Source organism: Apteryx mantelli, chromosome 25 (genome assembly GCF_036417845.1).
Source record: "Apteryx mantelli isolate bAptMan1 chromosome 25, bAptMan1.hap1, whole genome shotgun sequence".
Lineage (NCBI taxonomy): Eukaryota > Metazoa > Chordata > Aves > Apterygiformes > Apterygidae > Apteryx > Apteryx mantelli.
The window spans coordinates 8,888,841-9,028,908 of NC_090002.1; the positions used below are offsets into that span (position 1 = coordinate 8,888,841).

The 140,068-nt window shown below is 49.2% G+C and overlaps 5 protein-coding genes across 8 annotated transcripts; 2 read left to right on the forward strand and 3 right to left on the reverse strand.

Moving 5' to 3' along the window:
• Nucleotides 1–11,415: 11,415 nt before the first annotated feature.
• CDK18 (cyclin dependent kinase 18) lies at nt 11,416–53,165 on the forward strand. Its single transcript, XM_013942770.2, has 16 exons — nt 11,416–11,491; nt 33,411–33,565; nt 40,492–40,637; nt 41,035–41,160; nt 43,376–43,432; nt 43,677–43,791; nt 43,974–44,068; nt 44,225–44,287; nt 44,706–44,829; nt 45,187–45,307; nt 45,716–45,813; nt 46,181–46,286; nt 46,504–46,546; nt 47,192–47,282; nt 47,577–47,654; nt 47,997–53,165. The coding sequence occupies exons 2-16, from the start codon at nt 33,442–33,444 to the stop codon at nt 48,029–48,031; spliced, it is 1,422 nt and encodes a 473-aa protein (XP_013798224.1). The 5' UTR covers nt 11,416–11,491; nt 33,411–33,441; the 3' UTR covers nt 48,032–53,165.
• Nucleotides 53,166–58,865: 5,700 nt separating this feature from the next.
• MFSD4A (major facilitator superfamily domain containing 4A) lies at nt 58,866–79,780 on the forward strand. 3 transcript variants are annotated; one of them, XM_013942777.2, is made up of 10 exons: nt 58,866–59,095; nt 65,256–65,454; nt 65,604–65,843; nt 71,757–71,925; nt 73,666–73,781; nt 74,840–75,013; nt 76,997–77,144; nt 77,447–77,517; nt 77,735–77,855; nt 78,548–79,780. In XM_013942777.2, exons 1-10 carry the CDS (start codon nt 58,866–58,868, stop codon nt 78,610–78,612), a joined length of 1,533 nt encoding a protein of 510 aa, XP_013798231.2. In that variant the 3' UTR covers nt 78,613–79,780. The 3 variants fall into 3 exon arrangements, with proteins under 3 accessions (XP_013798231.2, XP_067166654.1, XP_013798232.2); XM_067310553.1 differs by having other exon boundaries at nt 77,833–77,855; XM_013942778.2 differs by lacking the exons at nt 77,447–77,517; nt 78,548–79,780 and having other exon boundaries at nt 77,735–77,822.
• Nucleotides 79,781–83,206: 3,426 nt separating this feature from the next.
• Nucleotides 83,207–103,706, reverse strand: ELK4 (ETS transcription factor ELK4). Of its 2 annotated transcripts, XM_067310446.1 has the most exons (5): nt 103,542–103,706; nt 94,069–94,284; nt 91,658–92,581; nt 90,353–90,469; nt 83,207–89,061 (listed from the first exon to the last, which is right to left on the reverse strand). In XM_067310446.1, the coding sequence occupies exons 2-5, from the start codon at nt 94,273–94,275 to the stop codon at nt 88,963–88,965; spliced, it is 1,347 nt and encodes a 448-aa protein (XP_067166547.1). In that variant the 5' UTR covers nt 94,276–94,284; nt 103,542–103,706; the 3' UTR covers nt 83,207–88,962. The 2 variants fall into 2 exon arrangements, with proteins under 2 accessions (XP_067166547.1, XP_013798230.1); XM_013942776.2 differs by lacking the exon at nt 103,542–103,706 and having other exon boundaries at nt 94,069–94,469.
• An 11,989-nt stretch (nt 103,707–115,695) lies between these two features.
• Nucleotides 115,696–119,656, reverse strand: LOC106484557 (Krueppel-like factor 15). Its single transcript, XM_013942769.2, has 2 exons — nt 118,701–119,656; nt 115,696–115,873 (listed from the first exon to the last, which is right to left on the reverse strand). Exons 1-2 carry the CDS (start codon nt 119,654–119,656, stop codon nt 115,696–115,698), a joined length of 1,134 nt encoding a protein of 377 aa, XP_013798223.2.
• Nucleotides 119,657–127,506: 7,850 nt separating this feature from the next.
• SLC45A3 (solute carrier family 45 member 3) lies at nt 127,507–135,612 on the reverse strand. Its single transcript, XM_067310652.1, has 4 exons — nt 135,345–135,612; nt 134,243–135,070; nt 132,461–132,726; nt 127,507–128,768 (listed from the first exon to the last, which is right to left on the reverse strand). The coding sequence occupies exons 1-4, from the start codon at nt 135,514–135,516 to the stop codon at nt 128,313–128,315; spliced, it is 1,722 nt and encodes a 573-aa protein (XP_067166753.1). The 5' UTR covers nt 135,517–135,612; the 3' UTR covers nt 127,507–128,312.
• Nucleotides 135,613–140,068: the final 4,456 nt, after the last annotated feature.

The following is a 140,068-nucleotide window of genomic DNA, read 5'->3' on the forward strand; positions in this document are numbered from 1 at the left end:
CGGAGAGGGTGGTGCGGCCCTTTTTGCCTCAGCTGGGTTGCATGGGTGCAGCTTGGCATTTCCCAGACAGTCATTTCTCCAGAGGGCCACGAGGTGGAAGCATTTTCCAAACACTGCGGTGCCCTAGGAAGGGTGGGGGGGGAACACGACAGCCCAGGAGCTGGTGGGGGGGCCCGTGTTGTGAGAAGAGCTGAGAGCAGGGAGTAAGTAGGGACACAGGTCACAGGGGCAAAGGCCTCTTCTCCAGGGAAAGGCTCAGGCAGCTGTCCATGATGTTAGCTGCCCACTGCCATCGCCAAGCTAATGGAGTTACCCTTGGCTCCTGGGAGCTGGGGACCTGTCTTGCCCATCCCCACAGCAGGGATCCCCTCCAGGCCACACATGTCTCAGCCCGGGGGAAAACATCCTGGATTCTGTGCTGCAGAGGCAGAAATGCAGCTGCACGCACTGCACAGGAGGCCAAGCATGATGCCCTGCACCCCTGTGCTGGCTCTGTGCAGATGGCTTGTGACATGTTGGTTACGGTCTGTGACTTTTGGACACCAAAAGCTCAGCCCAGTTAGAGCTCAGATATCCTGGAGATCTGACCAGGTTCCTCTTTTTTTCTCCTCCAAAAAGAGCTTCTGCAGATGTGGATTTGTGGTAGCTTGGTGTAGCCTGCTCCCTGCCCCCTTTCAGAGGAGGACCAATGTAGATATCCAGATACTTGTCTATTCTTCCTCTGTCTCCCCATGCACCTTGTCCTGCTGCTCAGAGCAAGCAAGTCCAACCAGTAGCCCCCAGGCCACAAGCCTCGCTTTCTCTCTGCTTCCCATCCCCAGGGAGATAGCGTGGACAGGACCTGTCTCAGCATGCTTGGGAGGCCCAGCGCTTTGATGTGGTCCCAGCAGTGGCCAGGTAACGCGGCCAGGGTGGGGATTGCCACTTGGCACGGCCTTGCGCTCGGCCACGTTCCTCATGCTCTGCACCAGCTCTGGCTGCTGAGTCACAGCTGATCAGCTGTGCTTATCTAGCCTGGTGACCGATGCTGCTCCTTCCCTGCTCGGCTCCTCCGGGCTGGGCAGGAATCACTGGCACCTCGCTGCACCAGGCAGCTGTCTCAGTACATGGGAGAAGGGCTGGTGCTTTCCAAGCTAGGAGAGCTCATCCCCTGCCAGGCAGGGCCCAGCACAAAGCAGGCTGGGGCAGTGCCCCTCTAAGTGTCATTGCTCAGTATGACATGCATTGATTATGGACATCACACTGCATAATAATATTCGTCTCTCCTGCAGACCCTTAGTGCGTGTGCCGAAAGCACACCTTTCCCTGAAATATTTTATAAGCAAGGAGGCTGAGGCACAGGGAGGATAAGGGACTGGCGGGCAGTGAAGCAGCCCTGAGATTAGCATCGGCTATGGAGGGCTCATGTTCAGCGCTCTGCTCTGCCATAGAATTCCCATGACCTTGGGCAAGTCACTTCACCTCTTCTCCACTCGTGACACAGCAGTTGAACACTTCCTTATTAGCCGTGGGTGTGGAGGGGTTAAATAGGGTAAAAGCTGAGAGGAGATCAGTTATACAGTCAGCTAAATCGGTACTACGCTCCTCTGATGGAAGACCCTACACTCAGAATGTGCATGGCTTCCAGATGTTGAGGGGGTGTTTTCAAGCAGCAGCAGCTTTAGATGGGATCTGCATTCCTTTGCTAGCCCTGTTCCTCCCCCAGGTCCAGAGCAGAGAAATAGTTTGGTCTAGCATTCCTGTATGTGACAGAATTAATGTGTAAAGTCCGGCTCAAGATGTAAAAATGCCTTGACATTTAGCCTTCCCTTGTTTGTTTAATAAGTAAACAGCTAAAAATAAGTTGGTTATACCCAAGTGGCTTGAGAATAGCATTAAACCAAGAGAGTTAAGGCTGTGTGCTGGGTAACAGAACTGGTATTTTCCTCTCACTCTCAGTTCTACATCAAAGTAGCTTTATGGACTTTATTTATTTTTGGCTTGAATCAGCATGAACATGAGGAGAATCAGGCTCAGCATCTGCAAAGGCAGACCTCTTCTGCGGTGCTAATTGATTTAATCTGTAAGACAACAGCAAGATACTGGATTTATCCAGAACAGTCCTGCCTTAAACCTGTATTTTGGTAGTTTTGGGAGTGCCTTTCTTAGTCAGGAGTAGTGGCATCACTGACTGGCCTACAGGAATGTCTGTGCTGGCAGATGGCAGGTCAGTGTGGGTTCTCTCCAAGGCATGGCACAGGGAAGGGGAGAGCAAAGCACAGCACCAGGGTTGCTCTGATTTCTGCGACCTCCTGAGGACTGCGCAGGCAGTGTGCCCTGAGGAGGTCACGCGTTACCATCCCATTCGCCACTGCCAGGACGCTCCGTCTGGCAGAGCTTGCAAGAGAGGCAGTACAGGGCCCTTTGAAGTCCGGTCGCGAGGCCTCTTGGATGCTCCTGAAGGCCAGGGGGAGGAAAGCTGTATTCCAGAGAGGGGCTCTCTTTGCCGATGTCGCAGGGCATTTGATGAGCAAGTGCAGTCTCCAGTCCTAGGGCATCCTGCGCTGGTTCAGAGTGTTTGCATCATATGAGTGTGGAGCCCTTTTTCTGAGCGTCGGGATTTTGAGAGGCTCCTGGTCAAGTCATTTGGTACGCAGAGGCAGTATGTAATTGAGCGGCATCGTGCTTTACCCCAGAGCTAGAAATGGCTGCAAAGACTGCGTTTTCCCTACAGCTACAGGCAGAGCGTTAACAGTCCTGACAGCCCCTTGATGTTGCTATGGATGGGGATGCTGAGGTGAGAAGCCCTGGCTCCCAAGGTTTTCACTACTCCTGTGGAGGCTCAGTGCTTCAGAAAACTAGACCAACCAAGGGCAGGATCAGGCTGAAACCCATGGAGTGTGCTGGGCAACAGCCACCGCATCCACGGAGCAGTCAGCAGGTGTCAGAATAAATTTTGAGCCTTTTCCAGCTAGAAGAAGTCAGCGGGAAAGTTTCTCTGCAGCCTGTCAGGGAAGATGATTTCAGGCTGTGTTTGTAGCAGGTGTGCGGCTTGTGAGCAGGAGAGGAGACTCAACATGCCATTAAAGCACTTATTGGCTGGGGAATTATAGCACTAATGAAATAATAGGTGCATTCAGCTAGGAAGAGGTTGATGCTGTATATTCTCCCCAGAGACTGCCTTACAGGGAGCTGCGTGCCACCAGCCTGCTGGTGGTTTTCTCCTGGGCAGATGCCTCAGCACTGGTTAAAGCAAGTTTTGGGCTGCACCCTGAAATCCCTTCTCTGGTGGGGGAAGGCAGCCCATCTCCCTTGGCCTCCACAGCCTGGAGCAGGACCTCTGTTGTGCCTGCACAGTGCTGAATATTACCCCTGGGATGCCTAGGAATGGGTTTTCCCTGTGGCAAAGGTTGTCCTGCAAGACTTACCACCAGGAATTTCTCTCTGCCCATCCTAACTTTTGTTGCAGATGTGCATGTGTTTGCTGTGCAAGAGGGGGGCAACAGCGACCGGCACAGCCAGGAGTCTTACTGGGATGCTGTTGCTGCCCCGGCAGCTCCCCCTCTGATCACAGGAGCTGCCTTTCTCCTGACTCATCTAAGAGGGAAGAACTTGCTCACAGCAAGTGGCAGCTGTATATGAGATTTTCCTCTTCTTAACTAACTCTTCTGCCATCTGCTGTGATTCGCTAATTGTAACAGCAGAGGTGGGGGATGTCAGGCTGGTAAGCAGGCAGTGTGAGGCAAACATCAGCTCCAGTGGCCTGGACAGACGGGTGAGGGCCAGAGGGGCTCTGAGACTCTGAGCTAGGCTGGCACGTGTGAACGCTTGCATGTGTGCAAACATGGGACCATGCCCATTCCTCTTCCAGCTAAGCCAAGCATGTTTCTTGGTCATATTCCCTACCACCCCTGTTCTCTCAGGGATGCTTGGCTCTGTGTCCATCATGCACATGCAGTTCTACTGTCCTGCAGTTCACACCCTCTCTTGGCTTTCTCTTTTAGGTGATGTATGTAAGGAGAGCACTTCCATCTCATGCATTCTAAAGTTCCTGCCTGCATCAATGTTTTGGGAAGCCAGAGCTGGGTTGGATCCCTCGTTTGGGCTGAAAATAGCTAGCAGACTGAGCGGCGAGCCGCAAATCCTGGTTTAGCATGCTGAGGCTGTTGGTCAGCAGTGAGGGAGTCCCTTTCCGGTGCCACCCAAGCTGTTCTAGCTGAATAGTAACAGCCTGTTGGCATGGCTCCTCCCTTTCCATCCATCCATTCCTATGGCATAAGGCTAGGAAGAGTCATTATTCTCCAGCCAGACCTCCTGCGCTGCCTAGGCCAGCTGATTGCACATTGCTAATAGGGCTCTTGTTGGTTTGGGCTGGAAAGCCACTTCTGATGCTCTTTTCTTGACCATTGGGTGTTTCTTGTATGGCTGGTCTCAGCCCGAGTAGGGGCTCCCACTTTCCGTTGGCAGGAAACACCAAACGCTGCTATTTCTGGTGTACACTGGACAGGAGAAGCTTTTGGTCTGCTGTGTTTGCCCAGGCACATTCCCCTGCAGTACTTTAACCCCAGCATTCCTCGCTCCCAAAAAGGAAGCAGAGGTTTAAGCTGCTTGGGGTACTTACTCATCTCTTTCCGGTAGAGAGGATTGTTCAGCATACCGCTCGCCCTGTGAACCGCCTTGGAAAAAGGGAAGCTTGTCAGTGAGTCAGTGGGGAAAGAGATGGATTGTTCCCTGAAAAAAAAAAAAACTTATCTCCTTTCTGCACTTGCTTCACACCATATCATGAGGGACAAGGTCCACTCATGGGAGCAAACTCCTTTAGTGCTGGCATTGTGTTACTTTAGAAACACAGCAGTCTCTCCCAGCGGAGTGTCTCTGCGGAGCTGAGATGCTTTTACCGCGAAGAAGCACTTCCTAAGCCCACCTGGAGACAAAGCGGTCTGGCTTGGTTGCTTCAGGCCCTGACAGCTGGGTGAAGTTCAGGAGGCCAATGCAAGGCCTGTGTGTTGTTACGTGGCTGTCAGCCCTAGTTCTGTATGTCGGCCTTGTCCCTGCACTGAGGCTTCCCCCCTCTGCTGTGTAACAGGCAGGAGGGCACACGCAGTCCTGAGCACAACGTGAAAACCAAAGGCCAAACTTACTTTCTAGTGATGTTACTGGCAGGGCTGTGGATGCTTTTGATCCAAAGCTACTTGCTGGGGGAGGAGTGCTCATCATGCTCTCCTTGTGCATTTTTCTGGCTATGTCCATCATGCAGCATGTAGTTTTGCAGTAGAATACATCTACGGTAGGATCCTGGGGGGAATACTTTGTGCATGATTTTTACTTTTTTGTAATTTGGCAGCTTCTGGTTGCTAAGTGCATGAGTCTCTGGCTTGGATTGGTGCATCCGTTGTTATGGTGATGCTCCATGGACAAAATTAAGAGGAGCTGCTGCTGGATTCACCGATTTGCAATTGGCTTGCTGGTTGCCATGGTCAGCTGTATTTTGGCCAACTGTACTTTGTGGATGGTGACTTTATTTTGTGTGAGGCACGCAGCACATTGACTTCTGCAGTGATTTTTACTTTCTTTAGTTTCGGGGTGATTGGTCTTTAAAGGGAGTTAACGGGTTCATTTCTTGTGTGGGACAGGAGTAGACTGCAGTTCATCTGGGCTCAATTATGGATGTTGTCAGAGATTTGCGGTGTGACCTTGAGGTAACTCTCTTAGCACTGGGAATAAGCACCAGTCTGCATTAACAAGGATATCTGAACTTGTGTCCGTTTCTCCTACACCTCAGTTCACCTGTCTGTAAAATGGGAATAACAATATTCTTTTTGTCTCGCCCATTTGCATTCCTGGAGTCAGTGGAGTTGCAGATGCCCAACAGAGGTGTAACTTATGGGGGTGGCTCTTAGACGGGGTGACTTAGAGCAGTTACACCCCTTGTTAGCACCGTGCAGAGTGGCATGCACATGCTGAACCTTGTGCTGCAGTAGCAGCCACCCCCCAAACGACAGTAGTGTTTTCATTTGGCCTCTCCAGCACTCGGTAAAAGCAGATCCTGACATGTCAGACTGGGCCCTTTAACCTGGGGGCCATTCGCTAGTTTTCCTTGATTTAACAGCCAGCCTTTAAAGTAAAGCACTCTGGTCGCTGAAGTGCAGCACTGGTCTCTGGGCAGTGATTTCCACATGCCTGCGTGTGCACAAGAGAGAATTGTCCATGGGCAGGGGAGGGATTGAACGCATTTTCTTTCCGTGACTCGGTGCCTGCACTACTATTGAATGTCAGGGCAATGGGAAAGGGAATTGCTGCCTGGATGCAGTGACTGTAAAATATTCCCTGCGGACCTACACACAGCCGCTTGCCTTGGAGCAGGACACGTGCATGCCCACGTGAGTTTAGTAGTGGAGAAAACATGCCTATGGGCATCTGGGGATCAGGAGGGATCTGCAGCTCAGATGCTGCTCTGTGTGGCGGGGGAATGAGGCCAGAAGAGCTCCAGGAAGAAAACGAGTGAAATCCCCATGGAGCTGACCTGTGTTTCGTAGATGAGACAAGCACATTCATGTTGCTGTTTCTCTAATGCTCCTGTCTAGGTTGTACTTTCTGTATTTATTAGAATTGCCTGGACTTTAATGAGTAGTGAGAGGACCAGGTTGCAAATTGGAGCTCTGAACCTTTCTCTAGGCAGACAGTGATGCCTACTGGGTAAAGCACTGCTTGGCAGCCGTATCTTTCTTAACTGGGTCTTATTGGGTCTGGCGCTTCATTGCTTGGTCAGTTTTGGCACCTTAGCTCCATTCTGCTCCCTGCTAAGCACATCCAAACAGCTTCAGCTTTGGCTTTGACTCAACGCCTCTTGGCTTGGCAGCGGCGTAGGTGAGCTCCTGTCTCTCCGCAGGTCGCTGCACAGGGAATGTATAACTTGAGACAGGCGGGCAGGGCTGCCTCCAGTCTGGGGGCAGGTATTAAATGGGGGCTAAACAGCTTGTAACAAAAACTGCGTGTTCCAGAACGCACACTCCCCACCGAAGTCACCAAGGACAGGTTGCTCCTTTCCACTTGAATCCACCTGAAGACTGCTATTGCCTCTACTCAGCTTTTCACCCTCTAGGCTAAACAGCCTGAGCTCCCTCAGTCTCCTCCTAAGGCAGGTTTGCCGGCCCGCTGGCTGTTCGCACAGCTACTCTCGGCACTCTCCTTCCTCTCTGCTGATGCCGGGTGCCCGGGGCTGTGTCCCCGATGGGGCCTCAGCCCTGCAAGGGAGAGCAGGGGAGGATTTAACGTGTCTGGCTAGAAGCCACGTGGGGAACATGCATGGGGCAGAGGATAGTTTTACAGCACAGGCACTGCGCTGGCTCTAGCTCCATTAGCCCCATCCCCGGACAGGTTTGCACAAGGATAAGGTGTTCACACACTGCGCTTGCCCTCATGCTGGCTGTACCTCTGGGACCGGCTCCCTCAGCGCGGGACTGTACTCCCCTCCGCCCCGAGGCTGTGCTGACCCCTCCATGCCCCGTGCTTTCTCTGTCGCATCTCTGCAGAGGTGTTTGCTGACAGGGAGGGTTCTGGAGAGGAGCAGCCCTCGCAATCCCCTTGGGTCTTTGATTAAAATGCTACTCAGGATGCTGCAGCCTTCCCTGCTGCTCTTGGAAAATGCTCCAGTTTGCATGCTGCTTGCAGCCTACAAAACAGGGGTAACGTTTCCCTCTGGCCTAGCAGAGGGGCCCATCTCAGCAGCACTCGCTGATGTGTCTCGGGTGGCTCTTCAGCGGGGGCGAGGAGGGTGAGTGATGTTTTAGCTCGACAGCAGAAACAGGATTCCTTCTATAGAGCAGATGGATGTGTTCCTCTGTGGAAAAGGATGTCTGTCTGGTGGAAGCTGTGTAGGCAGCTACAGGGGTAGACTGTGTTTGTAACTCGTGAGGAGTCCTAGGACTGTGCCAATGGCATGACCAGATCAGAGCCATCATCCTTGCTTATGCACATCACAGCCCCCCTTTGGTATAGGATCCAGCCTGCCGTGCTGGTTCGGATAGAGACAGACACTAACATGCAGCTCTCTGTCTCTGCTTGCTTGTAGCCTTCTCTCTTTCACACCTCCCTCTTCTTTCCTCTCCGAAACAAATGCAAATGTGCAGCTGGGGTGAGATTCTCTCTGCAGGAAGGTGACTGCAGGCAGGCCCAGGGAGCAAGGCCTGTATCTTTAAGAGATGCAATTGCTATCAAAGGGAGAGCAGCTGTGGGCAGCATTCCAGCGCTCCCCTGACTGCACTGGGCAAGTGACATGCTAGGAACGGCATAACTGGAGGAGGAGGGCAGGGATCGGCTGAGCAAAGTATCCTCCAGCATGGGCTGAGGTGATCACAGTCTAGGACTTCTAAAGTCTCATAGTTTCCCAGCTAGATCCATCTTCTGCAAAATACTCCTGACTGCAATGAGCTCATTTTCACCCCAGATTTCCCCTGAAACTCCATGAGGCCGTGCGATTTCACTGTGACAATGCAAAAAGGAAAAAACAACCTCGCAAAACAGAATAATTTCAGAAAAACTTGCAGAAAAACAAGCATGTCTGTCTTCTGCTCAGCCATGAAGTTGGCTCTTTTGAAAAATGCCCTGCAGGCATTGCCTTGCAAATGCACTGCTCAGTGTTGCAGAGGCATCCGCTGGTGGGTGCCAAGTTCAACACTAGCGACCTCAGACCATGTTGCCCTTCACAGAGCACACATTAAGGGACAGTTTGCTTTGGGCTATTATTGGTGGGACGGACGCAGCCCCATTACACCGTGTAGAGTCTAGTTAATGCTGTGTTAGAGTCTGCCTGGGAGATGTACTGTGTGCTTGACCCACATGCTGGTGAACACCTATCACGCCGTGCAATGTGGCTCCTTTCCCTTTGTGTCTGTGAATGCACAGGGATCTCTCCTCTTCCCTGGCTGTGCCAGCTGGGTGCTTTGCCTCGCCCCATCCTCCTCTCACAGTCATCCCCGTCAGGATTATAGCGATCCCTTCCTGGTGTGGTGATTATTGTAATTTATGTTTATGAGGAATGTTATGCACCAACAAGCAGCTTGTGCAACATAGCCGCTAAGCTTGTGTCTCTGTCCACTAATTGCTTGTAACACTTGCTTCTTTCCCCTTGCACATCGCCTGTTTCTCTTACAGAGCTGGTTTCTTTGTCAGTCCTCGGTTCTGGGGCTTGCTCCCCCTACTTAGACATAGCTTTTGCTGGAGTTATCCTCTGCTTTCTGTATTAAAATGGGCTTATAGTGCCAGGTGAGCGGCACCAGAGGCTGATGTCAGAGCTGTGGTATGGAGCGAGATGCAGCAGTTGTTATGCTGAGGGCTGCACTGCGCTGGGAACTGCGCATAAATGTTTGAGACTTCTCTCCCCCCGAAGCCATCTCCGCTCTAAATAGATGAGACAGATGAAGGTGGAAGTCAGAAGTATGCCAGAGCCCTGCTGGACCGCTGGGCTAAGGAAAACGTGCCAGTTCCTGCAGCCAGTGGCATAAAGGGAACGTGATGGCTAATGTCACACAGAGCTGCCTCTGCTTTTCCAGCCCTCATGACCAGGTACTCATTGACCAGGGGTTAAGGGAGGGCAGCCTTTCCCAGGAGCTGAGAGCTGGCCTTCACGCCTTGCCTCTGGATCTGTGGCCTTTGCTGCTCCTCCCCTGCCCCGCAGAGCAAAGGATGCCGATCCCCGGGTTGCAGGCGGGGTGGTGGGACGCAGGCAGCTTGTGCAGTGTCGCAGAGGACTGGATCGTACCCTGCTGCAGAGTTTGCATCAGTCCCCGGCTGGGTACTGCGCCCCGACTCCCACATCTGCTTGTGGAGGGGCAGTTGCAGTTCAAAGCCTGTTCAGCCCTGGGTGCTCCGACTAGTCTTACACTCACGTGCTCACCAAGTGAGCTGACTGGAGAGCTGGTGTCAAATGTTTTACCCCCCGCACAGAGTGGGTGAGTGTTGCTAAGGGCTTCAGGTCTTGGCTGGGTGTTGCTATAGGCAGGGTTGAAGTGAACAAACAAAATGGAGCTTTGAACAGCCTGGCAGAACATCCCTTTCCTCCACGGGGTGCTCAGTTTTTATGCTTTTGCAATGCCATCTGTGAACCAGGTCCCTGTTCCTCAAAGTGTCTTTCAGCAAACTTGATGATTCTAATATAAGAAATGAGAGTCAGCAAGTTTTCCAAGACTCCCACGTCTGAAAAGGAAAAGGGAAAGAGGAGTTTTGTGAGCAGCAGAGCTAAGGAAGCCCACATTTGTGTCTTCTGGATAGTCTTTGTGTGGATTCTCAGATGTCTGGCAGGGAGTTCATCCTACATGCTTTCCTGCAATAGGATTTCCTCCTAGCGAGCTTCTGCCCTGCGTCGTTGTCCTCACCAGCTCTGCTGTGTCCTCTGGGTTCCCGCTCCCCTTTCCCTGTGTGGATGGATTTTGTCCCTTCCCTGCACAGCTGTCCTGCTGCCATCCCTCTGCCTTCCCCAGGCACATTCAACCTTTTGCACATCCCTCAGATTTGGGCAGAGCATCCCATTAATTACAAAAACTCCACTGACAGGATGGTCTGTAGAGGGAGGGTGAGGATTAACGTAGCTGTGGGTATAAGAAATTAATTAGTTTCAACAGATGATGTTGGCACCTCCAGTCAGCCTGATTTATTTCCATGGTTGGTCTATTCTTGGCAAACCGAGAACGTTTCGCTAAATACAAGGCAATAAATAGTTGCAGCGGAAGGCGAAGCTGCTGCTAAACACATAACCCTGCTGGAGTGGCGGAGGCCAAAATTCCCGAGGCTGCCCAACGGCAGCCCACGCCTTGGCGCTTCCCGCGGGCTGGGGAAGACGGAGCCATCGCCACCCGCAGCCTGGGATCAGGCAGCGACTTTCTGCTGAGGCTGCCGGGTCCCGTGCGTGCCCTGCTGCGGGCGGGCACGGAACCGAGCGCTGCCCGCGTTCGCGGGCGTCCGCCAAGAGCCTCAAGGACGAGTAGGAAGAGCTGCAGGAGGGAACTCCCCTGACCTCTCCGAGCGTGTGTGTGTGTGTGTGTGTGTGTTTGTGTGCGTGCAGCTTCCCAGCCTGCAGAGGAGCTCGGCGCAGTGTGAGCAGGGCCGGCTCCAGCCCGCAGCAGCTCCCGGCCCATCCCAGCACATCCCCGGGCCAGCTGTGAGGGCGGCGGGGCCGAGCGGGGCTCGTTTCCCCGCGGCTGCGCTGGGGAGGAGCCAGCACGGCACGGAGTGAGCTCCCGGCACCGCTCCGGCTCCAGCACCGGCACCGCTCCAAACCTGCTCCGGCACTGCTCCAGCACTGCTCCGGCTCTAGCACTGGGACCTCTCCAGCCTCAGCACCGCTCCAAACGGGCTCCGGCACCGCTCCGACACGGACACCGCTCCAGACCTGCCCCGGCATCAACCCCACACCCCTGCGGGAAGAGCTGCCCCCGTCTCTCTCCGGGACCCAGCTGGGCACAGCGGCGCAGCCGCGGCAGGAAGGAGGAAGGAGGCTGAGCTGCCCCTGCGGCCGGTAAGTGCCCGGTGTAAACAGAGCAAAGGTGCAGCAGGGAGGGGGCCCGGGCAGGGCTGCCCCCTGCTGCCTGCAGCAGCCTTTTGGCAGGGGCTGTCGCTCCCTTTGGAAGGGCAGGGGGAAGGTTTTGGGACTGTTTGTGCACAAAGTATTCGGGGAGGGAACAGAAGAAGTTGGAGATCTGGTGAGGGAGGGTATTGGTGACAATCAGGTTTATACAAAGTGCAGCAAGAATTTATACCGGTCTCTTCCCCGGTGGATGAGATCCCTGTGAGTGTTTCAGTGGAACCATCCTAAACGCGATTTAGGCAGCCTTATACCACCACCCTTCTGTCTCTGTTGACTTGTCCAACATGTGCCGTTTGCTGCACACCTCTGGTGTGGGTCCCTCTGTGCAGGAAGCCGGGAGGCTGAGGAGGAGGAGGACACTCCTGTCTCCAGTATGAAAGTTTCCAGGGCTGCTCGCTGGGGAGATGACACCAGGGCGCCTGTCTGGCGTGTTCCCCTGCTCAGGCAGGAGCCTCTGCTGGCTGGCTGGCAGCATGGCATTCTCCTTGCGCTGCACTTCTTGTGGCTGTTGGTATCAGCTGCATCTTTCCAGCATGCCTGTTGCTCTGACAAGTTCCTAGGGGTGTGGAGAACTTGCCCCCAGAATGCCTGTTCCCGTCCTCCCAGGCAAAAGAGCCTGTTGAGAGCTCGTCTCCCTGCCATGCCAGCACTGGCTCCTGTGCCAGTTGCACTTCAACAAACTGGCTCTTCTTGGCACAAAAACAAACTGGAATGAGCATGCAGGCTGGTGGGCACAATGGTGGCATTAACTCTGAAAGGGAGGAAGCATCAGGGTCAGGCCTGGGGCTGCTGGCATTGGGCTTTTTGTGCTTTGCAGCAGCCAAATGAGCGGTGTGACATATGTACACCCTGGGGGTTGGAGAAAGGACCTAAAGGGGAAGGGTAGCACTTTGAATAAGCAGCAGGCAGAAAGTTCATTTCTCTGGATGAGTTCTGTGAAAAGGTGAAATCCCATTTTCCTTGCAGGAAGAGGGCACTCATTTCCTTCTCAGTGGCACTGGGCTGCAGGTAGGAGCTGCAACATGTGGTAAATGCAAACTGAGTCTTGTCCCCCAGCCTCATGGGGCTGTGACAGGGTTTCTGAGTCACCCCTTTTGTGGAGTGGTCATCAAAAATGTCTGAAAAGACAATCCTGAAATCCCGATTCCTTTGATACAAACACCAGACCAGCGTTGATGGTAATTGATCAGTTACTGTTGGTTGTGGCGACTGCCACTTAGCTCTCAAAGTGCATTTATAGTCTAGAACATCCTTTCCTCCCCAGAGGAAATACCAGCACGTCCTATTGATCAATAGGATGTGACGTGTCCAAGAGCCTGAAGCAAAGGAGTAGAGGCAGGAACGGAAGGTGGGAACCTGCTTCACCAGCTGAAGCAGCTTCGTCTGTGTGTGTATGCATGTGTCCCCTTTGCTCTGATTTTTAGACCCTTTTTCGCTGTTGTACCAGACAACTTCTGTGCCGGTTTTGATGCCTGTTCTCCAGGCAGGAGCACGTCCCTTTAATGGGAGGTTTTGCAGATTTCACAGATTTGTTTCCGGGAGCCCAGACTCATGCACAAAAAAGCATGGGTGCCATGTCAGGGGGAGGGTCAGGGTGAATTAATAAGTCAATAGTGGAATGACCTCCCCAGCAGTGGCAGGGAGTTCCTGCTCTCTTATTCTGCTTGGAAAAGAGAGGAAATGTTGTGGCTAAAGAACAGGATTGTAGAGATCGGACTCTGTTCCTGGCCTTGCCACTGATTCTCTCTCTGACCTTGGGCCAGTTACTGCATCCCCATGTCTGAGTTTCCCCATCTGTTAACACTTGGCCTTGCATTGCTCGCGGAGGTTTGCTCACTGAGATCTATAGAGCATTGGGATGCTGGCAGAGATAGGCGTGGAAGCACTAAAATATTTGTTTCAATGCTGTGAAGGCCCCTTTCACTGAACAAGCGCTCTTTGTCGGTCCCCTGAATGGATCCTTCGCTGGCAAGTCTGTGACAAAGAATGAAGCAATGGCGTCACATATTCATGCCTTACAGGTGACTGAAATACAGCAGGCATGTGCCGTGCTGCTTTTTACTGGCTTGCGACCTGTTTTAATACAGCAGCAATAGCAATAAATGCACGTGAAATGCAGTAGCAAAAGATTTATTTAGCGCACCTAGGCACGGACTAGGGTAGAGCCCTGCTGTGCCAGGAGCGTGGGTGCGATAGGGACAGTTTTTGCCTTCTGTTGCTGACACTGTAAGTAGGCAAGATAGATGAAGGCAGCCTCACTTTGCATATGGGAAAGTGAAGAGACAAAATGACTTGCTGAAGGTATTATAGGGAGCCTGTGACAGAGCAGGGTATTGAATTCTGATCTCTCAATTCTCTCTGTTGTATCTACTGCTAAATACATTTATTTATGCACATTAGACACCCGTGGACTGTGCTTGCTTAACAGATGTCATGTATGTATTAAAATATCTACGTTACCGTTTCCACTGAGACCATCCCCCTCTTCTGGCCTTCTGGAGAGAAATGAATGTTTGGTCATTCATTGTAAACCCTGAAACATTCCTCTGGCTTCCTTACAGACCTGAGGTTTGGGCCAGGAGGTCTGAGAATCTCCAGAAAACCTGGGACACATGTTTGGAGTCATGTCCAAATAATAGTAAGAGTTTCCAGGAGGATTTATACTCAGCAATAGCCTCCCAAATTCTTGTTCCACACGCAGGGAAATTGAGGCAAAGTTAAAGCAGCTTGTCCAAGGCGCAGGCAGCAGGACGGGGGGTCCTGGCTCCTTGGCCAGCTACAGAGTTCAGAAAGAGATCCAAATGCAGCTTGGAGGGAGCTTCACTCAAGATAATTAGTGTACTGGAGCCCTGAAAGGTCTGCTCTACCCCAGCACAGTGGTGTGGTCTCAGTCTGCGTCTCTACAGATTGGAGGGGGAAAAAAAAGAGTCTCTATTTAAAAAGACCCTTTAGCTGTTTTCAACAAACTGTCCGTGCAGAGGTTTGGCCTGCTGGATTTGCTTTCTCGTTCTTCTCCAAATTAACTTGCTTCTGCTGTTTGTAAAGGGAAAACAGAGAGCTGAATGCAACCTGTTGATTAATGTAGATGTTCAAGCCCAGATTACAATCTGGATGATTAACTTTGCAGAGTCGATCTGTAATCAGGTGCATCATCTCTTGCTCTCTCTTTCTATTTCTAATCAAGGTTTCTTTTCAGGTAGCATTTTGCCTGCAGGCAGTGTTGCTCATCTGCTGCTGGTTTGCTCAGTCACTCACAATCTTAGCCCGTATCTTTGTGTATCTTTGTCTAGCCAGCCTGGCTAGAATAGAAGCTGCTGTGAAATTTTTTTCAAGCCACGGAGCAGAGCAAGCAAGTTCTCTGAGGTGGTTGGGGTTCATCTGTGCTTCTGACACTGCTACAGTCTCTTGTCTCTCCTGTTCTTTCTTTGCCCCTCTCCTCTCTTGTGGTTTATTCTTGCTGTATCTCCAATCGCAACTTGAAATCAGTATTCTCTTGCCTTCTGGGTTTCCTTGCTGCTTTTACGGATGAGCTCCAAGCCACCACAGTTAAGGCTAGATCTTGCAGAAGGGCTCAGAGCTCTGCATCCCCACTGGGAAATGTCCACAGACAGATCTCCATCACAGCATGCCTGCCCACTGGGCTGAATTTTGCTGAAAATCTGACTGTTTCTTTTAGTACCTGAGCAGCAGCTGAGCTCTTGTTAAAATTCTCACTCATGTGCTGAATGCATAATGACCCACGGTTTCGAGTGTAGCCAGGACTTGCAGGAATGCAGTTCATAAAGTGGAAGGATGCTCCAGGCTTTGGGGCGGTTGCCTCGGAGAGCTGGGTTCGGATGCCTGCAGCAGCCCTTCTGTTTCTGCTTGTGGTCTTCACCGAATCATCTGCCTTTCTGCACCTCCGTCTCACATCAGGTACCGTCCCTCCACACCGGGTGCTGGGAGGATGAATACGTCTAAAAGTGCTCACACTGTGGAACTGTGGGAGGTTTGACCTGCTACAGGTTTTTTCTGAGATGGGTGCTCATTGCTTTCTGGGAATTGGGTCTCCCAGAGAAGCTCAGGTGGAGACATTTCAGAGCATCCATAGCAAAAATAATACATTTTTTTGAGCAGCGGGTTTCTGACATAGTGTGGTCAGTGGCTGGTGCTAGTCACCTCTGCCCAGCGTTGCGGGAACACATGGTATCATCAGAGCTAGCTGTTACCGCTTGTGATGTGCAGAGGAGGAAGTGAAGAGGATGGCGTGGCGCTGGGCTGGCTGCCCTTCCACAAATACGTGGGGAAGGGAAAGTGCGCAGCTTCTGCGGCTGCCTGAAAGGAAGGGCATTGCCAATAATGGTGCGTTCAATCCAATTATTTTGATAATTTTTAGTTTTGTTTAATTATGTTAATTACACCCAAACATTTAACCCTCACAACACCCCTGAGCTAGTAATATCGTTTTCATTTATCAAATGGGGAAACTGAGGCAGGGAGCATATTCCTGGTGTTATCAAGGTCCTGCCACTGACAGCAATGGATCTCAAAGCCGAGGTCTAATACTCCCTCCAATATGTGCTGTTTTGTGCTGGCCTGTAGCTAACAGCCTGTCTCTTGCTGTGGTCTGGGAAGCTCTTCAAGAGGGGCAGTTAAGTGACATGGATTTTATTTGTCTTTTGGGCACCCTTTCAGTTTTCGCTCATGATCTGTCATGCAGTGATGTTTTTATTACTGAAGGCTGCTAGATGAACACTCCCCCCCCCCCTCGCTTTCTTCCCAAACTCTGAAACACTCAGCTGACACTTTTAAAATAACCTGTATTTCCCCAGCCAGAGGCTTTGGAGTGGGGCAAGGGGCTGGATTTGACCAGTTACCTGAGCACTGCTGCTGTTTTGATGACTTTTTAACTGAATTGCTAAATTAAAGAGATGAGACTGTTGAAGCTGATCATAAACACTGCGGCCTCTGAACAAATCAAAATGTGCCTTTTTGGGAAGCAGAAACGTTCCAAGCGTTCCATTTGTTTCTGTTATTTCTCTATTTTGATTTAAATAGTTTGTTTTTACTCAGTCTAGTTAATTATCTGGTAAATGTTAATATGCTGGTCACTCAGGGGCTGTGATTCATGATCCCAGTCACATGTAGCGGTGAAACCCTCCACTATTGCTTCTCCTCCCACCCACTTCTCCCCAGCGCTGCCCACTCTTTTAAAGCCGTATGTTTTATTAGTTGCCAAATCTGACAAGGTTTATGAACTGGAGGGTTAACTCTGCATTTGTGTACAAGCACACATGTATAGAACGATATGTGTAATTTCTTTGTATTCCTGCATGGAACATCACCTGGAGCTTGGTTTTATGCCTTCCAGCATGACTGGAGTTGTTTAATGGAAAGGCCTCTTTGATTGTCATCGTGTGCACTGAGCCTGTGCTGAAGCAAATGCTGCTGATCTGTAGACTCCCGGCGATGCAGCCAGGTACTTACAGGGATTTTTTTGTGTTGTAGATTTTAGAAGTCTGTTTTGAAGGGATTTTTATGGTAATAGCAGCTGAGGAGATCTCTTTTCACCCACAAAATATGTCTTCCTGTTGCACCTGCCAATGTCAGTAATTAACTTCACTTTCTGCCAGATGCTCAAGTGATGTAAATCAGCATTGCTCCACTGAATTCAGACCTACTCCAGCTCAAGACGTGGCACTTCTCTCACCAGTCAAGGCTGTGAATGTCACAATTCCTGTCTAGTTTCGTAGAAGGATCTTTTCTGTAGCTAACGTGTACTTGTATCATCTGTGCTGCCACTCAGAAAACACAGAGCTGGAAACTATCCACTCCTTTTTGGAGTACCAACATTATCAGTGACCTGGTGGAGAGCGTACTTTAGAAATTCAGGCAGGATTTGGTCCCAGCACAGTAGATCTGGGCAGTGGTGATCTGTACATGACGGACCAAACAAGGAAATGGTGCTCAGTTGTGGTTTGTAGGTGCAATCCAAGGCCAGATCTCCTGGACTCTTTCATCGCTTTGCCACTGACTTGCTATTTGACCTTGAGTGAGTCCCATCCCATCTTTGTACTTCTGCTTTCCCCGTTTCTGCGCTGGGGATAATAGCCAGATTCACAGCTAGGCTGAGGTACAGCTAGTACTAGTGAAATGCTTGGCTATCCTTGAATGAGCAGTAGTCATAGATGGATGAAGGACTGTTACTGTGTTATTGTAGGCATAATAACCTTTACTGGCATCTGTTCTTCATGCCTCAAATTCAATCAGTGATTGAGGTGCAAGGGGGAAGCAGTAAGGAAAGTCTGCGCTCAGCCTAAAGCATATATTGCTCCTTCTGTTGCAGAAATTCCCGCAGGTGGTCAGCCTGTAATTATTAACTAATTACTGCACAATAATCACTGTGCCACATGGTACAGGAAGTATATGCAGTTGGGAACAAACCTGTATCTCTCAAATCCTGGCCTGTTCTTATCTGTCCTTTGTATTTTGCCCGTCGTGATGGTATCTGCCTTACAGCCCTGCCTGTCAGGCTCTCGGAAGGGACGTAAGTCGGCCTGTGGCTGGGTACCTCTATGTGCAGTTTGTTTTTAATGTTTGCAATTAGGAGACTGAAGGCCAGTGTTAGTCCAGAGCAGGGAACAGCTGCATCCTGGGCTGTGGCTGTAAGGAAGACCTCTTCTGCAGTCCTGCCAACGTTTCCCTGTCCTGCTTGAAGACCACATCTAGGGGAGAGCCTTTGCAGTCCTCATGATCTGCCCCTACAATAAAGGCATTGATGTAATGTGTTTAGTGAGCATGACACTGGCCAGAGGAGGTAAATTAGCAGCCCTGGAGACTGAAGGCCTCTGTTTATCCCAAGAGCAGGTTCGGCACGGACAGGAGCTGCTCTGCCAGCAGTGCCGCACCAGAGTGCCGCAGGCGTGGACCTCCCTCCTCCATGCGGGACACAAAGGATTCGGTCCCTGTGGCCCACTCGGGACAGTCCCTGTGCTGAGCAGAGCTGCCTGTGGGTCCGAGTCCAGTCGGACCCAGAGGGACCATGCAGGGTCTACAGCACACGGCTTTCAAAAGCCTTGGACAGAGCTGTCTTCGGGGCTCTGCAGTGCCTTAATCCATCAGCTGGCAGAGACCTGGCATATTTTCTTTTTAGAGGAAGAGCTAGATCCTGAACTCCTGCCCAGCGCAGAGGAAACTTCTGCAGGGCCAAGTCTCACTGTAGGCTTTTGTGGTCAAAACAAAAAACCTCTAAGGGATTCTTCAGACTGCCCTGGTCAGAAGAACCGAAAGGTTTGTTTTTCCGCCTGTTTGGTTTTTGATACAAGACAGAAAACTTCTCTGAGGTGGGTCTAAGGCAGGGGATGATAGCCAGTCAGGGTCATCACAAGCTTTTTAGAAAGACTTCGACAGAATAAAGAGATTCTGCCCATGCTGTGCCTGTAGCCAAAAGGAGATGGAGACAGGGCCGACCAAAGCTTCAGGAATGGGAGTCTGAGCCCTGTGGGTGTTCCTAAGACCAGGTGCCTCGGAGCGATTTCAGCTCTTTAGGAGAGTCTTGGAAAGGCTGCGAATGGTCTGGTGGACACCTGAGCCAGCCTCCATAGTACCCGGGTTTTAGTCAGGAATTTGCAGACACAGTTTGCAATGTAAATTGGTATGTTTGGGAGAGGAGAAGGAGAGTAGCAGCATTACTTGATTGGGGGTCAGAGGAGGATGCAGAATTAGGAGTTTTAGTGGTTTTTTTGATCATACGCAGGGACTGTTTTGTCTCCTCCAAAGACAGTTCTAAATGCAAACAGTGCCTCTGTGTCCCAATACTGCGCTCTCCATCAGGTGAGCCACCCCAGCACCACTTACACATCCCTCCTTTCCAGCATGATCCTCCAGCTTTTATCAATAAATCTCAAAGCCCCTGGAAGTAGCAGTGGCAGTGGGGAGCTTTCTTGGCACTCTTGTTGCCCTGCCTCTAGAGAGCCGTGGTGGGATGTACCGAGGTGGCTGCACGTTCGATTTACTCTCTCGAATTCCTCTCAGCCCCCAGTTGCAGCTATGCAGTGATGGCAACAGGCGTTTTCTCAGTGCAGGAGGTGTAGAGAAAAGGTCCAGCTGAGTCATTTTAATTCCATGAAAACATGACATAGTATCTAGAGAGAAGGTGTGTTTTTATAAATTAACATTAGCAGTGTGTTCTACTTAAGTACATAATCCCTTCCAATCCCTTCTTATTAATGATTAATTGTGCAACTAATCACTATGATAGCAGTGTTGCAAGTCCAGTTAGTTGCAACGTGTACAAGCAACTTTACCAGTGTTAAACCAGATAACAACTTGGTGCGGTGGTTAGAAGGGGGCACCTCAGGTCTGCTGCTGCTTTGTTGTGTGAACGTAGGCCAACTCTCTCGTCTCTTTGGATCTCGGGATTATAATCCTCGCTTATGTCAAGCATTTCCTGTGAAGCATAGAGCTTATATCTGCTTGCGAGACAGGAGAGGAATAGAATTGAATACACCCAAGTGAACTTTAAACAGTCTTAACTCAAAGTGGTCCTCTTCCATCTCACTTTCTGAGCTTTCAGTCTCCTTGACTCCTATGACCTGTCACTGAAAACCGTACGGATGTGTTTTGATTTTTGGGGAGTTAAATTTGAAATCGTTTCATGACGTGCTTCTGATGTCTTTACAAAACGGCAGTGGATTGCAGGCCACAGGTTAACAAGTGTTGCAGCCTGGCACCTCTCTCTTCCTGGCAGTCTCCAAGGTCTGGAGAGCCTAACCATGTGTTTTCCGGTAAGAGATCTCCTTCCCTCCCTCTCTTCCACTCTGTTTATCTTAATGTTCGACTGTTTTCTCCCCCAGTTTCCAAGGCTCATGCAGAAATGCATCTAACTTGTCAAGGACACCAGAGCTGTGGGCAGTTGTGTGGGAGACTGAACCAGTCTGCAGTGAGAATTGTGATAGTTTCTAAAGCAGGAGGAGGTGGCTTGGGAGTGAAAAAGGAAGGAAGGGAGAGGAAAAATGAGATGAAAAAAAAAAAAAGAAAAAGAAATCTGCCTGTATTTTAAGAGACCATCCAATGCACTTGCTTTGACTGTCTTGCTCATTACTGACATTGCTGCTTTCAGGACACTGAGTGGAAGGCTGGGGCTTGGCTTGGAGAAACAGATGTTATTTACAGTTTAACAAGGAACAAGGTTTATCTAAACAGCGTGTGCTTGCCGAGTTCCCAGATACGCATGAAATGTTGCCCTCCATAGGGAAGTGAGCAGAGGTTTGCAGGCACTGAGGCATGCTTAATCTGTTTATACATGTTTCATCTGGGATACCTCTCTTCGGTATCCAGACATATCCATGTTTGGTTTAACATGAAAATGTTGTTGTAATGCTTGTGTTAAGCTGCTGTGGGCTAAAGATATTGGAGAGGAGGTTTTTCAGGCAGCACAGAGGAATGGTCAGGGATCCCCAGCTGCATGTGCTGCTCTCAGAGGGACAGAGGTTTTCTGGGAAGCAGCACCTTGCTGGGTTTGGGATCCCGGAGAGCATCGCGCCGTCACCGGGACTGGGCTGGGCGCGTGGGCAGTCCCGCAGCCGCCTCTGAGCGTTCCTGTGTGTACAGGCAATGGCGCTGCTAATGCAAGATGCCTGATAAACAGCCTCCTGGGCACAACAGGTACGCGACAGACACGGGCAGGACTGTCTTATCCGCTAGCACATCTGAATCCTGGCCGGCCTGGGGGAGGCAGGGAGCCGCGTCTCCATCTCAGACAAGCCTTCTGTCTTTGTGCTCTCCCCACCTCTTTTTAGGGAAGCTGGTGGAGGAGGCAAGACAGTTATTGAAGTTTTTTTTGTAATATGGGCACAAGTCCAACCTGTTTGGCAACCCCCAGACCTCGGGCATGTGGAGCTGACACACATCTGGGGGAGCCCCTTGTCTAATGTCGGTTGTTCTAGTCAAATCTTAAGTGGAGCTGGACTATTTGAGTGTCTGCTTCATTTGCTTTCACTAGTTGTTCCCCAAGACATTTGCTGCTGTAAAAATCTCTTTTGGTGTTTTTCTGCGTTATTTCTTCACCGCATGTGTCCAGACAATGTCTGGTTTTCACTGTGGTGCTCAGCCCCTGGCTCTTTGCAAAGTGGAAATGCTTCATGCACAGAAATAAGGAGTGTAGTGTTATTGGTGGCTGTATCAGAGCTGAGATCTGAGAAGCCAGAAAAGAAATGCTCAGGGACACTTGGCTCTCTTCACTGGACAGGGAAAAGCTTTAAGGTTGAAGGGAAGAATGGGGAGAGAGCACAGGGGAATCAGACAGGAAAGCAGGTAAAATTGTTATGTATAGGAGCAGCTTTAGGAGTTTGCAGCAGCAGGGCACAAATCGTGCGTCCCCCCAAGGCAGGCAAAGTGCTGTCAGCTCTGCAGCGATGGTGAGGGTGCGCTGGCAGAGGGCAAGGGAGAACGGTCCCTGGAGGCTGTTTATGCTGATGCAATAGTGTCTCGAAACAGCCTGGCATCCAGGTAGCAGAGCAGAGCTCTTGCCAAGTGTGCTGCTTCAAAACTGCAGCCTTATCACACTGGGATTCCTGGCAGCCGCCTTTCGATTCAGGAGGGTGAAGACTTGAGCAGTTCTTTCCTTAATCTGGAGAGCGAGATGTGGGCCCTGGATCCAGGAAACAAAGAGAGACAGGTCCTACCAATGAGGCCTCCTGGATTCTAGCTTTATCCAAACATACTGATCCCACTGCTGCAGCAGGTACTCTTGGATGGAAGTCCCAGTTTCACTGCTGCTGCCTGAACTTTTGGTAACACCTGAATGGTGTTTTGTTCCCAAAAGGGGACATTCCCCCTTCCTTGCAAAGGCAGTGTGGCTTGAGGGAAGGCATCCACGCTCGGGGTTGGGAGGGCCCCGTGTTCCCGCTAGCTCAGCCTTCGTGTTACTCTGCAAATCACAGCAAGTCATTTGGCTTCCACGGTGCTGCTCGCCTGCACGTCTAACCCCCGGCTGGAGCTCTAAGCACCGCTGCTGTAGCAGTGATAAGGAATTGTCCAGGCGAAAAGAACTGCAGAATTACTGTTCCCATCACAGGGGAGATGGGGATACCAAAAGTAATTACAGTTCATGCTGTGCTTTGAAATCCTTGGGTTCCTCAAGCGTTGTCTTGTTATTTTCTCTCCCTGTGTGGCTGCGTTTCCCTCACATCTGAGAGAGAAATACGTACATGCATGTGCGCAAAGCCCTGCAAGGATGGGTGCACAATTGGTTTAAGATTAAATACTGGATTAGCGCAATCCTTGGCAAGGAAGTAGAATCACAATGTTTGCTCATTACCCTACTATCATGTGACTATTTCAGAGCTTTAAATAAAACAGATTTGAAACCCTGCTGCAAAGTTTTATGTGCCTGATGCTAAGCAGTGGTACTGCTGCTCCAGAGCACAGTCCTGGGGAGAAACCTAGTCAGTAGCTGGTATTGTAAACTCTGCTGGAGTGGGGAGAAATAGGTCAGGAACACCGTCGTCTTTCATTCATTTCCTTTCCTGTTGCTACAGAAAGATCTGTCTGAGTGCAGCAGGGGGCTGGTTTTTTTAGCGGTGTTGGCTCCAAGGAGGCCCAGCTCCTGGATATGAGCTGAGAGCTTGCTGAGTGTTAATCCTGTACGAAACTGTTTGCACAGAGTCTCTCCAGCTCCTTCTCCAATTTCCAGGGCTGGGTGGAGAAGAAAGTGGTGTTTTACGTCACTGCCACGAGGTGCTTATGGCCTGACCCCATGGGGGCTGAATGGCACAGAAATTCAGGTACTTACAGCAAGTTGCAGAACATAACTGGCAGACGTCTCAGCCCTTTTGTAAGCGCAGTTTATCAAGGTAGAGCAAGACGAGTTGGACTCTGTGCATTTCTACTCTCCTTGAAAATGCATGGCAAAGAGCCGAGCTCTTAATTGCTTTGAGTGCTTGTGGTAGTGGTGCTTCTTACAAATGTTGTGGTTCTGTTTATATTAAAACCGTTTTTCTGTTTTTCCCAGGAAATGAGGTCCTGGCAAGATCCTTTGATTCCATGGTCCCTCTTTTAAGACTTTTCCTGAGAATCTGTCCTTCATTTCTTCTCTTCATGTCCTCGTTGGGTGCTGGTTGCCGTTGCACTTCTTTTCCGTGTACCAGAGGTAGCTGCATTTAACAAATTCCGTGCGACTATCAGGTGTACAGCACGTAATTTCTGTTTCTTTAAATATGCTCTCCAGGAGTGCTTTTAGAAAGGGGACCTGGGCAGCAGGACTATGTGATCCCTCTGCACAGCTGCCTCAGCAGAGCTGGGGCTGTGCACATCGGCTGATACCATGCAGCTAAGCCATGATTGCAGCCCTGTGCTGCATTTCAAAGCTGACTCCTGTATCTGTCTTCTGCGTTGCAGTTGAAGTGACTTACTCCAGGTCCTCTTTATCGCTGGGGAAACTGAATACAGAGCCCCTTCCACCGGTACCTTCCTTTCAGCCTTGTTCTCACGTTCATGCCCAGAGAGAGGCCTCCATGCGCTCCTGCAGCTGTACACCCATTAGATGCAGGAGGGGTCCTGAGGTCTCTCACCCACACTCAGCCTCCCATGGAAGGGTCACTGAAGGAAAACGCCAGTGTTTTCTGTTAAAAGACAGAGGGAGATAACTTCCCCTGGCTCCTGACCACTGCAGCAAAAGTGAATCCTGGCTTCCCGCGAGCGCTCGTCTGCGCTGCAATTGCTGAGCAGCTTATAAGCTTGCGGCTCGGGGAGCTCTGTGTGGGCTGGGGGAGAATGAAAGCTCTAATTAAAAAAAAAAAGCAGTTAAGCAGGCAGGCCCCATGTACCACATGCTGTGTGAGGCTTTGGTGGCAGTGTTGCACAGCTTCATCCACCAGGATGGAGCTGCAGGTGTGGGGGGGACATTGCTGGCGGAGAGGCTCAGTGGGGCTCTCTCTCTCCTGTGCCAAGGATCTTCTCCCGTAATGTGGATCCTCCTTCCCATCTAGCAATAAAGGAAGGGCAGGTGCTGACAGCCTCAGCCACAGGTTAAACACTCCTGGGAAAGATGATAAGAGGCTTTGTGTTACTGAGAGTGACTTTTTCTTTGGGAACTGGTACCGGGCATCCTCTTTTGCTGTCTCTCAGCCACCTGGGAATGCTGGCTGCTGGCCATTGGGGATGACAATATGTGGTTTGTCTGGGGTGTCTTTTATTCAGCAGGATCCATAAACGCTTTCTAGTCTGTGCTTATATATTCAGAAGCCTCTGTCAACTTTTGGGGCATGGCGTGCCTGCCAGAAAACAAGGAGGCAATGCTGGGAGAAGGCAGCTGCAGAGGAAGGTGGAAGTATTGAGCGTGTCAGGATGGAAATGCAGGAGCTGCAGTTTGCACAGGGCGTCATGTTTCCAAGAGGTTTGTGAAGAGCAGGCTAGCGTCACATCTAGGTCACTGGGACATTAGAGGAAGAACCAATTTGCCCGGGATGCAGTTTGTATTGTGTTAGTTAATTATCAGTCAGTAATTGGTTGAGTGTCATAAAAGACAAGGACCAGACTGGCTTTTGCTGGAAATGTTCCTCTTTGGCAATTACTCTTGTTGATATTACAGTAGCTACTCACTGTGTTAAGGGCTTGACATACACAGAGTGAGATGCTTGTTGTGAGGGACTCGAGCACTGTGTAGTAAAAGGATGAAAGGAGAAAAGGAGTCATGGAAAAGGGGAGATAGTTGCTAACGTCATGCAGCAGATCAGCAGCACCTCCAGGAACATACCTGAGCTGTAAAGTGCTGCTGCCCTGGCAATCGCAGTATGACTCCTCTTCACTCCCAAGTGTCACATTAGAGCCTGGGTCTCCTAGGTCTTGGTCCACCACCTCCAGCTGAGCTAGTCAGTGCTGCCATCATGGTGAATGCTGACAGTGGGATGTGAAGACTGAACTCCTGAGTGCCAGCAAATTAAACCTCAATAACTTAGCTCCCAGAACAAAATGAATATTGCTTTGAGACAGAGATGCCCTCTTCTAAATGCAGTTGCCTTGGGCTCTAGGGGAGAAAGTCGTGCACTTTTGCTGAGACTCTTGTTTCTTACTAGTTGCCTTGCGGATCCAGTCCACAGCTCATGCAAATCAGCAGTGCATGATCAGTTGGCGCAGGGAATCCGCTGATTTACACAGATGGCAAATCTAGCCCGTTAATCCACTGATGATAAAGAGCGTACCATAGAAACACTGCCACAACCACCTTCAGGGCGGCTCAGCAAGAATCCTAGAGCAGCAGACAACACAGGCATTGAGCTCCCACCGGCCCCGGGTGTGTGACTGGGTTGTCTGTAGTGGACAAACTGGTTGTTAGCAATCTGTTGTTGAGCCAGCCAAACAGTGGACACTTTTCTCAGGTTAGCTCCAGCTGAAGAATAAGTGCCTAGTGTTTTGTGCTTGCTGGAATAATGGCTGTCGTTTCGATGCCTTCCTCGGAGCTGCCCTGAGCTCACCAAGAGCTGGGAAGAGAGGAGCCAAGTGAGAACTGCTGACTGCACCGCACAGGGCTGCCGGCCGTACAGAAAGGCAAAATACACAAAGGCAGAACAAACCTCCTTTGTGCGCTCCTGTTACTGGGCTCATTGTCAGGACTTGGACAAATGAGCGTAGAACTGCTTATCTAGCGAAACAGCTTTCCTTCCCACTCTTACCCGTGCACCAAGTACAGGTTATAATGTCTCCAAAAGCTGGGTCTGCGGGAGGTTTTCCGTAGCATTCACCCTTCCTGGGCTAACTTTGGGTCTCAGAGATTGGTATGTGCTCCGTGTAGCATGTGCTTTGCCTGCATCTTTGTTGATTCTCCCACCAACTTACCACATCCACAATCCTGATGGTACAAATGAGGGAAGCTGCTGCACAGAAGAGAAGGATGGAAACCTTGTTATGTTGGGTGCTGCACATCCCACAGACCAGGCTTCTGCCTGCAAGACTCTCACAACCAAGGAAGAGGCAAACAAAGTGGAAGGGAGGAAGGAAGCATTGGCATCCTTGATTTATGTCTGGGAAACGGAGACACGCCAAGAGAGTCGGAGATGGAATGGAAGCCAGTCTTACTCATTTGCTACAGGATCATTTTTCCTCCCAAGCCTTGCCTGAATTGCAGGCATGAGAAGAAAGGGCGGTAAACTATCAGCTACCAGAATCACACTCTTGGTGCACTGCTTTTATGGTAGTCGTGGAAGCCAGTACAGGAGGAAAAAAACTCGCAATGTGAAGATGGACTGATGCTCTGGAGACCCAAAGTTTCAAGCATATGATCACTCAGTCGCTGCTCTTGGATGAAGGTCTTGCTGTTTGCTACAGGACTCCTGTAGATTAATAGGAATTGACTGTACTCCCTTCTCTGCGCAGTCACGACCTCCTGGCAGGGGTTTTGCTCCGTGTGGGAGTGAAATGTCGGGCCCCCTGAATAGCAGAGCTCAGTGGTAGGAAGCATATGTACAGGGAAGAGAGCTGGCCTTGCTCTCTCCCCTCGTTGCTCACCTTTTCGGGAGAGTAACTGCTGCAAACAGCTGCACAGAAAATGGAGACAGGTCTCCCACGGGGCTGTGCAGGGCTGTGCTCGCCAGAGCGCGCGCGCTGGTTACTAGCGCCTGCCCTGCGGACAGGGGGGAGCTGGGAAGGGGCTGGAGCCCATGGTGATGGCCCTCGTAACTGGGACGGGAGGCTCTGGTGAGTTGGCATCTTCTCCATTGCCAGTGGGCTTTCGTGACAGCTGGTTCTCCTCCCTTTCTCCGAGATTCCCACATGCCTCTGTGAACGCTGCCTGGGGTCCCTTTGCATTGCTTAGCATCAAGAAGCATGTGTAGGTCACCCAAACTCCCTCTGGTTAATGAAGTCTCTGTACCCGTGTCTGGCCAGCCATGCCCCTTCCCTTTCCCAGCTGCGCAGCACACTTGGCCCCGTGCGCCCTGCGCAGGGAGCCAGGTTTTTCCCAAAGCTCATCGTCCCTCTTTCGCTCCTCACAGCAGCTCCAATTGCTGGACTGTGTCAGTCGCCCATCCCGAAGGCTGAACTCTCGTTTCCAGTATGCAGCCCTGGGCTCTGCAGAGCAATGCCAGTCCTCTTGCTGCTGCTCAGAGCTGCCTCCGTCCAGCTAATCCATCTAGGTGCTTAGACCCCGCTTGCCATTGCAGCATCTGGGGCTGGGGCTGGGGCTTCCTTTTGAATGCTGGGCAAAATGGATCTGCTCGTTTTGTCTGCTCTGTCCAGCCGGCTGAGCGAGGGAGCAGCTGGGAGCTTGTTACTCCAGGGAGGATTTCATGCCGACAGCTGAGCAGCACGGGAGCGGTTCAGCTGGTGGTCAGGGGCTGATATCCCTTTCTGCCTCTCCTAGTGACAAGGGAATCTCCTGACCTTGCCCCAGTAGGATTCCCAGCTGCTCCAGGGAATTCAGCTTTGCCCCAGTGTACCTTAAAGTTGTCCCCAAGGTGCTATACTTTCCATCAGATGCCCAAGATCAGCCTAGGATCTTTGCAGCACCTCTCCCCGTTCCCCCCCATATACCTCTACGAGGAGCTGACTGTGGCCATGCTGAGGAAATTCGGAGTGGGGGAGGAATTCCTCTTTGACCGCTTGGGTTGTGCTGTGCTCCCGTACGCACAGGAATGTGCACCACAGCGGGGCCAAAATCTCTCCCATCGTCTGCGCACGGCAATCTTGGCAGCTAATACAACTTCTCTCTGCCCCTCCCTCTGCACTTGAGCTTATGGAGGAACCACAGCAGCTAGTCAAAACAGAGACCTCTCCTCCTGGCCGCTGGAGAAGGCTGCTTGGCACATGGGCTGTGCTGGTGAGCTTTTGTTCGGTCTGACTTTTGTCTCCATGCCTAGCTATGTGAGGAGGGGCACGTATTCAGCCGGTGCCTTGGGTCGTTATTTGTTTAGCCCCGTGGCCACATGCAGCGCTGCATGAGAGCCGTGTTTGCTGAGCAAATACGGCTCTACTAGCAGAATTCACCATTTCTCTGGTGCTTACAGGAGTGAATCAGTGCTACCTGATAGCTAGGCATGAGCCGTAACTGCTGAATAGGACTGTTCATTTTGCCTTGTGAACACTGCTGCTAATCTCTCTGGGGGGGAAAAAAGTTTTTAAAAAGCATGTTATCACGTCCAAGCCTTCCTTCCTTTCAGCTGAGAGCTGAGGGCAGGAATCTGTTGAAATGGTAACAAAAAAATGGAACCAGTCACCTTTTCTGAAAAGCAGTAAAGTGGTTATTGCTTAACAGCCCTGTTCCTGATCCTCTGCGATATGCTGACGGGGAAAGGGGACAACTTCATACGCTGATGATGACTTGTCTGTGCCTAAAATACCTGTTTCTTGAATGCCACAGCAATGAGCCGGTGGGTTTTACTGTACAAATGCAAGAGAGATTCATGTGGATAGTTACAGCCTGAATGCTTATGAGAATAGTTCACTGAAAAATAGTGAGCAGTTATTGCTAGTGCAGCTAATACAGCTTTGAATTCAGTGTTTAAAGAATTGTTAACGTCTTGTCTTGATCATGTGATCAACTTTCTTGATGGGATTCAGCTTTGGGCTCTTTGAAGTGTTTTATCCAAGTATTTACTATCTGACTGTATTACAGCAAATGCAGATCATTCACACTGCTGGCTCTAATCCCTGTTTCTTGGCCAAATTCCAGTCTGACTGATTTCATTTTTTGCCTGTTGATGCCTAAATTCCTTACTGCCATTTTAGACTGCTGCTTCCTTTCGTGTCCTGCCATGCAATGTCATGTTTCTGCATGTTCTTAATCAGCCAGCTTTTTCCATCCCAGAGATGGCTATAGTTCAGGCAGGGGCTGTTGTAATTCTCTGGGTGCTTTGTGATCCTCAGGCTGTAATGCAAGTGGCGTTATTGCTTTGCCTAGCAAGTGTCACTTTCCTTCAGAAAGTCAGTAAATGCCTCTATTGCCTTTAGTATGCTACTGCTAAAATTCATGTCAAACGAGGCAGTCGCTGGCAAGTCTTATTTGGAAATCCATGCCAGGGGAGAGGGCTCTGCTCTGTTTAGCTGTAAAAGAGGTGCCTGCCCTCAGAAGAAATCCGGCTGGAGGGGGGACGAAGCCCATCGCGCCCCGTGGTGCTGCCCGGGATTCACCGGGCAGTGTGTGGGGAGGGGGTGTCCGCCGTGGGCTCTGCACCACCTGCTCGCGAAACGCGTTTGCAGCGTCCAGCACGTGGACAGCGTGAGGCCGGCCACAAGAAGCAGCGTTTGCAGGAGGGGAGCAAATCCCTGCTTGAAGGTAGCTGGACCCAAATTTCTTCTCTGGCAGGAGAGGAAGGTAGAGAACAGCAACAGCCCCATAAATTTCAGCTGACAAACACTTTAATGTGAGCCCTTTCGCCAGATGCCAAGTAGGTCCGGGTCTAGCTGGAAAAAACAGCCACAATTACACAGAGCCGTAAAGATAAAGAGTCCAGGATAGGCTTGTGCGTAGCAGGAGAGGGAGCTAGCAATATCAGTGTTATTTTTACCCCCACCCCACTTCCTCTCCATGGAGGTTTATATTTAGTGGCCTGTAGCAGCTGGCACTCCAGTAGGTGGCAAGAAGAGGAAGGATTCGCACCGCAATTTATAGCGCTCAAATCTTTGTCAGTGTTAAGGTGCTTGTCTTCTAAATCATTGGTAGTGTTTTGAGGAGGGTGAGTGGACAGGGAAGGAGAGGGAAAGACCCTTCCCCTCATTTGCTTTTTATTCACCTGGAGATGGAGCGTCTTTCTTATTTGCTGCCTCTTTTCTGGTCCTGGAGTCGAGGGTCCTTCTGGAGCTGATGGATTGGTGTGGTGTGGGATTGTCGGAGCAAAAGAGAAGGGCTCAAACTCATGCTTAGCACCTTCTCATGACCTCCTGGTCCTGAGCGTGGGGCTTGCTCTCCTGGCCATCCAGTGTCACTCCCTGCTGGGGCGGGACATTGGGCTGAGCAGGCTCCTGTCCCCACCATGGCAGGATGACTGCAGTCCCGGCACGGCTGGTGGGGGGAGACCGAGCAGCTTGGCAGCAGCCCCCGGCCCTGCAGCCTGCAAGCCCAGTCCCTCCCGGTCCCTGGCAAGGTGAGAGGTCCCAAATGATGCCTGTCGTGCCCTTCGCCCCCACCTCCTGCTCCTGGCAGCAGTGCTGTTGCTCTGAACCAGATCTCAGCTTGAGCCATTGCTGGCAGCGAGGCAGAACGAGCGCAGAGAGGTTTCCTCATGCTGCCGCTAAGGGAGCAAACAAGCCTGGCAGGGATTTGGCTGCTCAGAAAAGGGAACGGTGCTCAGAGCTGGCACTGTCCTCTGTGGTCCTGCAAGTGCTTTATCAAGGATCTGGATTCAGTTCTTTCAGCTGCTGTTAGAGGTGCGTGAAATTGCTAGATCTCTCTTGAAACACAGGGTCTTTCTCTCCAAGCTGCAATTTAAGTATCTTGGGGGGCTGGTGGGGGGAAATTTTGTGCAACTCTTTCTCCCTTTCCTGCCAATTCCTAGTGATGGCAGCCTGGGGCCAGGTGGATTTGAAGTCAGGTAACTACAGTTACCTGTTTACAGTTTTCAAAGTATTCAATGGACATGGGCAGCTGTTGCTCAGGATGCTGCAAGAGTGTTGTTCATTAGCGCAGCCCTCGCCAGAGATGTGTGGAAACTTGCTTATGCTCTCATTTGAAAGAAGAGTCGCTGGGGCTTGGCTGAACATTAATGTGGAAAGATTGTCTTCTGTGTGAACCTCCGATGTGCCTGCTGGGAGCATCATGGATTTCCCCTGAGCTCCCATGTTCTGTTTGGTAATTTAAGAGAATCGCAGTGCCTCACACAGAAGCCTTTGCTAGTGCCACTTTAGCAGTGTCAGCACGCACAGTCAAAACAAAACACTTCAGGTCAGTTTAATTCCTTGGGTGCCTGTGATATTAGCAGCATTTTCGCACACCGGCAGTGCCTAGTTTAAAATTTGCTTACCTTGCAAGTTAGGGAGCCAGATCAGAGCCATGCGCTGTGCAGACGGTTTCCAAAGCAAGTGTCAAGTTTTGCCTTCCCTTCAGAAGGAACAGCACTGCTCAGAGATTATATTCCTGGCCATGAGGAAAGCACCAGCACAGAGACTTTGTTAATGCAGCATTTGCTAGTGTCAGCATCCTCATTGTCAAAGCAGGTTTCTGTAGTGCTGAGAAAACATTTAAACGTCTGAAGCCTGAAGCGGATGTGTCTAGCATCCTCCTTGCTCCCTTTGCAAATCAAAGGGGCAGTGACGTGCTGCAGGTGCCCCGCTCCTGGAAGGGAAGAACAGCCCGCGCTGCTTGCTGGGCCCCTGGAGGGGTGCTCCCCATGCGCCGCTCAGGGAGGTCAGCGGAGGCGGTTGCTCACTTCTGTGATCTCTGGCCTCCCTTCCACCCCGAGCCGATCAACCGGGTGTCCTGCCTTGGTTCCAGATGCGCGAGCATTGCGGTCGAGCCTTCAGCTTTAGGTTTTTGCAGCGTTAAAGGTGGCAGAGGAATGGAGTTTACTAGCAGGTGGGATGTGTGAGCGGGGTGAATCCCAAGGATTTCAGGGGATTGCACCCGCAGCAGGAGGCTGTGCCTGGCAGCAGAGCATGGCCGAGGTGCGGAATGTTTATTTTACTGACGGATAATCTTTTAAGCTTTCAGATGCAGGCATGTCAACCCAAGTGTTCCCGTTGCCTTAGCGACGCGATGCATTAGCTCCCGGATGCTGTGTCTGATCGCATCAGTCTGGAATGTGATCACCATTTGTTTGTGCTGATAAACCCCGGAGGGGGCTGGGAAGGGGCAGGGGAGAGTGAGGGAAAAGGACTGCTCAGCTTGCAGCAGAGACACCCAGGAACAGGGGAGCAGGTCTGCGAGGGAGCATGGAGCACACCCCAGCGCTTTGGGGGGACGCAGGGAGGTCTGCAGACCCGGGGGAGCAGGGAGCGTTGGCCATTCGATAGGTTTGTCTCGGCGGAAGGAATAACACCGGGTGCCGCAAGGCTGGTTCTGAACACCGAACCGTGCGCAAACAGCTCCTGTGCCCAGTGCTGTCGAGCTAGAGACAGGCATGGCGAGAACCAAAGTGAGGAAAGGCGAAGCAGCACGTGGCTCTGAGGTGCCCAGGCGAGCTCCTGCAGCCTGTTCGTGTAGCTACTCAGACTCAGCACACTTTGCCATTTGTCCCTTGAGGGTTTTCTTCGTTTAAGGATTTTATTGCTTTAATCAGATCTCTGGCTAAGATGATTCCAATGCCAGTACAGGATCTGAGTCAGTCAAGAGCTTGTAAGCAAAATGTGAGCTCTCGGCGTCTCCCCTTCTCGTGGCCCTAAGGGATCTCCTCCCAGTTGGTTGCTCCCCTCAGGACTTCACTGGTGGCTTTCTTGCAAGAGCAAAGCAGAGAGACCCAACTGCTGGGACAGAGGTGCCTTCCTGTACAAGGAGGAGTGTTGTATTGAATCTTTTCTGTCACTGTTTATTCTTTCTTGCTTTCCTTTTGGCCCTGCTCCATTTTCCCTTTTTGTAGCCATTCCTCAAGTTTCCAAGGATGCGATAAGGCACAGCCTATGCTGATATTTATGATTCAGTGTCCATAACTGTGCCCTGGGCCCATGTCTGATAACTCAGAAAAGGCCCTGTGCACCTCTTGACCATGGTCAGCTCATAAAAAACATGAAGAACCTGATTCCCATGGTGACCATGAGGCTCCTCTTTTGCTCTGATCCAGCAGCAGGACCTTGAAGAGGATGTCCCTGAGGATATCCTGCAGATCCCCAGCGGGTGAAATTTGGGTCTGGGTGCTGCCAGCTCCAGAGAGCAGGAGCTGCAGGGAATAGTGGGCTTGTCCCACACACCATCCAAGCATCTCAGCCTATTCTTCTCCCTTTTCTCCAGGGCTCTGCCATCTCTTGCAGCGCAAGGTAAAATGAACAAGATGAAAAACTTCAAGCGGAGGTTTTCTCTCTCGGTTCCTCGGACAGAGACCATTGAGGAGTCGCTGACGGAGTTCACAGAGCAGTTCAACCAGCTCAACAACCGGAGGAATGAAGGTAAGGAGCCCCCAGGCCCCTCCAGCAGTGCTAGGGCTGGTCAGGGGCAGCTGGAGTCAGAGCTGTCAGCAAATATCTCCAGTCCCAGTGGCCTTCCTCTGGGGTGTGTGACTTGTGGAAAGTTGCTGCCCCTTTGTGTTACTTTCCAATCTATGCAGCAGGATTAATAACACCTTGTCATTAAATCTGATCTGAAGAGAGATTTAGACCTGTGTAGGGAAAGTGTTATAGGAGGGAAAGGTACTTGCAAAAAACACAGAGAGGAATGACACATCTGCGGCTAAGGGTGTGAAGGTGTGAGATCTCCTTCTGCCTGCGCCAAAGTGACAGGGATGCTTGAGCCTTCCCTCCAGGGGTACCGGCAGCAAATTTCACCAAGACCACAGGGCCCCGCTGTCTCTGTTCAGGGGAGCATTTGGGGCTCACTGAACCAGCCTTTCCTCCCGGACCCCCAGCCGTCTCCTGCGGTGCAGTTTTCAAGGCCCCATGGAGCAGGGAAGCTCAGGGTTAACACCCCTGTGAGCTGAGCAGGGCACTTCGCCTCTGCAAACAGAGCAGCCGCCTCACGCTGCAGGCTGGGGCAGGCTCTGCTGTCTCGGGGCGTACGAAGGGAGAGGCAACGCTTGAGGCAGGAACTGGGAGCAGATCGCACCGAGGCAGCCATGCACGGACAAGCAGGCAGAGCCGCTGCCAGGCAGGCGTTTGGAAACCTGATAAAGTTAGACTTGATTCATCCAGGGGTACGTTTGCTGCTGCGGGTGCAAGGCTAAACTGCTCCTGGCAATTGCGTTACGTGTTCGCTGCTGCCTCCTACCAGAACAGCTTGCTTTGCCCCAGGCCAGCCTGTTCAGGGGTTGGTGCCCTCAGCTCCATTCAGGTCACGTTCAAGCTCTTTTTCCCCTCACCCTGCAGCCATAATTGCTAGAAACTTTTGCTGCAAGCAGAAGCTGAGGCCGTGATGTAATTGCCTGGCACTCACATCTGCCCCGGCAGGGAGGGATCATCTCTCTGTCTGCTTGAAATAAGAGACGCAGTAACCTAATTTAGAGCTGGCTTTCCTCACTCCTACAGCTCTTGACACACTTCTTGTCTCCCTCCACACACCCAGGCTGCCCTGAACTGCATCCATTTACAGCCTCCTTCCCTGCTGTGACACCTGTGTCCTCGCAGTGAATCTCAGTACCTGACAAAAGGAGGTGTTGCTCTGCTCCCACAAACGTACGCCTCCCCTCACACCCCAGCAAGCAGTCAGGGCTATAATTAGACTCGAGTCCTTAATTAGATGCGTGGGAGATGTGGGGATAAAATGGTGCAAGGCTAAGAAAGTCCTGGGCACTGCTGGCTGCAGCTGCTGTTGCCTTCCTTGGGGGGCCTCGGCTCTGGGACGTGTGAGCCTGGGCTTGTTATCTCCGCTGTGCAAACCAAGGCTCTGTTGGGGAAGCCGTTTCCCTGTTCTTCTGCTTTAATGAGGCTTCAGTCACGGTACTTCCTTTGCCCTTGAAAGGCAAACCAGTACATGCAGCATCTGCCTAGCCCCCACCGTTTGGTCTCGGTCCTCCTGAGGTATCCGGGAAAGAATAACAGCAAGGTCAGAGCTGAATGAGCCTGGGGCCAGGACCTAGGGTGTTCCTGACCCTGGTGGTTAGAGATAAGTACTAGGCAGTGACATGGTAGTAGTGATCAGGAGATCGTCCTGCATGGATGCAGGAGTGCATCAGGAGCTGGCCCTGGGCTCGGGGTAAATCAGCACCACCCCATGGGGTGCAGTTCCTCACGTCCCTGAGGACCGAGAGGTGCCAGCCCCCCACCATTTCCCCACTTGGACGCAGCACATCCTGGTGCTGTGCCACATTTTTTCTCTGTGTGGTGCCCCATGCTCCCTGGTACATGGTTCCCTATTTACACCCGAGGCTTTTTCCATGCAAAACAGGCTAGGAATTGCTGCCCCCACTGTACCCACCACCCTGACAGGTTTCCCCCATCACCCCCCCCCCCCAAGCCCGCTCCTTCCAGTCTGAGATCTCTTGATTAAGTTTCGCTTGGGTTGTAAACAAGCCTGAGGACTCACCTCCACAGTGCCCTTAATCTCTGTCTCCTGCAAGCTGCGGCTGTTGTTTATGAAGAGCCCTGACAGCCACATTTGTCTGAGGCATCTCTTCAGCCGCTTAATAAACCCCGTGCTGCTGGGAGCTCTTTGCCTGCAGCCTTGTGCCAAGAGGCCTTGGCAGGGGCTCAGCAGAGGCAAGCTGGAGGCACGAGTGCAGAGCTGTGTGGGGGCACAAGCCCCAGCACCCTGGAGCGAGGAGGCCTTCAGGGATGGTTTGGGAGGGTGATATGTAGGACGAGTTGGGGGACAAGATCGGTGTTGTGATGCTGGAGGGGAAGAGAATGCGGTTTAGTGTGCAAGTTCCTCTTGCAGGGGTTGGTTGTGAGGACTGGATCTCTTGAGAAGCTGCCCGGTCTGGAGAGGGGTCTGACTTTAGGGAAGCAGGAGCTGTCTGAGGTATTGGTCTCCTGCGTTTTACAGATAGAGAAATCAAGGTGCAGAGAGGCAAAATGACTTTGCTAAGGTCGTGCAGTAAGCTGGTAGCAGAACTGAGACTAGAGCCACAGCAATCTCTCTTGTGCTTCTCCTCTCCCACACGATACAGGGAAAAGCTTTGCTTCAGGTTTCATCTTCCTTGTTCTGGGTCTCTGACCATGCCCCCAGGGCTGCCTCTCCCTATCTGCAGGGCAGGCAGGCCTGCCTGCAGTGAGCGTTGCTCTCCAGGTGAGTGGATGCCCAGTGACAGCACAGACAGTGTGATCACTTACACCAGAAAGAGCAGTGATCACAGGGGAGATCAACAAATCATTTTTGTTTCATCACCTCATACAGCTCTTCAGGGAATTGCTTGCAATTTTTATTCCCCACCCCCCAGCATCAGAAATCGCAGGTTATCAGAATTCATAGTTCCACAACAGTCTGCAAATGCTGCCCTTCCGTGGCTTCTGAATGCCTCTGCCTGCCCTTGAAGGGGAGAGTGATGCAGAGGCCGAAGGACATGTTCATGAGATGCTCTAACAGCATGCAGAGAGCTGCTCTGACTCTGGCAACGGGACAAGGCACAGCCTTCTTGTGGGTAGAAGCCTGCCTGGTTTGTTGGTGGTGCGGTGGGAAATCCCCACCCCTGCTTTCCCCATCCTATAGTCTCATGACCTCGCTCCCAGCCACAGAGGCCGATAAAGCTGGACTTGAAAGAAGCAGAGCTGGCAAATGGAAAAGCAAACAGCTTTCCAGCTTGGATACCTCCTGTCCCAGACAATGTCACCTTGGCAGAGTCTGAGGATGTGGAGAGGGGAGAGGGATGTGGTCAGAGCTTAATTCGCTGGCACCCTGCGTCAGGGGCATCTGATGCTTCTCCACCCTGCCATGCTGTGCTTCGCTCCCATGGGCAGCACGACGTTCCCGCAGCCACGCGGGCTGCTGAGCCGCAGAGGTGGAAGGAAGTCCCTGGGTTAGGGAGAGCCCAGGCTGGGCTCTGTGCAGTATCTGTTCTCTGACATTGGCCACCACCAGCCGCTTCCAAGGAGGCGGCAGCACATTCTTGGAGACGAGGTACCTTCTCCATGGCTGCTCCAGCCTCACGTTCATGCTCTAGGCAAGTGAGCTCTTTCCTTTCCTCTTAGGCTTCCCCAGTCGTATGTACCAAGTACCCCAGACCTGATTTACAGAGGCATCGAGTCTTGGTAGCTCCCGTTTGCTTTGATAGGAGCTAGTGGCATTCAGCAACAGTTCATATCTATCCCAAGGATTTGTCCCAACACAGCTACTGCCTGGGCTGTCCTCTGAGGCCAAATAAGGTCCTAGTATATGGGCTGCAAAGCGTGCATAACTCCTAGTTTGCAGTGGCATAAATCAGAGCCAAAGCTGGCCTTTGGAACATAAGGCCACAAAGAAGTGATGAATAGGGGGAGGAAGGAGATCCAAGATCCGAGTGTAGCTCTGCCTTGTGAGCATAACAGAGCCTTGAGAGGAGAGTTCACACTTAGCAAAGTAATTAAAAGTTATAAGTCAGGCAAGCAGTGAAGGGTTCTGGCCCCTTTCCTTGGGAGATCAAAGCTTGTTTTGGCAGAGGCAGTGTTTAAATATATTTATAAAAAAAGGCGGGAGGTTCGTCAAAGGCAGCCGCTGTGTCTGCGGTCTCACTTTAATTTGCTTTGATATCCCATGCAGCCTCATTATTTGCACAGTGTCAGGGCTCACTGTAATCCTCATGAAATGCAGAGCAGACTCAAACAGGCCTTCGCATTTGCTCACCCACAGCCTGACGTCACCTCCTGCAAGCACCCAGCAAGATCCTCAAAGCCCAGTGGGCCCACACCAGCCCTGCGAGAGCATCACGGTGGGACTGGATTCGCAGTTTGTTTCTGGGCTCTGCGTGCACCTTGTGGGGGACCCAGGATGGACTGGGCTAGCACGTGCAGCCTGCGCTCACTGGCCTCAAGGCAGCCAAAACACTGGAGAGAGCAATTTTCAGCTTGGATTTACCATATATGCCCAAATGGGAGCCACATTCCCTCTTCCCCTCTTTCTTCTGCTGAGATTTTGCTCTTGAGAAAAGTGCAGCCAACCTTCTTTTCCGTTATGAACTGATACAAATGCGCTGATGAAACTGGCCGGGACTTGATGCTATGGGGCGGCTGTTGTCCTGCGTTAGTGGCCACCATTCAAGCAAACGTGGTACATGCAGGACTTCTGTCTGTCCATTGGCAATCTCTCCTTGGCATCAGTGGGAGGCCAGGGGAAAACTGATGTAAACACAGTTATCTGTATCATGTATCCTCCTTTGCTATCATTTTCAGCATTGCCCCATGAGAAAATCTACTCTTCTTCAGGTATTGTCTGCACTGTCCTCTCTTTCTCTCCCTTTTCTCCCATCTCTGCAAGTCGTCTTGGTATTTCTATGTCCGTTTCCATCCTGTGATAGTTCACATCTTTTGCCTACCCTATTTCCCGTTGCATCCACTAGAATGCTGAGGTTGTCATCTTACCTTTGGCCTTTAGGCCCAATACTCTTGTAGATGAGGGAGATTGACACTAATCTACCTGGCGGGCTCATTCAGAGAGACATTGCTCCTGGCTTGCTTCTTTCAGGGACAGGCTGCCTCTTTTACCAAGACTTTGGCCTTATTCCTATAGGAACCAGCAAAAAATCACCCAAACTATCTTTTAAAGTGGATTAGTTGAACTACAATCAATCCGGTGATAAATAATGTCATTCAGATGCTAAATGGCCTTTTGTTTAAGACAATTTGCTTAGGAGGTGAGCAAGTTAAAAAGATTTGATCCAGTTCAATTGATGCACTTCAATTTTATACCTGCAGCTAATTCAGATTAAGTTTCCTAGCTATTCCTGCACAGACAGATGCTTGGAGAGAGACAGAGAGCGGGTCGCCCAGTGGTCCTGGGAGAAAGAACATCTCTGCATTGGCTGATCCCATCCTTAGGTGTGGACTATCTGTAGAGGATGACATCCTGCTTCCCTATGGTCTTGGTCCCCTTGTTCCCCTAGTGACCATGGCAGGAAACCGCATCTTTTCCCAGGTCATTTGTCTGCCATCTCTCATCCATCAGATGGGCAAACTGCAGCCAGGTCCCAGCCCTGCTCACTGCCCCGTGAAAGCCAGCCCTCCCTCTCCAGGCTTCAGCAATGAGATCATCGCTGGCTGCCCGAGCAGGTTGGGATTGGTGCGCTGAAGTCGATGTTAGAACAGGAGGTTTTCTCTGTGCAGCTCATGGCAAGAGCTTGGCAGCGGGTAGGCAAGGGGCAGGACTCAGTGGCTCGGTTCGGGGCACTGCCAGTCCTCCCTGGGGCGTTTCTGTGCTGCAATGTTTTTCTTTGCTCTGGCAAACTCACTGCAGAGATGCCCAGGGGCAAGGAGCACACCAGTGATTTGTGGCAGGGCTGTTTGATCCTGGAGGCCGCTGTAGACCTTGCTAATGGGGAGGGTAGCAACAAAGTTTAAACTGAAAGGGGGAGAGCTGTATGGCCACCAGGAAGAGGCCAAAATAGTTGTTCCTGCTCTGCCCAGCACCTTTTTAAAAGGAGACTCAGGGATGCGGTTGTTGCTCTGTCCACCTGTGTTTGAATGGGGAGCACACCAGTTAGCCCAGCCTCACTCTGAATGTCCCCCTTGGAAACCGCCTGCCTGTGAATTAGGGGAATCCACTTTGCTGGGGTCTGCGTGACCTGTGTTGAACTCGTTCAGTGTTTTGCTGAGCTGCTGCCTCAGTCGCTGCACACCAGAATATTCCTAGCAACCAGCCAGTAATTACGGAGTGAGGAGGTCTAAGTGCAAGCCTCAAACTGGAGACCAGAGAGAGCTCAATGGCTTATTTTGTCCTGATTTCTTGTCAGGGTTTTATGGGCTTGATGGGGCTTCACACTTGGAGTCTCAAGAGAAGAGAGATTTTTCTGAGCTGCTTTGGTTTTCAAGAGAGTTTTTGTGCTCCTCAGGGCTGTGTGTCTGGCTAAGAGCAGCAGGTTGGGGCAGGAAAGCCTGGAGTGTTTTGTTTTACACTAAATGACTCTGCAGCCTTTAATCCCAAACATCATCTGCTCAGAATTGGTCCTTGGAGGAAGGTGCTCACCTTTATGTCTGTTAGTTTTGGTGGTTCCTGAAGCAGATTAGATAAGTGTGTTTATAAGCTATGTGGGAGGCAATGCACTAGGAGCCTGGAGCAAAAAGCAGGTATTCCCTCTGCCTCTTAGGTGCAGAGAAGGAAAAGGACTTTCCCATGACCCCAGGGTATCTCAGTGTCCAGGCGTCTTCAGATCTCCCTGCCCTGTGTGCACTCTCTTTCTTCAAAGCAAGTGTTTTGGGCCTTGGCAGCTTTCTCCTGCCACTCCAGCCAGCTCACTCTCTTTTCTCTTTGTCCTCAGACCTAGCTCAAGGGCACTTGCAGCTGGGACACCTGGGCAGGGATTTCCGAGCAGGCACCACCCCTATCTCCCCCTCCGAGGTGGAAGGCCAGTCCCCAATGGCTGTGCGCTACCGAAACAACAACCAGCGCCGCTTCTCCATGGAGGCAAGTACTGCTGCAGGCTGGAGCGGGCAGAAGGGACATGGCAAGGGCACCCTGGCAGTTCTGGTCATCATGTACCTGCCGGCTGTAAGACAACTGGTGTCTTCACCAGTTCAATTCAGGGGAACGTCGCAGAGTCTCAGACATGAGCCCTGGCTTCCTCCCAGCTGCACTCGGCACGACTTCCACTGGTACCTGACAAAGTCCAGGGCACATCCCCATGCATACGCATGCACACACACTTTCTGTCTTCCTGTGACCAAGAGTCCCACAGATGCTGCCCCCATTGCTTCTCCATTAATATTGGCTCTGGTCAGAGGGTGCTGCTCCTTGTATGTCTCTGTACGGTTGTCCTTTCATCAGATGCTTTCATCACCAGCTCTTCTGGCCCTCTCTGCAGGATGTCAACAAGCGTCTCTCCCTGCCCATGGATATCCGCCTGCCCCCGGAGTTCTTGCAGAAGTTGCAGATGGACAGTCCGGAGTTCCCCAAGCCCCTCAGCAGGATGTCCCGACGGGCTTCCCTTGTAAGTCTCACCACCCAGAGCGAGCGGTGCCGGGCACAGCATCTTGCTTCATACATGTAGGTCCCAGCAAGCAGATGTATGTGTTATTTCCACCCACTCATGCAGCCATGCCCTCCTGTGCAAGCTCCCTTGTATCCCTATATATCATTGAGATTGTACACACACACACACACCCCTGCCTGCTCGTGCAAATCCCCTTCCACACACACCCAACGGTACACTTTCCCGTATACCCCACGCACATGATCTGTGCATCCTCTTCCGTGTGTCACTCCTACACAGGCAAATCTGCACACAGCTATGCAAATCCCCAGGCCTGCACATTCCTTCACTCACCTCTGCACACACCTGCCTTTCCCCTCTCAGCTTGGCTCCTTTGAAAGGGGAGGAGGTGGAAAACTTCTTGTGGTTTAGCAAGTGCTGGAGCCTCTGCTAGTTGAAATGCAAATGGCGATAAATAATGAATTATCCTTTGCATTAATGTTGGCTTTTCAGTTTCTTTACTGCAGAGCATCAGCATATGTGGCAGCAACAACCTGGTGCCCTGTTTATAAATGTGCAAGCACACGTCCTGCTGCCCAGGAACACTCGGTGTTGCACAATTGCCAGACAGAGGTCTTGGCAGGCGTCTTCGTATGTGTTATGCCCCTTCGGGGGGAGAGAGAGTAGAGAAAGGAGAGCTCACATTTACCTGCACATTCTGTCTAATGAATATAATAGACGTGGCCAAAGCAATGTGCTATTAAAATTCATGGTCCCCTAAATGAATAAGGCGTGCTCCTGTAAAATTCACCATATGGCACTGTGGGGTTTACAGGACTTCAGACTGCAGCAGCCACCTCACTTCCCTGCTCAAGACATATCTGTTCCTGGGGTACGCTGCGTGTTTGGGGGAGCCAAAGTGGAGTAAATAATACTGTGTTCCTCTGGGACTTGCTAGTTCAAATCCAGCTGGTGTGAGCTAGAAGACAGTCGTCCTGTAGCGTTTGGCAGCCGGTGAGAGCTCAGTGATCTGGTTGGTGCCTGGTGCAAGGAAAAAGCCTTTCCGTGGGGCAGAGCTGGTGAGCAGAGGGAGCTGCAGGAGTACCCCAGGCTCTGGGCGCTTGGTTTTCCATGCCAGAGCCCTGGATGCAGTGCGGGGGCTCCTTCATTGCCTCGCCCAGGGGACCCTTTCCCTGCACGGCCCCTGGTCTCTCCCTGCTGATTGACAGCTGTCCGTCCAGCACCATCTGCTGATGGAGAGAGGCATGACACGAGTGCTTGCTCAAGGGAAAGGGCAGCACTGCTGGTCTGGGAAGGCTTTAGCCAGGCTGGAGTCAGAGCTGGCTCCATGCCTGGGACTGCACAGACACAAACGTGTTTGTGGAGGAATGACACAGATTTATTATTTATGCTAAAGGAGCAATGAGATGCCGCAGGTTTCAGGCAGTTGTGCTAGTCTGTGCCCTGGCCCATGAATAATCCAGATTAATTGAGGAAGTGTCTCTCTCCCCACAGAAAACTTGAGACCACATGTGATTTAAGAGATCTGCTAGGAGTGAAACCTAAATCTCCTATATCACAGTGCTTGCCCTTTCTTTCACTGGGTATACAAGAGCAGGTCTCAGCAATACGTTAAAGACTTGCTGTTCCAAATAGGGAAATGTCTCTTTCATGCTTGATTTGAGAAGGACACCGAGAAATGGACTGAGTTATAGTACAGACCAAAGCATAGGAAACCACTCAAGGGCCAGGCGTTGGCAGCAGTGTGATCCCGCTAGGTTTCTCCAACAGAAAGGTCATCAGCTCTTTAGAAACCACTGCTCTTGTTAGACTGAGCCATTGCTGGTGGTGTGTCAGGATGATGGGTGAGAGGGATAAGTGCGGAGAATAAAAAGGGAATTAGAGGGATGGGAGCAGGAAGGAGCAATCTTTCAGGCTGCAGCCACGGCCATCGCTGTGCTGGGGTATAGGAAGCAGGTGTCATCCGTTTTCCTTAAGCAGTCAGTTGTGGAGGTTTTCTGATTGATTGGCTGGTTGCCTGCACTGCTTGTCCAGAAAAGTAATAGACTTTATGTACCTAGATCAGCTGGGGTGCTGCATGCAAACACCTGCCTTGATTTATCTGCCCCCAAAGCTATTACTGTCCAGTGTCCTTGACTTGACCTTCCCCCAGGTGGTTAAGCTTTCCCTGGATGAGATCTCCCCCAGTGATGTTCTCCCTTTTCTCTTACAGTCAGATATCGGGTTCGGGAAGCTGGAAACCTACGTTAAACTGGACAAACTGGGAGAGGTAAGGAGAGTCTGAAACCCCTGTAAGGATTTAAATTAAGTTAGAAGGACAGCTTGAAGTGCAAAGGACAGACTAGCAAAATTTCTTCAATATCTAGGACTCTTTTAGACCAGTTCTTTCTGTGGACTTCAGACTTGGCCCTTTAGCTTCAAATTATCATTCCTGCAAATGGTATGAAACATATCAGCATTGTGCCATCCTGATAAATGGTATGCGTGACCTGTATTTTATCTCTCTCCCTTAGGGCACTTATGCCACTGTCTTCAAGGGACGCAGCAAGCTGACAGAAAATCTCGTTGCACTGAAGGAGATTCGCCTGGAGCACGAGGAAGGGGCACCTTGCACAGCCATACGGGAAGGTGAGGGGCTTTTCAGATAAGGTTCAGATTAGATCACAAACCTAATGAGCAATGCCAGGTCACAGGCTGATGTGGGACTGGTGGTGGTGGTGGCCATTTATATCTGCAGTTGTGCAATCAGCATGACCCCACATGGCACCAAGGACCTGGCTGCCCGAACCTGCCATCTCCTTTCCTTTCAGTGTCTCTGCTGAAAAACCTGAAGCATGCCAACATCGTGACCTTGCACGACATCATCCACACGGAGCGCTCCCTCACCCTCGTCTTTGAGTACCTGGTGGGTCTGGGGGACTCGCTGCAGGAAGTGGGGGAAAGCTGCACTCCTGTGGGAGGGCTGGACTCTTCTGCTGAAACAGAACTGGGCTTGATTACAGGGAAGATTTGTCGGGCAAGGGAGACAGAAGAGGAGGTTTATGGGTGTTTCTCGTTGCAGGATAATGACCTCAAACAGTACCTGGATAACTGTGGGAGCCTGATGAGCATGCACAATGTGAAGGTAAGACAGCATTGCCTGGGACCCGTATCCCTGCCTCCCTCCTAGGGAGAGGTGGGAGCTGCAGGGAACTCACCCCAAGTACATCCCAGGACATCACAGAGCTGGGATACCCATTCTCTCTTCAGTTCAGCCCTCCTTTCACAATACCCTTCTTTGACCTTTCTCAGCAGGCTCTGATGTTCCACCAGCTTTTTTTAAGCCACAGCTACATTAAATAAAATTACTGTGTGGGCAGACTTTGTTCAGCCCTTTTTCTGAATTGTTGGTCATGGGCTTGAACACTTGTCTACAATGCATTTCATCCCAGGCCAGCTTCAAAGCATCTTACCTGTCCGCAAGTTTTATAGTTCTTGAGGCAGGCTCACTTCTGATGCCTGTGCCCCAGTGCTAAGTGCCAGCTCCTTCTTCGTGCCTGCAGATCTTCATGTTCCAGCTGCTGCGTGGCCTGTCTTACTGTCATGGAAGAAAAATCCTGCACCGAGACCTCAAACCCCAGAACCTGCTCATCAATGAGAGAGGAGAGCTCAAGCTGGCTGACTTTGGTAGGTAGCGCAGGGGAGATGCAGAGGAGTTGTGGTCTCTTTGGGCAGGCCTGTGCGCAGCTGGCAGCAGGTTCATGCTCCCCTGGAGCGGGGAGAGATGTGGGGGTCCCCCCTAAGCAGCTTGGGACACAGCTCTCCTGCAGCAGTGTTGCATGTGCTCTGAAGCTAGATTCTGCACGGCAGCTATATGCTCCACCCAGCTGAGTTTGAAGCATCTCTGCATGAGCACAACCACTTGCTTTATGTACTGAGCAATCTGGCCTTGCCTGCCTTGTTCTGCCTCTCTGGGGAGAACGCAGTGTTGCAACAAGGTGCGGCTGGATACAGCTCCTTGATGCACATCCCTTTCATTCTCAGGACTAGCCAGAGCCAAGTCAGTCCCTACAAAAACATATTCCAATGAGGTGGTCACACTGTGGTACCGGCCCCCAGACGTCCTGCTAGGATCTACCGAATATTCCACACCCATCGATATGTGGTAAGCCACAGTGCCTGTCTGCAGGACAGGGTGGGGAAGAGGTGAACCTCCAAATTAAGATTCCCAGAGTTTCCAAGACAGTGGGTTGGGAATTGCCTTTCATCTGCCTGTGCAGCAGCATATGTGCCGACAGTGTTGTGTTGATGGTTAAAATAGAGGTGTGTGTCTGTCTCAGATGCCGTGCTGGTTTTTGTGTCCCATGGGTCTCAAGGTCTTTGGAGCACACTTTCCATGTTAGGGGATAAATGGTTATCTGTAACAGTGAAGGGAGGTGGCTCTTGGAGCTGATTTTTGTCAGCAGGGACCCTAGCAGTTAACTGGGGCCCCAGGACCCCATCCAGCCGTCGCTAAGGGGCGGTGGGATGTTCACAGGGCTTCTACATTGCTAATGCTCTGCTGCTCCTTTAGGGGCGTGGGCTGCATACACTACGAGATGGTCACTGGACGGCCCATGTTCCCTGGCTCCACGGTGAAAGAAGAGCTGCATTTAATCTTCAGGCTGCTGGGTGAGTCTTCTGCTGTCTCCCAAATCCCCACTTGAGGGCAGTGGCTGACTGCAGATATTGTGAAAAAGAGCCACCTCGGGTGCCTGGACGGAGCCTGTTGGCAAAGCGGCGGAGCGGAGCGGGCTGGGGTGGGCAGAGCTGTACCCAGGCTGCCCAACATCCTCGCACCAGGCTTGCAGCCAGCCGAGCTCTCAGGGCTGCTGCCCCGCAGGAGGTACTAGCAAATCCAAACCTGCTAATAAAATTCATGCTCTCTGTCCTGCCCCCTCCTTGGGAGAGGTGGACACTAGCTTTTGTTCTTACATCTGCGAAGCTGTTCTCTCTTGACCAAATGAACATCACAGGTTTCCCTCTCTCCCCCTCTCAGGAACCCCAACAGAAGACACCTGGCCTGGAATAACATCCAACGAGGAGTTTAAGGCTTACAATTTCACACAGTACCGAGCCCAGCCATTAATAAATCACGCCCCAAGGTACCTTCCTGAGCAGAGACACATAAGGCATGGTATGCTTGCGCTGGTCTTAAATGGGAGCCTGGGGAGATGAGTTTCATTTCCGCATTGCGGTGCTGGCAGCCTCTGAATGAAGTTGTGCACTGGAGGTCCCAGCTGCCTCTTGACCCTTGCATTGACTATTGCAATGTCTCCCGAGTGTGATAATGCTCCGCTGTTTGTTTCCTCTTTCTCTCAGGCTGGACTCAGAAGGCATTGACTTGCTGATGAACCTCCTTCTGGTAAGTGCTAGAGCAGTCTGGGTGGATGGCAACGGGATTTGCTGAAATGAAGTATCCTGGCTGCCCTCACACTGATTTTGGATCCAGGCAGAGGAGGGGCTGTGACTACAGAATAAGCCATGGTCGTATGGTTATGGCCATGTAGATGCTATCCCAAACCACCTCCCATTATCTCACCATCTGACCTGCCCTGAATTCACTCCAAAATTCTCTGGAGACATGCTTCTGTCTCTTCGTGAGTTTATGCCCTGGTTGATCAGAGCACTTGTCTACCCTTCAGCGTGTTTGCCGATGGATGAACCGTCCTTCACCCCTCTGTCCTCTTGCACACAGCCTGCACACACAAAGAGAGATGATCCATTAGGTATGAAATGGATGGTGCACTCCCGTGGCCACAGTGTATGTAGTTCCTTGTGCACATACAGTGCACGCACAGTTGCCTGCACACCCCCATGATGCATTTTGGAGACACTTACCCATGCAGCATATGGAATTGCTTGGGCGCACACCCTGCGCAGGTACTTAACCTATGCATACATAGGTCCACAGATGTGCCCACACCCTGGGCAGGGCCTCCATGCCTACTGAATGCCTTCTCGCACACGCACACTGTACATAATTTCCTTTCTCTGGGGCTCTGCGCAGTATGAAGCCAAAAGCCGGATTTCAGCGGAGGCAGCTCTGCGGCATGCTTACTTCAAGAGCCTTGGGGAACGGGTACACCTCCTCCCTGACAGTAAGTGTGTGCGCCATCCTATTGCCTGGGGGATGTGGAGCAAAGAGCTTCTTTGCAAACTAAGGGTGGTGCTTTGCAGCTAGGTCTCCTTGGATGCCTCTTGTCCGTGTTCGCTCAGAGGAAGTAAGTGCTTCTGCAGCATGGTGGGGTGGGAGTTTGGGGACTGTGAGAGCAAGAAACAGAGTTTTGGGTATGATGGGCAGGATGGTGTGGTCTGTCTTGGCCCTGGGTTTGCAGACTACTGCTGGCTCAGCCAGCTGGATTGACTTCTCTCTCTCTGCCCCCTCTGCCTAGATGTCTCCATCTTCTCCCTGAAGGAGATCCAGCTTCAAAAGGACCCAGGCTACCGAGGCTCAGCCTTTCAGCAGTCAGGTAGGACTGAGGAAAATGATGCTGACCTCCTCTCACAGATGGGCTGAGAGGCAGCCTGCAGAGGTACCACAGACCACACTGGCCATGGGGTTACTCCCAGCTGGTATCTGTGTAAGAAAAAGACAAACCTGATCCCTGCCTCCTGCTTTAGTCCACAACAGCCACAAGTTACCCCTGGGGCATCCTGACTTGTCACCTGCAGTTGCACCAAAGTCACATTTAGGTGCTCTGAGGCACCATCCCAGAAGCAATGCTGTGATCCAGGTCCTTGCATGGGGTGGTGTGCCTGCAAAGCGCTGTTCACCATCTAGCCTCTTTGACCTATCTCTCTCTCTTCCTCAGCCCGAGGGAAGAACAGGAGGCAGAGTATATTTTAAACCTGGATCTCGTGTTCCCGTTGTCGCCATGGAGATCAAAGCACTGAGAAAGGAGACAGCAACATGCTCCCACCTGACCCATCGCAGAATTAGACTCGAGCAGGACGATGCTGAAGCACCCTTGGCTGCAGGCTTTCCTCTGCCCGTCCCCACAACCCTCTCCCCACCACCCCTCAGCCCCCGGCAGCGGTTGTCAAAGGAGCCATGGCCTTCCTCCCTTCTTGTTTTCGTGTTGCACCCATCAGACAAGAGCTGCTACCCTCTGTCCAGGTGCTTTAGAGAGTAGTTGCCCTGAGCATTGCCCTGAGCTCAGGATGCGTGCTGGCCCTGAGGGAACCCACCTGCCATGCTCAGGGAAGTGAGCCAGGGGCAGGGAGGTTTTGTGAGCAGAGGGTGGTTTCTCCAAGAGCTGAGCAGTGGCCAAGTCATGGTACGTAGTGTCTGGCCCAGACAGGCATTTCTGGCCGCATACCTTTGCTCAGACAACTGGTCCTGCACCCTCTGTCTCCTGGGGAGACACTTTGCAGCCACATTAAGAGTTGGGGGCATGGCCCAGACAGGCACTGGAGAGACTGAAACAAAAAATGGGGTAGCCCTCCCTCATTTTCCCTTGCCACTGCCTACATAACCCTTTTTCTCTCCCTATCTCTGGACCTGAATCCTGACTGAAGGATGGAGTGGTTGGGAGGAAAGGGGTTCCCATTGCTTCCCCCAACATCTCCCCCTTCTTGTCAGCATTGCATTTATAAATTTGGTCAGCTGGCTGCTCTCCACAGATGTCCCTAGCTGAGAACGAGGGCGCAGGATGCCTGTTGGTAGAGCTGTGCAGAGGCAGGGCCAAAAACGCACACCGGGTTTGCGCTGGTTTCCGTTGCTGCGCTGAGCCCTTTGTTCAGCTTTTTCCAAGGCACCGATGGAGCAGCCCGTTTCTCATCCCTGGAGCCTGCCACCTGCTAGCCCATGACCATCTCCGCTGTTGTCATGAGGGAAAGGACGCGACTCCCAGACAGCATCTCAGGAGCGTATGAACCGTTCTTCCCACCCAGCCGTCTCTAAGCTCTGCACACGATGTGGCAGAGCCTGAGCTGCTCAGCCTCGCCGTACCAAAGTGCTGTGCACACCCACCTCAGTGCATTTCTACCTAGAGGAAGGGGGAGAAGTGCCAAACCTCCCACAGCTCAGCTGTGGGATCAGAAATAGACCCAGAGAGAAGCAGAAAGCATCCCTCAAATCTCTTCACATGGCATCTACATCACTGAAATCCTTTTTTACCGAATGCCTGATCATACCAGCCCTGACTCTTGTACATGCAGTGGGACTGAAGTGCATGCTTAGATCTGAACGTGCTTTGCTGGCTGAGGACTATTCCTGGTGTGTTTTCCCCTCTGTACATTTCAGGAACATGCCAAATCCAGGACAAAGAGGCCCTGCTTAACCTCTTCCTCACAGCTTACAGTCTGAAATGTCTTCAAGTATGTGAGCATTGTAGGAAGTTTTTCTTCTGTATAATATTCACATCTTTTTCTTGGCTCTCCTGGATGACTCCCACCCAGTCCTCTCACCCATCACTCCTCCAGCCCTAGGAAGTGGCTGGGAGTCCCTTGGCATGACAGGCACTGTGACCCTGTCGCTGGTAGTAGGACTGGCAGGAAATGCCAATGTTTTAACGCAGCCTGTAGCGCTCCCAGCCTGGGAGGCATTGCTCAGGGGACAGTAATCCTCCATACCTTCATTTCCCCAGTGAGCAGGGAGTTAGAGCCTCCTTTTTCCACTTTGCTGTGTGGTGCTTCTGTGAGTCTCTGAAAATGCAAAGTATGAGGATAAAGCAGGAGATCCCAGAGTTCCTCAAAGCTCCAGGAGGCGACTCTTCCCTGTGCCAGTGCTCAATGCGATGCGCCATCTGAGTTTCTCCCATCAGACCAAAGCTGTTAAGTTGGGTTTGTCCTAGACAAGCATCCAGACGTCTGCATTGTTTGAGGTTTGCCCATCCCTGCTCCGTTCCTTTGTCAGTCTGTCCAGTGTACAGCAGGCTGAATAGTTCATTAATTGTTTCCATTTGATAGGGGAGAGCATGAATAGCCATCAGCCACCAGTGACGCATTTCACCCTGATACAGGCACATATAAAGGGTAGTATTTTGCCTGGTTTCATATGCCCTGCTTCTGCTGCATGGGACTTCTAAAAAGAGCATAAGTGAGGGAGGTTCACAAAGGGAGGTGTTGGCTGGAGTACGTCTGAACTCTCACATTGTCATCTTTTCTTTCGCAAAGGCGTTTTATACAGAAATTTCCTTGGCCTAGCAGGGATCTGTGCAGCAGACTTGCACTTTCCAGGGCAGCCAGCTCCTGTCACGAATTAGCAGCTCAGTTGGCGGGCCAGCTCACGGAGGCAGCGTCTCCCGCTCCCACATGACAGCATGCTCAGGTACCAGTGGTGACCAGGGACCAGTGACGGGTGAGCACAGGTCAGACGCGGGGAGCAGGAAACTGCTCCACCTGCTCGGGGGATACCCTTTCAGGACGTCTTCAGCCTGTCTGTGTGGTTTTCTTTCCTGGTTTTACCAGCCTTGTGCTCTGAGATTGCCTTGGCCGAAAGGAGCCACATGCTTTGGGGCATGGGGTGCCCAGCTGAGCCCTTCTAGTTTCCCGTTGGGAGGGTGGAGGGCTTGTTTCGGGTCTGGGGCCTTGCAGGTGGTGCAGAGCTGACTGTGGGCACACGGTGGGAGAGAGGGGCTCTTGCTACCTGCTCCCCCAGACTAGGCTCCTGGTGGTGGCAAGAGCTGAGCACCTTGAAATCAGTCCCACCGGAGCTGGTGTGGTTTCAGCTCCCCCCCCCCAGGATGGGTGTTGCTCCTGAAAGGCAAGGTCACCTACTGAAACAGCATCGCTATACTGGGGGAAAAGGTTGGAGAAAAGACCTAGCAATGACTGTGTAGACAGCACTGCTTTACCCAGGATCAGATAGCAAAGAAAAAGGGCCTGTTAGTTGCTGTTTATTCTTTTATAGCCTTTGCCTTTTCTCCTACAAATCCTTCCTGAAGGAGATCTTTGTGCAGAGGCACTATTATTTATTAGCCCTGTGTGCTACTAACAGCCTGAATTTAAGATAACCCTTTTTGTTCCACTGCATTTAGTGGATATTTGATTCCTATTCAGGAGAGCGATAGTGTGTGTAAATATTTGGCACCCCACTGAGCAAGGTTTGATTTATAAGCTCCCGTTGCTTCTGCACTTGCACGTGTTGGCTGGCAGAGCCCCGAGTGTGTGATCTCCAGGCTCCCATGGCACGCTGCCCGCAAAAGCCTTCCCCGCTGCCAAGAAATGAGCTGCAGGTTCGCAGCGATTAGCGCTCGGAGCCAGACCCCCCTTCTCCCACTCCCGGATATTGTTACCGTCCTGCTGAAGACCATGGGGCCTGGGGTAGATTTATGAGGACAAAGACCCCTCAAATGCTGAGGCGTCCAAGGGGTTTGCAAAAGCTCCCAAGCAGAGGGGTGCCCCCGTCGTCCCCACGTGCAAGCATGCTGTTGAAAACTGAACGAGGCGCTCGCAAGCTTGCCAAGGTGCCTGATCGCTGCTGTAGCTCTGGCTGATGGCCTCGCTCTCTGCTTCCTTCGGCAGCTGACAGTGCAGGCTTTTCTGAGTATTCGGAGCACTAGATGGTTCCAAATTTGGATTTTTAAAGTAGCACTAATGAAAATGCTGGGAATTTCTGTGGTGCTCTGGAATTTTTTCATTTTGTCATTTTGTGGGTTCTCCATCAACAGCTTTACCAAGTAGCTGACAGTTTTTCACAGATTGGGAGTTCTGACAAAAAGAAGTTGTTGTTTGTCTTCCAGACGTTTTTCTTGCAATTTTTATTTTTGCCAGTTCTGGTGGAAAATGGAATTTTGGATGTGCCCTCAGGAAAGGCTGTATTCTTTCATCTCTCTAGCTGATAGCTAGTTAAAGAAACGTAAGTAAAGTAATGTCAATAGCAAGGTCTGTTTACGGGACAACAATAAAACTTTACAGGCAGAGTTATTTCATTTTACTCTCTCCATACACATACGCACTCGCCTTTCCTGGCTCAACCCATTGCCAGATCTATGTTAAGATTTTAAATAACAAAACTACATTGTATCTTGGAAACGAAGGGGATAATAGGTGTTTTTTTCCCTTCCCTTACACATGGTGGAAAAAAAAAATAGAAGGCCATTTTCCCAAGCTTTCCAAATGTTTGGTTTTATTTGTTTGTTTGTTTTCCCAGGATTTATCTTCAGTTGGAAATTAGGCCATCATAAAACAGGAACCCAGAGTTCCCAGGTTCAGGCTAGGAACGGACAGGTGGGAAGACATCAGAGAAATAGTCTAGCCTGCTAGACGGAATGACATCGACAGGTTTAGTGGGTTTGGTTGTGCGTCCCAGTATACGGGAAGAGGTTGGACCTGGGGGTGGGAGCCTGCAGTTGAGGTATGTGACAGAAGTAGAACCAGACTCTCCATTAGGACAGCTGACTCCAATGCAGAGAGATGTATTTTTGTATAAACCCACAGCAAGTAATGGCTTATTTACGATGGCCGTTCCTGTGAACCTCACCTGGCACGTGGGAAGTGTCTAATTAGAATAGGTATGTGCTAAATCTGTGCCCCCATCAGTTAACCAGAGACTGTAGCCTGCACCCAGTGTGATGACTCTCCTCGCCTTACGGGGCCAGACTCTGCTCAGAGCGCAGAGCAGGAGGTGGCTGAGGGGTCCTGCAAGGGCCATCAAGTCCGTACAAGAATTAGGGTTAAAAGTGACATTGTCTCGCATGCCAAAAGTCATGGATCTCTGCCTGAGCAGATTGCTCCAGCTATGCTGTGTCTCTGTCCCATTTCTGTACTCTCAAGTCTTACATGAAACACGTTTTGATGTCCCTTTAGCACTCCCCACTAGCAGTGGCTTGGGTTAATAGGCACAAAAACTACGAGACCCATGGTTTCTTCATTGCCTTCTTTCATCCTAAGCATCATGCTTGTCCTACAACAGGAAAAATATATCTAAGTGACCAGGATACACATACTGTGAATGTTCTCCAGTGTGATTCATTTGCAGAATACCAATAATGTATTTAACTAGCATTGTGTGATCGAAAGATGCATTTTAAAAGAAATGATTTTAAAGATTTATTCCAAAAGAAGCAATGATTTTTTTATAGAAAGTTTTTCTGGAATAAATGGAAAGATACAAAACAAGAATAAAAGATTGTATCCATCCGTCAATCCTGTGTCTGAATGTTTTATAAAAATATTTCAATTTTTGTATTTCAGATGTTACATGGACTATTTTGTGGATGTGCTCATTTTCTTGCTAAGGCTAATATTACAAATGTATTGTGAACGCTCTGAAGCCAAGATTGGAAAATAAACTTTATTGAATACAGGATAGTTTTGTGCGGGATGTAATTTTTCTCTTTTCTTTTTTGGTAGGAGAAGGATCCAGTTTGTTTTTGAATTTCAAATAGGTAGAACTGAAGTCTCGGGAGCGCAGGTCCCTTCCCCGGCTGCCGTGCGGTAAGTCGCTTTGCTGTGGGGTGTGCAGGCGAGGAAGGCTGCTTGCACCTTAGGAGGGGAGCGTGCTGTCTTTGTTCTTTCCCAGGAAGTTGTTTCCTACAGCTGTTTTTCTGTGCTTTTTGGGGAAACCTTTTTATTTTCCTTTATAAAAGACTTCAGGTTCCTCCTGGGCAAGGCTGATGTGCGCTGCTCTGCAGGGACTGGCTCAGAGCAGAGTTGTTATAGTTTGAGGTTTGGTGATTGAATTACTGCCTGGATAGGTGACTTGGAGGCTTCACAGCTGGAGTGTCTGGGAACCAGACACAGAAATACCTTGCTGCTGGCTTGTTTTTTTCCCTGCTTTGCACCATTGGCCTGAATTTCTCCATATTGTCCTGCCCCGGGCTTTGCTATGGCCCTGCACTGTCCCCCAAGAGAATCAAAAATACTATGGGCTGCAGAGAAGAGGCAGCTTTCCATATTAGTTCCTTTCCGGGAGGTCACTGGTTGTGGTAAAACTCCCAGTCCAGACACAGAGTTACTGTGAAGGGAGGTTCCCTCTGCCTGACCTTTTCAGCGGGTTGAAACACAAGACCTCAGAAGCTCGTACGCAACAGGAAAATGTTTCTATAGTTCCTTGTGCAGATCCTAAGTCCTTAAACAAATATTGCCGTAAGCCTGTCGGGCAGATAAAGCACAGAAGTGGCGTGTCCTGCCCGTGGCTGCAAACCGACTCAAGGGCAGAGCTGGGGAAGGGGCAGGTGTGTCCTGTTCCTCAGGAGTCCTCGGAGCAAAAAGTCTCTTTGTGGTCAGAGCTATTCCCCTTCAAAGAGCTCTGCCCTCTGTGCCATTGGGTAGTGCTGAAAAGAAACCCCAGCCACCCTGCCCAGAGGACCTGGGAAGAGCCAGAGGTGGACTATGAGGGGGACTTCGGGGGTTTGGGGGCCAGGCCTCTGGTGTGAGCCAGCTGATGCTGGTGGGTGGTGCAGAGAAGGGGAAGGGGGCAATGCACCCCTTCCCTCCCCAGGCTCCACCTCTGGTGAGAGCCCAGCCCGCATGAGTCACCTTCAGAGCCAGGTGGACACCAGCGTGGGCAGATCCCAAGTGACAAGCTGTTTGTCAAACCAGTTCCTCCTTCTGCTGCTCTCATTCCTCCAGTCTCACTGCTGCGGCAGCAATGGGTCGAGAGGAATGCCGCCAAGCGGCCCACAGTCGCATCCTGCACCCAGGAGCTCTCAGGAGTCAGGATGTCACCAGCTGCCCCAGTAGCCATGACCTTTCTGCTTCCTGCCAGGAGCTCCGTGTTCATTAGCGATGCCTCCTGCCTCGCAAGGATGCTCGAGTGACATCATTAATTGCTTCCTGGGTCTCTTAGCATGTCTCTTTGCAAAGTGGGGATGATATCTGCTGTCCTCAATGAGACTAGTTGTGTGTTATTAAGTTACAGGTGTGTGTCAGGAGGCTCGGCCTGACTTTTTCACTGGCTCTCTTGCAGATCACAGCCCTCCTGTGCAGCAGTTTTAGCGTGGTAAAGGAGGAAGCATAATGATTCCAGCTAAAATGGAGTGGGTGTGTTGAAAGGAATTATTTCAGTTGGACGCTAGGAAAACACGTAGGTGAGCACTTCCTCCTTTTTGACAAGCGTTACAGGATCTGTAATAACTAGGCCAAGATCTCAGGATAATGTTTGACCTAGAGGTGGAGCCAGGCTTTCCAAATAACATGGCATGTTTTGAAACACTTGCCCCCAACATACGTGAGGTTAACAGCTCTCTAGTGTGCTGCCATTGCAGATGCCCAGCTCATTCAGGCTGGGTTGCTGAATATGTTACAGGCAGCCAAGAATAATTCAACCCATTGTTTGGAGAGTTCATGTTGTGTTGTAAGACTCATCACATCTTTTCTCAGTAAGGTTCAGTAAGGCGGTTCTTTTCTGACCTGGTCAAACTTGCATAATGGTGGTGGTCCTGGGCTGAGCTGCAGCTATGGAAAGGCATTGGTGCTCCCATTTCCAAATGAGCGTGCAACTCTTCAGCCCATCATGTTGGCACAGGTGGCTGCTGGAATAGCATGTCTGTATTTTTCAGGGTATCAGGCCAGATTTGCCCTTTATAGTCTCTGGACAAAAGAGCTACACAGAACTAGCATCTGTGTGTGTCCCTAAAAGCTGCTAGAGAAAGAACAGGCCGAAGCGTATCCATGAGCAAGGCACAGGGAAAACAGCTCAGCAGTATCTCAGCCCCGAACCCCCAGCTGTGGTTGCCAGCCCAAACACTGGCAAAAGCCTCAAAGGAGCCTCTTCTCAATCCCAATCCCACCCGTGGGGCCCGGAGCTCTATGAAGCAGTCGCTGCAAACCAGGACCTATCATGTTAAATAGGTAATTGATCCATTAGCTGAAAAGATTAACCTTATATAATTGGAGTCTGTAAAAACAAAAACAAAAAAAAAAACCTGCTGTGCCACTTGCTGCACCAGGAAGAATGTGTGAGGGCACAGGAAGCAAAAGGAAGGTGTTTTTCAAATGCATGTCGGATCTTTTTGAGCAACGTTGGCACACACAGGCTGACGCTGCTGTCTGTAATCATGCGGCTCTGCTATTCATTCATTCATGATTTCACTTTGCAGTTTGCAGCAAGCACAAAAATGTGGGTGTTTAATTCGTTACAAGTACAACATAGATTTCAGTTTGGAAAACAGCCTAAAGTTCCTCCTCGTGAAGCTAATTCTGGTATTGCATATACTCATAATCCTATGGCTTGCATTTTTATGAGCTACCTCTGAGGATCTGGATTTCAGTGTATGGAGCCAGCCTGGATCTGTGTGTTCTTATGCTGACTAACCCACCTACGCTTCATTTCTTATTTGCAAGCAGATCTTGCATGATTTGTGCTATCCCTGACAAAATGGCCTCATATTCCTGGAAGCAGTGTGCTGGCATTTAGGCCATTGCTTAGTAAAGTGGGATCGGTTGTTGTAGCTGGGGTAGGGGCTGTACTAATAATTGTAATCTTTGATGCTTAGATGCTGCCTTTTTATTGTGTGCATCCGATGAACTTAAAAAGGTGGAGAAAGCATCATGCAGCCATTTTGTAGTTGGAGAAGTCAAGGCCCAGAGTGCCGATGCTATGAAGTTATGGTGATGGAGTAATGGAAGCTGGGAGTAGACTGCAGGTCTCCTGACTCCCTGTCTTGTGCTCTAAAACTGATCTTTGTCTGCGATGTAGTGCATCTGTCCACCCATAATAGATTGGCCTCCTTGTTTGCCATTTGGCATCACAAAAACAAAGTTGTCCGTGTTCAGAGTAGTCCATATCAGGTCACTGTCAGCAGAAGAGCTGTGGATACTTCCTCTTTCAAGGCTGTGCTATTTCAGGTTTTGCAGAAAAGAGACTATTTCCAAGCTTTATCTGAGGAGTTGCAGAGTGTGTGTAAAATGCCTGGCAACTTACACTACAGTAGGTTTCAAGTAAGGATGGAGCTTAACCCATTTTGCCCAGATACATTTAGAAATAACCGGGGGGACAGGGCTGAGGGGCTGATGAGGAGTTGCGGTTCTGAGTGTGCCTTTGGTGCCAGTACCACCATGGGGAGCAGGAACCGCGGTTAAGCCCCCTCAGCCCTTTTCCTGGGGAACGATACCCAATGTATGGAAGATGAGGAGCAGGGTATGACCTATGGGGGCTGGGATCAAAGGCAGCCAGCTGCTGTTTCATGCAAGTAGCTTCTGCTCCATGCAGGAGCAGTCGTATGGACAGAGAGGGGCAGAAAATGACTTTCCCAGCAACACTTTGATGGATGATCCTTCGTCATCATAATCCTTCCTCCCCCATGCTGTGTTGTCCCCACTTTTGGATGGAGAATGAGAAACTGAGGTAGTCTTCAGTGGTATGACTTTTCAAAGTCAGTTATTCCATGGCAGAGAGGTCCTGAGGCTCTGGCTCACAGGCCTCTGCCCAAGGCCCCTCTCCTGTCCTGTATCCCGCCATAGGGCCTATTGACAAAGATGGTTGCTGAGATATAACGATAGCCCCATTTCCGGTCGTGCCGTTGACTCAGTCTGCATCCACAAGCAAATCACTTCATTCCTTTCCAGCCCTCAGTTTCCCTATCTGTAAAACAGCGTAACAGCATTGCTTTATCCCTCCAGGCAGCTGAGCTGTTTCTTTGATTGCTTAATGGTTTCAGGTGCAGGTTTGCTGCAACCACAGGTGTTCTCCTTTCAGCAAATGCGCAATCAGGGCTTCGTTTCCCACCTGGTTCTGTACTGAGCAGAAACCTACTGCAACTGTCCACAGACGGTCACTTTGTTCACTTTGCCTGGGGGAGAGGGGGGCGAGATCCTCCCCACCTCGCTCAGGGAAGGCTCCTGCTGATGCTGTGAGCAGAGACCCAGATGCAATTTGGGTTAGCTAAACATTAAACTATGTCAAGGTGGAAATGAGCACCTGCAGGCTTTGGAGCAGCATTCCAGAGGCATGGGGCATGGGACATGTGAGTATATGTGTGGGGTCCCCTGGCATGAAAGGTACCCAACGTGCAGGCCTGGAGCTGGCCCTCCGTCATGGCTGAACTCCAGCAATTCTGGTTTGCCTGGAAAGAGTGTTCTAAAAATTGCCAGCCTTTCCCTAAAGTAGGTGAAATATTTATAAATCCATCCTCTAGAGGAGACCTTTTGCGTAAGCATCAGCCGCTCTGGCTTTAAAAGACACACACCAAGTCATCTGATGCTTCGTGTCCGTTAGAGGGGCAGAGACAACTTTAATTGCATTTGTCTGGAACAGTTGCGCTTATTTACTGGTACAGAGCCTGCACAGACTGTCAGTAGCAGAGAAAGGGGATCGCTGGGCTGCTTTGCTCGGCGTTTTGTGTTCAGCCGGGTTTGCTCCTTCCCGCTACAGCGGCCTTAGGTTAGCGTGGTGGCTGTTGCGAGGCTCGCCCCGCTGCGGCGAGTGGGGGGGGGGGGTCACAGCTAGGGTCGCCCCCAGCTTTGGGGGGGGGGGGAGGGGATGCACAAGCGGTTCCTCGCGGGCGCTGCAAAGACGAACCGACACGGGGCTGCCCGAAGCCGGGGAGGCTCCGGGGAGCCCCGCGCTGCTCCGCCCGGCCCCGGCCCCGGGAGGCGGCGGCGGCCCCCGGTCCCGGAGGCGGAGCCAGCGCCCGGCGCGGCGCCGCGGGCCGCGGAGCCACATCCTGCAAAGGAGGAGCGGGGCGGCGGCGGCGGCGGCGGCGGCGGGAGGGGGCCGGGCCGGGCCGGGGCAGCGGAGCCGGGCGGCGCGGGAGCCGCATCGCCGCGGGCTCCCCCGGAGCCGCCGCCCGAGGATGTGGTGGGACGAGCGGGTGTCGGCGCGGTTCCAGAGGAACCTGCAGCCCACCCTCACCTACTGGAGCGTCTTCTTCAGCTTCGGCCTCTGCATCGCCTTCCTGGGGCCCACGCTGCTGGACCTGCGCTGCCAGACCCAGAGCTCGCTCTCCCAGATCACCTGGGTCTTCTTCTCCCAGCAGTTCTGCCTGCTGCTCGGCAGCTGCCTCGGAGGGGTCTTCAAGAGGACGTAAGGCGACTGGCAAACTCATCGCACCTCCCGCGGGGTGGGCTCTGCCTGCCGGGAGCGCTCCCTGCCTCCCTCTTCTGCCCCGGGTCCTCCCTGGTGCCTGCTGACCGCCTCCGGATTGGGGTTCGGCTGTTCCGGCACCCCCTTTCCTTCCTCTGGCTTTGCAGCCCTCTCTCTCTCTTGCCGTTTTTTTTCCGGGTGTTTTTTTGGTTTTTTTTTTTTTGGGGGGGGGGTTGGTGTGTGTGTTTCTCGGGTTTGATGGCTGAGTTCAGAGTGTTAAGTGAGGCAGCCTGCATGGAAAAAAATCCTGCCCGAGGGGAGCGTTCGATACTCTCCTGTCTGGTCGGCAGCCCTTGCTCACCTGAGCGGCTCGGAGGTGCACGAGGCTTCCCAGGAGCTGCAGGATGGAGTTGTTCTGCGGCCCGGCTCTGCTGTCAAGTCCACCCTTGCTTGCACAGTGTTGCACCTTTGGAGAGGAGCTGCCAGCTCCCCTGGAGCTCAGGGCAGAGATAGCCTAAGTGTGAAGTTACAGCGAGAGCTTCCTGGAGGATATTTTCCTTAACCTAATCGTTTAACACAAAAATATTGTTGAAAGCCTGTTTTAATAACCTCGGTGTCAGAAATCGAGGCATTGTCATACTCTCCGGGAGTCTGGGCAAACAAAACTCCGCACGAGACGCGAGCGGTTCCCGCAGCCGAGCTGCTGCGGGGGACGAGGGCAGAGGCAGGGTTTCAGCCTCGCGGCGTGGCAGGGACAGCAGCATGCTTTACAAATCAGTAAGACGCTCGGGCGCAGCCAAGTGGGGATTTGCACCGAATCTTCTGCCCAGGATGTGTTTAAAATAAATAACGTGCAAAAGCTAAACCTTAAAGGCTGCCAGATAGGCGTCTGATTTGACGTGCGATAACAGCTATGTTCTGCTGACTATCTGCTGATTACTTACTTTGTCACTGATTCTTCCTGCGCTGGTGTAAGGTGTTAGCTCAGTGTGCATCTCTCCTGTACACGTCATATATACATATGTATACCTTTAACGTGTATATGAGAGAATCTTATCTGAGCCCTTCATTTCTGTAAAATGCCCGTTAAGTGTTTGTCTTGTGAATCGTGGAGAATACCGAGTAATGTCTGGCAGTGAAGCGGCATTAGAGCACCTGTTAAATTACTGCCCCAGTGCTCTGAACTGTCCCAGTCCCCCGGTCCATGCGGAGCCCAAAGGCTTCGCGGAGCAGCTGGAGCCGCTCAGGCAGGCTGTGCCAGGAGAAGAGGTGCTGGGTAGGGTGCACAGGAATGGGGACAGCACATGGGAACCTTGCCCTGGGTCTGACACAGATCTGAGATTGCTGGGTCAGCAGGTGCTACCTCCGCCAGCACCCAGTCTGTTTCACATATGCTTGAAGGAGCAGGGAAGGAAAACGCAGAATTGTTTTCTATTGCCGGTGTCCTACCAAAACCTTCCTGCCTGTCATTGGTGCCGGTTGTGCAAACCAGCTTGGGTTCTTGTGAGCAGAGACACTCCAAACTTTTAACTCTTTGCAGCAGCAAGTTGGGAAGAAGAGCAAGTTTGTCTTGTTAAGATCCAGGATGCGCTTGTGGCTGTTGATCGTAGCCTGTCCGAGTAATGGGCTTTTGCAAGTGTCTGAAAGTCCCCCTGAGAAGCGACAGCTCTGTCAGGCAGGACAGCGTGTTTTGGATAGTTGTAGCTCACTGTCGTTGTGGGGGTTACTTAGAGCAATGAGGTATACGAATAGGTATTTGGATAAGAACGTTAACTGTTTAGATTCTGAGAGCTCCTGGTAATATCCCCTCTTCAGAGATGGACAGACTGAACTCTTTCCTAAGGATTTCTATTTCTGAGCAATCCTGCGGGTTTATAATTCAAATATTCCTGGCCATCCAGCCCTGAGCTGGGAGTGCTGGACAGTGCTTCTTTACCACTTGGGGAAGCTGTACCTTCTGGTAGAGGCTCTCAAAGCCTCACCTGCCTACAGTCCCAACTGAGACAGGGTCTAGTTATAAGCTAGGCTTAGTTTCCAATGTCTGTAGGACCTAGACTTTGTCATTTGCTTTAGGTTAAAATCCTAAGTGTTAAGTGCTGCTCTGAGCTGTCTGCTCTGAACGATGGACTCCCAAGGGAAAGCACTGCTGTTACTAGATTCTGCTGCGCAAGGGGTAGGTGGGACCTAAACAACCCTCCAGTTCCTCTCACCAGAGAAGTTAATGAACACTGGGTCGTAGTCTTGGCTCCTTCTTTGCCCTGCTGGAGTCTTGGAGCGTTGTGAGAAGAGAACATAATGATGGCATCATTCCCTTCTGTAACTCGGTACAAGCCTGGATTGTCGGAATTAGCTCCAAAATTCCCTATTTGCTGGATTTCAAGGAAGAAGAAAGTTTGCTGTTGTGAGTTTCCTCAAGTTGTGTAGAAATGCAGTTGTTGCCTTCAGTGTTCTGCACTGGGGACTTGGATTTGCCAACCGGTCTCTTCCATGCCTTGTTGGGAGGTGCAAACCCAGAGCTGTGGGAAGATCAACACCCCACGCAACTGCATGTTGTTCAGCTCAAGATCAGGTTTACAACACAAGTGTGCTGCTTTCTGGTAACACGTGGTTGTTGTTTGCTGTGTTGTAATTACAACTCTGGTTCAGAAGAATATGGCTTTTTACAAGGTATCACAAATCCATTCTTTTGCATGAGCGAGAACAGGTTTTAGGAGGCACGCATGCCCTGGTTCAAGCCTTATTACTGCTGGGGTGTTGGTTGAGGTGCCTGGAGCAAAGGCAGCACTGTGAGCAGCTGATGCCCTGTGCACTTTTGGGGTCAGAAGGACACTGAAGAATCGTGTTTTCTGGTATTACCTGGACCAGGTTTTCAGGAGGGCTTGACATGTTGTGCATCTCTTGTAAGAACATGGAAATCCAGCTGGCAGTGTTGAGGTGGGAGTGCTGAGAGTACTCGAAACCCTGCCTTGACTCAGAAACCAAAGTGGGAGGTGAGCTCCTTGGAAAATCCACCCTGAGCACCTGGGGCTGCAAAGTCCAGGGGTGGGCTCTGAGCAGCTGCGTCCCCCTGCCGTTCTCCCTCCTTGCTTTCCTCGTCTTCCCCCTTTTCTTCCCGTTTGAGTCTGTTGGATTTTAAGCTTGCATTGTGTAGGTAAAGGCGCTCTCCCTTTGTGGCCCCCTCTGTGCCACTGTTGTTCACACCTCTGCGACAGGGTCACTGAGTGCCTGTGCCCCAGTCCGCTTTTTTTGTTGTTGTTGTTGCTTTATTGGAAAGTTGGAAAGTGCCTACTGGGTGGGTTTATATCCAGTGTGTGAGAAGGAGAGGGGAAGCTTTGCTGGCTGTGACTACAGCATGGAGTTAGCCACCCTAATCCTATTAAAGAGATCAGGCTGCACCTTTTGGCAGGAGGCTGCAGATCTTCCCTCTAGGCTCGTGTTGCAGCCAGGACGTGTGCTGGGTGATCCTGAAACAGGAGTCCGCGAAGTTACAGGAATCATTTCACACCCTGCTGAAATGAAGCCTCTGCCAGGACAGCGGATAGCTGTTTGCGCAGAGCCGCACTGCGCTGCATGCCCCTTCAGCCCGGGACACGAGGACCGGTTAGGGATGAGGAGGGCAGCATTGCCAGAAGCCTGATCATGGCATAACATCGGGATGGCGTTGTAAGCCCTTTTGAGGGGTGCACTGGTTTTGCATCGTCAGGGCATGAGTTCAGACCCCTCTGAAAGTCACGGGGTCATCAAAGATGCTTTTAAAGAGCTTGGTTGTTTCTAAAGAGATCCCCCCAGCTGAATGTCCGGTGCCTCCCGGGGTGTTGAGCAGTGTCCCACAACAACATCTTAGCTAAGTGGCCGCTTGGTGATGGGGCACAAGCTGGTGATTTCCTGGTGCCCACTAATGCCAGAGCCAGGGAAGGGGGCAGCAGGGCCGTGTGCCAAGCCGGGATGTTTGCCTGGGGGTTGCTGGTGTTTGTAGGGTGCTGCAGTTGTGTAATTAATGTCTTATGGCCAGAGGCAGAAATTTTTGCTCTCTGGGGAAGAGCGAGGTGATCTTTTTAGCACTTTTTTAAGGATATGACATAATTAGCAATTAATGTTTAACTCTGGTAATGAACGTGCTTCCTAACCAAGCGCAAGCAGGGCTGTGATTGTTTTGCTAGGGCTGCAGAAGAGAAGAGGTGTTTCTGGGATGTCTTGGTGTGCGTTTCCGCTGTCTCTCCCGGCCTCAGATTTGCCAGCTGCTGGTGCCTCTGTCTCTCTCTCTCCTGCTGGGTTCCTGCTGTACCCTGGAGGATGCTGCCTTGTCTCTCCGGGCTTGAAGCTGCTTCTCTTTCATTTGCTGGTTGTTTTTCCTTCCATGACTGCATGCATCTTGCTTTGCTCCCCCTCTCCCCTAGAGATCCCACAGTGGAACCCTGTTTTACTGTCGGGGAAGATTGGTAGTTACTGCTTTGCAAAACACTGGCTCCTCCAACATGTACTGGCTTGACTGGGGAATGAAGCTGAGCTTGGAGATGAAAGCAAACCAAGACTCTGGGACAGCCAAGTTTGTGCCACCAGGCAGGAGAATAAAGGAAATGTGCCCTTGGTCCATTTTTCTCCCCAGGGCTGTTGAAGTGCAGTGTAAGCAACGAGCAGGATGTGGAAGGCCAAATTACTCTTGGTTTGCAGATGAATGAGGGCCATGCAGAAACAAAGTGACGTGCCCAAGGCCAGGCCGTTCTGGGCGAGCGGTCAGGGCAGGAGGGCTGGTAGCGTGGTGCCCTGCAGCCTCGGTGGCTCTCCGCTGCAGCTCCAGCTTGGGCATCCTGGTAGCCCTGTCCTACCTCTTTAGGCAGAGCGTGCAGCAGACACGGCATGCAGGCAGCCTGCAGGAGTGAGTCACAGGAGTTTTGCTTGCTGGTTGCATATTTAATGTTAGGGATGTACCTGTGTGTTACCAGTCCTCTACTGCGGACAGACTGCCGTGTTGGCATCCCCCAACAGTGGACCCCAATTGCTAATTAGCAACTCACCATAAGCTGGTGGGTGTTGCAATGGGCCTTGAAGGCTCTACCAGGGATTGGGAGCCCTGGGTTGGGAGGGGACGTGTCTGTGCTACTTATTCTCTGCTGTGACTTTATAGTCCCATCTTTCTGCTAGTCTCAATCATTTCAGTGCTTTGCTGTCTGGTCTCTGTTTCCTTCCTTCCTTCCTGCCTCTAGACTTGGCAGCTTCCAAGCAGCGCAGTGCCAGCCTGGGCTCCGTTCTCCAGCGAGCTGGCTAGCTCTGCTCGCACGGAGAGCAGCCTCCCAGCTCAGCTCGTGGCCAGCCAGGCAGGCCTGGCTGCGCTGCTGCCAGGCCCGTGATGTAATGCGCTTGCTTACCTTCGCCACGAGTGTCCCTTGGGCTCCCCGGATGGACCGCGAGGGTAGGGAAGTGGCCGTCTGCACCGGGAATGGCACCAGCCCTGCGGCCTGCTCTGTCGTGTTAGAGGAAGGGTTAATGCTGCCAGAGTGCCACGGCTCCCTGTCATGCAAGGCGGGAGAGGGCTGAGCTGGGTGTGCAGGCGGGTCCCTGGGTGACACAGGGATGTGGACACCAGCAGTTCCAGCTGCCTCTCCTTGCCAGAAACTGGGATTTCCCAGCAGCTCTCCCTGGCCGTGCAATACAGCCCTGGCATGAGAAATGCTCTGGAGCTGTTCAAAAGCTGTGAAGTGGCCTCCCTTCCATCTGCCCATGTCCCTCTCCATTCCCAGATCTGTCCAGTTAGCAAGGGAAGGTTCTCTGACTATCAGACCAGGCGCTTGCAGTGGTTTCCTCTGCCCTGAAACATGCAGGAAGGGTTTAAAGAGATGAGTACTCTTCTCCACTAAAGCTGGGTGAAGATCCGCCTGTTGGAGGCATCGTTCTCCAAGCTGGAGGTGGCAGCGCCCTAGGCTGACTACAGCTGCAATGTTGATGCACAGAGGGGAGCAAGGTGCACAGCATCTACCTCGTATTGTCAGCAAGAGCACGCGCTGGAGCAGCGTTAGTGGGAGTTACGGCCTCTGGGTATATCTCCTGCTAATGTATATGCTATAGATTGACCCGTGGCTGAAAATGCAAGGCAGAGCTGCATCACAGATGCTGCTCTCATGGTGGTAAGTCTGTCCTGTCTTTCCTCTTTTCCCTATCTCAGGTTGGCTCAGTCCTTGTTTGCGCTCTTCGCCTCGTCACTGGCAATCTCCCTGGTCTTTGCCATCATCCCTCTGTGCCACAATGTGGTGGTACTGGCTGTGGTTATGGCTGTGGCAGGACTGGCCATGGGTTGCATCGACACCATCTCCAACATGCAGCTAGTGAAGATCTACCAGAAGGACTCAGCCATCTTCCTGCAGGTGAGCATGGAGCCTGCATCTCCCTTGGCTGTGCTGCTGCTTTCTCCTCTGAGGAAGAGGAGGCCACAGGAGTGAGGGGCTTGAACAGTTTCCCTGCAGAGAAGAGCAGTAAATCCCACCTCTGTACTTGTCTGTCTCATCTCTTGCAGGCGCTTCATTTCTTTGTGGGCTTTGGGGCGCTGCTAAGCCCGCTGATAGCTGACCCCTTCCTCTCGGACACCAACTGCATCCTCTCAAACGCCACAGCCAATGCCTCCAGCAACCTCCCGCACATCCGCAAGTCCCTGGTCCCACACCATCCGGGCAACCTGTCTCATTACGACCTGCCGATGAAAGGCATGGTGGTCACGCACGTTTCCTACGCCTTCTGGATCATGGCCCTCATCAATGTAAGTGCTGCAGCCAGAGCAGTCCAAGCTGCTGCTGGGACCCCTCCCTGCTTCTTGGCTTTGCAGACCCTTTTGGTGTTTGGGGATGTGTTGGTACTTGTTAGGTATTCCCAGCAACAGGGGGAGGCATGAGAACGGTTGTGCTGGTCGAAAACAAAGGTTTATTTTGCCAAGTGTCCGGTTTCCAGCAGTGACCAGTGGCAGGAGCCTGTCAGGGAGAGCAGGACATGTGCCTGTAGTGCGGTTCTGCCCAGCTCATGGCGCTGTGCCATTCTGGGACCTCCTGAGACAATGGTACTTGCACTGTCAGGTGTGATAGTGGCTGGTGTACTGTCCTTTGGGAATTTGTCTGATCTCTTTGGAAACTGTTCAGACCTTCAGCCTACCTCCAGCATCCCTGTAGCCAGGAGTTACACCAGTTAATTACACCCGGAGTCACAGAGTCTTCCTCTGCGGTCAGTCTGGGGAGGAGCTTGGTGGCTTGGAAAAGACTTGGCAGGAGGAGGAATTGCTTCCTCTTTATTCATAGGAAAATGTCTATTGATACACTGAGTTACTGCACTATTGCCTGCAGGCCTAGGGCACGGTGTGAGGCAGGGAATGGTTGGTCCTGCTGGTTTTGCTCAGTGCTGTGCTGAGGTTATGGCTCAGGTGTTGAGCCTGGAAGGTGCCGTGGGAGGCGTGTTGGTGGCCGAGTCCGTGAGGCTCTCCTGTGTGAGTACCAACACGCCAGCGACATGATGTGGGCACTGCACTGAGTCTTGGGAAGAAGGTATGAGAACAAGATCCTCTGGAAAGAAAGCCCTGTTCTTTAGCCCCAGGTTACCCTCCAAATGCCATCCTGGCTTGTTCCTTACACAGCCTTGCTGGACTGTGGCCATCTTCATGCCTGTCCCCAGTTCATCTGCAGTGGTGCTAGCTGAGCTGCCGCTGTCGTTTCCCAGCGGCAGGAGCCCTGTGAGCGTGTGTGTAATCGTCCGTGTAGATGTGGAGTGATAAGAGCAGGGCATATTGCTGCAGCGAGTATCAGCCCTGCTGAGCGGTGCCGGTCGTGCCTGGATTGATGCCGAGGGTAGCTCTGCAGCGAGCTGCGTTTTGAGCACTGGAGCGCCGCTACTGAAACCCATAGCAGCGTGCGAGACGGGCTGAACTTGACCTTGTCCCAGCAGCCCCACGAGGCTGGAGTGGCCTAGAGAGAGGAACTTGTGCTTGACTCATCCAGTGGGACTACAGGAAGCCTTGCTGTTTTTCCAGATTTTTCAGCTATCGCCTTGCATGACTTTGGACAGGTCACTTATCGTGGCTCGCGGATATGTTTTTTGAGAGAAATAACACTCTGCAATCAAAAGGTGCTATTCATCAAAAGATCTCAAGGCACACCTGTAGACAGTGGATTCAGTTAAGTGTAGTTCATTAGTGTTTCTTTCTTTTTTTGTTTTCCTTATCAGCCATAAGGAGAGTTTTTAGAAGCTCCCAGAATGGTCTGTCACTGCCTGTAGCTGTGTAAGTTTAGCCATTTTCCTCCTACTAAAATGTATTTTCTGATGGTGCTCCTTCTCCGTGTCCTAGACCAACAAGCAGCCCTTGACCTTCCACCACTTAGTCTGCACTAGGCAAAGGGAGCAGATTTCTTTGTGCTCTCTTGGTCTGTTTGCTGATTAACTAAAACACACCCCGGTGCCTCCTACCCGGTGGCTTTCATTAGACCGAGGCCTGCACAGCTCACTGATGCGAGGAGAACGGGCAGCCTAAATAGGTGGGCAGATGTCATGATGAGTTTCTCTGCAGAAGCACTGGAAAGGATGCGCTCTGCCTGGGAGGAGAAGCCAGCTTTAATTACCTCTGAGTCCGCTTATGCTGTGGGAAATGTGCTTTTAATTATACCAGAGTGTTATCTATATTACCAGTCAACCCTGAGCAAACTGTTTTAGTTTTAGAAGCAGTGTTTAATGTCTGATACCTGGAGCACTGAGATGAGAGGGTGGCTGTCAGACCCCTTTCTGTTCCTAGCAAAATCCCCTGGAGGTCTTGCTGCTGCTGCCGCCCATGGGGGCAGGATGGGACCCAGGGCCCAAAAGCTGATGTGCAGGCTGCAGGCTTAAGTGCTGTTTGCATGTGAGTCGGTGTTGTTGTTTGCATGTGTGAAGCGAGTACGAACACCAGAAGTAGAGCAGGGAGTCCCTGGGCATTAGGAATACGATGCTTTTTGTGCAATGAGGGTTAGGTAGCAAACACGAGAGGAGCTGGGGAGCAGGACATACGCTGCGTGCGCGGCTCTCGAGTGTGACTCCTGGCCAAAGTGGAGCCCTTGACATCTTTCCCAATGACTTGACTTGATTCCTTGTTTAAACTAAATAACCCAACCCACTGGCTCCAGATTTGAGCATAGTTTTGCTCCAGAAATGGCCATTCTTTTAGGTGTAAACATCAGAGAAAGGAGAAGGTAATTGGTATGTAAAACCCCAGGGAAGTGGATGAAATGAGTAAGATGGAGAAATGGAAGTCAGGACCATCAACTTTTTTTTTTTTTTTTTTTTAAGTCAGAAAAATACAAAACACAATTCCATCCCAAGTTTTCAGAAATGTGTGTATTTTGACAAGACAGAGACGAAATGATTCATTTCAATTTTGTTGCTTTGTTTAAAGTTGAAATGTCTCAGTTTTACTTTGGCATAAATGCAATGTGTAAAGCTAATAGAATGTTGTTTCAGTGTTATTGAAGCAAAATGTTTTTGCTTTAGTGAAATTAAATGGTTCAACATTATCAAAATGAAGTGCTTGGATGACTCCCAGTCAAAATTTTTCATTCTAAGAGAAAATTTTGGCTTTTCATCCAGATTTGGAACAAAAACACATTTTAAAATTCAGTTTCCCACAGAACGGAAATTTCATCATCCAGCCCTTTCCAAGGGGCTGGAAATCAGGAAAATGTTCCTCAGAGAGGGATGTGTTTGTCCGGAAGGTGGTTTCCCACGGGAAGTGCGGGACACTCCATTGTGCTTAGGTTGCTTAAAAGTAGCCTGGATACAATAGGAGGGAACAATCCTGTGTTCCTAGGGGGAGCGACTGAAATAGAAGCTGGAGGGAAGAATCCTAGAATTACATCCACGCTTAACTGCGTGATGCGGCATCTTGTTGAGTTTAGAATAACAGTTAAAGGCTGCGAGGCCGAGGGGAGGACGTTAAACGTCTCCGTGATTCAGCGAACCGAGCTGGATCTGCGCGTGCAAGCAAGGGGCTCTTGCTGCTCGTCTTGCTCTTCCCCCCCGCGCAGGCTCCCGGCATGATGCCGAGATGACCCTCTGCCCCTTGACTAAAGAAAGCCCTTCTGCCCAAAAGGGTTCCTGGGAAAACAACCCCTGAGCAAGGGCTTATAGCACTGAATACCCTGTTCAAGGGTAGGGCTGGATCCGAGTCGAGACAGCGGTTGCGGATGTTTAGCTTGGTGTGTGCCGTGCTATGGGGGGGGGGGGGGGGACATCCTCGGCCCTGCAGGGAAGGGAGGTGCTTTGAGGGCCAGTGTCCTTATTTTAGGGGCTGTATCTGCTGCTCTTCTCTGGTTCTAGCTCCCCGCGGGGTGGGAAGCTTTGATAGCTCTGCAGAGAGCTCGCTCGCCTCGGTGCCAAGCGGCCCAGGCAGCCGACGCGTCCGCCCAAGAAAACCAAAGCTGCTCGTAGGAGCCGAGTAGCAAGTTCCTGTCATAAACACGGTGGCCCTTCCCCTGTGTGTCTTGGCACGTGGAGCGCCTCCGGGAGCCAGCGAGGCTCGTCATCGCTGCTTGACCTCTCCGGCTGGGGCACGTGGAAACGGCAGATGGGGAGAGGAGCTCGGCGCCTGGCCGGCCGCTCGGCGGCAGCAGCAGCTGCGCTCACCCGGGAGGCGCAAGGGCCCGTCCTCGAGCGCTCCTCGCCCTGGAGCCGAGGTAGGCTGCGCCTCCGCGATGGATTTGGCCCTCGGCTTTGTGAAACGTGCCCTGGCGGAGCTCCTGCCTTCGACTCTGTTTGCTCCTTTCCACCTGCCCGTGTAACAACCGAACTGCTTTCGCGGGCGCTCCGGCCCCTGTGCGCACCCTGGATTTATGGCTGGCCTCTCCCATGTGCCTGACGGTCATGGATGACTTTCCCCCAGGCTTTTTGCCAACGGGCTGGTGTGCAGGACACAGAACTGGTTTAGGATGAAGGGGCTGGAGCCCTGGGAAGCTGCTTTCCCTTGATCTTGCTCCTTTGGTTTTCCCTACTTTCCTGAATCCTTCGATAGAAAAGGTACACCTTGTGCAGCGGAGGTACTGCCTCCCTTCAAGACAGCACGCTCTGGATAAAGTGAAAGGGGACCCGCTCGCTTTAGAGAGGAAGACCTGTGGTCCAGAGACCAGCGGCTTGCCTCCAGTGTGACTGGAAATCGGGAAGGCCAGGTTTGTGGCCCTTTTCTGCCCAGGCACTGTGTGCTCCTTAAGGCTGGAAGGGCCGCAGCAGTTATCTGCATGGTCAGTCCCTCTGTGTGGGTTTTTCTGCAAAATCTGCAGTTTGGAAGAATAAAATCTGGTCCTGACCTCCGGAAGGATTAGAACTATCAAGCAAATGCATTTTTCTTCCATGGGACTGAACTAACTGTTCCTATTCCCATTGTTCCCAGAACAATGGAGTCCTCATAAATGAATGCAGTCAAGAGAGGCGGGGGGGGGGGGAAGGCAGGGGGGGAATTCTCCATACATTTAAATAATGCCACGAGCCAGCAAAAGGCAGGAAATTTGGAGCTAGAGCTCACACTTGCTCACAGACGTGTAGAAAACAAGAGCTCAGCAGCTGGAGAGTGAGCTCTTGCTTATGGATATCCTGGCTTTATCCCGCAGCCTGTTGGAGAATAAACACCCCTTGGTTGCAGAGGGAGGGAGAAGGGAGGGTTGGCGAGGGGCAGACCCAACTTCATTTACTTCCCTCTATTTTCTCTCCAAAAAAAGAGCGAGTCCCTCTGGGTTTGGAGGCACCACCAAGTCGTGGGAGTGAGCAGGATGTAGGCTCATCCCCTGGCACACTGCAGCGAGGAAGCGCTGTGCCGGGGGGAGACCTGGCACTGTGGCTACCGTATGACAGATCCACCAGGCAGGTACAAGTCCAGGTTCCTGCGTTTCCTCTCTGTGCGCGCTAGCACCAGGCAGAAAGCGCTGACTGCAGGAAATCGTGCTGCAGAGGGGACGGTCGTGCGCTGCGAGTCTGCGCCTCAGCCAGAGCCGTGGCCACCCTGGACGTGGGGGCTGAGGAGCCTCTGCTGACGGCTAGAGATGGGCAAAGTGGGTCTTAGAGCAGCTTGCTCTTCCTTCACAAAGAATTTCAACCAGAGGTATCCCATCAAAGTTGTTCTAACTTCTTTGGGCAAAAGCTACATTATTTTTTTTATTATCATTTTATTCTTTGGCCAGAAGTGGCCAAATGCTCGGAAGCACAAATACTTTGTTTGTGAAGGGCAGGTTGGTGCTTCGTGAGGTTTGTATTTAGGTGCCTTCTGTTCCAGTGTCCAACACGCGTGAATGGTACCAGGACCCTCCTGGGAAACGTAGCGCAGCCCTGCTGGAGGAGATGCTGGGCGTACTAGGCACCCCGACAGGGATTGCAGGAGACACCCCAGCAGCACCCGGGATCGGGAATCTTGTTCTTGGTGTGCTGCTTCTTGTACTAGTCTCCTAAGGAGCCTCACATGCTCCTGCAGTGGGCTGGTTCCTTACCCATTGCCAGCCTCTGCCCTTTCTCAGCCATAAGGGCAGCGTGAGGCTGTTCCGGGACGGAGGATAATTAACCGCAGATAGGTATGTCGCAGGTGCCCCGTGCAGCTTCCTGAAAGGGGCTTGCTGCTGGGGGACGGGAGTGTTTTGTGCAAGACCTATGTCATGTTTACCTGCCCCTCTCTGTTTCTCCCCAGCTGCCAGTCCCCATCGCGGTGTTTTTCCTGCTCTACAAAGAACGGATGGTACCGTGCTTCAACAGCAGCAGTCACCCACTGCTGTCTGCAGACGAGCTGGCGATGGAAACACGGCCTGCTGAGAAGGACGATCTTTCCACCACTGTGCAGAGACCCCAAGTGGCAAGAGGTGAGCTTGAGGCACTTACAAGAACTGGTTTTTGGAGGAAGGGGAGTGAGCAGGGGGAGAAAAAGCTGTATTTCTGAGTTTCTCCATTGAGTTTAGCAAGTGAGATCCATTGCCTCTTGTCTAAGGAGGAGGCTCTCCAAATCACACAAATGAATGTAATTTGGGAGTACCCAAACAGGCACTTTTGTGCCCAATTACCCTTGAATTTGATGGGACCATAAACCCATGAACAGAAGTTAGTATCCTGTCATTAGGATCCAAGGCTGGTTTGCTCCAGGCTGCTCCAAAATTAAACCTTGGCTCCTAAGTTACTTAAGCATGTGTGAAAGCTGTGCCCTTTTTTTCCTTCTGGTTTTTGGTCAAGTTTTGAGCTGGCTTCTCCATTCAATTTAAAAGTTGCAAGCATTCTGCAGTAAGCTGATTTTTATAAATCTGACAGGAGTAATAACAGTATCCTTACTTGAGCTGAAAAGTTAAACTCCAGCAATAGTTTGCTCTTAAACTTGTGACTACACCCTGTTTTGCAGACAACAGTAACTGGTTCTTTTAGAAACTTAACGGAGTGTATTCTTAGGCTAAATAGTGAATCTTGGAAGTATTTACATTCTAGAGTTATCAAAGGAGAGTGTAGTGTTATTAAAGAAGAGGTGACTTTACCTGAACAACGAAATAAAATTTCAGGGAACACCTGAAGGTAGAGGCAGTTAGAGATGTGGTGAGGTGCTGCAGAGAAGGATTCATAAGTGCACCTAACAGTGTGGGTTCTCTCATGTCTAATAAGGTTTTGCTCCTCTAATAGCATTGCCCTTAGCTGAGGCACTGATGGTTCCTTTCTCAGCCCAGCTGCCTAATTTCATACAACCTATTGGAGCTTGGTGTTCTTGATATCTCCATCGTCCTCTTAAATGTGGTTGAGAATCCTTAGAGAAGCAGGAAGACTACATGACTGACTAGTGTGATCTTTAACAGACATACCTGTGCTGGCAAAACCCCTCCTCCCCCACAGAAGTAGCAAGAATTTCATCTTTGCCTGTGCCGTGTTGCATCCCTGTGAGGAGCAATCATCTCACCTGCACAGGACTCCAAGCACTGTTACCTTAACTCTGGTCTTTTGCACTCCTTGGAGTGTAACTGCTAAGTGGTGTGGTATAGCACAAGGACGGGATAGTTGGGAATTCCTGGGGTCCTGACCCCAGCTGACTTTGGAAGCTGTCATTCTCAGTGGTTGATTCAGAGGAGGCTAGCTGTGTGTTTACTGCCCTCCTTCCCAGAGTTGGCTTGTTCGGTTAAATATTGTTTAGCTGAGGAATGTGAGCTGCCCTGGGCCGGACTCTCCTGTTTGGTTGTACGGTGCCTCGTCTGAGGGGGCTCGGAGCATGAGTGCTATGGTTGAATGGGCTTGTTTCTTTTCACTGTGAGAGCAGGGCCAGCAACATGGAGCTCCTAAAAGGGAAGAGGAGCACAAACAGCTACTGTAAGAAAAGCAGCAAATTTCCTGGTGAGCTAGGATCCCAGTCTGTGGACAGTAGCCCCTGTATGCATACCCTTCTTCCTTCTCAAAGCCTATAGGTAGGTATAGAAAGACATTGTGCTAGCAGTTAGCAGTGTTCGGCGTTGTTCGCAGTCCTCCACGAATCTGTCCTGCAGCTGAGTGCAAAACAAATCCCCACCGCGGCCTGGCAACCAACCAGCCACAGGGGGACGTTCCAGCTAAGTTTGCTTTGCATTGTTTTTCACCAGGTCATGATGACTTATTTAGCTGCTGCCAAAGCAAAAACTTCAGAGGGGCTTCTTACACCTACTTCGCAGTCCACATCACTGGGGCTCTTGTTCTCTTCATGACTGATGGGATTGTGGTGAGTTCAGCTGGTCGAGGGATCTTGTCTGAGCAAAGCTGTATAGATTTCTTCCCTCCAAATCACTCGTAATAGACTAAACCCAGAGCCAACCACATCTTCTGTGTGCTGGACCTGAGGGTCTGCCTGTGTTAGTCTGGTTCCCAAGTTAGTTCGTTCAAAGCTAATCGTAGCCTTGCTGATATTTGCTCTGCTTCTTGGGAGGGATTTGTGGCTTCTCCTAGGCTCTGTGTTGTTGCAGCTAGATGGCTACTGCTACTAACCTAGCCAGTTTAGAGCTGGAGTTGTGATGTTGTCTACTTGTACGCAGCAGAGGACTCCTCCTTTCTCACTTTGGCCAGGAGGCGAGAAAAGCTTCATTTTGTTTCATAAGAAGTGGTTTGATGGTTCTCCTGAGCCCGCAAAATCCAAGATAGGCATGTACTGGGATGGTGCAGTCTCTCTGTTGTGGCCCCAAAACAGTGCAGGCACACTGGATTCAGTGTCTGTAGGCCTTCTGTCCTGATGAGGAAGGCTCACTCTTGGAATGGGCTGTCTGTGATTGCTGTTCCTTTTCTCTCAGCATTTTTGTGTCAGCCCCCCTCACGGTAAAATACTGCAGAGTCTTATGGGAGCATTAAATAGGGTCTGGAAAGTACAGTGGGGTACAAAGCAACTGTCAGATACTGGAACTTTCCAGGGCCTCCATCTCCAAGGATGACTGACTCTAGGTTCTTAATGTGGTATGTTTTAAGCATATGCAATTCCAAAAGGACAAGACAGGCCCTTGGGGGGAAAAAAGGATTTTTTTTAAGCTAAGCACTTTGCATGCATTTTACCTAATGCTGCTGTTAGTCTTGCCCTCTAGGAGTGCTTATGTCCTATGTTCCACTTCTGGTGGAAGCTTGTCTCCAGCTGCAAACTCCTGGGAATAGGGATCATCTAGATTAGGCTGCAAATCCGTAAGTGGGCTCTCCAGCAATACTGCAGATATGTGAAGGACAGGTGGAAGGTAAAGTTGCAAAGCCAGTAAGTAAGTCATCAAATCAATGTGACATGCTGTTTTGTCTTCCCTGCAGGGAGAGTACTCGGGCTTCATTTACAGCTATGCAGTGGAAGAGCCTCTCTCTGTAGTACACAAAGTCGCCGGCTACCTGCCCAGTCTCTTCTGGGGATTCATCACACTGGGAAGGCTCATCTCCATCCCTGTGTCCTACCGAATGAAGCCTGCAACTATGGTCTTCATCAATGTGGTAAGGCTATTTTTTTACCATGTCCTTCTACTGCTTGCCTCCAAGATACTGTCTAGCTTTGGCTTTGATGTGCGAAGGGGCAGCTGTTCTCCTACAATACCCAGGATAGCTGTTGCACCAGGCAGACAGTGATAAGCAAGTCATTCAGGGTGAGCAGCCTTAGTCCTCCACTCCGTCACTGCCTCTACAGGATTGCAGCTGACCCTGATGCAGGAGGTGGCTAAGAGGACTTGATGGTGCTGCTCTTCTGAGCTTGCTCCTCAGGTATCGAATGTTAGAATCCTGAAAGTACCTAGCAGCGTGCCTGCCAACTTTATTTATTTACTTTGTACAGTATTCTTTCTGGCAACCACAGGGAAATTAATGCCCATGTTGGCCGTGAGAAAGGGAAGATAGATAGATAGCTCAGTATATTCTCTGCTTAGCATGCAGCAGCTGTCAAAAAAATCAATGTGATGTTAGGCTCCTTAAATTAATAAAACACATTAACTTGAAGAAAGGGGAAGGAATCCTGAAAGGACATATGCATCTTTCTTATAAGGATGTAACAGACAATATGGAGGGAATTGTTCACATTTACGCTTCTCACAGAAAAGACGAAAAGAACCAAGTGAGAAGGCAGTTAATTTACAATTTATTTAAAACCAGAAGTTATTTTGTTAACAATAAGTTCCACAGTTTATATTGCAAGGCCAAGAATATAACAAGGTGGGAGAAAACAGGACAGTTCACATTTGCCTAAATCTTCAAAATGTCCCAATGTCTTCTGCAAAAGGGACACAGGAGAGGCAGCCTGCTTGGCACCTTGTGCCAGTCACTTTAACTGTTGGTATCTAAGTTCTATTTTTAGAGCCAAGTGAAATGGGATTATTATTTTAAATAAGAATTCTACTACCCGTTCTCACTACCTTCTGTTTCAGAACATAGTGACTATCTTCAAGGGAGCAGGGAAAGCTCAACACTAGCAGATCTATCTTAGGTATCTGATATGAAGAGTAGTGCCGTGCATCTCCTTGATGCGGACTACTGGCTGAATCGCTAGTCTGAACTGCACAATTGCTCTGCTAACAAACCTGAGGACAAGGCTCCTTGTTGTTTTAGCTGCTGCTAATATTTGGGGAGAAGAGGAAAGAGCCTCCAACCCTGAATGGAAGTCTTCTCACTTCCCTTAATGGCAACAGGAGTATCATCCAAGGACAAAAAGTCGCTTGACCATTAAACACTGATCATTAAACAATGAAACCTAAGTTGCTAGTTAGTACTGTTACATGTAATAAGCTATATCAATTCTTGTCGGTAACTTTAGCATTATATTAAACTTTAGTTTTAATTTTTTTTTTTATTTTTTAGAATCCAAATTGCTGTGTGTGTAAATGCACGCACCCATAATCAGAGCCTAAACAATTAAGAAAAATAACTTGGACTGGTATTACAGACAGCATGAGCTCCCTCTGCTGACTCTCTGTGCCATTGCTAACAGTTTATCTTGAATGTTTTTGCTCTCCCTCTGGTTTGCTTTAACACAAGTAATAGCAAGTTTGTTTAAATTTTGTTGGCTCTTTAGCTTTACTCCTCATATGTTGTAGGGTTCTGAATGGGTATTGAAAGTGAGTAAATTCTTTAGCCTGTTGAATAAGAGTTGCTCATGATTGAGACATCTAAATACTACAGAAGTGGCAGTATTGTTTTATTTAAAAGCTGAAAAATATTTTTCTGGTTATGATCTTAAGTGTCTACCTAATCAAATTGAGACATAATAAATATATAGTTACTTTAAGTCCTGTTAGAAAGAGGACCAAATCCTATACTGTTAAGGTAGATAATTTGCTTTAGCTAGTTATTTCAGTTTTTCAGAGATTGTGATCACTTTTTCAGCATAGCTTATTTTCTTTTCCAGACTCCTTTTTATTTAAAAAAACAAACTTGAGTCTATTGCAACTCAGCATTTTACCTTCCTACTGACTCTGGTTATGTTTTTTACAGGTTGGAGTCCTTGTAACCTTCCTCCTGCTCTTGATCTTCTCCTACAGCGTTGTCTTCTTGTTTGTGGGGACAGCATGTCTGGGTCTGTTTCTCAGCAGTACCTTCCCCAGCATGCTTGCCTATACTGAGGACATCCTGCAGTACAAGGGTAAGCAGGGATGTGGGCACACCTGGCTGACTTTGAAAGCAGGCAGATGTTCGGGACTGGAGCTCAGATATCCGTTATACCTAGCGAGTCCCCTTCCCCGTTCAGAGATACCTAGAAAGACAACAAGATGTACTTCAGAAGACAATTTTTCTTTTTCAGCGCTAGATAGGAACATCCATTAAGTATTTGTAAATGCTGTGGAGGTGGCTTTTTTTAAACTGCTCTTTCATGGCTCTACAGCCTGATCCTGCTGCTGTATTATTTGTTCCCTATCAACATCACTCACAGTGTTTTCTTCGCAGGTTGTGCCACAACTGTGTTAGTGACCGGAGCTGGAATTGGAGAGATGGTACTACAGTTACTGGTGGGGTCGGTAAGTGTAGACAAAGTCGAGGCATGCCAAAACCAGACTGGAATGTGCAAGTAGATATCTTAGTCCTTATTTGGATGGCTGCTGGGAAAGAGCAGTGGGCTACCCTTGAGCTACCTACCAAACAGTAAAGCTGTTACTAATGTTACCAAAAGCTAATTAAGTATTTGAGTGCTATGAAGACATGTCCCCTCTTTTTTTTTTCCTCTTCTAACTGCAGATCATACATGATCAGGGCAGCTACAGTTTCCTGGTCTGTGGGATGATCTTTGGAGGCTTGGCCTTTACCTTCTACGCCTTCCTCTTATTTTTCCACAGGATGTACCCCAAGCCCTCATCAGGTAAGAAAGCGCCAGCATTCAGCCCTGCTTTATAATGAGAGGAAGAGTGCCATATGCATCAATACATAACCAGGGTGCAGCACTTCAGCAAAATGCAAGGAAATGTTTATTTTACTTCTGCTTCCTGTCCCCTCTTCCTGCTTTGACTTGCCCACAAAGCCTTGGCAGCCACAGCTCTGGGTTTGCTTTCTTTTCTGTTGCAGAAGCAAGGGAAAACTAGGAATGTTCTGTGGACCACAGAAGAGCCATAAACCAAATAGGATGCTGGCTGTGAAAGCACTACTGTGCTACTGCACAGCTAGGAAGAGGGCGTTAAGTCCTGCTGGTACAGGATTCTGCAAGCTTCCCTAGGCCTGGCTAAAATCCAGGAAGCTGTTGGGTCTTCCCTCCAAGGCAGCTGTCGGGCTCCTGAGAAAAGCATCACTGACAAAGGATCTCTCTTACCTATTGCCTCAGTCTCTATACACTAAGTTGCTTTTATAAGCACCTTTTACGAAAGGAGCACTGCCTGACAGTCAAATAGCTTGTCCAGGTTAGGGGAGCTGGAAACGGAGGCCTTTCTCCCATAGCTGATGAAGCAGATAAGCTAGTGCAGGTGATAGAGCAGCAACATCCCCTTTTAAGAGAGCACATGCATTTAAAGCACAACAGAATCAGTACATTCAGATAAGTATCTAATGTCAATTTTGCAGATATGGATGCTGCCTCGCCTGACAAGCCAGCAGTAATGGATGACACTGGACTTTATCAGCGCTAAAACAAGTGGCCAAGCCCTAGACAAGCAATAAAACAACACACAATTAAGCATTAGTATTAAGGATGATTTCACATGTTATGACTGAATCAAGCAAGTTCTCTGCAATCAAAAGCACATTAGATTGGAGTAAGTCAGAATCAAGAAAATGCCCTAAAACACCATGTGAAGATAAGCACAAGTTGCCCGTGTCACATGTACCACTAAGAAGACTGGAAACAGCAGAATGGCCCTGTATCCAAAAGGCTATGATATGGCAGGTATGATGGAAAACAATTACTGTTGTAAGTGAACTTTCATACCAAATCAGAGAAGAGGCCAGGGTGGGGGGGAGGTCTATGTTCCATTTATTAGATTTTGACTCTCTCCTGGCTTAGAGTCAATGAAAATTTTTTCTTTCGGTCTGTAAAGTACAGGAGCCTTTACAATTTACAGAACAGTACTGGTTTTGAATTCATTTTTGTGCAACACTGGAGTATATATGTAATCTCCACGTGTATTTCCAAAGGGGAAAATTACACTACTCTCAGAAACCACCAAGTGCACAGTGGTAGCAGGATCTATCGATATTTGCACAATTGATAATTCTTGTATATTACACAGCATCAGACGTTCACTAAGACAGTGTCTTACTCAGCATGCTAGGGCCTCTTGATTATTAAAATCATTAGCTTTTAGAGTCAACAATGAATTGTGATGGTTTGTTTTGCTTTAAGTCATTAGTTTAGCTGCTACATTGCAGTGTTTTATAGGGCAGTTTTATTTCTAGCTTCCAATCGAAGCTTAAACAGAAGTATTGGGGAGCCAGCCTCCAGCTGCTTAATCTGTGCAATACTTTTATTATAACTGGTGCCTTCTGTAAGGTACTCTTTTATAACCCACGCATGACCTATTGCAAGCTACGAAGAAAGGACTGGCTTTAGAAGAGCGTAAAGCTACATACATCTATTTCTTCAGTGAGTGATTGGACATGTATTTTTGCTTTAACTGCTGTATGTGATGTACATATGTATGTGTGTATATAAAGCAGTGTTTAATTAAAGGTGATTGATTGCTAGATTTCAGCATGACTGGACTTGGGTAACTTAAGCCCTTTCTGGCCCAGGATTATCAGCTACTACCTCAAACAAATAGTTCTGGCTCTCAAATTCAGACTGAATCATTATGACAGCTGTTTAATTTAAAGTGTTTTTAGAATGTCCATTTTTCTTACCTTCCATAAAACACCTTCACAAGCAGCCATAGGCTTCTTCTGTAGAATTCCTTTCATAAGAGTTGACTTGTTGAACTGACTTTGTACGCCTAAAGCCGAGCACAGATTAGGCCAAAGCAGGGAGAAAATGTTAAATGCAACTGAGTTTAGGGGCTTTCTCCTAAATGCACTTCAGTAGCGCTCCTACCTCACATCCAGTGCAGTATGAGCTGTAATTCTTCTCTAGCACCACAGGATGCCACTGTTATTCCGCTTGAGATGGCTGGGATGAGAAGAGTGGTGTTGAAAAGGCCATTTGCAGCAGAAAATAAAATCTGTCTTTAATAGAGCCCTATGAGAGCACTGTCTCCTCCTGTACCGAGGAAGTTAGCATGAAACCATAAAATGAAGAAGTTTATTCTGAAAGAAGTCTACTCAGAGAGAGATTACATATATGTCAGTACAGAGGATGGCAGCTGTATATAAAAGTCTTGTATCCTTGCAAGATTGACAAGACCTGCCTAAATGCGATTGCCAGAACAGAGTTTCTCTTCTGTTAAAAGTGTGCTTGATAATGCAAATCTCCATTTTACCATCATCATTCTGTAGAGTGGAGCTACTCACCAAAGGAAATCTTAACCCGAAACAAACAGTACCTGATCTGGCAAAAAGACTGTGCAGCACTACAAAGCTAGCAACAGCAGCTCCATCGCTGTCTCCACTCAGCAAGACGTAGGGGAGCCCATGCCTCTGAACAGACAGGTTAGCTCGAGGTACGATGAACTCCCTCATCATCACAGAGCTAGCTGCCCTGCAACTGTAACTTTCAATTTCCTCTACAGAAAAGACAGTCAAAAGATCAGTAACTTTGTTAAAAATATTTATTTAAAAAAATACAATTGTTTTGCATGTCTGGTTGCACATAACTATTAACATATGATTGACTTGAATAATTTGCTACAATGCTTTTTTAAAGCCAGCTTGCATTATACAAAGCAAATCCCTCTGTCAGTTCTTACATAAAATAGTTTTCTTTAACTATTCCCACCCCATTTTTAAAAAAGATTGCAATACATTGATTTTTTTTTTTTTGCACAAAAAATTGAAGCAATAGAAAAGTCACCTGATTTCTCAGGAAAGACCTTCATTATGTTTGAATAACAACTGCCAATATGCCACTCTTTAAAAGCAGCATTTGATACTCTGAAGTGTCATTACAGTGCACCTCCTCCAAAGTAAGCTTTGTATCTTAGAACTTTGCCCTCCGAATTGTTGCCACACCTGAAATGCATTCAAATAACTGCATATTTGTTATAGTAAAGCTGATCTTAATTTTTTTCAATATGCTATCAACATGCTGAAGGTCTTCCTAATATGTTATCTTGAAAGGTTAAATAAAAGCAAATTTAGTAACACCGAACAATTACTGAAAACTTTGGCTATTTATGTACTTGCATTACATACCAGCATTTTTTTTTAACACAATGGCATTAAGATACTCTGTATTATAAGGTATGCTTTTCAAAAAAGATGTTAGACTGAGAAGCTACTCTATCCCAGGCAGGTTTACCCAACCATAACCAGAGCACCAAAGCGGTGTAAGATTACAGTTGTCTCTGAAAGACCATGTCTAGAATAAATCTCCAGTGTAGGAAGTTAGCAGACATTCACTACACCGTAACAGAAATTTACTTCATCTCTTGACTTGGTGGTATATATTAAATGCAATTCTGTTCTGGAAAGAGTAATAGAAAATGTTATCTGCTGACTTCAATATAATTTTACTGATAGTTCTACTTAACTTACAGGAAAGTAAAATGGACTCTATTTCAGAGTTAAAGAGTAAGTAAGTTAACCGACATGATTGTCTCCTCAGTTTACCCTAAGTAAAGATGTCAGAGCTGCTGTAGTACAAAAAGAGCCTGCAGACATCATCTGCTGATTTTCAAAGAACCCAGCTTAACTTAAAAATTCAATTGAGGAGTAACACTAAAAGCATCAGAAAGTCACTTTCCAAAACAGATGTGCACTTTAAAAATAAACAGAACAACAACTGCCACATATTATCATAGCTGATTAGGTTGCTTAAGTAAGTTCTCTAAAATTTAGCTTAAACTTCCCTCCCCTAAGTCTAGTCTCAGCCATTAGACAAAAAGCTGCAAGGAGCAGATTCTCAGCTGGTTAAATCAGATCCCTTCCAGTGAAGTCAACAGACCTACTCTGATTTACAAGCCTCTGGGACACGATGCAAACCTGCCATCAGAAAAAAGTCTCAGATTTCCCAAGACAAAGTCTCTTGCTGGTTAACTATCCCTGTTCAGAGTTGTTTCAGTCTCAGATTATTTCCAGCTGTCCTAATATACATTAGAGGAGAACAACCAATACTCCTATCCTTACTGTACATGTCACTAGAATTTGTCCATTTATTCATCTCTTTTATTAAGAATATACTTCTCAGCTATAAAAACAGAGGGGGGAGGGAAATAAGCATTAAATGTGCTACTGTACTTATCACAAAACACTGTGACGTACATAAGGCCATCTGGTAACACTGCAACAGAATACAAACAAGTTTTTAAAAGGGAGTTTCAGAATACAACTTTTTTTTTTTTCTTTTTAACTACAATGAATAATCTCAACCCTGTTCACAGAGAATTAACATTAGAACTAGTACATCATATATATAAAACTCTGTGCAACTGAACAACAGCAGAACAAAAAGTCAACACAATTCTATAAAGCAGTTTCAAAGCCTGAAGATTTAAGACATGCTAGCCAAAAAAACCACAACACATCTCAAGGAGCCTAGAGCAAACCCAGGTATTGTAAACCCCCTAGCACACAGCACACACTAGGAACCATGCAGAGGCCATCCACAAAGCCTTCCTGTGTTCAAAGAAGAACGAACAAAAAAACAAAACCAAAAAATAAGAGTTTCCAGTTATTAGTACAGCACTACCACAGGTACTGCTCGAGGACTGAAACGGGCTCCAAACACGGTGCCTTCCACCCTTTCCTCCCCTCTGCTCTCCTTGTCTGCGCTGCTCACAGTTCACTCAGCATCTCCATTACAAGACCCCTGTTTTCCAAAGGTTCATAATTACCGTGTTACAAAACAAAGCAAAAAAGAAAAGACTTTGAGATGAAAACCTTCTGCAACGCATGGTCTCAACTGAGAAGCACATGTTTGGGGGGAAAAAAAAAAGGTCAAATTTTTGTTCCGTGAACAAAAAACTATTCAGAGATAAATTTAAGACACTTTTTGAAAGATGTGGCATATAACAATGTCAAAGATGCATTTAAAAATAACCTTTGGCAAATAATTAGTCCACACTGTGGTATAATGGACTTGAATACTACACCCCCCTCCCCCCCGCCAAGCCCCCCACCCCCCAAAAACCCACAACAGCATGTGCAAAACATTTAAAAGTGGCAACTGCATAGTGCAGTATTTACTTTCAGTATACACCGTAAGCGCTATTTGTACAAGGCTGGAAGCTAGAATACATCATGAACACACATCCTCACGAGCAGTGGGCGCATACACATGTATGTTCATATGAAGAGAGCTATTCCAGTCTCTGTTAAACGATGCATATAAAAAACAAAGTTTTCAGCTGTCAGCCTAAGCTTTTTATCAGCTGTCTAGAATAGCTCCACAGTCAAAATCTTCTACAACATTCTTTGGAGAGGGAGGGTAAATAAAAATCAAATCTAGTCAGTTCACTGGTTTTTGTAGAATAATATATATGAAGCTGACATCTTGCTACCCCAAAAGGGAACTACATTAGCATATACATTCAAGACACAACATTGGGCCCTGCCCAGCTTTCTTACCTTGCAAATCATATTTTTTTTAAAAAGCATGGTCATGGTCAGCAAAGCCGCGTCCTCCAAAAAGGATCAACGTTCTGCTGCGAACATATTCTCCCTTATTTATTTGTTCTTTGTACAAAGGCAAAGATAGTATTTCTAAGTTCAGGATCCACCAGACACCCAAAGACAAAGTTTAATCTTTCTGCTTTAGATGGCACCAAGAGAGTCAGGAAATTTTAACAGGTGGGTTAACAATACACAACACAGATTGCAGAAATATGGCAGCACTGCCGTTACTGTGGCTTTGCGGTTCCAATATTACATGTCTATGACCAAGAGCAGGCTACAGAGAAAGGGTTTGGTTCTATTTTCTAAAACGTTTCTTTGTCCAGAAGCAGCTTTTATAAGGGCTCCTATGGAGCCAGTAACTACTAGCTCGAACTAAGTGAAGTGCAATGTCCACAGATTTCAATTCAAGAAAAACGCCTTTCGCAGTAATAGCCCTGAAGAGCTGCATAAAACAATTGTCATCATTGCATTTTATCTTTTAATCTTCATCTGACAGCCTCTGATTTCAGCAGATCAACTTTAGCATTTCACATATTAATCACCACTCAACTTGATGGCAATAGCCAAAGGCTTCTACATTAAGCGGATCTGCTAATACTGTTCAGGCTAAAGAGCAGCTATTGCCACTTACTGTTTAATTAAATTCAATCAAACCATAAAAATTCCTGTTTAGGCAAGACATACTATACCTCGTTAAAACGTCCCAAATCAGCTTCTAAACGATGTGACTGCAATTCTAATGGATTATCAACTTGTCTGCTGAGTACAAGATCCTGTGGGGCTCAGGCTGTTTGTTTGCAATACCATGCTCCATAATTATTAAGACAAAATAAACCATCCATACCTAAGACCTTAGAGGCCGGAAGGTATGTACACTTCTTACACAGGAGAATTAAGGAACAAAACAGAACAGAATTGTTGTGGACACCCAAAACCCAAACATCAAGTTTTAAAATATCTGTCAACTTTGACAATGTTCCTTAACTACTGATGTAGTTTATTCCATAGCTGACAATACCAAGATAGCCTCTTGATACAACACTGAGATGTGTCTTGTAAACAAGTATGCATTAAAAAAGGAAGAGGTTAAATTGTATAGTAAAACATGAGTACATACAAAAAATGCTATAAAACAGTAGCAAAAAAGTAACTAAAAAGGTATATGAATAAAACATGGATAGCCAGTAGACTGTCAGAACTGTAGGCTTCTGAACGCAGCACTAGAAAAATGCTACAGAAGTGGATCAGAACTCTGCATTTCAGGTCACCTGAGAAATGGTATCAATGTGATAGTCTAGTTCTTTTATCCGATCTCAATTTGCAGAGGTTCTTGCATGAAAGTTGAAATCACGAGGGAGTCTTCCTACGTTACAATGATTGCATTTTTAAAAGCTGTGTAAAGGAAGATACACACATAAGCAGCCTTCACAGGGTTAAAATGAACACTATAAAAACAAAAACAATCTATTTGCTAGATATCTGAGGTTGAAAACATATCAAAAGGTGAAATTATCCTAGACAAACCACTGAATAGCCGAAGCCTTTCATAATATAATGCACGCTCCATTATGCCAACGATTGCATGGATACTGAAGTCTTTGGACACTAAGTGAATACAACAAAATCTCAAATTCAAGGAATTTCATTACTTCCTGACCTATTGCAAAATGCAACTTCAGTGTGCCAAAGACAGTGCATAGGAATAACATTCAGCAAACACTGCTGAAGACCAGTCTCCTGAAACAAGGATCTAGACTTAAGCTACTGTTAAGGAAAACACTTTCCTCCCTCATCCTCATTACTAGGATTACATTCTCTGAAAACAGGTAGAGGCAAAACAAGTATGGCTCTATAACCATAGGGTGTTATTAACACGGTTCTTCTTCCCGTGGATTGCCTTTGCTAGCAGCACGTGTTGCTAGTGGCATCCCGCAGTTCAGGACCTCAAAAAAAGCCAGACGCAGCACAGACAGCAACAGCAGCACAAGCTTTTCAAGTCCGCAGTGCTATTATAAAGCAGCAGTGACATGGAAAAGAGGCTTCCAGAAGCAAGACAGATGTTCAGCTTCCATGCTCATCCAGTCTAATTCTACTGTCATCTATGAATTAACCATCACACTGCAAAAACTATCAAGCAGTCAAGGATACCATGGCTACTTCAGCAACATGAATTTTAATGTAATAAAATGTTTCGGTAATGCTGCACTATTAATTTTTTTAAACCAACACGGTATTATACCCTTATTACAAACAGCTAACGTGGTAACTAACAGAGAGCCTGTATTAACCCCCACCTTCCCTACACTGTATTAAAAACAAGCTGCAAAATACTCCAGAAATGAGCTGGTAGCGCACCAGCGATTCATGTAACCAAGCTCCAAGGAAGTCACAGCAACACTGTGCTCTGTCAGGAATGTGCCAATTCGGAAAAGCTGGCAGTTATATACTGGTTAGTAAATGTGTGTTTAACGAGACAGCATACGCAAGACAGCATTACCTTAAGTAACCTGAAAGTTATAATGGAGAAAAGGTGAGCAAGCATCTGCTCTCCCACCTCAACCTCGCTTATCCTTCCAACTTGCTTTGCCAACTGCCTCCTGAGATTATAATCCTATATGGGACTTTTATTTTCCTAGGCATGTGCTTAAGAAGCAAAAGCAACCATCTTCTCAGTGCTATCGGTCAGGAAGTTGGACATTACCAGAATGAAACCAACACATACAGGCTGCATTTTCATATTAATTTTCTCTGAAGAAGGTATTCCCAAAGAAAAGACGAATGTGTATCTCATCAACCACCTATGGCAGTGCAATCTTAGGAAACTACTTGGAGAAGAGCATGACACCAGGCCAAGCAAAACTGACGAGCTACATCAGCATTTGGTTCTCTTGCATACCTATACTCAAAGTGATACAGTCTACAAAAAATTAAGTGCATGTGTGCACATACACAACTTTTAAACAAATAAACTTGGCTTTTCTCCATAGGGGACAAGGAAGGGGAAGCAATTAAATTGCAAGTCTTTAATTGCAAGTCTTTAGTGCTAATTATTTTTAAATTCTAACCCTAATCTGCAATGTTGCTGTCAGGTCCACACACTCAGTGGGTATAAAATTGGCCAACCTAATACAACCATCGAAAGTGCTGCTATTTATATATAGCTATATATATTTTCTAGAGCAGACTCATAAACCATCATGCAAACCAGAAAATTCCAGATGCCTGCTCTTAATCATGATCTGCAGCTTTCTTTCTGCATTAAAAAAAAAAAAAAGTCAATATTGCACATTGTCATTTTAAGAGCCACCGGCACAGGAACTTTATCTGCTGATGTCTAAAGTGTGGAGCAGTATTATGCCTCTGACTTAACCTAACGGGAAGACGGTTCACTACATCAGCTAACTCCCTGCTATCTCCACCTAAAGACAGGCATATTCTTTTCTCCAGCCTCCCACTGGACAGGGGACTTTCTGCATGAACAATGCCTGAAAAGCAACACCGTTACACCCAACTCCCTAGGGCATTACACCAGAAACAAACTAAGTGGTTTGGATATTTAAATGCTAGAATATAGAAAGATAATGTCACTGCAGTAAATTCGGTCTAGGGTATTGTCATACATATGCATTAAAGTGAATTCAGAGTCTGCAAAAGTGGCAAAGGGAGAACTCGCAAAAGCAGAGTTCACCACTGATCCGTAAGACAGGTGTACTACGTGGAAGTACAACGCCAGCTTCTCTTGCTCTAAAGGTACAATCTTTCTCTGCTCATTAAAACTTCCGTCTAAGACAGCCAGCGAGGACGTCAAAGCAAAGAGATGGTCTCTGTTTTCTAGTGAACATTTTATGCTGAAGATTATCTTGCATCACCAACTCAACGTACGTATGTGAGTAGCAAACAGAAGTTGCTGCCTGACAGCAGATGGCCAAAGTGGAAGGGCACGTAGCCCAGCGCCAGCAGACCAAGACATCCAGTCTCCGAGGGGCTGAGAGAGGAGAATCTCTTTTCTTTCATTCCTCAGTTCTCTTAAAAGGCCTCCTGAGGTTCTAAAATCTCTCTACAAATTTAGTTTCATCAGTGTTTCAAATGGCTCTGGAAACTAATCTTGTCCTAATCCATACACATGAAGCCACCAAGAAAAATAAGCAAGCACAAATTTACAGTAAGGTTGGTACAGTGTGACACCTCTCAACTATCTGTACACACTAAGCCTAACTTCTTCTGGATCTCAGTTCTTCCTCAAATAAAAAAAGCAATAGATTTAAAGCAAAACTTGAGAGAAGAGCTGGGAGAAAAGGGGCTTTTCCACTTCAAGTGTCTCAACTGTGGGAAAAGAGCAGTAACGTTAACGCTCAGACGTTAGTGTTCTCACCCACTGCTTGGGTCTGAAGCTCTAGCATCAGGCAGCAACCTCACCAAGTACAGACACACCCTCAAAACCTCATGTAAAATCCATCGTTCTGCTAATTTTCTAGCAGTCAGATTACAGGCTTTATAACAGATTTCTGGCAAAAGAAATGTTTGGACTTTAGCATTCAAACGATCCAAGAACTGAAAGGAACTAACCCCACTGTTCATTTGTCTCCAGGCCTTGCCTCCTCACCGAAGGGAGGGCAGGGAAGCATCCAGAAGCTAACCAGCCCCCTTCTCGGAGAGGCTCAACTGTTTGTATACAAGGCCATTCAAAAATTGTCTATATCTCAATAACACCGTCATTGAGTATTCCTTGAAAATTGCTCCCTGCAAAAAGACAAGATGTTTTTACAGCAGATAAGACGCGAGCTGTTTTGTTGCTGCAGAAGTTATCAGGCCCCAAGGCAAAGCCGAGCGCACACACCCCTTTCCCTAGCATTTCCTGGAATGCCAGCTTCAATCACGATTAGATTTCTTCTTGCCAAGCACAGGAAGCAGAAGAACAGAGGGTTTCCAAGAGTCAAAGAGAAAAGACTTCTCTGATACCATTTACTGCAATCAGCGCAGACTCAGCTACTGCAACACAAACTGAAATTCCCTTTACCCATAGTGAAGCCTTCCAAAGGAGGGAAGAGAAGAGACTGGAGCTTTGGCTCCTATTAAGGCGTTTGCATATACATTCCCGATTTGGGTCTTCAAAAAAGGGAATTTTGCAAAAAAAGGCATTTTAATTGGGAATGGCAGAAACTATGACTGTTGATAATCTCTGTGGAATTATAAATTGCTCGTTTAAAAAACATGGTTAAATATAAGTGTCATATCTTTCCTTGCTCGCCAATATGTCCTTTCCATGAGTTCATGTGCTATGTCTTCTGTAGATCAGGGGAAAATGGGCCAGGGGTAGAGGGTCCATCCAGTCCAGACAGAGTAAATGGCCCGTGACTGTTCAGCACTGATGGAAACTAAGAGACAAAACAGAAATGGTTAAGAAAGAGGCCATTTTAATTTACTGTTCCTCTCATATCTGTGTCTGTAGAAGCTCCCCCACAACAAAGTCCAAAACACTTTCAAGGAATCTCTTTGGCTTCCTTTAAATGCCAGTGCATCACAGACTGTACAGATCCAGCTATTATAATGAGCACAACTGTGCAGAGGGAAGAACACAGCCTGTAACCTCTGCACTGAGCACAGTCTATACACTAAACCAGTAAGATCGCAATTCAGTGATTTTAATGCAGGTTGCTGGAAACACATGTTCTAAATTGTTCCTCAATTCGTTATCAGCTATTTATAGAGAAGGAGGTCCAATGGATTTTCAGACCTACTTGTTTAAACCCTATTCTGACAGTACATATAAGCTACTCCCTTCATCTCCATGGAGATGACGGATATAAACCCAAAAGACAATTCTTTAAATTTCATCCTCTGTCTAAGCAGAATGAGGCAACAGATACGGTTATTCTGGTTCCAAAGTGGAAGGTGAGGGAAAAGCATCAGCAATTCCAACTTGAGGACCTTTAAAATATGTTACTTAAATAAAAATATGTATTGAAAACAGTGAAGCTGAGAATTTCCAAACAGCAGAAGAGAGCAGAATATTAAGATCATGCAGAACTGTGCTACACATTGCTGCAGAGATCACACATGCAAAATCTCCCTTCCTACTAGCAGGGAGATTTAATTAATGTATTTCAGCAGAAGAAGCTGTAACAAACTATTACAGGAATCAATAGAGAGTATCAAATTCCATTTCTGGTAAAGTCTCAACCAATAAAGGTACAGGAAGGCAATTTTTACAGGAGGGACAGACCTAAAAAAAATTCCATTTCTAACTACAACACAGACTACCATTAATTTAATACATTTCTGAAATACCAACATTTACAACAGACTTAAACAAAACAGAGTAAATGTCCACTAAAATTAAACTTGCTCACGAAAGCTAACACAGGGGACAGAAAACAAATTGCTATTTTATTTCTACTGGCTATAAAATGATCCCTTGAATTAAAGAAAATTTTCAAAGACAAATGACTTTTTAGGACTTCAAACTTAAATTAGCTAAGTAATCTAAGTACGAATGAAGTCCCGAAATACCTACCGTCTAACTGCCTCAACATATTACACAGCAAATATTACTGGCCTAAACTTGCCATCAGATTTTTGGGCTAACTGATGCCTACAGCTCTCCTGAGAAAGGTACTGGCAAGCGCGGCTCAACGGCAGAGGCTGCCTAAACCTGTCGGCGCTTACCTGAAAGAGCGTATTAGCACCTTGCAACCTTGCAGGACTGAGAGGAGCAACCGGACTTAGCGTACTCCAGAAGTGAATACTGGAGAGCAAGGGGCTGGGGGTCAGCAAGATGGGAGTCTGCAAAACATACAAAGAAAGTCAGCTATGAGTTAAACCTGCACTGTGAGTAATACGTAGCATATGTAAATCCAGCCACAATAATCTAGCTCCTGCAGCTGTGTAGGGTTGGATCCAAATTTCAGGGACTCCCATTCCTCCCTCCTCCTACCTCCTCCAACAAGCTGCTTCTCCTCCCTTCAAACCCAACAGCAACAGCACCAATCATCCTGCTCACCCTCTCCTTTCTTAGCAGTTGGCCCTCTTCTCCCAGCAGCTGCCAAATCCTGCTGCAACCTACAGTAAACCAGACTTGTGCAATTCAGTATGACACCTGTAAGTGATTTTGGAAAACTCAATTTATGAGTTTAAAATTAGCAGGCACTGGGCATACGCATGACCTGGGTGACACTGAATGTCAGCTACAACAAAAGAAATTAAATCCAACTTCTGAAAACACTGGATTTTCCAGGTTCACCCGCCAAATACTTTAAAGGGTGCCAAAAGAGCAACTACACTTGATTTTTTTTTTCCTGTCTTTAGCTGTTTTAGTTTTCAATCAGCAGTTTCCCTACAGTTTCCTTCCAACTCCAGCTTATTAAAGGAAAGAGATTAAACATATACAGAACAATGCAACAGCTTAGCTGGATCCGATTCTCTTCCAAATCTTCCATGAGGAATGAAAGCCTTCCTTTTCCACACAGTGATAACACCCTAGTTATGCAGCTGTTCACATTACTTTTAGTCACAACACTCTGTCTTAAGCAAATGGCCACTAAAACAAGTAAATAACACAGTTAAATGAATACCTCAGTGGTCTTCTGTTTATTTTTAAACCATTTTCAAAATCAGCCTGAAAGACATGGACAAGGTTTAGGGGTTTTGAAAGAATTCCCTGTCACCCTGGGAAGATTTACAAATGATCCTGCTGGTGCTGGTTTGGGTTGTGCCTCCATATGCTAACATTGCACAGACACGTATAGCCGCCATACCACTGGGCACACTTTAGGGTGAAAGCTAACATTGATTATAAATGTTCTGGAACAAACTTCTGTTTTATAAAAAAAAGGCAGTGACACCCTGAGTTTCAGAACCCCAAATATGATCTACTGGCTATTAATTTTTCACTTGTCCTCTCTTACTGTTTTAAAACATAACCACTATTGTTAATAAATAAAAAAGGAAGCTTAAGGAAGGGAATTAGGTTACCTGAGAGAAAAGTGCTGGAGTAAGAGAAGCAGTTGGGAGAGAAGGGCTCAGTATCCCCAACGGACTTGGATCACTGCCTGTAATGACCAGAGTGGGAGCCAACTCTAGCCCTTTGGGTTTTTTAGATCTGGAGAGGTGATTGGCAAATTCCTTCTCCAGCACAGATGAATCCTGCTCTTTGGGCTCTGGGGATTGATGCTGAAGGCTCTGAGCCTGCTCTAGTTGTTGAGAAGCCACTGACTCTATGTCCGTGTCAATGTCCAGGTCAGGATTAGAGCTCAAAGGTGGCGAAGGAGGTGTAGAAGGAACTTGCAGAGTGGGAGAAACTGAAGATACAGGTGGAGTTGGGGTGAAGCTGGTAGTTAAGTTTGGCAAAGGTGCTGGAGCTTCAGGGGCAGTTAACTTGGGTAAAACAAGAGTCTCCAAGGTCTGGAGAGTTTCTTCTGATGCCACTGGAAGAGAGGATGCAGCTGAAGGGGCAGAAGCAGCTGAAGTGGCGGAAACAGTTGAAGTGGCAGAGACCAGGGGCACAGATGAAGGCTTTTTGGAGGGCATGGTTACAAACTTGATGACAGATGGTGTTGGATCCTGAGCAGGTTTCTTCTCTGTCAGTTTCTCAGCTGGATTCTCAATCTTGATGGACCTGAAGAGTTTTACACTGGAAGAGTTCAGGGAGTTCAGAGTAAAAGAGGAGTACAAGCCTGAGTGGATATAGTCATTGCGGCTGGAGGATTTACCACAAGACTGAGACTTCTCCTTCCCACAGTTTTCCACGTCCTTTGGAGCACTGCTAACTTCTGCAAAACCAGCCATTTCAGGGTCTCCTTCTATACGGCCCACCACGAGTGGATCCATATTTAAAATCTCCGGATAGGAAACAAACTTGTACACAAACTTCTTACCATTCACTTTTTTAATGATATTCTGTGGGTAAGAAGATATGTATTTTTAGCTCTTCTGCAGGTTAATTTTCTTGCTACAAACATTGCCTAAAACAGACTGAAGAATTAGATAGTCTAGATAGCCAGTATCCTTTATTCAAAAACTGCTTTTTTATTATTATTTTTTATATACACTGGATTCTTGCAATTTAGTTATGCTCCCAAAGTATCATTTCCAGAGCTCTCAGACAGAACACTGAAGCAGGTGAGTTTAACCTGACCTTAAATGTACTAACAATAGTTTTAAAGCTGAAGAGCAATTCTATTAAAAATATTTTAAAAGACCATATAGAAAACAAAAGATATCCCATTACCTGCGTCTACGTCACGATCACTCATCTGGGTACAATACATATAATCTAACTTACACACAAGAGAACCTGCAGAATTAAGGCTTACAGGTTTGCAGAACTGAGGCCTAATGCATCAAATCAAACCACCCTCATTCTTAATAAAATGACAATAAAAGAAAATAAATAGCTGAACTAATCAGCAAAATGGAGGCTAATCAGCAATTTCAATGCCACAAAGTAGCATCTGTCAAACTTTGTCCATAACTGAAATGCGACATGCAATTTCAACCTAAGACGATTATTTGTTGTACAATTGTTATCGCTAAGACTTCTCAGTACAAAGTCAGATTAAAGAAACTGTGCTACCCAATAATAAACTCCAAGCAACATGCCACCTGCTACAAACTGACAGTTTCCTCAGAAACTGTGTTTTATTTTCTTATCTCACACACCCACACAATAACAGTTGTGGGATAAACGGCTTATTGAGAGGTTATTGAAATGAAGGTAACAATCCCACACTGTAACTCTAGTTCAGCTTTTCGACATTACCTGTACACTAATGAAAGGCTCTCACAAGTCATTAGAAGACACTAGCTAAACAAGGGAAGTATTTTGCTTAGCTTGACCAAATCCACTATCCACATTATAGGTGCAGTTCTGAATACAAGGAGGAAAAGAAAAAGATTCTGGGGCTGCCTCACTGGAAATCCATATTTTGATAGCCTCTTTGTAGAGACGATTATAGAAAAGATCTCAAGATGGTGCAATATTCACCATCTTGATCATCGTTATCTTTTTTTTTTTTCCTTACTTATGCTGGAGTGTTCAGGATTTTAACCCTTGCAAGGACACATACATTTGGAAAGGGGTTAGAAAGGGGATTATTATTCACAGAAAGACTCCTATTAGCAAAAACATAAATGAAAAGAGAAAACATTTTGCAGAAAGCTACCTAGACCCTTATAAAACTATCACTGGGGAGAAACCAGGTGCAAATGAAAATAAAATAAAATAAAATAAACATAACTAAACGTAAACTAGCACACCTCACTTAAACCTGGGAGACAAAAGTGACTCCTATCTCCTTGAAGAGAATGGAAAAAGAAGGAAAGCTCATTAGGCAGAAGCTGGTAAGAGGGATAAGGATTGGAGGTGGATTTACGGGCTTGGTTACCTTCACATAATAGTATCTGAGAGCACGGCTGAGTTTATCATAGTTCATACTGGGCTTGTTCTTGCGGATTCCCCAGAGTCTGGCCACCTCCTCTGCCTGCAGCAGTTTGAACTCCCCGTCGTTGGAGGTCCAACAGATGATATTCTTGTTCTGAGGCTCTTGGAGGAGCTGGAGGAGGAACTGCCACAGGGTGATAGCACTGTCCATAGCAGTAAGCTGAAATTCAGAAAGGCAGATAAGAGGCAACACATTAGGAACAGCACATTTTCTTCGTCTCCCTAGAAGGTGGTAAAGGAGCAGAAATGTTATTTCCAAAGGCAGCAGGAGTAAAAATTATTAGTCACCAGTCGTGAAAGATGTTCCCTGCAGAACAGAGAGGCTGAGAGCCAACTGCTGTCGTCTCCTCCCACATGTCAGTCCTTTTCACATGGGTTATATTTAGCCTCATTTAACTAAATCAGGTCACTTTGGGTAAGTTGCAATGAGTCATTATCCAAAAAAAACAACTTCTAAGTCGCTCCATGTTCACCCATTCTGACTTGTACTGCTTTATGAGAAATAGCTCAGGTGCACCTGGGTAAAATCAACCCCCCCACTCACCTCCTCCTCATTTCCTTACCTGCACCCACCTCCAACTTCTGTGCCTTTAAAAGAAAATGGACAGCAGATCAAATAACTGCTTAAGTGACCAGCAGGTCCTAACAGTAAAAAAAATTCGTTTTTCCTTCTATATTCATATTTCTACTGCCTCTTTGTAAGAGGCCCTCTCAACCCGACGTATCAACCTCCAGTCTCCTCTCATTCAAATATTTTTTTTTCAGATTTCATCCTTGCCTTTTCTAAGAGAATAAACAAGAAAGTTAAAAAAAAAAAAATCAAATTCTCTTTTGCTTTTCTCTTGATCCCCCAGTTGTATCTTACCTACATCAGTCTTTTAGGCTGAGACCTTCTAGGACGAGCATTTGTCAGTTGGATTCAGTGCACTTCCAGCATGTTTACTAGCACTGAAGTTGTGGCCGTATAGATTTATCAAGGATAGACAAGGCAGTAGAGATGACATTTTCCCCTGAACATATCTGACTACATAAGACAGTACTTCAGCAGACATTTTTAGGTAGAACAGTAAATAATCTTATCTGCACAATGGGAGTTATATTAGTATAAGCTACACTGTGAATTAAAACAGGTTAAATTTTATTAATGCAATATCCTATATGGATTGCCTTATTTCAGAACAGAATGGCTTCTCTCAATATAGTTTAAACTTCTTCCAGTGAAATAAAAACAAAACCAGCCACTCTGGAATAAGAACCTTCACACTGACCTACACTGGCAATATTTTGATAAGCATAACTGCTAGATTCTTCCCATATAGACCAAGCTCAACAAAGGCAACCCTAAAGAGCATAGAGGTTTCTACCCAGGTGAATCTGCAGCACAAAACGACCAAATGCTATTTGCAAGGATCGGCTCCGAAACACACACCCCAAGCGCCGCTTCAGCAAGCGGGACCCCTGCCCGTATCCCTTGAAGTACATATATATTCACAGACAAGATTCAGTCAGGACTGCCAGTTCATAGTTTGTTACCAAAGCCTTTTATTCCGATCCCATTACTGCCCAGCTCTTATCCACCAGAAGACAGCCCTATATAAGGAAGAGAGCAGTCTACATGTCAGAGCTTCAGAATTTAGTCAGCCCTGTAAAAGGATTACTGCTGACAGTTTACACAGGACTCCGCATTCTTATTTAAATAAGGTGCCCTAGGGCAGGTACTTTTTCGGGCAGAGCCCAGTTCATTTAACCTGTTTTTAAGAATACCTGCCTAATGGCACTTACATGACTACACAGGGATGTTACATTGATCAAGTTAGTTAAATTGCTGCAATTAGAAGGAACAATCTCAAAATGAAGGACACCCACACCACCTTGCTATGCTGGCCTAAGGTGCTTTCCTTGTTAATTACTGCATGCATACAGCTCCACGCTTGCCCAAATTAATTGCTCAGTACTCTAAGAAAACATCAGCTGCTGAACTCTATGCTTTGAGACTCTTCCCGCAGCGCACTGGAATCCCAGCTGAAAGTTACGGGACTTCTGGGTCAGGGAACCAAATTAAAACCCTTCCGCGACTTCTCCTCCAACTTGTATTCACTTTCGCCAGTAACGCCTTGTGTCTGCCTATGGGCAGCACAGAGGACCCCGCACGCTGCGGAGCATCGTAATCGCGGGCTCGTCCTTCTGTCAGGATGATGCACATGCGGTTGGGGCTGTGTAGACATAAGGACACGATTCTGCCACTCTGCAGAGCTGTCAATACTGGTGATATGTGTTAACAGAGAAAGAGCAGGAGAACGAAGCTGAGTGATTATTCCCACGCTACATTTATATACAGCAGTTTCAGAACCATACGCAGCCCTGCACCAAATAGCACTGACTGATGCAATGGGAGGTAATGGCACAGAATTAGATTAGCAGAAAAATTTTAGAGCAGCAAAGGCTTTGTTTTCCTAGAGATCTGTGCAGCTCTCATCCCAGAATTAAAATTCCGTAACTCCAAAACAGTGCTTCCCCTTAGTGAGAAGTACTTCAACATTATTATCTCAAAGCTCTCCAACCTCTACTGCAGTCGAGCACTAGCGCCTAGGTTATGGCTGTTACTGCATCAAGTTAGATACATGATGCTGCTCAGCAATGCCGAGTACAGCTGGAGTGACTGAAATTACTGAATATATAAAAGATTAAAGTAAACAAACAAACAAACAAACCTTTCTTCATGATGAGCTATGCTGTTCCAAGGAGTCTTTACCAAAATAGTAGCGTGGTTCCTCTCTAAAGAGTTCAGAGTGCCTGAATCTCAAATACTGTAGCTTTATGCCTGGAAGAATACTTCCCAGCAGCACACTTGCATGACTATACTGGATCAAACAAAATACACTGAGCAAACTACCACTGATGTTTCCAGAATTTATAGGCTTTAGAGGTGTCGTGATTCCTTCCATCATTTATACTGACATACCCTCAGCAGCCCCTGCTGTATAAAGTCTTATGTTGGACATGTTAACAACAGGAAGGAGAAATTTTACTTAATCCTCAGTTGTTGCAAAACATGAGCAAACAGCACTTTTGAATTGTTAAGGTATAGGTTATATTGATTATGAGAAGAACGGCTATCCCTCACTGTTAAATATTTATTTATTGTGCACATCTACAAAAAACAACAGAGAGAGGCCTCAGGATAACTGGGAGTATAAGAGTATGGTCCTTCTGAAGATTATATACAGACAAAGGGAATGCCAGAAAATCACCCAAGCTGGTCAAAAGCAATGGGAACACAGGTGGATCTTGCTCCTACTGAGGCCAGGAGCAATCTGCAGCTGGGAATGAATAATACATGTATGGGACGCAATGTTGTATTATGAATCAAGACATATCTCATTTAATATTTTTATTAAGCTTGCTTTGGCATTGCATAAAAATGCATCAAAGAACCATTGGTTCTTCAGGAAACAGCAGGAAAAAGCACATCACACACAAGATGTAAAATTAAAATCAGTATAGCCGAGGTATAGTCAAACAAAGAAAAACACTCAAGAACAATTCTGAATAATGTGCTAAAAAGGTTCTGCCTTCTTCAGCACCTGGGGCAGAAAAAGGCTGACTCCCTTCATGAAAAGGCCTTGCAATCACATGGATTAAACAGTGATTTTAGCACCCTGTGTTATCCTAGTTTTGAGAACATCGTTGGCTGCCGTTCGGCACTTGGCAGCCTGTCATAGGGGGACCAGCTGTTACAAAGACTTTTGCCCATACCGTAGCCCTTTTAAGGGCCACATACTCAAAGCATCCTCCCTTCTGCATGGGCATTGGAAGGAATTCAGCAGATCCTCTTGTCCTTTTTATTCAGACATACGGCAGTAACTGCACCCTCCCGTTACAGGCCTGTTAGCTACAGAAGCTAAAAGAAATCAGGAGGAGGACAGGAACCCGCGAGCCCACTCCTGCTCTATACCGACAATGGCAAGATGTTACTTCTGTCATGATTTGTAAATAGCATTTCGTCTTCTTTCAAATCTGTGGTTCCCTTCAAGAAAAGGCATCAATCTCCTAGCATAGCTCCCTGTCAGCATAAAATCCTAGTAGTTTGATTGCTTTTTCTTCCAGATGAATACACCAATAATTGCAGCACACCACTGCAAACTATCTTTTTTGCTGAATTTTGTTTTCCTTATGAGAGTCCATGGAGAAAGAACAAGGTCTCGCTTGAAAAGACAATGAAGGAATTAGACAGAGATGCAGTACTGCTATTTGTGATGAGGCCTTTCCACTTCTGCACCATTTGAGTGTAAGGAAAAAATACTTGCTAGAGGCAGAGGGCAGTTATACTTTGCAATGAGTATGCTAAAATAGAGCACTATTATTGTCTTGAGATCTTCTCTGACGCCTACAGATGACCCCTTGAAGAACACAGAGTAGCTGACAGAACTTGGCTGCAGTATTCTAAATACAAATGCTGCAAACTTCAGGCTTCTCGTGTTGCTGCAGCTTTGTTCGAGGCCCTGACCTCACGAAGCCTCAAGCTTACAAAAACCCAGAACACAAGACCAGCATCTTTTTCAGTGATTTCTCCTCACGGGTCTCTGCTATAATAAGCTTCATGCAGTTCTATTTGAATGCAGAGCTTTAAGACTTTGCAGATCTTTTGTGGAAGGAAGTACAATCACTGGATGGCACCACAAACAGGAGACACAGCTTAGAAAGTGGCATATGGTAATCTCTGCTGTGGCCTACAGCTAGCTTGCAAAACAACTTTAAGCGTTCAGCTCTTTGAGCTCACAAAAAGGAGATGGACACCTAGATGTGTCCCCACAAGGCATGAGCCAGCCAGGCCTCAAAAAGGTAGAAGCAGCAGGATCCCAGGGGTTCTGTCCTAACCCCTCGTTTTCAAGGTCTTTCAGAGGCTTCCTGTGCTTTGACTCAACCCTGGGAAGAGCTCGAGTAATCTTTCACCTTAATTTGTTCTAACAGCCTCTTATGAACATCTGCACATTGATGACTTCTCCAGGTGGACTGAAAAAGTCCAGTCAGGTCTACAAGCTCTTCAGGACTCAACACAGAAACAGAGGACGGTGCAAGGCAGAGAGAAAGAAAGGATGTCACACCGTCTCTACATGATGGGGACAAACTCATCACAACCCAGTATTTAAATGGGACAGTTATAGCTGTCCAGATATTTACATAGAAATGACATCTCAAAAGACAACTTTGAAAGCAGCATAGAGCAAAGGTAAAGACACAGGATGACAGTGCCACAAAAGATACTGTTTGAAGATTGCCAGAAACAAAATCAGTTTCATGTACGCATACACCAACCTTAAAGCATAAAAATTTACCAAAAGATAAGAGTCAATCCTTTTCCCCGAGTGCTAATTTTAAAACAAATACTTCCATTTTAAACAGACTGTGAACAGCAACAACAACTTAGAGATGGGCTTGGGGGCCTCGTGCTTAGAGCTGCAAGTCAGACATGCAGGGGGCCAGCAGATGAGCAAGTTAAGTCTACGCGCAATTACAGGGAAGCAGGACGTGGCGTGCACACAACACAGAAGCACTCTGCACCTGTGCAGCAAACCTGAACTGTTAAGACTTTACTGTGCTTGCACAAAACTATTCCCGGGACTTCTAAATAGATTAAGATGGCCACGGTGCGTGAACACAAGGAATTCGTAGACATTAACTCCTGTTACGTTGTGCAATACCCCCACGTAGACAAGGCCTTAGATAGCTGTTCCAGGAAAAAAAGCAACACAGAATAATTTAGATCGAAAGAGATCTTTGGAAGTCATGAGGCCCAACTCCCTGTTCAAACAGGGCTAACTTGAAAGTTAGATCAGGTTGCTCGGCATCTTGTCCAGTCAACAAATAAAAAAATAGCTGCTTTCTTCCCCCCATTCCTTTCCTCCTAAGAAAGCAGAAACACTCAAATAGCAGAAAAGAAAATAGCCAACATCAGCTTTTATTTTAGTAAAGAGAAAGAACTGCAACATGTTGTTACTGATGAAGCATCTAATTAAATAGTTATCGACATACAACTAAGGAATAATTTCATTAGCACAGCACTTAAAATATCCCACTACTAATAAATTTTTCACAAAATATTTTCAAGTCCCAGGGAAAGCGACTCACTGGAACTAGTACTTTTAGTATTTTATCAATTTTGATTCATTTTAGAAAGAACCTGCTGCCCAGCACACATTAAACCCACTCTCCAAGATTAGCACTCTCCACAACACTGGTGTCTAGCTACTGACATACTCTGGCGTAATGGGAAGCAAGCAAAGAACTACAGTATTTAGTCCTTTTCCAAAACACACAACACATCATAAAGATGCTTAAATTACCTCTGCCAATATCACTTGTTTTGTTAGCTTAGTGTCTGAAAAGGGGTTAATCACCAGTTAAAAGCCTGTTTTATGTATAAGATGAAAAAGTTACTATTCACATGGAACTGAACTGGAGATTCAGATTTCTGCATCTGTCACATCATTAAAAATCCAAATACTGGTAGCTTCTCAAGATGTATTCAAATTGTACTTTCTCTAATATATACCAAAATCAGGGGGGTGGGGGGGGGCAGGGGGAGAAACACCCTAAACTCCAGCAAATTCCAGTCTTCCCCTTGGCTCTGGTATTCACTGCACCCTTGTTTCCAAGCCAGTCCGGAAAATAAGCTTGTTCTGAAAGAGAAACCATGGTTATCAAGGCAGGAAGTTTCTGGGAAGGAAACGCTAGAGGATGTCCTCATGATAAGAGCTGCTCCACAGTTTTCATTGCTTAATCCTTCTCCAAGTTTGACAGTTGTATTTACGTAAAACAAATGTCACAAAAAGTTTGGTGTTCTTGGCTCAAAAAATAAGTTGCAAGTATACATGAAATTAAGATGTTTGCAAATATTTTGAGCTTTAGAAGCAATTTGTTTCAACTTTTTAATTCCCGTCTTAAAAATAAGTATTTCCTGTTCTATGTTATTATTTGCTAGTCTTCTCCACTTTCAGATCCCTAAGAAAACCTTTCTGCGTTAGCAAACAAGCAATGGAAAACAAACCACTAGGGACAACAGAAGCATCAGAATTCCCATCCTAGTTATGGTAGAAGACTGTTAAGTTGGTAGCAGTATATAAGCCAAGGAGATGTTTTTAAACCTTGATACCTAGACCTAGACATGGCGTCTGGTTTGTTAACGAACATGATTTTGGCTAGCACACCCTGCCGTTTAAAAATGTTTTAACCTGTTTGAACACGGCTAATAAGGGCGACTTCAAAACACAGGCCATGTATTTCCTCCAGTTGCTACAATCATTCTGATCCTCCATCTCCGCCTGAGGACGACTGACACCCCAAGGTGGCCAGTTTTATGAGCAGTAGACCTCATTCCCCTGCTTTACCTTACTATGATCGAGAGTTGGCCTCTTCTTTATCTCCGATGGTGGGATAAGAGACTAAAGAGAAGTAGCACAGAAGCCTCCAGGACAAATAGAACAGTAAACTTAAAAAATCAAATACCTTTGATCATTTACTTGATGGGTTTCTAACACTGATGTGAATGTTTCTGAATAAGCCATAAAATCCTTATTTCCATAGAAGCTCCTCTTCAAATAAATTATGCTTGCTGCCTCCTTACCTGCCACACAGTGTTTACCAACAGCAGACTAAATTAGCTTCAATAGGCACAATACAGCTGCTGAAAGTAAAAGCATCCTTGTTTACGCATAAGGGTCAGGTCTCTGCAACACACTATAGAATAAACCTCAAACAAAAGGTTTAACGTTTTACGCTGACCCTAACTTTATTAATAAAAAGGAAGTTTTATTTAAGATGGAAAAGGTTTCCTTTAATAATGTTTATAATACACTCAGCCTGGTTGCTATGACGATGGAACAACTATTCTCTACAAACAGGCACTAAGACCCTAAAAATAAACAGGCTGACAAAAAAATCACGAACATGCAGTCTTGTCAGGAGGGCTGTGCTTGGTACATGGTTTGCGTTTATTCTGAATATGATGAAAATAAAGACATTTTGACTGCTAAATTCTGCACCCAATAAACAGAGCACTCACCTAACAAAGTGATTCCTGTACTTCTCAGGAGCTGCTGCTTAAAAACAAAGAAACAAAAACACCGCAGCCACAAGAACTGGGGATTCCCCCCACATACAACCGGGCAGGCAACAGAACAACAGAGATTATTCGAAGTCAGTCTGTGAAAATAATATAACTATTGTAGAAGTAAAACATTTGCACACCTTATATATATATATATGTGTGTGTGCGTGTGCACGCATGGGTGTGTGCGTGCACCTCTACGCATGCAAAAATAAAAATAACGGCATGTTATATTTTTATATTATATTTGCCTACTTTCTTCGTGGATTTGCATACTTTCTTCACGGACTCATTTAGTGATGTGTGTAGGCACCCACCCATTTCATAAAGAAATCAGTACGCGAATATTCAAAAAAAAAAAAAAAAAGATTACAGCAGAGTCAGGAACAAAACCCAAGTATTTGATTCCAGTCTCTTGCTCTAATCTCACACAAGCACACAGAGGCAAATAAATAAGTACCCAATGATAACAGCGCAAAGGAGACATCTTCGGTCCTCGCTCAAACGCTCCTCCCGAAGGACGGCTTGCCTGGTGCAGCACCAAAACCGAGGCCACAAGAACACCCGCCGCGGCGCAGCGGGGGCAGCTCCGCGAGCACCTCCCGAGGCTCAGCGCCGCGCGGCCGCCACCGAAGACGCGCGCGGGGCCGTTTCTCCATTTCCCATCGTCGCACGAGAAGCGGCTCCGGCGAGAAAAGCGAAACTTCACCGCCGAGCCAGGGCCCCCGACGGCGCTCGGCGGATCAAAGTCCCGAGGCGAGCGGCGCCTTTCAAGCCTCCGCACTCGCCTGCCTCCCCCCCAACTTCCTGACGCGCGCGCCCCCCACGCGTGTGCCCTGCCCACGGACACCCGCACCCCAGGGACACGAAGACACCCCCGCGCAGGCACTCTCTCCCCCCCGCGCAGACACCCGCACGCGTGCACCCACGCTCTAACGCCCCCACGCTCGCACAAAAACACGCCGCGTACCCTCCGCACGGGCACCCGCGCCCCCGCTTCCACGCGGATCCCCCCCACGCGTGTACCCTCCCCCCCCACACACACACCGCCGCACTCGCACGTACCCTCCCCGCGCAGACACCCGCACGCCAACACCCCCACGCGCGCACCGACACCCCCCCCCAACACAAACACCCCCACGCCAACGCCCCCGCCGCGCCGGGAGCCCCCGAGAGCGGCCCCCCCCCCCGCCCCGGCTGCGCCCCCTCACGGCCCCCCCCCGGCCCTTCCCCCGCTCCCGGCCCCGAGAACATCCTGTTGCGTCTGGCGGCCGCCGCCGCCCCGGGCCGGGCCGGGCCCCCCCGCTCACCTAGCAGGAGCCCCGCCGGTCCCCCAGCGTCGCGGTGGCGGTCGGCGCGCGGCGGGCAGGTGCTGGGAGCGGCTCCCCCGCCGCCCTTCATGGCCGGGCGCCCCCGCGGCGGGCCCCCATCGCCGGGCGAGCAGCGAAGGGCAGCGGCGCGGAGGCGGCGGCGGCGGCGCGTTACATGGCGGGACGCGGAGCGCCAGTCGCTCCGCCGCGGGAGGCTCCCCGGCCGCCGTACGCCACACTTCCGCCCACGGCCCCGCAAGAGCGCGGGGCGCCCGCGCGGCGCGGCCAATCAGCGCGCGCAGCGGGGGCGCCGCCGAGCAATGGGACGGCGCCGCCCGCCCCCCGCCCGCGGGGGCTTCTGGGTAGCGTAGTCCGCCGGGGCCTAGCGGCGGCGGAGCCCGGCCCGCAGCCATGTGCCGTGCCCGGCCCGGCCGCGCCGCGGGGCCCGGTCCCCTCGGCCCCAGCGGGCGCCTGGCGGCCCCGGGGCGCGGCCGAGGCGCGGGCGGCTCCCGGGAGGGCGGCTGCGTCGTGTCGCCACCACCACAAAGCGCTCTGGCAGCGAAGCGAAGGCTGCGGCAGCAGGTCCCAGCCAAAAAATAATCATCATAATAAATAAATAATAATAAATAAATAATAATAGTAATAATAAACAGCCCCCCGTGAAGTAGGTTGGAGGACCAAACCTCATCTAAAGAATAAAAACAGGAGGGGTTGTAAGGCACAGAGAGGGGAAGGCAAGGGAGGCAAACAGCAGAACCCAGGTTCCTTGCGTGAAAAGGAAGGAGAAAAGCAAGAATCCAAACTTGCTCCTCTCGCCGTTTTTATTTAAAACAAGCCAGAGCTGAGGAAGGAGGAGGTAGAGGAAAAACGCTTCAAGGGGTAACGGAGCAAGAGCAGCAGGAACACAGAGTGGGAAAGGCCTCCACCAAGGAGAGCCTAGGCCACCGGACGAGGGATAGCTACACTTAATCACTCTTCGACCGCCAATATTGCTGTGCTCTTAGGAGGAGAGCTCACTGCTTTTGGCTGCGCTGACTGAAAAACGTGCGCATAAAAATATTTGTTTGTGGTTTTGTCACTAGGGAACGTGGCAGAGCCGGGCCACTTGGTTCAAGAAACCCCCCTACCTAGGGATACTCCTCACTGAGGACTACCTGCCACCTTCAGCCAAGGCTTCATAAGCGGTTTTCTGTTCCTAGATCTTCTCCGGGGCTCGCTCTGTCCTAGCCCACTGCATAACGCTTCGGCACTCCCCAAGACGGAGCAGAAGACAGCCGCGGTCACGGGGTTGCTGTGGAAGGGTAGACAGGAGACTGCACGCGCAGCGGGAGCCTTAATCGTGCTGAAGCTCATTAAAGGCAGTCTGTCCACTCACTAGAGTCCCCAGGAAGATGATGATCTACGGTCAGGCACTGGTTATTGCTAAGGTGCACGGCCTTGGCCTACAGCTCAGCAGTTTTAAGTGCTGAAGTATCTACTGGCAAAACAAACAAACAACAACAAAAAAAGCATTGCTCTTAGGACCAAACAGTTCAACAGACCCAGCTGGAGGGCTGAGGTGGTTTCATTCACCTTGGACCAGGCACAGGGAGCAGAAGTGCAGAGGCGGTGGCACTCTCCCCACTCCCTCTGGTGAACAAACACCACACTCTGCCTCACCATCAGATTCCCACCCATTGGCAGAGAAAAATAAAATAAAATTAAGCAGCGCTGCACTGTCAGACATTACACATGCCAAAACATGCAGCTTTCAGTTTCCTAGACACAGCGCGGTAAAAGGTTAGATATGTTAGTACAAAGTATTTTGTGAACGTTTCACCTAATTGCCTTCTTACAAACTTGAGTCCTGTTAGACACGCGGTTACAAGGCAAAGCACAACACAACCATGTATATTTTCATTTGGGAAGTACCATTCACCCCAAACACAAAATCTTCCTAGTTAAGCCTGAGCAGTTACCAGCTGCAATTAATATTATTTCAATGAAGACAAATTCTGTATCATTACCAGGTCCTCTCCTTTTGCTAGTTTCATTTCATGTAGTCAAATACTTACCAAATGAAGTGAAAGGAGATAGTTTTATAAATTCATAAGCAAGATAGAGAACACAAAATGTTGCACACCACAGTCCCATAAGAAAAAAAAAAAAGCTTTATCAGTACTTATATGCAAAAGTCACAGAGGGATCAATAGGGAGATGAAAGCACAGAAAAGAAATACAGTTCAGGGAATCCTTGCACAACAATTTCAAGAGATGCTGTTCAAGAGGTCTTTTGAGTACAGCCAAAGGGAAAAAGTTCAGGGTTCTTCCACAAAGCATGCTTTCTCTTGGGGGAGGGATGAAGTTTTCACTAAGCCAATATTTATTTACAAAGTCAACCACCAATTTTTAAATAAAATTAAAAGAATGATTTCCATTTTCTTCCCCCATCCCCACTTTGGAAAAAAAAGGGGGGGGGAACTAGGCAGGCAGGGGAAGAAAAGAAAGGTGAGGAAAAAGGAAAAATAAAGGAAAATAAAACCCCCCACAAAAGCTCCAAGTCACTAATCAGTTTCTTTAGCTTTCAAAATAATTAAAGCTCCTTTGAAGTGAAAGCATATGTTGTTTTCCTTTTCTTTCTCCAGTGGAAAGCATCAGTCATTATTTCCAGAGAGCGCTCCCATGTTGCCAGTACTGCTTTCACTCAGGAATACCACAACCAGGAAGCACCGACCCAGCGAACAGAGATTTAGAGCTCAGGAGGCCCTTTTACCCTGGCATTTAGCAGTAGCCTCCTCACCTGCACATGATCTTCTAGGCTACAGATGACTCAAATACAATTAACACTGCACAGGTGAGCCATCTTTGCAGACAGAAGTCACAAATTTTTGGTCAAACCTTTCCCTGTGCCACTCCCTCTCTTTTTATACTGTGCTTCATTCCAACACCTCCTCTCCTGTTCAGAGCTTTCATTTTCTCCCACACTGAAACAAGAAGCAAAGAGGAAAATAAGTCCTGTTCTCCATCAGGCCCTTCTGGTAGAGTTGCACATGGGAGGTTTGCCAACATCTGCACATATGTACCTCAAACGGAGATAAATCAGTTTGTTTGGGAAAGGGCTAGCACCTGAGTTTACAAATCTCACACAGGCAGTTCTCTTGAAACCAGCTGGTTTCCCCCAGAGCCTCCGTAGCCTTTGCAGTGATAAACAACCTGGGGGCCTGGTACACGGGATGGAATTTTCTTCCAGCATTTGCTCATTTGGCACCAAGCATCACTTGCAGAATGGCAGCAGTGATACAGCTCTGAAAGTGAACATTTCCGAGAGCAGAAACAGCAACATCTGCTGAAGCAACACACGCTTCACCACCGAGTACACATCTGCACCGCGCTCTGCTCATAGGCAACTTGCATTTCATCCAGATAACGATCACACACATCCAGCGCTTTAGCACGTGTATAAGACTAAAACAGGGTCCTCACACGGTTTGCAAGGCACTTTTCAGAAGCTGAGAAACTTTTGTCTCCATCTTTTCTATTAACACACACTGAACCTAATGAGAATTTGGGAGAGGATGAGAGGTGGCAAACACCTTTTTTGGAGCATACCAAAACACTCAAAGCTTCCCAGCACTTTCACTTCTCCTTGCCATTTGGGCATGCAGCAATAGGTCAGGCTCACCTCTGCCATCCCAAAGCAAAGATGGGAGCACACTTTGTAAAGACCAAGCAAACTTTTTTGTCAAACCAAATGAGTTCTTCCCTCCTGAAGCCTGAGGAAAAAAGCAGATTTAAGGTACAGGCATTATCTTGGTGTCAGGGAATAAATATCAGAAGGATATTTGTAATGAACAGGTTCCAATTAGAACCAGGATTATTAAAAATAGCAGCACTCCATCTTTGAGTGCAAGTCTGAGCTTCCAGATTTTACAGCAGCATAACTCCAGATTATTCCCTGGCATTGTTTCCACTTGCCATCAGCAAAATCAACCAGCCCACCCCAAATTTTGTATTACCTTAGCACTCGATTAGGAGCCCATGCAGAGGTGCTAAACAGAGGGCGCAGGCTGCCCTGAGAAGTGGGCAGTCCCAGCCAGAATTACACGGAGGAGACAGCTACACACAAACTGACCCCACTCTGCCCTCACATCCAAATGATCTAAAGGGCTTCAGCTACAGTTGCATCAGCTGGGGGTAACTCCACTGAGTAGCAATCAAAAAAGGGTTTGGTTTTTTTTTTCTTAGAGCAGTAATGAATTTCCCACTTTGTGCAACTCTCGTTTTGTTCTGCTTTCCTTATCATGGGTTTGCAAACTGATTTGGGGGTGCTTCTACCTTACCATCAGAAGGGGTGAAAATAGAAACAGGGCAAAGTGATGGAATAAAATGAGGCAGGCAACACAGCAGGGTTTAGGAAAAGGTCATATGCAAAGGCATTTTAAAAAGAAGCAGACAACAGAAAAAGGAAATCAAATGGTTACATTTCCGCTGGGATTGCTAGGAAGGGTTAATCAGACTGGGACTCCTAAAAGTAATTTTGTCCAGACAGATGGCTGCAAGTTCTGAGGCAAGGACAGAGTCATGAAGTGATACGTAACTAACAGTTCTAGGAAAATACAAGAAAACTCAGTAAGAGAAGTGCAAAGATTTTCAAAAGCACTGACTTATTAAAAAAGAGAAATCTTACTGTAAGGGTCTGACTTTACAGTCACATGATCTTTGGCTTGAGATAGTTATGGGAGGAAAGGGGGAAGCGGAGGCATCAGGAAAGCCAGCAAATTATGCAACAGCTAATCAGACGCTAATGCAGCCTTGTTGCATAGTTCAGAGGTGCCCGTTCTAATAGCGTCCAGCTCTGAAACCGAGCTGTTCAAGAGTACTAGAAGACGCCCAAATAAGCAAGATAGCACTAAGGGGGTTCATGCCTCATTAGTGAGAGGGTACGTTCACAAGGGAAAAAGCCTTTGGACCAAGGAAGGGTTGTCTGTTCATTTTTAGGGTTTCACAGTGAAAGTCCACGAATTTCTCTCCCGAGAGACATGCTCTCCGGAAGCATAACATTTAAATGCCCCCTTGGCTTGCTAAGGCATGAAAGTTCGCAGTGTCGGCACTGCATACTACAGCTCTCGTGATACCCTTGGAGGCGAAAGGGGGGATGCAAGCCCCCCTGCTCACTTTCAGAAGCGCCTCGCGAGAAAGCTGGGTTCCTGGACGCGGTGACAAAAGCAACACGAATCACGCAGCGGCAGAGACGCACAGCGGGAAGGTCCAGCTCTTTGGCTGCAAACCAGCCCCATTTCCGTGCAGAAGAAGCTCTAACAGAAAGGGGCGCAAGTGCTAGTTTGCCTGTGAGGCCTAGATGGTGCTAGTCATCAACCCGACAAGTTTTACAACAGGAAATCCTGCTGTCACTAGGTTCACAGCAGCCTCCAGCCAGGCTCTCAGCCCACAGGAAAACCGCTGCTTTGTGACCCTGCCGCCCACCGCTGGGGCCCAGCTTCCTACGGCAGGTAAACCTTCCTGCGGAGGTGCCACCCTCCGCATCCGAGGATGCGGCGGCACCTGCTTATGCAGGAACGCCATCACTCCGCAGCGCTCCGAAGGTGCCGCAGGATGCTGAGCAACGCGGACTCCGCAAGGCACAGAGGTGGGCCCATAAATAACAGCTGCCTTCGCTGAAGGGACTGTATCTAAAAGCAGCACCTCAAGGAGGATGGAGAAGTAAATCAGTTCCCCTCCTCACCTTCTCTTTCATCCCCAAACTACTGACAGCTTCATACTTCTCAGACCCTATGAAGACTTTTTGCTCTCCACATTTTCTTTGCGGAAATCAGCTCAGCCTCTACTTTGCTGAGCAAGACGTGCAGTGTCCAGATCGCGCAACAGCTGTTAATATTCAGAGTTACACTCAAGAGTTCATTTTAGAAAAATGCAGAATTACCTGGTTATGCGTGAACTTCACTATGCAGCTAGGAAGTAAGTATAGCAGGGAAAAGCCTGATTTTTTCAAAAGAGCTAATCTCCACTGACCCAGATAAGCCTGGAGGTGGTTTCAGGTGCTTATGAAAGTTGGGCCCTAAGTTCTGCACTAGAGGATCTCTGTTTATTACACAACACCGCCAGACTAGTTTCCACCATGCTATCTCCATAGCATTTTCCCTACTATAAACCCAGTCCTCTTTGTGAAGTTCCCACACCCTGGGACCTCACTGGGTCTTCCCTTGGCCTGATCCAGCAGCACCATCATAGCTGGTGACAATGGGACAAAGCTAAGACCCATAGTGAACATTTGACTAATGCCTAGAGTTTCATTTTGGAGCATGCCATTTCTGCAAATAACCCAAGGTTTGAAATAGAAGAGGTGAAGGAGCAGACTGTGCTGTAGTCTACTCTCCAAAGCAAGGAGCTGTGAAACTGCAGTTGGGGGGAAGGTCAGAAAGAAACTAGCGTAACTCACAGAGAAAAGCCAACGTTTCCAAAAATGAACAGAGATTTGCAGATGTCAAGCTCCATATCTGATTCCCCTCCTCCCACCATGTGCCTCCTAAGCCAAAAACCCCAGGCTTCATCTGGGTGGATTTTCCAGGAACAAGGGAAAGGTAAACCTTTCCTTTTACCACTGCCCAGTTCCTGGATCAAATAGCAAGAGAAGACACTACTGATCAGGTACCATCACCCCCAATCCTCTCTCCCACAGGGCTTCATCGAGCCCTGGTCCGCCAAAGCAAATATTGTGTATCGTAATGAGTCCTGAGGCAGACTGAACAGCGATTTATCACATCAGCTGGGAATCTTCTCCCAACAGCGTGGCCTAGACAAAACACTGGAAAACAAAATGCTTTACCTGCAGAGAGGAATGGAGAGCAGCTCCTAGGAAAGAAGAAATCCTGAAAACAATCTGTTCGAAGGCCATGCTAAAGAACAAGCACCCAATCTGGGGTGGCAATAACCAAGCCCTGCAGAGGAAGCGACCAAGAGAAGGCAGTCACTTATTAGTCTTATTTCTACAAAGCAATGTTCTTCCTCCTTGAGCCTCCCTGCAAATGGACCTCAGAAGGCTGATTATGAAGCAGCAAGCCATCCAACATGGCAAGGCCAAGTCAAGTGAGCCAGCTGTTTTATTTTAGCTCGTTTCATCTTCAAGCTTCACTGTGTCCTTAACCTCTCTGCTCCCAGGGCAGCAGCTCCTAGGAGCTCACTGAGGGCTCAGCCAGGTGCCTGCTCACAGGCTGACGGAGGCGAGAAGCAAGCAGAGGCATCAGATGGGAGTTACTGCAATACAGGGCCACGATATACCCTGCTCCTTTGCAAGGAAACTTTGAGCTTTAGTGCTTAGCCGTGGCTCCAGCGGAGTTTGAATCATATCAGCTCTTCGTGCCAGGACGCGTGCAAGCAAACAAGGGTCTCTTGTCCCTTTCACTTGCAGCCTCAGGCCCAAGAAGTGCTGCTGAGCCACTCGAGGGTTAAAGCCTTGCTGATATGGCTGGAAACCTTTTCCTCCACCTGTTTCATGTTACAAGGTCTGACCTTCTGTTAATCATGGGCCTCCCAGAGGAGGGAGGGCAGAGAAAGGATCTGGCCCCGCTGGTGGCTGGCTGGCGCAGCCACGGAGGAGCACTGGACTGCCTCTCTGCTCCTGAAAACGCTTGCCTGTTTTCCAGCAGTACGTAGTGTGCTGGCGCCTGTGCGGCCCCACGTGTACAAAGGCCCCTTCCTGTTCTTCTGAGAAAACTCAAGACTCCAGTTTGCTCGCTGCCACAAGCCAGTTTCTGCTGCTTAACTATCAGGAGAAGGAGAAACTTGGCCACGAATTGCATTTACCCCAAATAAGACTGGACACTGGAAGGGAGAATCAGTAAAAATCCAGTTCTGATTTTACTGGGACAAAAAAAAAATACAAAAAACCCAGAGCTACAAGCCAAGATAGAGATACGTTTCCAAACAGGCCCTAAACCAAACTCAGGACCTGCCCTAGCCCTCCTCTCATTGCCCATACAGAAGGGATGGGCAGCCAGCACCGGCCAGCGAGCGCTACCTGGGCTGCCGCGTGGGAGTCTCGGTGCCTGCCACCTACGATGCTCCAGATCAAGGGCTCCGCGCGGAGCACTGCTGTATCCGGAGCCACGGCTGCAAATTTAGAAACGTTGTCTGAATTCCTCTTTGTGCTCTCCTACGTCCTGCCCTGCTACAACTCCTGTCTGCTTGCATTTGATTTCGTAAAAAGCACTGCTTAGCAACCTGACAGCCTTTCCACTTCGAGCACAAGGCAACCAGCTCTTCCCATTCCCCCTCTACCAACAGGGAAACCATGGCAGGCACGTGGCCCAGTTTGCTTAACAGCACCATCTGGGACAGAGTCACGGTTATAATCCAGCAGCCCTGGTGACACAAGAACTAGATGTACCTCTTGGCAACAGGAGTATATTTTTGTCAGTAGGAAGACATAAGAGTCCCACTCTTCCTCATCCCCTCCTGCTGCCAGAGATCTCATTTGTAGCTCAACAAAGCCAGTTTCTAGTGTGGAGTTACAACCTCACTGGAGCAAAAGATAGGTAATTACAGAGCCTCCAAGAAACCTTCTAAGCCATTCATCCAAAGTCCCCAGAGGGAAGCAGGTGGGTCTATAATACACATTGTGCAAGAGATATGTATCTAGGGTATTTTATTTTATAAAAATCTCTCCCCTCCCTTGCGGTCTGCTTGAAAGGAATGGCAAAACAGATCAGTTAAGCTGCAAGCCACCACCGCCAGCGATCCCAGCCCCGATTTCCCCAGCAAACACACCCCTAGGACTGCATGGACTGCACGGGAGCTGCTTAGCAAACGAGCTGCTGGAGAACAGAGAACCTCCTCGAACTAACGATGAGGCGCAGCGCGTCTTGCTGCGTGGTTTGGAAACACGCAATCTCCCTAGTCGCCTTCGGCTGCGAACGGAGGGAGGCAGGATGGGGCAGGTCCAAAAGGAACAGGGAGTGCTGTGAGAGTCTGGAGCAAGGGAGAAGAGCAAAGGGGGACAGATAAAAGCACAAGACGGGCATGAGTCATGCTGGCATACAGCCTCCAAAGAGAGCCCTCAAGGAAAGAGAGTATGAGGTAAATTCCTAGCCAGGCAAAAATCCACCAAAACAAAAGCCAACCAAAAATAGGCTCTCGCATACCTGTCTCCTCTGGCTCATCATTAAAGCTTCAGCATTACACAGATTCAGGTTGTGTCTCTTGCTGGCATCTGGTCTTGGTTGGCCAGGCTGGGCAGAGGTGCACCAGAGAGCACTCGCTTGCCCAAGCCAGTTCAAGGCACAGGTCTCCAGCTAACCACTGCAAAAGCTGCCTTCCTGCCCCAGAGGGGAGAGCGCTCAACAGCCAACGCGGGGGTTGCAGCTCTTAAACAATTCCACTTACACACACGGGAGAGAAACCTTGCTGCAGGCAGCTCCTTTCCATTCAGGCTATCCACACCTACCCACTTATGAGCTAAGGATGAAGGCGCTCGAGCTGGGATCCAGAAACCAGCCCTCCCAGACCTCTGGGGAAAGCTTGGATCTGAAGTCAAGCAGCATGGCTCCAGCTATGTCTGTTGTAAACCCTGCTCTCCCATCTGGGGATTAGGAAAGCAAGCAATGCAGGTGTTCTCCAAGAAACACGCAACCCGTGCACGCCAGCTCTTTGGAAACGTAACAGAAGATCCATTAGTTACGGCTCACACTGCAGCTCTTGCAGCTGGGTAAGCCACAAGTCAGTTCCCCACTACGCTGCTGCTGGAAGGTAGCCAGCAAGCCTTCGTTCAGCTGCTAGTCTGCTTGTTTTTAGAATAAAGAATCCAAAACCCAAGCCAGCTTTTAGTAATGTCTCTCCTTTGTGGAAACATCATTTCTGCACACTAGAGTTTCCACTTTAGAGAAACTTTTGCTGTTTATAGAGGCCAAAGACAGAGGGGAAGCAGACCCTTCTCTTTGGTGCTTGTATGGCACCCAGCACCATGAGGTCCTGTGCTGTGACCACGGCAGCAAGAGAAACAAATTCCTTTTTACTCATCACGGGGCCCCTCGGCAGCCTGGAGAACCTCACTGGTGGAAAGTACCCCATTCCATTTGCATAGCAGCAGCGTCTCCTTCAGGGGCAGCATTAACCATCCCAAAACATTCTAGGCTATCAATAAATCCAGGACTTTCAGGTCCCTTGTTCCTTTCCCTGAAGTCGCACTGGGCTAGCTGCTCAATAAAGCTGCAACAGCTCCAGCCACTGTGCTGAGGAAGGAGCAGCCACCAGCAGCAAACATCTCCAGCCACATGACAACGTCTGTGGGATGCGTTTTCAAACCATTTTACAAACTTATGTTTCTCACACAAAAGTGTTACCAGCCCCACCTCATAGACAGTGTACAGGGGACACAGAGGAAGCAACTTAATCTAAAGCCCTTACATGTGGCAGAATTTGTACAAAACTGGGTGCAGTCTCAGGGTGGGACTCCCTCCTTCCTCTCCGCTGAAGCTGTTCTCTGTAGGGAGGCTTGGCAGCAGTTCTCAGAGATACTGAATGGGGGGCACAGGCTTGCACCAGCATATAAGAGAAGCCTTCTCTCCTCTTCATGTCTTTTAGAAATGCCCTGAAATTGGGATCCTGTTTTGGTGTCCCATTCTGGAATGCTTCTACCAACCCTTAAAGCAGGACACAATATGCATCCCCTCCAGTATGGCTTTTTCGCTCTCCAAAGCCATCACTCAAAAAGGGCTCAAGTGATCAGAGAACAACCTCTTCTGCTGTACAGACATTCTCTCTACAGAGGGGAACAGAGTTTAGCCCATTTCCCTGTCCTTGTTTTCGGTACACCCCAACACTCCTCACCAAAGCCAGCTCAAGAGCGGCTTGAGACAAGTGCATGAAGACGACCTGCCCTGGAAGAGCAATGGGGCAACAGCAGGACTCCACAAGCCCACCTGAGCTGAAAAGAGCCCACAGGCACTAAATACCAGCTTGAGACATGCTGGCAAAGTCATGTAGAAAGGGCACAATGCCTGGCTTTGCAAAGGGCACAACCGCCTAGCTCAAACTCCTGACGCTTATTCTTTATTTGTGCAAGCACCTAATTCCCTCCCAGATGTTTGCAGAAGCTTTGGAACTTGGCACAGTAGCAAGGAGTTGGCCTTTGATTAACCAGAAGTCAAACACAAAGAGGACATCAGCCACCTGCAAGCCACACTGCTCCCTCTGAAAGGCGTGTACAGCTCTACCGATGTCCGTACACATCAGTGTCTGTCCACACTGATGTTCCTTCACACCAGCATGTTAAAAAGGACTTTGCTGGTTCTGCTTGCATTTCTCTTGATCCAATTTCAACATGTACCACACTGAGCAAGCTGAACAGATACGCTTCCCTCCTCACGCCGTGGCTGTAATCACAGAATCACAGAATCACTGAGGTTGGAAGGGACCTGTTTATGCAAAATGTTTATTGCAATGTCACACTTCCCAAGGGCGCCAGTGCACCACGTGCTAGTCAGGTGAAAAAACACTGATACAAAAAAAGCAGAGTTAGGGACAACACAGCCAGCATGTAGACCACACCAAAAAAACCATCACCAATGTCTGCCTTCAGTCCACCCAACTGCCTCACAACACACACAACACACACCCTGTCCATGCACAGTTCTGCCCACCTGGGCACGCCAACCTGCCAGACAGGCTCAAGTACACAGGTTTCTGAGCGAGTCCAGCTAGGAGGAATCCTTTCTACGTGCCCCGCAATGCTGCGGGCCAGGGGCTCTGGGGTGGTGGTGCGGATCACGGCTACAGCAGCCCAGGGAGGCCCCACAGTGGGGATGAAGAGGTGTAAGCCAGTTCTCGCCTGCCACACTGCAGGAGGCAGATCCTGTGCAAAGGGACCTTGTAAAGCCATCCTCTGCCCCAACGCCCATTTCCCTACACACACATATAAATGCACCCTGATTAACTTGGATTTCCATCACATATATTTAGAAGAGGCACAGTAGTACCAGTACCACAGGCCCTGAATTGAAGTCATCCTTGAACAGAGGTAAAACACTGGGTCTTCTATATCTGTTAAAGGAAAAGAAAGCCATTTCCCCCCTTCATAAGAACGGCGTTGTTGCCATTCTCTTTGCCTGGCTCCTCTTGACCTCCTGGACTCAGCCTCACAAGGAAGGAGGAGCAGCAAGGCTTAACTCCTGCTGCCACCCCGAACTGTCCAGTGGCTGCGCTGCTGGCCACGGTGAATCTTCATGTGTTTGGCTAAGTGGTCACTGCGGGCAAACTTCTTCTCACAGGTGGCACACTGGTAAGGCTTGACACCAGAGTGGGAGCGCTTGTGACGGGAGAGCTCATCTGATCGGGAAAACCTGCAGGAGAAGGGAAGCATGGTGGATCCAGCATTCGCTGATAGACAGCACAGGAACCGCGAGGACCCTAGCAACTGGGAGGCTGAGGTGCATCTCTGCCACAGACTCTTGGTGTGACCCTGGACGAGTCACTTCTCTTCTGCTCTACCCAATCTAAGAGCAAGGCACACAGGTACCCCAGGCTCCTGCTGGAGGCAATGGAAAGAAATACACCCCTACAAGGGGGAATTTAGAGATAGGGGAAAAGAATTCACTCACTGAGGTCTTCATTTCTTTATACTGATCTTAAAGGACAGGGTTCACCTACTTCCTTCCTTGTTTTAGACTCACTGGAAACCTGTTGAAAGCTGACAGCCCCAAGGCCAGACGCTGAGACAAACTGGTTTTTGGGGTATCAGCCCAGACTGGCAGTAGCTAAAGGGTGGAAAGGCTTTTCTGTCACTCCGCACATCTAGCCAGGAAGGGAATCACTGCTGAGAGAAGGCTTGCTCTCCTGAGAGAGCACTGGTTCTCCTTGCCAACTGGGAGCATCCCCTCGTTTCTCAGCATGGCAGAGAGTTCTCACTGTCAGCCTGGGCTGGCTGGGGAGCTGGGGAGAGAGAGGCAGCCTGTGAGCTGCCTTCAACACCAAGCACAAAGGAGGAAAAGCAAACGCAGCCAGCCTCCAGCAGAGAAGCGGAGCTTTCCACGCAGAAGCAGGCTAACTACTGTTCTGAGGATGCAGTAACAAGGGCCACACGGATACCCAAAGTGTTCACGCTGCTTGTCTGTGTAATTCACACACCTGGAGCAGATCAGCTGAACAGCCTGGAAAGTCCCTTTAACCACATGCATGTCCCCACTTAATTCTCCTACACCCTTTCTTCCACTTGGCACACACAAATCTGGGCCTGGGGGGACCTGCAGCAGGTGAGCAAGCTGATCCACAGCTCTTTTAAGAGTGCCATCTCAGTGGTCCCAGTATCACAAGGCCTGGGAGCTGATGCAACTTTAGCATGCTTTGCATGTCCGAGTATCCGGGGAATGCTGGAGAGGAGGACTGGGCAGGATTTACCCTAGTTCTTCCTCTAAGGAGCCACCACAGATGGCAGGAGTATTAGGACGGAAGGGTTTTTCCATCTGGCTGAAACATGCCTACACAAAGAAGCACAAAGCAAGGCACTTCGGAGATAATCCCAGACTTCCAGCGATAGGATTTCAAGCTCACACCTGGTATAGTAAATACTGCGCCTGCTCACAAAAGGCTTTGTGAAAACTAAACGTGTCCCAAGGCCATCTTCAGATCTTCCATAAGAAACACTGACTTCTCTCCAGCTTTGTTGTAAGAAATGAGTTCCAAGGTCTCAGCTCCTCATAGTAAGCAGAGCCAGGGGAAGTGACATAAAAATTTACAGTTAGGGCCCTGTCTAGAGAAGGGAGCACAGTCCTGAGAACCTCATCTGCAGCCGAGTACGTCGCTAACAGTATAACTGCTCCCACGGAGGGGGAGGACAGGGCAGCAAGTGAGACAGAGCACAGTAATTCAGCAGACAGCCTGCAGGCCGGGTCCCGCTTACAGGATGCTGCGGTACAGGCAAGCACCATCCCTTTCCTCCCTCCCAGAGGGAAAAGCTGTTCAGGCTGACTGCTGGGCTGGGATCAGATGGAGGAAAAGGCAGGTGGCCGGGTGGGGAGCAGGGCTGATGCTTGTGCAGTTGCCACGCTCGCTTTCCTCCATCCCCGGGCTCCTCAGTCAGGTGCAGGAAGGGATGTTTAGCAGTACTGGTGGGTACTGGAAAAGGATCTGATGCCTATGGACATCTACTGCAGGGATATGTGAAATGGGGGCACAACTGTTGATGGCAAAGGAACAGCAGCCTGGCAAGAGGCAGTCCCGAAATTCAGATCTAGTCTTACACCTTCTGAAGTTTCACTACCCCAAGACAGAAGCCATAACACACCATCTGGGTAAACACGGCAGCAAGCGTATGCCAAAGCATTGCATAAGAAACCAGGAAAGCTCAGCGCTGCCAGCACCAGCTTTCTTTGATATGCTTTGAGATCTGCTGATGAAAGGTGCTACGCAAGACCTGAGGACTACTAACTCTTCTTGCCAAAGGCTGCACTGAGCATCCTGCCCCCAGGACACGTACGCGGTACCAGGAAGAGAACACCAAAGCACAAAAAATTCAGAGAAGCGCAACAAGACTGATTAAGAAGCAGAATTACTCCAGGGAACGGAGATAAAAGAAAAGAACGACCATCACCACATACAGAGCAAACAAAAGTAGAGCAACATGGACACAGGCTACAGGCCCGCAGGTACCTGAAGGATATGAGCAACCAGGGCAAGCAAACAGCAAGAGAAAGCAAAGTGTAGCTAAGCATACATAGAACTATGTACTGACTCGTCAGGAAGCAGTGAACTCCTATTATCTGAGACAAACATTAACAGGAAAAGCCATTTTTGTAGCCCAACTACAGAAACTATCCTGAAACAGACAAAGGAAGGGTGCAGAGCCCCAAATTACTTGGGAAAAGCTGGATTGCCAGAGGGTATTTAGGCATCCAGTTCATTTCTCAAGGGAGACTGAGCGTTTGGTACAGCGTCAGATGTGCTTCTCCAGCTGGAGTTGCTCAGCACTTCAGATTAAGTGAAAACTACCCAAGGCGTCTCAACAAATTTTTCTCCTCCAGTCCTCCTTACAGCTCTCACCTCTAAGTCATTTGGGAAAGAAAATTTTAGCCTGGATTTTCACTAGCCAAAAGCTCTCCTGAATCCTGATGAGCAACGTGAGACCTTTGGCAGAGACACCCGCTCGCACAGAGGCCTGCGGCTTCTACTTACCGCCAGCCACAGTTGGGCCAAGCGCAAGTGTAGGGTTTCTCCCCGGTGTGCCGCCGGAAGTGAGCCTTGAGGTGGGAACTCTTGGTGTACATCTTGCCACAGCCCGGGTGCGTGCACTTGTGGACGCGGATGAGGGAAGGGGAGGCTTTCTGGAACTTGGGGGTTGCCTGCACCTCCTGCACGTCCCCCGGAGTCCCTGGTCGCAGGGCAGCCGGCAGGGGGGCAATTTTGACATACTTTTGGTCCAAGATGGGCACAGGAGGCTGAACCTGAGGAAGGAGGGCCAGGCTTTGGCCCTGCAAGCTGATAACCAACTGGGCCATTCTGACACTACCCATAGCACTTTGTGCTAATGGGCTCCCACTGTCCATCTGGAGAGGCTGGATTTGGAGGACAACAGGAATGCTCTCAGCAGCTACTGCCTGGCCACCACCATCAGCTGTCCCTCCAGGCAGGGCAGCATTCAACTTATCTCCTTCTTGAACCATCCTGGACACAGGCTGCTCCCCAGAAGTGCCTAAGCTAATCTTGGATTTGATCTCGAGCTTCCCTCCAGATGGGAGATGCTCTTTTGCTTCATCTTTGAGGAACTCAGCCTTCTCCCTCAGGAACTCCTCAATCTCCTCCAGGGTGGGAATAAAGTCCTGGGAAAGACTGCTGCAGAAGTCAGGCAGCTTGAGGTGAGACTCACAGACAGTGACTTGGGGTTTGGCATCCTCCCCCTTTGCCTGGGACAGGGGGAGAGAGATGCTTTCAGAGTGGCTGATGCTGCCTGGAAGGAGATGGCCAGAGCCTTCTGGGTGGCTGGAGGCCCTCTCGCTGCCAGGCCCTGGCAGAAGGGATGGTGGCATGCTGCTCTGCAGAGCACTGGCAAAGCTCTCTAGCAGTGGGGAGCTGGCTGAGCTGGTCAAGGAATCTGAAGAGGGTAGCAGCTCTTTGCAACTCACAGAGACCATTTGTTGACTCACTTGCTGTGCCCACACAAAGCTCTTGGCTCAGCTGGATCAGAAGCCTTTGTGAGAACTCAGCCGGGACTCCTGAGGCTGGGGTAGTCTTTGCCCATCTGCAAGTGAACACCACCAAGGTTATTTCCAAATTAGAAACAAATCAAAAAAACCCTCAACCTTTGAATAAGATGGATTGTGCATTAGAAAGAGAACATCAAAAGCAGTCAGTGGTTCTTGCTTGTTTTTAAACATTCCATTGCTCAAAAAACCACCTACTGACCATTTTCTTGTAAGAGAATCCAAGAGGCTGCAAAGAGCTAAATTCCTCCCAGAAGCAAACTCTTCTGGCAAGTTTATTAAGGCAATAATACCCTATGAAACACTTCACATTCTTCCACCTAACTCCCTGTTCCACCTGCCAGAGGGCAGGTATGCACTGCTAGATGGCAGAGAGGATGTCTTGTGGCTTACAACGAGGAGCTAATCGTGGTCCGAGAGAGGGTTCTGGTTTTTCCACACTGTAAACATTGGTATAACCACAACCTAATGCAGACCTATCCAGGCTGGATTAAAACTAACTAGTTCGGGAACTGATAACAAGACAGCCAGGAGAGTGCCCACTGCCAAACTGCTTGGGGCTCTGTGCAAGCACCAACTGGAAGTATTCACCAGCAGCCATGCTGCTGTGGTTACCCCGACTATTGGTACCTGAACAGGCAAGTTTAAAGCCAGCCAAGATCCACTCAAGCTGCAGTCACACCTTTAGAAAGCAGAGCAGAGAGACTGTCTGGGGTCACCTAACAGGGCCCTTTGAGACACAAACATCGCATTTCTAAATAGATAAAAAAGACCACGATACCTCCAGGTTAGACCCATGCAGTCTCCTGAAGGAGACTGGTGTCCCGCGATTCAGCACATCAAAACCCACAGGCCCTGCTGTTGCTTATATGGTTGATGTAGTGTCTAAGTGTCCACTGAGCTCTGCAGAGCAGGCACGTGCCATCCCTGCCCCTGCGAGAGGGCAGCTTGGGGACTGCATGCTGCTTCTGCAACACCAAAACCACCCAATGAAGGCACAATTTTTCTACTCACATTTCTAGACTTTCAATGCAGAAGGTGAGTTTCCAAAAGAAATTGTGTGCCAGAGTCACTTATGAACTTTCTCCAGGGTAAATGAACCCATAAGATTTCTGCATAGCTGCAAACCAGTCAAGCCAGTCCCTGTGATCACTGTTTCCTCAGGGTCCTGGGAGCTGAGAAAGGGAATTTCTGAGAAGCATTCTGGATTTAATATAAAGGCTCTTCCCTCTAAGAGCAAACAATCCTCACATAGTTCAAAATCTGCTAAGAGCAAGATGCCACATTGCTCAGTGCCATTTGCAATGCTGCCCACAATCTGTCTCCAGCACAACTCTGCATCAACAGTTCATGCTAAGCAGAGGCCAACACTACTCATATATGAGGCGAGAATGATGTTTGGGCCACCCTCCGCCTTCAGGTTTTCATCCCAGCACAGACTCATGCTCTGAACCATCACCTTCAAGGCAATACCCAATCCCACCCTTTCCTCTACCCTGTTCCAATTTTATGATTTCTTTCTGGTCTCTGCTTCTCTGACCCTGTCTCATCACCTCCTTCCATGTGCTTCACAGACTCAGAAAAGCCTCCCCCTGTTCTGCGACCATACACTTGTTTTCCTCTTCCAGAAAGTCTTCAGACCTGATTTTCCAACATGCTCTCCTTGCAAAGCAGCTCAGGAAGTCTCCATCCCTTCAGTATGCCCCCAGGACAAGTGAGTTAGACTATCAACTCCCTAGCACAGAAACTTCCTTGAGTACATACCTTGCAAACACAGATTGAACAGTTCTGTTGGGCTAACAACATGAAAAAAAGCACGATCAGAGGGCAGGAAGGATGGCCCAGTGATTAAGCCACTAGACTGGGACTGAGGTGACCCGAGCGGGACTTCCTGCTCTGATGCAGATTTCCTGTACAACCTTGGGGCAATTACTGGAGCGCTCTGGTCCTCAGCTCCCTGTCCAAGGATGGGCAAGAGTAACACCCTACCTCACTGGGCAGCAGGAAGGGGAAATGGGTAACCCTGTGGGGTGCTCCGTTACTAACAGACTCTGCAGACACCTGTTACGCTTGTCAGTGCTTCGTCAATCCAAGGCATTTTTGCAAAATGCACATCACCAGTACTGTTATCCCAATGGGTTAAGACAACCTACTGCAAGAAAACAGAAATCAAACTTTAGCCTTCACTGAAGTATACTGCAAGGCAAGGTCAACCCAGTTTTCAAGCAACACTCAGCATTTCTATTCCTATAGTTTTTCAAATCTCTAAGAGCACTCAATTACTCCATGAAATCAGCAGATGTGCAGATTAAGCACATGGAGAAAAAAATAATTTGCCCAAGGTCAGCCAACAAGCCGGAGCTGGGAACTGAACTGAGGGTTACAGCTTTCCTCTCCAGTCACTAAACAACACGGACACAAGAAGCACCTGTAACCTCTTCAGAGCCGTGAGTGGTGTTCATGCCACCACTGCAAAACCTTGACTCACAAAACCTTTCAGGGAAGACAACAACCAACATGCTAAATAAGTATTTAAGGTGTTCGCAATCAGTGCTGCCTGTAGCACACCCCTTAACAGAGGTGATAAAGGGATGTCCCGTGCTGTGACCCAGCCGAGGACAAGCTAGGCTAGCGTGACACAGCTGCCCCAAAAAGCCCTGCAGGTGGGCTGCAGCTGCAGAGAGCCATGGACCAGGCTGGAAGCCCCCGGTGCCGAGGAGCCCGAGGCTGGCACACAGCCCCGGCTCAGCGAGCTCGCTTTGTCCTGGGGGAAGAAAATAAACCCCCCGCTCCTGGCTGCCCCTGGCCACTGTCTCCCCTGCGGCAGCCCCCGGGGAGCCCCTGCGCACCCCGCACCCCCTTACCGCTCCCGTCCGTGCTGGCACCTGCTCCGGCACGGGCGTCTCCGGCCCGCCCCGCTGAGGGTTTGGCTCCAGCCGCCGGCCCCGTTGGCAGCCCGTGCCCAGCCTGGCCCCGCGCAGCCCGGCCCCCGCCGGGGGTCACCCCGGAGGCTGGAGCGGGGCCCCTGCGGCCCCCAGCGCCCCGCCGCTCTCCGGAGCGCTCCCGGCACGCGTGGGCTCTACCTGCTGATGGGCTTGTGCCGACCTGTCTTCTGCTTTGTCCGAGTGCTCAGCCCGGTCCTGAGGAGATGCCTTGGACCTCTGCAGTTTGCCATTGCCTCCATTCCCTATTAATTTATGCTGGGAACAGTCCAGACTTCTCCAACCGTTCAGAAGAAAAATCGTGTCCTAGCAGGTAGGAACAGTAATGGTTGCTGCTAGCATTAGGAAATAGGTTTTCAGTTCAGCAGGAATATTTTGGCAGAACCATACTGTTCAAATGCTGCACTAAGTTAAAGAGGTGCTTAAGATCTTCTCTGCTCGTTGTGGATTTGCAGACAGCCTGTGGCTTCACATAGCAGAGTACTAGGGGCTGAGGATAGCCTTGGGGCTGCCTTTAGCAGATAGCCTGAGCCTAACTCAACCATTCAGGTGGAGCAGACTTGCAGGCCACCTGGACACATGCTTCTGGCAGTAGCAATAGCTTTGCAGGCACACGGGGTCATTCTAAAATAGCTAGTTTTCTTTACTGCATCACAGGACCCACACGCCCTACGACACAAAAAAGCACAGTAGTAACAAGAATGGCCACATGCTTGTCCATGTATGGGATAAATACACTGATCAGAGAGAGGAATCATGTTTTCCTCTGCTCTCTTAAAGGACTTGTGGGCATTGATGGTAACATTTGAGGTTAGACATTTCCAAGCAGAACAATTTTGAGGCAGACAGTGTCCTTACAGGAAAATGGTGTTTCTGGTTGTAAGCTGCTCAGAAGAGACTAGCCTTACCTACTACAGCAAGCACCACAAAGCCAAGTAAGTCAGTATAAAATTTCTGTACTTTGTAGCATGAGAGTTTGAACCTTTTTCAGGCTCCCAAACCAGACTAAGACTTCATATGTAGACAAAAAAAAAAAAACAGTAAAAGTGCATGGTCATTTGGAAAGGGCAGCTCACAGCTATTCCAGCGATATGCTAGTGTGCCACTGGGTGTCACTTACCCCCTGTGTCTCAACTTCACCGTCTCTGAAGTAGGTGCTGATAATATGGAAATTCCTTGCAGGGACTGGGAAAGATCCAGCTCTTCAGAATCCTCAGATACTAACATACTGTGACACTGCAAGGTTCAAACACAGATGGCTTTGACTTGCACCATGTCACAGACTTACCGGGGGTAACAAGAGGCAGCGATACCTCCTCTGTGTTTGTACAGCACCTAGTGCAACAGGTGCGATGCTCACGCCAGAAACGCATGGAAGCAAGTCACAGATAACAGCAGCTGGCTCTGCGCTTCGTTGTCCACCCGGTCGGTGGAGAAAGAGGTAAGAAACAGAGCCGGTCTCTTCCCGAGGCTACAAGCGGCAGGTACGCTGCGTGCACAGCGATGCTGCTGATCTGCAGCACGGGTTGTCCTGAAGTGCAGCTGGACCCTGCGCCCCCCCCCCCAGGAGGAGCTTTAACATCTGGAGCCAGCGCGGAGCCGCCCCGGCCCCGCTCCCGGCCCCGCTCCCGGCCCCGCTCCCGGCCCCGGCGCGGCGCGGCGCAGCTCACGGCGCCGCCTGGCGGCCCTCTGCGCTGCCGCTCATTTAGTGACACACACGGTCGTCCAGCTTCAACGCCTTTTTATTTCCTCCCTTTCATAAAAATTTATAACAGCCCTCCTCTTCCACGGTATACAAAATATCGACTCTACTGAATAAATAAAACACGAGCATCTTGCAGACAGTATATGATCTCAAGAAAAAAGGAAAACAGTATCGAAACATCCTTCCCTAACCTAGAGCTTCACAGCAGAAGTCTCACATGCTGCCTTCTCCCCTCTGCTCCCCACCACCCTCCAAACCCCCGTCTCGCCACAAGGAAGGGAGAGGCACAGCGCGGGTCGCCTGGGAGGAGCGAGCAGCAGTGCAGCTACTACCTGAAAACAGAAAAGCTCACGGTAACATCCTCTGAAGAGCTTGTACCACCACATGTGAAGCGTACGGTATAATCAGTCCTAGAGAGATTTCTATGTTCACACAGGTTGTATCAGCACGTAACAGACCTCAGACTTCCCCGAAACCATCTCTTCCTCCAGCTCCCTTTCCCTGATCTCTCCCCATCCTTCTCTCCGAGACTGCTACCTTGCCTTTCTTCCCCGGCTGAACAGTGCGGCTGCTCCCTGGCCTGCCTACTGCCCATCACCCATGCAGGATCTGACCACCCATGGCAGCTGTCTACACTCTTCCTCTCCTGCTGCAAACAGCTGCTTCCTTAGGGCAAACCGCCCAAGTCTGTTTGGGCCTGAACTCCCACAGGGGACAGGGTTGGCTCCTGGCACACGCTCCTTCCTGCACCCATCTGCCCACTGTGTTAGTAGCTGGCGGCCGGCCCAGCAGACTTCTGATGTAATAGGAGGGTAAGGAGGAAAGCAGCAATTACTGAATTTGCTGGGTTTCACTCCAGCTGGAGGGTTGGGAAGTAGGGTGCCAGGGTGGGGGGGGGACACACAGAAATCAAACAGTCTGTTAGTGAATAATCAAGTAGCTCCTCTTGCACTTGCTGAACTGGCTAAAAGGAGAGTACCACAGCCAGAGTACCCATGGATAAGGAGCCCCTGGATCAGACCGGATCATGTCTCTCCAGCTGGAGCACAGAGCTCAAGAGAACAAGCTCTGTTATCAGTCAGGTCACAGGTCAGGCCAACGCAGGATGATTGGCGCCCGTCTAGGACACAGCAGCAAAGAGCAAGAACAGTCGGTGGAGGAGCCAGAAGTTCAGCCACTCAATGGTCTTTTCCAAACATAAATGAAGTAAATGCAGGCACCTCCCCTGAAGCATATCTGGATTATGAGGAAACCGGACAAACCCAGTCTGCCCTCTCCTGTGATCAGCGACATCAGAGCCAGCGTTCTGGATGCAGAGGCCAGACTTGCAACGAGAGCTGGCTGCCGAGTCCCAGACCCAGCGCAGTGAAGGGGATGGGAGAACAAGGAAGATGACGGTATGCTTGATCTGCCAGTTAAGGACGGGTCCGAGACCAGTGATCCCAAGTCCTGCAGGCCAGACAATGCACAAAGCCTCCCTGCACATACCGTGAGCCCAAGCCTACTCCTGTCCACCAGCTACGGCTAGGCTGCAGCTGCACCAAAGCACCCCACCTTTAGCAATAACGTTTTGCCTAAAAACTTCCTCATGAAGCTTAAAGTGGATGAGACCAAGGTAGGACTGGCAAAAGAAAAAACATTTCCACATATGGTTAAGCAGCTGCCACATCCATTCCCAAAACAGCTGCATTTCAGCACACAAACGTTGCTGTGGGAAAGGGAGGCTGGTAGGCATATAATTTGAGAGGAAATAAAACAAAAACAGTCACCCTTTACGGGAAAGAGAAGTTTAAAAAACTTAGGAGAAGCCCTCTCAGGATCTGCCTGCAGACAGCAGGGGAGTAACCTTGCTTCCATGCCAAGAAACAGTCTGACATGACCTTGCAAAAATAGCAGCATTTTGCCCTTCAGCGGAGCCTCACCAGTGGATCTCACTGCCCACACACCTCCACAGCAAATTAAGAGCATATTAGTCACAAACACTTTGTTTAGACCAGCCAGAGGACTGTTGTCTTTCGGGGAAACTTCTCCTGCAGACTTACAACCCAGCCTCCAAGGGCCCAATTCATGCCTTTCCCTACACATTGTTGGCAGAGTTTGGATCACTTCAAATTCTAAGGAATTCTGTGGGCCAGGATCTTGACTCCCACTTGGCGTACGGGTAATCTTCAAGTGGCGGAAATCTGCCACCAGCAGAATTACTTCAGCTGCTTCACTCACCTCAGGCACGGGACCGGCCAGAAGCACAGGCAACTGCAGCCAGCCTTCTGCCACTGGAAGATGACTCATGTCCGTGAGCTAAAGCATCTAAACAATCCAGGAGCATTTTGCTCCCACCACTATGGGAGCAAGAAACACTTTGCTTTACTCTGTCAGGTGACTATGTTTATGCTGTGCCTGGATAAGAATCTTGACTCCTGTTTGAAAATTAAAAAAAAGTGTAACATAGAAATGCATAATGGGGATCAGCAAACCACAGGCACAATTCACCCCAAGACTGTATTTCTCTTGCACCAAACACCAAGAATTAGGCTCACACTGTTCTGGAAGTAGCTGCCATAGTGACTGTAGGCACATTCCATCCTACCTACCTCCTGTTTAGGACACTGTCTCCATCAGGCTGCCTGGGTGTGCTGACAACGCGTTAATTCAGCCAACGTGCTGGATACTGGGGTGCAGCAGGCTCTACAAGGTGCCCTCCAGCCTGCCTGCAAGCACAGGCCTTTCTGTTTGGAAGGAAGAGTCTGGTCTAGAAGGTTGCTTTGGGGCCACATTTTCGAGGGAACGCGGACACAGCCAGCGACTGCCGAGAGGTAGTTACTGTAGCACTGACTACTGCTGAGTTCAGCTGGCCATCGGGAACAAGCAATTCCTCCACCTTCCTCAGGCCTGGTACGTTTGGTCCAGAGTTCTTGGGATGGCCTTCTAGGAGGGAGCTCCCTGTTATAAGACTGAAAACCCTCGGAGAACGGATTTTCCTTGTGACATTGCTGCATCTTTTTAAGACTCAGATGTAGAAAGCATACGACTCAGGTGCAGAAGCCTAGATCTGTTACAAGGCACTGGAAGAGAGAAGGCTACAGTTCTGAGCTCTGAAGAAGGCAAGATCACAGTTAATCAGACTATGTGGGGAAAGCTAAAACAGTTGGTTAAGAAAAAAAAAAAGAAAAAAAAAAAGAGTTAAAAAGTCCTTTCCAAAAGTCCTTTTCATCTGATGAATCTTGGTACAAAGGTAAAGGATAAGTCACCTTTTGGAACTGGTCCTAATGAAACCTTACTTGTTTTTCTAAAACAAGACAGTAACTTTTCTCCTAAATTGGTTTCTGCCAGCCAGAACAGATTGGGAAGGACTGAAGCATGTGTGTACACATATGCACCCCCCCCCCTTTGCTCACTGGTTAAATCTTAGCCACCTGTCCTTTTTCCAAGCAAATCTCCTCCCAATGTCCTATTTGAAGAAGTATTACTCAAGAAGTTGAGTAAAACTAGAACAAGCAGGGGAAAAGGATCCAACTACAACTGGAAAACAGGATAGTCAATAATCTCTTTTTCCCTTTCCCATACCACTGTTTCTCCTGCTTGGTTTAGGTAGAATTACACGGAAACATGACCCGTTTTTAAAGGAAAAGTCCATTTCCTTTCTCTCACCCCTACAATCCCCTTTGGTGCTGCCTGTGTAGTGCTTTCCTTTAATAAAGGCACCACGTGAAAAGCACTGATGGCCTGAAGCACAATGCCCCAACGCCTCATATTTACACCTGAGATAAGCTCTGCTGCATCTCTCCTGCCCCCAGCCCAAGAACAGCACCCCTAGGGCTCCCAGCAACAGCATGGGGAGAGCACACGCAACACGAGGCTTCCCACAAGTGGCTGTGTGAACATACACACACGTCTCGCTTGGCCGCACAGTCACCCAGGTGTTGCCCCTGCACCTTCCGCATCACACCGAGTACTTGGCCATGTCACTCTTATCAAAGACAACTTTGGTTGCAAAGTAAATGGCTATGAGGCCAAAGCCAGCGGCCGATACCATGTAGGCAGTCACTGACTGCGTAAACTGGACGATGGACCCCATGACAAGGGACGGGACAACCTGAGAGAGGAGGAAAGCACTGTCCAAAATGGCCAGGTCCAGGCAGATCCCTCGGCCAGGGGCCACAGAGTCCGGATCTCCCACGATCATCATAAGCGAGACCTCGCAGGAGGAGCTGACACACAGACCCGAGCTGGCAGCTGGAGGAGACGAGGAGGAAGAGGAAGAAGAGAAGAGGCCTCCAGCGTGTCCATTCTGGTAAGGCAGCTTCTGGCTAGAGAGGAGGCCTTTAGGGAAGACCGATTTCTTGTCCAACTCAGCTGTGTCTTCCTCCTCTTTGCTTTTATACTTATGCAAAAATACCTAGGGGAAAGAAGGAGGGAGGTGAGGAATGAGGAAGGGTGGAGCCCAGCAAGCAAGGTGAGAGCAGGTGGGATGCTGTGTACAAAAGAGTAAAAACACTCTGGGCTTGGAATGTGTTGGGTCAGGGCTGTTAGAGGCAGGGAGTGCCTGCAGTAAGCCTGACCCACGTGAGATGGCCTCCAGGAGTCAGCCTGCCTTTTCCTGACTGGCATGGGATTCAAAGCATCCCTGACTCACTGGAGGAATTTGTACAAGTGGTGCCTTTGTTGCGTTCAAGCTTTGTGGCTCAGCAGAGCGCTGCAGCCCAAAGCCAGCCCAGGCTCTGCACTTTGGGATGTTTTGCTCTGAGCTCTGGGCCATCACCTCCTCACTAGGCACCTGGAGAATCAGTCAAGTCATGCCAAGCACATCAGCTGAACTTTAGGGACCTGGCCCTTTCCCTGTCACCAGGAAGTTCAATAGCCTGATTCCCAGCTCACAGTGGGGAGAAGAGAACCCAACCTCACTTTCCACCAGCTGAATCATGCCCTTCTGTGGGGATGAACTACAGGGCACTAGCTCCAGTTCACCCCATCCTGAAATCGGCTGATACACACTTCCAAAGGAGCAGTGAAGGGTCAGAGCCCACTTTGAATATTCCAAGGGCTGAACAGTCCTTTCCAGGGCAAACAGCAGTCTTAACAAGGTGGCTGACTGGGAACTCAAAACCCTCCTGCAAAACAGCCCTAAGGGCAGATGAACTGTTCGGAGCCAGCCCTTGCCTAGCTGGGATACTTAAAAGCGATACCAACTGAGATGGCACAACGCTGGGATTCAGGAAATAGCTCTGCAAGAGGCCATGCGTGACCTTGAGTGAGTCACTTCATCTGCCTGAGCTGAGCCTCCTTACTCAGTCTAGAAAAGTGGGGAACCGATAATCTTCTTTTCCTCACCCCTTTTTTTTTTCCTTGATCTGCTCAGGCTGTGAGATTTCTAGGGCATGGCTCATTCCAGGAGTATTCACAGAGAGAATTTGAACCAAAAAGTTCTCCGTGTTAACACCAATAAATAATGGACAGTCATGTGCAGATAGCAAAAATGCTGCAGAGCTCCAGCTTTAAAACTCCAGGGCACTTGCAATTAAACACAACCTCCCATCTGTATGGGATAGTGCAGATAACAAATGACGTGTTAATCCATTCTCCACATGGTGAGACAGAACGAACAAGGAAAACAATAAGGGGGAAAAGAGCACCCATCTGAGAGCAGAGAACACTGTATCCAGCTGCAGGCTCAGAAGGGCTTGCCTGAACTACCTTCCCTTTGGCAGGAGGGACAGGGACACAGAGCACAGCAAGGGAACAGCTACTGCAGGAGTGTGGGCACCCCCGCTCTGTTCCAGGCCATCCCAGAGCTTTCAGCAGTCTTGGCACCTGCCCAGCTACACCCAGCCCTGCCCTAGCCTATGTCAGCACTAACCAGGCTCTGTTCATGCTGCCCCAGGCGATGGCTGCAGTTCTGTAACACAAACAGTTTCAGATTCAAGCAGAGGAGAGAAAACAGATGAGACAAACTTTGCTAAATCCAAATCCTCTCCCAAAAGCTTTACCTGGGCTCTGCTCAGCTGCTCACTGTACCCTTCAACCCCATGAGTCTGCCTCGGCTTATGAAAGTAAGCCCAACTGCATGAATCCAGGACTGTCACATACTTTACGTGGAGCTTAAAAACCTCCCATGTGTCTCCTATTGCCATCAGACTTCAAAGCAACTCAAAATCCTGCACAGAAAGGGTGTTGTGTGAGCCACACTAGGATGTGCCCACATTCCCAGCCCCTTCATATTCGATGCTGGATGTTCCCAGATTCCCAGAAGCCTGCTCAGCTGCTCTGAAGGCCCATGCTACATTTTTTTGGTTTCTAGCTTGATTTAAAATAGGACTTCAGAGGTATGAGTTCTGGCAGGAACGTTTGAGTAGCTACTGTAGAGAATGCAAAATCCACTTATACACATACTCAGCAGGACCGAGCTTAGTGGGAGCTTATGCTTTAAAATCACCACTTGTAACATGTGATACAACCCCAGGACACAATGGTACCTAAATCAGCAGCTTCATCTCCCTCTAGAGTTGATGGGGACTGGTGGGAATGAGGAACCTTCTTCTCCCTAACTTCATGCAGAAGATGTGAAGGCCCACCATGCGTTTAACCTATGCCAAGCTTTCAAGTGCTGTTAGAACATGCACATCTCTTCTTCCTGTTCTAGACAAGGTTTAGTGGCCATGCGAAGATGAGAGGGCATGCAGGAGAATGGACCGACTTACGCAGCCTGTGCAAAGCAAGGAGCTCCAGCTGAGGTGGCCTTGCAGGCTTTCGCCAACGATCCCGCACAGGGTGGAAACAACAGCCACTTTGGATGGCCCTTCTGCTGACTCACTTCGGGAGGAGCATTTAAAATAAAAAAAGTAAAAAAGAGAGAAAGAGAAGGAAGAGAGGAAGCAGGAACAAGGGGAAGCAAACAAAAACTATGACAGAATTCAACAGTAAGAGAAAAGAGAACAGAAATGGAGAAGATGGAGAATTTTCTACAAAAGGCATTTTAGGGACTGCTTCTTGTGGGGTCTCACTGCAGCCTGCTGGAAAGTAGTTGTTAAAGGAAGGAGGAACTTTAAAGCTAGGATAGCAAAACCAAACCCAGCTATACCCCCATCTCATTGTATTAAGTGTTCCCCGTCAAACCTTTGGCAAACACTTGGGCATGTGGCCTTCACATTCCCAGCCTGTGGGGTTTGGTTTTCATTCTGTTCATATTACATCCATGGGAGATCCCAGCCAAACTGTAGTCTTTGCAAAGCAGAACCACTCTCTCACACCCCTATTTTGACAGGATGCCTGGTGTAAATTGGGATGGGTTGGTCAGAAGTATTTGTTCAACGTGAACATCTGGATGCCTGTGGTAAAAACTCCTACTTAATTCACTACACAGTGAACCGCCTGCCATTGGGATGAAAGAGCTGCTCTCAAACCACAAATTAATTTTGCATTTGCAGCACAAGAGAAACTCCTATTAATCCAGTGTGCAACTCAGGAACCTCCTAGGACTTCTCCACAAAGATAGCATCTGTGAGACAGGATTGCTAGCTTTTGTGTTAGTGTCAAAAGTTTCACAATATTTGTTTTCCTTAGAGCTAAGGGAATAGGAAGAATGTCAGTTTTCATTTTACTGATCTTCATATTATGGACAAAAATTTGAAAGCAGGAACTCTAAAGGCTGAATATTCAAGAATTTTTTTTAAACACCTGAGGTTAGTCGCACTGCAGAAAACTCATGGGAATCTCTAACTAACCTGCACCGGTTCCCCTAAAAGCCTGCAGAACAGGGAGGACACAGGACGCCCATCCTGACACACCAACCTTAGCTGATTTCTCCCATCTTACCCACTCCCCACTATTCAAAGCTATACAATACCATGCTTGGGGTGAGCAGGGAATGCCTAGGGAAGGAGATTCTAAACTCTCTTTTCTCCTCCATCTCATATTAATGGAGCTAGATGAATTTTCAGAGAAGACACAGCCTGGAATTGAGGCATATGTGGAAAACCTCTGAACACAGGCATGCGTTTCTCTTCCATGGGCTGTGCTGACTGTACCAGCTACAAGTGGCAAAAGAGGCTGGCCAAGCTGTCATCGCAGCTGCATGGCACACCAGACTCCTACCTGCTTTTCATGATGATACAGTGATGCCAGTGTATACGGCAGGATCTGGAGTGCAGAGAAGGTGAAGCCTGTCAGAGCAGCTGAGATGGTAACGACAATGACGCTGTGGGAAAGGCACATGACGAAGGCAGCCATGGGGAAGAACACCACACTGGCCAGGTAGACTGCCCGCGTCCCAAACTGCTTCACCATCCAGTCCATGATTGTCGAGAAGAAGATGGACGTGACGCATTGCAGGAAGAGGCCCAAACTACCCATGCGGACACCTGCAGATAAGCAGAGGTAGTGATAGGAACTGCCCTGGGTTCAGTCAGCCAGACACCCTTGGCCCTCATTCCCTTCCCTCCAGCATCCAATCCAGGACAGTCCATGCAGAGCGTGACACAGTCCAGACAGCAGAGCAGCATCACCTCATGTATCCCTGGGTTGTGCCAGCCAGATTACATCTCCTACCCTCCACTGGCAAGGAGTATTTCCTACACATGCTCCTGGATACTCCAGGCTAACTAGAGGGGCAAGGAGAGTTAGGAATCCAGATGTTATTCTTGTCTTCGAAAGTCCCTTTACTCACCTTCCCACTCTTAAGACCCAGGATCTGTCACCTGGTCATGAACCAGGATGTGCTATCTGATGCCAAAACCAGCAACAGAACAAAAGGAACAAGAAATTACGCTTAAGCCAATGGGAAAATACACAACATCCACTAAACGACTACAGTATCCGGTAGCAATCCGGACCTTACCCTTTGCAAAGATTTATCAGATTTCAGGGAATTAAAACCATTAACTCTTTGGAGCATGGATCGTTACTCAATGCAGGTTTCTATGACAGCTAGCACAATGAGGTCCTGAGCTGCTGGAAGTTCTACACTGCAAGTGTTAAATAATAATTAAGCTCCCTCTAAGTTAAACAGACACTCAGCACAAAGAGGCAGTGTACTGCAGAGCTCACGGAGGCAGTGAGTGGAAAACTCGGAGTGCAAGATATACAGCTAGAGGAGGAAGGCCAGGGAAGTGCCTCCAAGAATAAGATGTAGATCTGGAAGAGGAAATGAAGGGCTGGGCAGTGGAGTCAGGACTCTGGCACAACACAGCAGCCAAAACAGGACAGCAGGCAACAACAGTGAGCAGGTAATGCACTGCAGTTAGCAGTATCCCATGATGTGGATGTGGCAGATACAGTTGATGTACTGCTCCAGTGATGAGTCCTATCAGAAAGCACTGGAGAGAAGGGGGAGAACAGGGGAAGTTGCTTGAGGACTTCCTGGGTAGAGATGCGAGATGGAAATCTCTCAGTAGCATGAAAGGGAGATGCAGCAAAGCCCACTTCACTGCTCCTGAGCACTCCCTGGTTTTCCAGCCCTTAGTCTCCAAGAGATGGAGAGCACCATTATCCCTCATTTAGGAAGGAGGGAACAGCAGTGAAAGGACCTGGCAGAGGCAGCAACAGCTCACAGACAGATCTGGATATGTCCTGCTCAGCATGCTACCTGCTGGACCATTCTGCCACTTAAGAATTCAGCCCCAGGCCAGGGCTGCGCTCCCTGTGTCTGGTAGCTCAGAGAAGAAAGAGGTGTTCCCCCATTCGGTCCACCATGCAGTGCTCTGTGGGCTGTGAGGAAATGCTTTTTCCTGAACCCTCTGCAGAAAGTATACAGTTTCCTGTAACATGTGATTTTGCATTACTAGCAGAGCTCAGACCATTCCTAGCTCCCACTAAATACTCCTGTTCTAGGGAACAGGCCCTGCCCTGCAGCCTCAGAGCAGCTGGTTCACTTCTTACCTTCATCGTAGTGGCGTCTGGCATCCGTGCCTGGCTTGGCTCTGGGGACGCCGTGGTAAAGCCCTTCCCCAACAAAGTCTGTGTAGAAAAGCATGAAAGTCATGAGTGCCATCCAGCTGCAGAGCTCGGCCACGAACAGGCGCCGGATGACCTTGGGGATGCGGCAGTAGAGGCTGTGCAGCCGCGGCACCAATGTGCAGAGGTTTCTCAGGGCCTGCATCGCATGCCTGGCCTGCAGGAGGCTCCTGGACACCTGGCAAGAGCAGCAGGCAGGAGATGAGGGCTTAGGGGGAGTATCCTTCAGTGCTGGGCCGGCCAGAACATCTGCTTGGGTGGCTGCCTCCTCTGTCACAAAGAGAGTGGCCAGCACACAGCCAAGGAAGATGATGGCGAGGAGGCTGAAGAGGCACATCTCCTGTCCACCCAAGTATGGGGCCAGGAAGCTGCCATCCCAGTCAATTGCCGGAAGCAGGTAGCCAATGCAGCCTCCCAAGCTGATCATGAAGGCGTACATGGAGAAGGCCTGGCGGCAGTTGTCTGGCTCCTGGAAGAGGTCTGAGAGCAGGGCTTCCAGCGGAGTGAAGCAAACCTGGCCACAGAAATCCAGTAAGCCAATGCCCAGGATGAGGAAGGTAATCTCCAGAGGGCGAGTGTTGAGGGCGAAGAAGCTGGCCAGGCTGCTGGCATGTGGGATAACGAAGAGGCTCAGCAGGACTCCCAGGCACAGCATCCAGATGAAAGGCCGTCTTCGGCCATAGCTGCTGTGCCAGTGGTCACTGGCAGATCCGATCATCGGGACAAAAACAAGGCCGAGGACAGGGCCTATCCCTGGAACAAAGACAGAGGTGGTGTTAAGGGGGCAGATCCGGACAGGACATTGGCATCACGGTCTGTGCATACAATAACAAAAGCCTGAGACATTTCAGGAACTCAATACGCTCCAGTGGCACACAGCTGCCTCCTCCAAACACAGGGTTGCCCTTGATATAACAGTATCCCTGCACACCACCCTGCAGAGACAAACCTCCATGCCCTTACTTGCCCCCCACCCTTCACACTCGTGCCGGAAATGAGCACCTCAAAGAGGAGATAAACTGCCTACCCAGAACCATGGTCATGAACTTCTCCTCCACGCCCACTTCCAGCAGCAGCGGAGGCACGTAGGTTATCCCTGCAGCCAGACAGACCTCCAGGCCGAACGTCAGGGAGTTGACCAGCAGGAGCTGGGCCTTGCGGTTGTGGAAGAGCAGGCTGATCCATGCTTTCTGCGCCATGCTGCCCTGACACCCCTTACTGACAGCGGGCTGTGTCACTCCGGCCGCGGCACTCCCAGGGATGTCCCACAGGCAGACAACAAGGTCTGGAGCTTCTCTTCCTGGTCTGTTGGACAGATGCTGCCTCCCATTTTTAGCAGCTGTGAACGAACGTCTTTTCTTCCTCCTCTTACTGTAAGATGTGGCCCTAGCAGTGCCGAGTCCAGGCGTGGGCAGGCAGGGCTCCCGTTCCAGGCCTCCCCTTCCGTTCAGATGCTGCACTCTGAGAGGAGAGAGAGCTTGTTAGAAATAACATGTTCCAGCGCAAAGAAAAGGACTAAAGCCAGCACTGCACAGCGCACAGGCACATCATAGCTGAGAGAGACAGGCCCTGTCCCAACAGGCTTAGCAGCTCCGGACAGACACGAGAGGCTGAAGAGAGGGCACCTGAGAGAGGTCTAGGATTAAAAGACACTGGCTACATTTGCGCTGAGTTTCTCTCCAAGGGCTTGTGACAGGTGAGACAGACACCTGTCAGAAATGGTTTGGGAAAATCCAATCCTGCCTCGGGGCAAAGGGAGGTCTAATGACCTCTCAGCATCCCATCCAGCCCCATCTTATAGACGGGCAGTTGCAGCAGAGAGACAAAGGCCTGATCTTCAGAAAGGACTTGAGGTCCCACCTCCCAGTGAAATCAATTAAGAGTCCCCTCCGAGGATCGAGGCTGCAGCCACTTGCCTGTGGTCGCAGCACAGGGCAGCCTCTGGAGACCCACGTCGCTGCTTAATGATCGGGCCATCTTCCCCTCTGCTCCGCAGCTTCCAGGGAAGCAGTTTCACCCAAACCCTGTCTCCAGCCCTTGAGATGGGGCACAGAGAACAGATGGTGCCTCTGTGGAGTTTCACAAACAAACCTGACCCAGTTTAGCCTCGTCTAACAGTGAACGGCAATTACCTTACTCATTAGTCTGAGTCATTTGTTTGCCCTGTAACATGCTCCCTCTCTTCAGCCTTCTTCAGAGAGGAGAGGCCACCAGATCAGGACAGGGTCTAAGCAACTAAGGTAAGAGTAAGCAAATGCCTCTTAGTAACCTGTTATGAGCCTGCCATTACGAGAGTCTGCAAATGAAATAAATCCTGCAAGGTAAACTGCATCTAGTCCAGTCAAACAAACTGCTGTTTTGCTAAAAGCATCTTGTGAAGATAGTCTCTGGTTAGGCTGGGAAAGGTAGAATGGGTTAGCAAGAAGGGTGACATTAAGCCCCCGCACAGACACTGATAAAGGAGTAAAATAGTCAAAGTGCAGCCTAATTCTCAGGGATTCACATGTTCTAACTTCACATCTTAAATGAGCCATTGCTGAGTTTCTCTGGGGGGACAAGGCACAACAGCTCCTGCTGTCCTGAATGCGTTGCAGCTTATGATCTGCATCTGGAAGGGCCCCCTGCACTCCTCTTTGCACATGAGTTTTTGCTTCGTGTCCAACTGCTGCTTGGCTTCTCGGGTACTGTTACACGGCTGCCATGTCTCTGTCTGCAGCAGAGTCCCCAAGTGCTTTGGGCCCTTCTGGATGAAGGGGGCTGAACTCAACGCAAGACATGCAGGCGGAGGAGTTTATCTCGGCTTGCTCCCTCCCTGACCGCAGGACAGCTGTCACTGAAGTACCTACCTGCCCGCACACCCCCTCCACGCTAGAGGAGCTAACTGGTATGGAGTTTTCCTTACTTAACTGGGGAGAGTGATCCCAGCAGAAGAAACTAGGTGAAAATCCAGTTTTGCAGCCCTGCCCCCCTCTAAATTCTTTGTCTCAATTACAGGGGAAAGGGAAAGACTCCCACAGGGAGCGTCCCCAGGCAAACACTTGCCCTCCCTCCTCAGCACGGAGGCACCCAGTGCTCAAGGTCATGCCTGGTGGAGCGGGTCAGACTCTCCTGGATCCGGAGCGGCTGCTCAGCAGAGGGTTGAGCCAGGTTTACAGAGCCCCTGACAAAAGCTAACCCTGCAGGAGGAACCACCGAACCAGGAGAGTGTTGGACCATAGCCCTGCCACAACCACACAGGGCAGAGCTAAAACACCACATTGTCACCAAACTCTGTACCAATTAGTGTTCTCTAACTTCAGCAGCTGCACAAGTGCTGGAAGTAGACAAGTGCAGTTGGGAAGGTTTCTGAATCCTCCTCTTCCCCTTTCTTCCCCTCTTACCATCAGCCAAAGGTCCCCCACAGAGATACCCGGGTGAAGCTGGAAGTGTGGTGATGAGGTTTTTGCAAAGATGCAAGCATCATTTTCTACCTCTTACTGCTGTGGAGGAGAAAGAGATACTGCTCCTGAGCTGAGGAGTTGACAGGCTGCCAATTACGCACAATAAATACTGATTACTTTCCTATGAGAGTTATCAACCTTCCCCCTCCATGCTCCCTTAGACCTTGACTGTCACAAAGGATATCTTCTTTTAACAACAGTGAGCATTCAAATGACTTGCCCAAGGTCAAATAGCAAGCTAACAGCAGAGGGGGAACAACGGCAGTTTTCCTCTAATCACTAGACATCACTTCAAAGGAATACTCAGAGGCCCCGGATATGCTTAGCATTACTTTAGATGCACTCTATCTGCAAGGAAGCGATTGGGGGCAGCAACCACCTTTCTTAGATGTGGGCTAGACACAGGATGTCTCGACCTTGTTCATTTATGAGGGGTGCCCAGCTGGCTGACAGCCTTGGGATAGGAATTTAAACTGGAGCCCTCCAGCTCCGGCAGCACAAACCTTGGTGCTGTTATCTAGAGACAGCAGGCTCCCGAGCCAAAAGTAACTGAGCCACCTTCTCCCTGAGCAAGACCTGGAACAGAGATGCAATACTCACTGCCTACTGCATGTTGTCCCAATACCCAATTAAATGTCTCTTTATTTTAACCACAAAATACAGACAGCATGGCTTAGCTGTAAAGAAATGCCAGCGTAGATTAGGAAAAGCATCAGAGTAACAGCGTTGATCTGTAAAGACAGGGGCAGAGGGACAGAAAAGGAAGATCTGGGAGGCTCACAGGACCCCAGCTGAGAGGAGCCCAGAAGCCAGGACTCACCTGCTCCGCACAGAGAAGCGACAGTGATCCCTCCACTGCCTGCAGAGCCGGCACTTCCTAAAGCCAGCCTTCACGGAAAGCTGCTTAAGTAGTTAGCAGGCAGAGGTGGAACTGAGCTGCAGGTACACACGCGGGTTTGGTTTCAGGGCCCTCCCTGCCTCCCAATAACACAGCACGCTGGAGCGTTACACACCTGCGCCTGGGTCCCTCATGCAAGGCGCTGAGCAAACACAGGCTGCTACACGGGCCCAGCAAAGGACACGGTTCACTCTTGCCAAGTGCTTTGCCACTCCTGTCCCAAAATAGCTCAGAAGGAAACTCCAAGACCTGGATTTACATCTGAACTTCGCCCAAAGCCCTGCCTTAGTGTCAACAGTTGTCACCTTCCCTTGCTGGCCTGCTGGCACGTCACAAATAGCTCTTCCATGCTATGGGCATCAGCAGAGCACCGAGCAGGGCAGGAACTTGCCAAACAGGACTCCTACCCCTCAGGAGAAGTACCATGCTGCCCAGGGCTGCTCTTCACCACCGAGGGGTCTGCAGCTGAACCGGCAAGCAGAGACAGCTTTAGTACATGGGATTAGATAAAGAGATGTTCCCATCAGTTTTGCAGGTGTCAGTTTGGCTCTAAATAACAGTCCCAGCAGCAAGACCAAACACTTCATTTAAGCTGCTAATCTCTTCCAGGATGATTTATCTGGTAGACTACGCAGGAGGACTGGTTTGAGTCTGGTGCTCTGTAACTTTGTCCTGACATGGAAGCATTCAGGCAAAGTATCTCCTAACTGGGAGATCCTGGTCTAACAACTATATTTACAGGACCATCATATCCAATGGGAGCAGGCCACAGCCTGCCCAGCCCAGTGGGATCTGGCATCTCATGAAGTGAAGACCTTTCACTGTCAGACAGAGGGACAGCTGGTTAGAAGAGCCGAATGACAGATAAGTCACTTGCCCTCCTGCCTCAGTTTCCCCCCAAAATAGGGGCAGTATTTGTCCTTCTCTAAGGAGCACAATAACAAGGCGCCTGGCAAGGACAGCCAGCCCCCTCAGCGACAGGACGCACCAGCCCTTCGGTGTAAGGCTTCCTGTACACAGAAGCAGGAGGGAGCCACATGTGGGGCTTTTGCACAGCTGTTCACAGAGCTCTCAAGCCACCGGGCCATCATCTGCTGCTGAGCATTCAGGCTCTCCCTCTGCTCCTCCTCTCCCTCCCCAGGAGGGTCAAAGCATCTTTAACCCAGGGTTTTTGCTTTAGTTTTGCAGCTTGCCAGCCAAACTGGAAATGGCTTTTCCTTTCTCTGCAGAGAAACAACAAATCAATGCAGAGAGGCTGGTTCACCTGGCAAGCAGGTAGGAGGGCGGGTCCTGGGGGACTGGAGAGCGAGAGGAGAGCAGCACTGTCCAGGCAGAGGGAACCCAAGGCTCTGCCGGGACCTGAACTGGGGCAGAGGCCATTTTTCAGCAACAGCAACCAAAGCAGAAAGCACT

Bases quoted from the DNA above. Each gene is read 5' to 3' on its own strand.
- ELK4 (XM_067310446.1), bottom strand. From the start codon at position 94,275: ATGGACAGTGCTATCACCCTGTGGCAGTTCCTCCTCCAGCTCCTCCAA. The intron at 92,582-94,068 runs GTAACCAAGCCC...TCTTACCCACAG, and splicing joins TCAGATACTATTATGTGAAG to AATATCATTAAAAAAGTGAA. The intron at 90,470-91,657 runs GTAACCTAATTC...TATGTTTTGCAG, and splicing joins CTCCAGCACTTTTCTCTCAG to ACTCCCATCTTGCTGACCCC.
- MFSD4A (XM_013942777.2), top strand. From the start codon at position 58,866: ATGTGGTGGGACGAGCGGGTGTCGGCGCGGTTCCAGAGGAACCTGCAG. The intron at 75,014-76,996 runs GTAAGGCTATTT...TGTTTTTTACAG, and splicing joins CTATGGTCTTCATCAATGTG to GTTGGAGTCCTTGTAACCTT. The intron at 77,856-78,547 runs GTAAGAAAGCGC...TCAATTTTGCAG, and splicing joins GTACCCCAAGCCCTCATCAG to ATATGGATGCTGCCTCGCCT.
- LOC106484557 (XM_013942769.2), bottom strand. From the start codon at position 119,656: ATGGTCTCTGTGAGTTGCAAAGAGCTGCTACCCTCTTCAGATTCCTTG. The intron at 115,874-118,700 runs GTAAGTAGAAGC...CTTCTCCTGCAG, and splicing joins TGGCCCAACTGTGGCTGGCG to GTTTTCCCGATCAGATGAGC.
- CDK18 (XM_013942770.2), top strand. From the start codon at position 33,442: ATGAACAAGATGAAAAACTTCAAGCGGAGGTTTTCTCTCTCGGTTCCT. The intron at 33,566-40,491 runs GTAAGGAGCCCC...CTTTGTCCTCAG, and splicing joins CAACAACCGGAGGAATGAAG to ACCTAGCTCAAGGGCACTTG. The intron at 46,547-47,191 runs GTAAGTGCTAGA...GGCTCTGCGCAG, and splicing joins TGCTGATGAACCTCCTTCTG to TATGAAGCCAAAAGCCGGAT.
- SLC45A3 (XM_067310652.1), bottom strand. From the start codon at position 135,516: ATGGCGCAGAAAGCATGGATCAGCCTGCTCTTCCACAACCGCAAGGCC. The intron at 132,727-134,242 runs GTAAGAAGTGAA...GCTTATCTGCAG, and splicing joins CAGACGCCACTACGATGAAG to GTGTCCGCATGGGTAGTTTG. The intron at 128,769-132,460 runs GTAGGAGTCTGG...TCTTTCCCCTAG, and splicing joins TGTATCATCATGAAAAGCAG to GTATTTTTGCATAAGTATAA.